The 126,328-nt window shown below is 41.6% G+C and overlaps 3 protein-coding genes across 6 annotated transcripts; all 3 read left to right on the top strand.

Moving 5' to 3' along the window:
• Positions 1–10,924: 10,924 nt before the first annotated feature.
• On the top strand, positions 10,925–33,250 carry cct4 (chaperonin containing TCP1, subunit 4 (delta)). Its single transcript, XM_048536025.2, has 14 exons — positions 10,925–11,154; positions 11,588–11,640; positions 17,781–17,870; positions 18,170–18,278; positions 22,545–22,687; positions 24,401–24,522; positions 28,256–28,388; positions 29,684–29,823; positions 30,496–30,592; positions 30,715–30,825; positions 30,946–31,076; positions 32,321–32,555; positions 32,658–32,771; positions 33,064–33,250. The coding sequence occupies exons 1-14, from the start codon at positions 11,046–11,048 to the stop codon at positions 33,076–33,078; spliced, it is 1,602 nt and encodes a 533-aa protein (XP_048391982.1). The 5' UTR covers positions 10,925–11,045; the 3' UTR covers positions 33,079–33,250.
• A 4,320-nt stretch (positions 33,251–37,570) lies between these two features.
• On the top strand, positions 37,571–71,315 carry abcb10 (ATP-binding cassette, sub-family B (MDR/TAP), member 10). Of its 3 annotated transcripts, none has more exons than XM_048536288.2 (13): positions 37,573–38,004; positions 38,586–38,789; positions 42,124–42,326; positions 43,602–43,739; positions 52,823–52,969; positions 57,033–57,168; positions 61,848–61,943; positions 63,505–63,714; positions 63,909–63,988; positions 64,124–64,304; positions 64,401–64,444; positions 65,010–65,044; positions 70,403–71,315. In XM_048536288.2, exons 1-13 carry the CDS (start codon positions 37,716–37,718, stop codon positions 70,656–70,658), a joined length of 2,019 nt encoding a protein of 672 aa, XP_048392245.1. In that variant the 5' UTR covers positions 37,573–37,715; the 3' UTR covers positions 70,659–71,315. The 3 variants fall into 3 exon arrangements, with proteins under 3 accessions (XP_059504273.1, XP_048392245.1, XP_048392246.1); XM_048536289.2 differs by having other exon boundaries at positions 37,574–38,004; positions 43,605–43,739; XM_059648290.1 differs by lacking the exon at positions 61,848–61,943 and having other exon boundaries at positions 37,571–38,004.
• A 2,995-nt stretch (positions 71,316–74,310) lies between these two features.
• On the top strand, positions 74,311–125,177 carry nup133 (nucleoporin 133). Of its 2 annotated transcripts, none has more exons than XM_048536187.1 (26): positions 74,311–74,528; positions 78,658–78,776; positions 81,639–81,739; positions 83,658–83,756; positions 89,435–89,563; positions 89,738–89,908; positions 90,134–90,289; positions 93,037–93,107; positions 95,966–96,116; positions 97,474–97,621; positions 99,525–99,670; positions 101,436–101,527; positions 102,279–102,442; positions 104,057–104,151; positions 104,934–105,158; positions 106,740–106,862; positions 108,308–108,407; positions 111,260–111,511; positions 112,894–113,027; positions 113,344–113,502; positions 116,368–116,503; positions 118,203–118,321; positions 121,994–122,074; positions 123,860–123,936; positions 124,382–124,467; positions 124,860–125,177. In XM_048536187.1, the coding sequence occupies exons 1-26, from the start codon at positions 74,368–74,370 to the stop codon at positions 124,994–124,996; spliced, it is 3,432 nt and encodes a 1,143-aa protein (XP_048392144.1). In that variant the 5' UTR covers positions 74,311–74,367; the 3' UTR covers positions 124,997–125,177. The 2 variants fall into 2 exon arrangements, with proteins under 2 accessions (XP_048392144.1, XP_048392143.1); XM_048536186.1 differs by having other exon boundaries at positions 81,636–81,739.
• The last annotated feature ends 1,151 nt before the right edge of the window (positions 125,178–126,328 follow it).

The following is a 126,328-nucleotide window of genomic DNA, read 5'->3' as shown; positions in this document are numbered from 1 at the left end:
CAAGAAGGGGAAATTGTGCTGAACAAATTTCTTTCAGTTCTTTGGGGACCTAATGTAGGGTAGATAAAGGGAACCAGTAGATGTAACATATTTGGATTTCCAAAAGGCATTTGAAATGGTATCACACTTAAGGCTATAAAATAAAATAAGACTAGGTAGTGCTGGGTGTACTGCATTAGCATGGATAGAGGATTGGCTAATGAATAGAAGACAAAGTTTAGATAAAGGGTGTACTTTCGAAATGTGAACCTGTAACTAGTGGAGTGCTAGAGGGATCAGTCTGCGACACAACTATTTACAATATATATATTGACTCTGATGAAGAAAGAAAATACAATATACAAGCTTGTGCTTGACACAATGATAAGTGAGAAAGCAAGTGATGAGGAGTCAACAGAGGGATATAGACAGATTAAGTGATTGGATAAATCTTGGCAGATGAAATAGAATGTGGGATTATAGAATAGAATAGATAAACATTTACTGTCACTCGTACTCAAATACGGAAGCACAGTGAAAAGTTTACTATGTCACCCTACATGATGCCATCTTACATACAAAGTACCGAGGTATAAATTTTAGGTACAAAATAGAGAAATAAAGGAGAAGAAGGAAAAAAAAACCTTACATTACCTAACAGTTAATTCTCACATAAATTAGAAAAATAAGAAATAAAGTTAAAAAGATAAGTACTATAATCTTTTGATAGAGACCCCAATGGTGGATCAGCACCGGGGGCTTCCACACGTGGACTGATCAGGCTTACAAGTTGCTGACCACCCACACCGGTCCCCAGTCCAACAACCATCCCAGCTTTGCTTGAGCCTCCAGCCTGCTTGCCTTATCTATTCCGCTGTGAGATTTTAGTAGGAATAAGATGTGAATATGATTTCAATGGTGAAAGACTGCAAAAAAGTGCAGGTCCGAGGGATTTGGAAGTTCATGCATGAATCACAAAAAGCTAGAATTTAAGCTCAGTGGGTAATGGAGTTGGCAAATTGAAAGTTCGCCATTACTTCAAAGGGAATGCCATATAAAAATAGGGTGGTCTTGTTAAGTGACCTGTAAGCTACAAGTGGTCTTGCAAGACACTATAGAGCATATAGCAAGACACATACCTAGAACACTGGAATACAAAGGAATGAGATACTGGCATTGGAGGCAATCAAAAGAAGGTTCACTAGATTGATCCAGGTATGAAGTGATCAGCTTTCAAAGAATTCTGATTTATTAGTGTCACATGTACCAAGATGAAGTGAGAAGTATTGTTTGGCATGCTAACTAATGAAATCAATCCATACGTCAGTACATCAGTGTAATAAAACAGATTGCAGAATATAGTGTCACAAAGGAAAACGGAAATTGCTGGAAAAGCTCAGCAGGTCTGGCAGCGTCTGTCAAGAGAAATCAGTTAACATTTTGAACATTGAGGAAGGATCACCAGACACAAAACATTAACTCTGATTTCGCTTCACAGAGAGCTGAGCTTTTCCAGCAATTTCTGTCTTTGTTTCTGATTTACAGCATCCACAGTTTTTTTCTGGTTTTTATGCAGAATTTCGTGTTCCTGATATTGGGAAGGTGCAGGGAAAGATCAACTGTAATGCATTGGTGGTCCATTTGTAAGTCTGGTAACAGCAGAAAAGAAGCTGTTCTTAAATCTGTCGGTACATGCTTTCAAACTTTTGTATCTTCTGTTGGGTGGAAGAGAGTATAACCAGGGTGGAAGGGGTCTTTGATTATGTTTGCTGCTTTCCTGAGGCAACAGGAAGTATAGATGGAGTTAATGGAAGGACGGTGTTAGGTTCGTTTTCGGAGACCCTTATGGACTTGATGCAATGACAAGACACTGACCTGTCTAGAAAAACACAAATCCTCTATTACAAGTGATAATGGGAACTGCAGATGCTGGAGAATCCAAGATATTAAAATGTGGGGCTGGATGAACACAGCAGGCCAAGCAGTATCTCAGGAGCACAAAAGCTGATTATTTTATTATCTTGAGCTTTTGTGCTCCTGAGATGCTGCTGGGCCTGCTGTGTTCATCCAGCCTCACATTTTATTATCCTCTATTACAATGCAAGTACAAGCTGCAGAGGATCACTGTACTCAACCCGTCACAGAGTGCAGAGTCTCGTGAGTGATTCATCCTGAGCAGCGGACAGTCCCTGCTTTTTATACCTTATCGAGTGCATAATACATAAAGCAATTTTACATCTCACAATGGCATGTTACAGAAAACAGTCACTACATCGCACAATGACATGATACAAAAACAATTACTACATCAAAAACATAAAGAGAGCGGGATACAGTATTGATCATTCATGAAGTGGATGCTTACGACAGGAGGAGATTTCAAGTTGCCGAAGTGACAGAATGTAATTTCAAGCTGCTGAAGTGTCTGGTTTGAACAAAAGTCAGTGCCCTGGCCCCTTTAGCAGAAACAGAAGTTACATACTTTACAGGATTTCAGAAGTCTCACACCTTTGCAAATGCTGCCCACCTAATCTTATTTGAGACAGTTTCCACGTACCCCCATGCAGGAAGATAAAGACTTACAAAGTTTACACCTAATTCTAATCAGGCAGGAAGTTTTAAGGCAGTGTCCGCATACCTCTGTGTAAGCAGATAAAGAGCATTAATTTATAGAGAATATAGAAATCGATGGGATGTTATCCCAATAACATCTCAGAAAGCTGTTTTCATGATGGCCTGGGCTGCTCACAACTCTATGTAATTTCTTGCGGTCTTGGGCAAAGCAGCTGCCAACCCAAGCTGTGATACATCCGGATAGGATGCTCTCTACTGTGCATCTATGAAAATTGGTTAGAGTCATTGTGGACATGCCAAATATCCTCAGTCTTCTGATGAAGTAGAGGTCTTGATGTGCTTTCTTGACTATAGCGTGGACCAGGATAGATTGTTGGAGATATTTACTCCTAGGAACCTGAAGCTCTTGATCACCTCCACTTCAACACCATTGATACAGACAGAGGCGTAAGCTGTCCATCTCTGTCCTGTATTCTATCTCGTAGTCATTTGAGATCATATCCAGTATCGATATGTCATCAACAAACTTGTAAATGGAATTACAGCTGAATTTGGCTACATAGATATGAGTTTGTAAGGAGTATAGTAAAGGACTGAGTACATAGTCTTGCAGGGCACCAGCGTTGGGGGTTATTGTTGAGGAAATGTTGTCACTTATCCTTGCTGATTGTGGTCTGCAGGTCAGGAAGTAAAGGATCCTGTTGCAGAGGCAGGGAGCACAGCCCTAGGTCTCGGAGTTTGGAGGTGACTTTGATTGGCGTTGTGGTGTTGAAGACAGAGGTAAAGTCAATAATAGGTGTCTGACATAGATGTCCTTGTTATCCAGATGTTCCAGGGATGAGAGTAGGGCTAGGGAAATGGCACTTGCCGTGGACCTATTGTAACAATAGATGAATTGTTGTGGATAATGGCAATCTGGGAGACTGGAGTTTATGTGTGCCAATACTAACCTCTCAAAGCACTTCATTACAACAGATGTCAAAGCCAGCGGGCAACAGCCATTAAAGCACATTACACAATTTTGCTTTGGCATTAGAACGATCATGATCTTTTTTCAAGCAGGAGAGTAAATGTAGGGTATGCAGGGTAGATTGCCTTTAGTAGGATAATAGGTCAGCACAGCATTATGGACCAAAGGACCTGAACTGTGCTATACTGTTCTATGTTCCAATGTTTTATTTTCACATTGTTGTAAGAAGAGTTAAAGATGTCAGCAAATACTCTCGCCACCTAACCTGCACAGGATCTGATTACATGGCTGGGGACTGCATCCTGGCCTTTGCTTTCCATGGGTTCATTCTCAAGAAGGCCAATCTGATGCCGGTGGCAGTGAATGTGGGTACAGGTGCACCTGAGGTTGTCAGGGTAGGTCATAAGAGTCATGCAGCATCGAAACAGACCCTTTGGTTTGTTATGAAGTTGTGTACAGTGTGCGGTTCCTTTACAAGATAAATTGCTTTTCTAAGCTTAGAGATTCATACAGAAAGAAAAGTGTCTGCATGTAGCTGAAGATGTACAGCGAGTTCTAAAATTGAAACATACATCAATTGGCTGTGTGATTGGAAACCTCGGGCTTGTTTTAATGTTTTGGCAACTACCTGGAATCAGCCAATTAATTTAACTCAAGCACTCGGCAATTGAATTTTATATTGATGGTTTTGACAACTCAGACCAATGCTATTGTAAGAAAATTGATATGTTATCCAAGGTATAGAAGGAGGGGGTTTTTGAAAATCAACGAGAGTAAACTGCCGTCTGAGAAATAAGCACCAGCTCTCACAAGAAATCATTAAGCGCTCAAGGAAAGAAGCATCTTGTCCATAAAAGGTACCACAGCACTTCTAACTAAGAGTCTTATAAGAGAAAACATCACTGACAGCAGGATCGGTGGAAGAAAGGTGGTTTATGACTTGAGAATAGCAAAAGGCAGGCGTTTATGACTGGAGAGGCAGTAGAGAAGGCAGACCATTCTGGAAGACACATTCTGTGTGGACTTTGAGAGACTAAGTTTTAATTTATTTTTTCTCTTACTACTTGGGTTACATATGGACAGGTGTTTATTGGAATAGCATACCAGTAGAATTTTTACACAGATAGTAGGAACTGCCGATGCTGGAGAATCTGAGGTAACACAGTGTGAAGCTGGATGAACACAGCAGGCCAAGCAGCATCAGAGGAGCAGAAAAGCTTGACGTTTCAGATTGGGACCCTTCTTCAGAAATATCCAGCTTCACCCCATGTTATCCCAGTTGAATTTAGGGAATAGGTAGGAATAGATAGGGAATAGTTAGGATTTGGGGGGAATTGTTTGGTTTGTTGGTAGTTCTGTTAATTTGTTCGCAGTTAGGATTAAATAAATATCTATTTATATGTAACTTATAAAGTGAATATCAGGGATTTTCTTTCATTTAATCTCCCCTTCTCTGTAACAGTCTGGGGGCAGAAGTCTGGGATCTAGCCAGTTCGTGTATGGGATCTAAACGGATTTGAACAGATTTGAACAGATTTGGGGATTAGTGTCCTAGATCTTTAATTAAAATGTAGGTGACAGAAATCTGTTTAATTTTGTTTACTTATGATTGGTTAAATTGAAAGTGGAGGAATTGTCTTTTAACATTACTGCAGAGGTTCTGGGGTTTGAAGATGCTTCCTATATTTTCCAAGATTTAGAGAAACAGAGGAAGGACATACTTTTAGTCTTAGCAAAAAGACTAGAATTGGGTTTAACTAGGGATAAGAGGAAAACTGAAATTGTATTGGAATTGGTCAAGCATTTAGGTATATCAGAGAAACAGGCATGTGCAGTGGAGTTAGGATAACTTAAATTGAAAATTAGACAACTGTAATTAGAAGACAGGAAAAAGGAAAGAAGAGTCGGGGCAGAAGAGGAAGAAAGGGAACTGAAATGGTTTGAATTACAGTTAAAAGCAGAGGAAAAGGAAAAGGAAAGATTTGATTGAGCTGAACAAAAAGGAAGAGAGAAGAAATGGAAAAAGAGAGAGAAGAGAGGCAGAAAGAGAGGGAGTTTGAACATCAAAAGTTGCAAATTAAACTGGAGAGCCGACGTAAAAAGATGGAAATGAAGGTGGAAGATAGGTTTAGTGAGGTGGAGAGTGTTGTTGAGTAGACCACTCGTAGCCAAAGACCTAATAGGGATATGTACAAATATGTCAAAACATTACCAAAACTCAATGAAAAAGACCTAGAAGCCTTTTCCAATTCCTTCAAGAAACTGGCTCCGTAGATTAATTGGCCAGAGAATGTGTGGATAATGATAATTCATATCAAATTGGTAGGCAGGGCTAGTGAGGGGTTTGCAGCGCTGTCAGATGAGGTGTCAAGAAACGATGAAGATATTAAACAGACTATGTTGAATGCCTATGAATTGGTACCAGAAGCAGACAGACAACTGTTCAGAAATATAAGGAAGCAACCAGGTCAGACTTAGGTTGTTGAGTTCGAAAGAATTAAACATAGCAACTTCTATAGATGGATCACAGCATTAAAGATAGAAAAGATTATTCTGCTGGAGGAGTTTAAAATTTCATTTCCAGAAATGATAAGAACTCACGTTGAGGAACAGGAAGTTCAAATAGCGAGAAGCGCTGTAGAGATAGCGGATGACTACGCATTAGTGCATAAATTGAAGTTTAGCTTCCAACAGCAATTTTGCTCTGTGAGGGATTGAAATTGAGAAAAAGGGAGATCCTTCAATGAAAAACAAAAAGTAGCTCACACTGGGAACAGTTTACCACAGGTGAAAAAAGAAAGCCAAGAGGGTAGAAAAGGAGGTGAAAGGCCTCAGGTGATTTCACTGTGATGGAGTGAGACACATAAAGTCACAGTGCTGGTGGTTTAAGAAAGGTACTGGGAAAAAGGATGTGATAGAAGAAGCTAAACCAGTGGGATTGGTTGAGGTAGTGAAGGAAATCCCGAAAGAAGTTGACGAGCTGCAGAGAGTGCACAGATCTCTACAAAGACCTCACCTCTGGGTATCGTTTACTCAGGAAGAACAGGGTGAGAAAGTAAATAAGTTGAAATATCGAGAGATACCGGAGCTGAGTAGTGTCTGTTAGTCAGGGATGTATGTATTTGCACTCCTTTTGATATGTTACCTGACAGCATGGTAATCTATGGAATAAATGGAGAGAGATTTAATGGAGAGAGTGTAAGATAAGATTGGAAAGTACAATCAAGCCTGGGGAAGTGACAGTGGGAGTGATTGAAAGAGTGTCTGTTCCAGGAATACAGTTTGTTTTTGGAAATGACCAAACAGAATCAAAGGTGGGAGTGACACCCCTTGTAGTGGAGAAGCCGAAGGAAAACCAGGGAACTGAGGAGTTAAAAGAAAAATACTCTGGAATTTTTCCAGATTATGTGGTAACAAGATCCCACAGTCATAAGTTACAGCAAGGAAGAAACACCAAAGAGAGAGACAAAGGAGTTGAAGTCTACCTGAACAGGCAGAGGATCAGGCAGAGGTCAGAGATGATGGGAACTGCAGATGCTGGAGAATCCAAGATAATAAAATGTGGAGCTGGATGAACACAGCAGGCTAAGCAGCATCTCAGCAGCACAAAAGCTGACATTTCGGGCCAAGACCCTTCATCAGATGTAGGATCTGGCAGAGGTGTTTAGTTCTGAAAGATTAATGGAGTTACAACAAAAGGATGAGACAATAAATGTTTATATTATAAAGCCTACTCTGAAAAGGAATCAGAACGTATTCCCAAATTTTATTATCTTAAGAATAGAATTTTAAGGCAAAAATGGAGACCATGGCAGGTTAGTGCAGAGGAGAAATGGATGGAAGTGCACTGGATTGTTTTGCCAGTCGTATAGAAACAGGAAGTATTGTTGGTAGCATGTGAGTTACCTGTAGGAAATTATCTAGGAGTGAGGAAGACTCAGACTAAGATATAAAAGCATTTCTATTGGCCTGGATTACATAAGAATGTGGTTGAATTTGCCGAACCTGTCATGTGTCAATTGGTGGGAAAGCCACAGTCAGTAATAAAACCAGTGCCTTTGATGTCAATTCCCACATTTGAAGAACCTTTCCTACAGGTTATAATTGATTGTGTAGGTCCCCTCCCTGAAACCAAAAGTGGAAATCAGTATTTGCTAATGATACTAGGTGTGTCTACCAGATTTCCAGAGGCAATTCCATTTCAGAAAGTTAACACAGAAAAGCTCGTGGAGATTTGCTTGCTTTCTTTTCCCACTATGGATTACCCAGGGAGATTCAGTCAGACCAAGGGTCTAATTTTACTGCCAAACTATTTAAGAATGTCATGGATAGTTTAGGCATCCAACACTTTAAATCAAGTGTGTACCATCCTGAATCCAGGGACCATTGCAAAGGTGACATCAGACCCTAAAGACCACGCTGAAGGATTATTGCCAAGATTACCCAAATGATTGGGATATGATATCCTAATTATAGTGCTTGCCATTAGAGATGCCCCAGATGAGTAGACACAGTTTATACAATTTGAATTGATATTCGGACACGAACTAAGACTGTCTTTAAAATTAATTAAAAGAAAGTTAATAGGTCTGAAGTCAGAGATCTTACAGTTGGATTATGTCTCTGAGGTGAGAGAAAGAGTAAACAGAGTAGGTAAATCAGCTGTACAACATCTGAAGGTGATACAGCATCTAATGAAGCAAGAAGTAGATAAGAAATCTAAAATTTTTACATTTGTCTTGGGGATAAAGATCACATAGTACATTTGGCAGAAAAACTATGGCATGCAAAACTGGTTATAAATTTAGCAAAAGCTGAATTTGTGAAGGCAGAAGACATTCTTGGGACGCAACATCGGACATGGGAAGATAACCCTGAGGAATGTGAAGATGAAGGCTATCAAGAAATTTTCAAGACCATCCTGGAATAAAGAGGTGCTTCAATTTCTGGGACTGAGTAGATGCTATTGGAGGTTTGTATCAAACTTCAGTAGCGTAGAGGTACTGCTGGCAGATTTGCCAAAGAAGAACATGAAATTTTGTTGGATAAAACAATGCCAGGAGGCATTTAAGAATTTAAAACCCGTGTTAACCATTGCATCAGTTTTACACACACCAAATTTCTTGAAACCCTTTGAAGTTGCGATGTAGGGGTTGGAACTGTGTTAATGCAAGAGCAGGATGGCAGAAATGAAAGGCCAACTGTTATTTTTTAAAGAAACTCAACATCCACCAGACAAAACTCTCCATCATTGAAAGAGAGATACTGAGTTTGGTGCTGGCCTTAGAGCATTTTAATGTTTATGTACAAAAAATGTTTCAGAGATGGCTGTGTAGGACATCAATACGAAACTATTTCATTGGTGTCTTATGTTACAGGCTTTTAATTTACAGATTATACATTACACATGGTAAAAATGTTATTGCAGATGTGTTATCACGTGATTAAAACAAAGTGTGTAGAAAAGATAAAAACCAGTATTGTCCAATGTTAAATGTGTATGTAGAATTAGTATGAAGGGTGTAACTTTAGATTATTGACCTATGTATCTTGTGATAATGGTGTTAAAGTTTAAAAGGAAATGGGCCACCTCTTCATAATTTTTTTTCCCAAAGTGGGGAGGTATTATGAAGTTGTGCAGAGATGATGTTTAAGAGATAAAGTGCTCTTCTAAGCTTAGAGATGTATACAGGAAAATAATGATCTGTGTGTAGCTGATAATATACAGAGAGTTCTAAAATTGTAACATACATCAATTGGCTGTGTGACTGGAAACCTTGGGCTTGGTTTGATGTTTTGGCAACAAGCTGGAATCAGCCAATTCATTTAAACCCAGTACTTAGAGATTGAAAATTGAATTTAAATCTGACAGCTTTGGCAACCTCAGACCAATGCTATTGTAAGAAAATTAATATGTCATCCAAGGTATATAAGGAGCGAGTTTTTGAAAATTGGGTGAGAACAAACCACCGTCTGAGGGCTAAGCATCTAGCACTCACAGAAATCGTTAAGCTCTCTGAGAAAGCACTACCCATCCATAAAGGGTACCATGGCACTTCTAGCTGAAAGTCTTCACAGAAAAACACACAGAGAAAACATCTCTGTCAGAAGGATCAGCAGAAGAAAGGCTTTAATGACTTAAGACCAGCAGAAGAAAGGCAATTATGATTGGACAGGCAGTGGAGAAGGCAGAGCATTTCAAAGTCTACATTCTGTTTAGACTTTGAGAGACTAAGTTTTAATTTGTATTTTTCTCTTACTGCTTGGGTCATATACATGGGACTTGTGTTTCTTGGAATAGTATACTAGGAGAATTGTGCTCAGTTTGAGAATAGTTAGGTGTTAGACTTGAATTGTTTGGTTTGTTCGTAGTTCTGATAATTTGTTCACTGTTATGGTTAAATAAATAAATAGTTACTCGTGACTTATAAAATGAATATCAGGGATTTTCTTTCATTTAATCTCCCCTTCTCTGTAGCAAGTTCATCTCATCCATGCTGACCAGACATCCCAAACTGACCTTGTCCCATTTGCCAGCATTTGGTTCATTTCCCTCTTCATATTCATATACCAACCTGATACCTTTTCAATGTTGTGATTGTACCTGCCTCCCCAACTTCCTGACAACTTGTCCACACAAGCACCACACTCTACGTGAAAAAGTTAGCCGTCAGGCCAACTCTGACATTTAGTTTGTACTCATTGGAGAATGGAAGAGAAGACATTATTGCTATATGTAAGGTTCTTAGGTGATTGACAGGAAAGATGCAGTGTTACTTCCAGTTGTGGGAGCATACTCTCAGAATAAGGAATTCACCAGTTAAGAAGAGATGAGGAGTAATTTCTTTAATGATGGATCATGATTTACTAAGTGGTCTTCATAGGGTTATGCTTTTTGAAGCAGGATTTACTGTAATTTCTCTCCACAGATGTTGCCACACCTATAGAACTGTAGAACTCCTACAGTGGGGAAACAGGCCATTCGGCCCAACAGGTGCACACTGACCAAGCCTCCAAAGAGCATCCCACCCATCCCCAGTCCTCCACCACATCCCTGTAACCTTGCATTTCCCATGGCTAACACACCTCGCTTGCACATCCCTAACTGGACTCTGATTGTTTTTCTTCACATATACTGCCATTCCTGCTGAGGTTTTCCGGTAACTTCAGTTTTTGTTGGAATGAACCAAATTGCTGTGATTCTGGAATCAGATATTGGCCCTTCTTCCAGAACATTACTGAGGTAGATCCATGTGGCGGCTCGAACCCAGATCGTGATTTCCCCTTATGTTTATTTTTAACCTTTTCACTGAATATCCCAGATTTTATTCTTGAGACGAAGCTCCTCAGGAATTCCCGCCCGGCTTATGCACGGACAGCCGCTTATGTCAGTGGGGCGGGGTTTGGGTCCTCTCCGTTTCTGGAACTTTCTCCGCCTTGGAGAACGCCGGTTTGCCTCGCTGCAATCCGTTGCCATCCGGCCCCATTGAGCCGCCGTCTGGTCCCATCCCCGCTCTAAGCGATGCCCGAGAAAAGCGGTAGTAAAGGCCCGAACGGCGCGGCCAGGGGAGTTTATCAGGACCGTGAGAAACCGGCTCAGATCCGCTTCAGCAATATCTCCGCCGCCAAAGGTGGGGCCGAGTGGGGATATGAGCCAGCGGCGGAAAAACAGCAGGGGAATATCGGAGAAACCCGGGGATGGATGAAGGGGAGCGGGGGGGGGGGGGGGGGGTGGACGGTGGGGGGGGGGGGGGGGGTGGACCTACTGGGGTCTGCCGAGCCACCGAGACAAAGTTTGTTTGTCGGGCTGGGGTTGGGGAAATGGGCCGCGTAACCGGGGTGCGGGGAACATGTTCAGGATCTGGAGGAATATGTACAGACCGTTTAGTGTAAAAGTGATGGCTGGCTATCCCAACATCGACGATTCACCCACCCCCAGGGTAAATTTAATGTATGCCCCACAGATACAGATACAGATACCCTCCGCTCAGCAGATTTTCATCCATGTGAATTTTAAAAAACTCAAATCAATACTTTTTTTTAAAAAAAATGTTTATCTTTCAGCTGTTGCAGATGCCATACGGACAAGTCTTGGCCCAAAAGGCATGGATAAGATGGTACATGTTTTGTGCTCTTGTTTGTTTCTCTTTCACATATCGAATCTGTTTTGGCTTTTTTCAAGCAGCATTTAGGTTAATGCTTAGTACTTGGCATAATAAAATTTCCATAAGTAATCAATCTAACGTTTGCTTTCATAAATTATTGCATATCTGCAGTTTACCCAGGCTTTTACTTACTTTTTGCCTCATAATTAAGGCATAACACCATGTGGAGCTGGAGGAACACAGCAGACCAGGCAGCATCAGACGAGCAGAAACGTCAGCTTTCCTGGTCCCATGATGCTGCCTGGCCTGCTGTGTTCCTCCACCTCCACACTGTTATCTCTGACTTCAGCAGTTCTTACTGTCTCTGTCATTTAATTAAGATTGATTTCAAAAGTAGACATAAGACAGCAAAATGTGAACATTGCTGTAAAAAGATTTTGAAGTTTTTGTCTTGTGCTCATCAGGACAACTTGCAAGAATACTAACATAAGGGGGGAAAAGAACACTTTACTGTACGAGAGGAGAGTGCTGATTATAGTCCACAGATATGTCTTTGTGAAGAATACACCAGTTCCCATGACTGATAATTGTCTTGCTTTTAAACCAGACAGAGTCGTAGTCCTAGAGATATACAGCATGGGAAACAAACCTTCAGTCCAACATGTCCATGCCGACCAGATATTCGAAAGTTGTGTTATCCACTTAACTTTCCAGACTCCTCCCTCCAAAGAACTAACATTTACTTAAACAAACCTTTGCCTTTTCTTCATATCTTGAAGCTTTTGCTATTTGTTTTTGTATTTTACTGTGGTTTTCCTTTGTAGCTTATTGTTATGACATTTTAGTAACCCTTTTGATCTTTAAACATTTCCCAGCCTTTTAGCCTACCACTGGCCTTTACAGTATAATATGCTGCTGTTTTTAATCTTAGTGTTATCTTCACTTTCCTTGCTTAGCCATGGATGTTTTTTCCTTCTCGTGCAATCCTTGTTCTTTTGGACCATAAGAAATAGGAGTGGGAGTAGATTGTTTGCTTCTTTGAGCTTGTTCAGTTATTCAGCAGAATCATGGTTGATCTAACAATCCTCAAGTACATATCTTCAACTCCAAGGGGAAAAATATCTCCTCACTTCAGTTTTAAATTTGTATCCTTAACATTTAATCTGTCAAGTCCCTTAAGAATCCTATGTGTTCAAATGAGATCATGAACTCCAGTACGTTCCAAACATTTTAACCGCTGCTCATGAGACAGTCCCTCCATAGTGGTGGTCATCTTGGTGAGTCTTTCTCTGAACTGACTCCAATGAAATAATAGCTTTTTTAAGGGGATCCAAACTGCTCGCAATACTCTAGATGTGGTCTCACCAGCACCTTGTACATTTGCAGTAAAATTTCTTTACTCTTCTACTCTGACTGCCTTGAAATAAGGGCCAGCATTCCATTAGCCTTCCTAATCGCCTGCATCTGTGCTAGCTTTTTGCTTCATGCCCAAGTACCCCACGTCACTTTATGTTGCAGATTTTTGCAGCTCTTCTCCATATAATTAATACTCTTCTTTAGCTTCCCCTCTAAAATGAGCTTCATGTTTTCCCAAATTATACTCTTGCCAACATTTTGCCTACATACTTAACCTGTAAATATCTGTCAACTGCTCGTATCCCTCTCACTGCCTGTGTCTCCACCTATTTTTATCTTCAAATTTGGCTGCAGGTACATTTGCATTCTTCCTCTTAAGTCACCAATATATATCATAAACAGTTTCAGTCCCAATAATGATCTCTGTAGAATCCCATTGGTCATGGGTCCCCAACCTGAAAAAGCACCCATATCTCCGCTGTCACTTTCTTGCCCCTAAGCCAATTTTCCTGTCCATGCCAACATACTCTCGAACATGGGCTGTTACAGTTTAACCTTTGTGAAATCCCTTGTCAAGCACCTTGTGGAAATCCAAATACATCACGTTTACCGATCCTGTGTATTCACTCTGGTTCAGACTTCCTCTAAAAACTTAAAATTAATCTGACAGGATATCCTTTTCATGAAGCCATGCTAATATTGCTTGATTAAATTGATTTTCCAAATGTTCTGCTCTAACTTCCTTAATTGATTAAAATACTCTTCCAATGATAAGTGGAAAATATTTTATTTGGAAGGAATTGTGTGCCTCCTTAAACATCTGCCAATGCTTATCAACTGTCCTACTTCTTTGTCTTTCCACCAGTCCACTCAAACCAGATTTGTCTTCGTGCCTACGTAATTACTTTTATTCAATTCCAGAATGCTAGTGTGGGATTCCTCAGTTTCTCATCCCCCAACCAGATTTGAAATTCTAGAACATAGTAAAGATTCCTCCTGGGAAGAATGATTACAATGTTCCCACTTCATTGCAAAATACCTAATCCATAATTGCCTGCTCTCTTTCTTAGAGCAACATGTTGGGAATCAGTTTCCACATTTAATGAATTTCCCCTTGAGGCTGCCGTTGCTAATTTGATTAATGCATTTGATGTGCATATTAAAATCATTCATGCTGTACCTTTCTTTTAGAAAAAAGAACAAGCCCCATTATTTCCTAGTTTACGCTGCCCCCACTATGGCACTACTGTTTAGAGAATGTTTAGATTACTACCTCCAGGGACTTTCCTTTAACTGTTTCTTGTTTCCACCCAGACTAATTTGATGTCTTGATCTTCAGTGCTGATAATTTTTCTCTGCATCACTGACCTAGCCCTTTACTGACAAATATACGCAACTTAAGGGGGATTGATGGCCTCGTGGTATTTTTTTTAAAAAATCACTAATTGGGAGTCTAATGATGACCATGAATCAAAACACAGTCTGGTTCACTAATGTCCTTTCGAGAAGGAAACTACAATCTTTACCTGATCTGGCCTACAGGTGACCACACCCACGACAATGTGGTTGACTCTTAGATAATTAGGGATGGGCAATAAATACTGCCTAACCAGTGACTCCCTTATCCCGTAAACTAATAAAAAGAAAACTTTTATTCTACCCTTCCAAAAGAGTACCCCGAGATATTTAATTCCCACACCACGTCTCCCTGCAACCACATCTCAGTAATGGCTGCCAAATTATGTCCATTTGTCTTTATTGAAGTCCAAACCTGAGGTGTACACCCCAGCAAGGGTCTTAAAAACGAGCCCTGCAGAAATCCACTCAAAGCAGGCTTCTGACACGTGAATATCCTTTTACCTTCACTTTTTGTTTCCTAACTCTTGGCCAATTTTGGTTTCAACGTGCCTGCTTGCTTTGGATCTCATGAGCCTTTACTTTCTTTACCAGTGTACTGTGATGCACGTAATCAAAAGTCTTGCAAAAATCAATCTTGTAGACCATATCAAATGCATTATCCTCAACAACAGCCCTGGTTACCACCTCAAATAATACAATCAAATTTTTATCAAATAAAACCTTCCATCAACAAAGCTCTGACTAGCACTGATCAGGCAATGGCTTTCCAAGTGCAGATATGATCTCTCCCTTGGAATTCTTACTGATAACTTGCCCATCACTGAGGTTAGACTGACTGGCCTGTAATTTCCTGGTTCTGTCCCTTTGCTACCATTGTTCCAATATTAAGTCTTCCGTACCTTTCCTGTGGCCAGTCAAATGTGAACATTTACTGCTAAGATCCTTTATCTCCTCCCTTGCCCACCTCGACAACCTGGGATACATCTTATTTGGGACTGTGGATTTGTCCACTTTAAAGGCTGAGAAACTCTCTAGTACCTCCTGTCTGTTAATTTCTCATAATACTTCAGCTCTCCATGTTGATCTGTACATCTGCGTTGTATTTATTCATTGTCAAGACTGCCGCAAAGGTATTAATTTGGGGGTCCATGTACAGATTACTTCAGTGGCCCAAAATGGGTTCTGCGCTTTCCGGCTTGCTTAGTCTTTTTGCTCTTTATACATGTTTTAAAACCACTTCAGGTTTTCTGCCAGTGCTTTCTTGTACACTTTTAGCTTTCCCAATGTCCTTTTGAAGTCTCTGTGTTGAACCGTCTGTATCTGCCATAAATGTTTCTCTTACCTGATCCCATCCTTTTTGACCCTTGACGTCCAGGGTTCTCCAGTCTTATTCCCACCCTTTGTCTTTACAGGAAAGTAGTTACGTTGTATTCTTGCTATTTTCCGATTGAGTGCTTCCTCCTGTTCTGAGAGTATTATCTGCAAGAAGCTGCTCCGAGCCTATTTGGGCTAAATCAAGTCACTTTGTAAAATTAGTCCTTCCTGAGTTTAGAACTTTTATTCCTAGCCCACCCATATCCTTTTCCATTATAATCCTAAATCTAATCAAGTTACTGATACTGTTTCCAAAATGTTTCCCAACTGACATGCTTTCCACCTGCTCAGGCTTGTTTCTGAAAATTGGGTCCAGATCTAAACCCTTCCTTGTTGGATGTCTTTGTGTACTTGCCAATAATGTTCTCCTCGATGCAATTTTAAGAATTTTGCTCACTCCTTACCTTGAACATTAAAATGATTGCCCTGAGTCATGAACCACAGAACAGTTGCCACCAATTTTGTTGAGTTGAAACAGATCGTTGTCTGCAAAGGGCCTGATGTGTGAATGTAAGTAACTTCTTGTACTCGTGTGCCACACTGAATTATACTCAACAATCAATTTAAGCTCAGTGTTCCAAGTTGCAAAATGGAGAATTTTGCAAAAACAGATTTCTGGTTCTGGTTTTGAGAAGAACACAATGCTGCACTGAACAGGTTTTAAAGAAAATCCTGCAGTCCTCATCAAATTGAATGAACTGATAGGTTTTATCAAATATGGATAAAATATTGGGAGTAACCTTTTGGAGACATAGAAAAAATGTGTAGGGTAGGCCATTAAGCCCTTTGGGCCTGATGGACTATTCAATATGATCCTGGCTGATCATCCTGAATTCTCCCTATCTCCATGGATCCCTTTTGCCTTAAGAACTATGTTCTAACTCCTTGGAAAAACAAACAATGTTTGGTCTCAACCACTTCCTGTGGCAAAGAATTCCATGAGTTCACCTATCTCTGGGTGAAGAAATTTCTTCATCTGTCCAAAATAACACAACCCAAATCCTCAGTGTAACCCCTGGTTCTGGACTCCACGGTTATCAGAAAAACCCTTCTTGCATTTAGGGAGGTGATGGCCTAGTGGTATTATCACTGGACTGTTAATTAGAAACCTAGATAACGTTCTGGATACCTGAGTTTGAATCCCACCACGGCAGATGGTGGAATTTGAATTCAGTAAATATCTGGAATTAAGAGTCTGTTGACTGTGAATCCATTGTCGATTGTCAGAAAAATTCCATCTGGTTCACTGATGTCCTTTTAGAGAAGAAAACTGCCATCCTTACCTGGTCTGGCCTACACGTAACTAGACCCACAGCAATGTGGTTGACTCCTAACTGCCCTCTGGGTAATTAGGGTCACGCAATAAATGCTGCCCAGCCAGCGACGCCTTCAACTGTGTATACATTTTTTAAAAAAATTTGATGTTTTCTGTCTTTGTAGTCGTCATGCACTTGGGGTTGTGCACAGGCAACTATTTTCATAGTTAATTGTTACACAGACCAGTCCAGATTAAATTAAGCACATGCTTACTGTGTGAGATGACCTCCTATAATCCAGCAAAAGCTTCTGTTGTCTTGTGGTCTCAAGGCTGTCAGATTAAGGAGCTATAATTTGTATAGACAGGAGTTTTCTCATTGTTCAAAATTTGATTGACCACCACCTTGACTTAGTTTGAATAGCTTTCATGTGGTGGAGTGTTATACTGTAGGTCATTGAGCAAGTGTACTGAATACTAAAATACAAGTTTGAGATATGTATATTTGAGTTTAGAATTGTAGAAGTTAGTGAACTCTTCCTGAGCATTCCCCTTTCTGTAAGGACCAAGTTATAGTGTACTCACTGACTTCTGTGTTTGCCTGTATCTTAGTAACTAGGCTTTGGTGTTGAAGTGGTTGGGAAATATGCAAGTTCTTCCATTCCCCATCCTGTGCTACCCCCCCTCCCAACGGTGTCAAAGGTTGCTCAGATTACATACTAACTTCTACAAGAATATAAATGATCATCCATTATGTATTTTTTGCTTTGGATTTTGTGGAAGCTAACTTTAATTTTTTCTCCTGTAGATACAAGATGGAAAAGGAGATGTGACCATTACCAATGATGGTGCAACTATACTGAAGCAAATGCAAGTTTTGCACCCGGCGGCAAAAATGGTCAGTGTTGTCAATGTACTCTGTCATGGTTCTGCTAGAAACTCTTAAACGTTTCAATTGGCTTTGGCTTTGTGCAATAACTAATTAGAAATATTTTTGTGTCTAATGCAAGTTTAAGTGTCGTATCGTTTACTCAATGTTTTGATTAAACATGTCAATGGTAAAAGTTCTGTAAGTTGGCTGTATCATTTCTTTATTTCATTGTAAAAACTAATTTGTTTCACCTTTAATGAACACTTACCATTTAGAACTTGCAAAATTTCCAGTCTTTTAGTTTAATTTTTTTTCTTTGACTTAAGCTGGTAGAATTGTCAAAGGCTCAGGATGTGGAAGCTGGTGATGGAACCACCTCTGTTGTGGTAATCGCAGGAGCTTTGCTTGACTACTGTGCTAAACTGCTTCAAAAAGGTATGTATTACAAGAAATTTATTAGAACTGACTCACTACGTTATGTTGGTTTGAAGCAGTTTCATCAGATTTATGCATACGACAATAGCCCAAGAACGGCTTTTCAGCCCAACCAGTCAGTGCCAATGTTCCACTCCAACTTCCTGCCATCTTTGATCATCCTAATCGATCATCATGACCATTATATTCTCTTCTCTCATTTGATTAGCCAGTACTCCCTTAAATGAATTGATACTGTTCACTTGAATTGCCCAGTGTGGTAGCACGTTAGACATTGTCACCACTCTGAACGGAGAAGTATCTTCTGAATTTCCGATCAGATTTTGTTGTGACTATCTTAGATGGATGCTTTTCGGTTCTGCTCTTCCCCACAGAGGAATCGCTTTCTGTGTATTCATTTCCATAACTTTAAAGATCTCTTGGGTCAACCCTTAGCCATTTTTTTTCAAGAATTAGGAGATCTAGTGTATTATCTCTGTATGTCCATGCATTTCTCATGGCATCTTCCCTGTACCCTTTCTGGAATCTGTCATTTTATAATACGGTGACCAAAGCTGCATGTGGTACTGTATGTAAACTAACCAAAGTTTAATACAAGTTAAGCATAAATATATTGGCTTGTTTTAAATAAAAAAAAATTTGGATTTGAGACTTGATTTGTCTAAGCTAATTAATATTCTTTTTAATTTATGACCCTTTTGCAAAGACTGATTTGCTAGCTCTATCTTCTTTGCATTTGTTTCCACCTCAATGACACTGTTTCCACCTCAATGACACTCATCTTTAATATCCACTGCACTTCTCTTGCATGCTCACAAGCTCTTTCTCCAACAATCTTGGCTCAGTCTTAACCCTGGCTCTACATTTTTTTTCTTCTGACTTTTATTAACAAACTTCTAACATGGTCTAACCTGTTTCCCACTCTGCTCAGCCATGATCGGTTATCAGCAATCACCTTAATTTGGTTCCGACATTCCCAGCCCTAGCCAACTCTCTGTTCAAAACTTGACATGATAGTGAACCCTTGGTAGTGACAAGCCTTCCAACATGTAGAAGATATTCTGCTTGACTGAGGTCTGATGTCAGCTGTTGTTTTAATTCTTACACTTTCTGAACCCAATTCCTGATAAGCTGTGTGCCATCTGTCCTCCCAGGATAGTACCACTTAAGCATTGTTTCCACCATAACGCAGACTGTTTTGACCTTTTTTAAAAGAAAATCTTATACCCAGGTTTCCTTGTTATCTTGTTATTTGTGGGTATTTTTGCATGCTCAATCCTTTATATATAAGATTCTGTTAAGCATGTTGTGGGTAATCTGATCAGTTGTTTCTGTAATTGGAGTGTCTGTTTCACAAACTATCCCTTGTTTTCATTCATTATTGAATGAATTCCTGGGGTGGTGCAGTGATGGTTTCCGTACTCCTGGACCAGGAGGCTCGGATTCAGGCCCAGTCTGTTCCAGACGTTTGTAATAACATCTCTGAACAGGTTGATTAGGATAATGGGCTCAATAAATAGTTACCTGCCGTTTCTTTTTACTATTTTCACAGTTTATTTCCAACATTTTCTCTTTCTAAAGTTTTAGCAAAGTTTGTAGTTTGGGTTGTGCGTGAGATTGTTGACTCGTTGACACCCTCTCCCACACTTCGAGCTACAAATCTTTGCCAAAACTTTAAACACCTACGGTGCAACATGCTAAAAATTGCCCAACAACAGGAAAAGTTTGCTAACTGACGGAGCTCTACCCATGAACAACTTCACTTCCTCCAAGAATACCTCAGGAACCAGATACTGCCCTGAAGCATAACGTACAAACTTCCACTCAACAACCCACAGGTGCACAAAATAGCTGAACAGAACGGTGGCAGAATGCTATGGGTAATGATTAATGATGCCCATAACCAACTCCATAGGTACGAATGGGAAATTTTGCCCCCAAAATCAAATACCTAAACGCTAAAGACCAGCAGTGGATTACAACTCCAGAACAGGCCATTATGATCTATCAGCACAAGACCAAAACTAGGAAGAGACAGAAACTTGCCAAACTGATTCACCACAAAGACCAGGACAACAACAAACCACACATGAGTAAGAAGCCTATCCAGCAGATGACTCTTAGAAACTGTGAAAGCTGTCCTAATAACACATGCTGAACTATGACCACAAAGATGTGAACAGAACAGACTTCATGGCTACCCTGAAAACTGCATTAAAAGACAACAGACTCATGGATGAAACACAACAAACCATCAGACAAACCATAATCCCCATATTATCCCAAAGGAACAAATGGGACACCCTGAAGATATGAGCGGGAAAAGCACTAGATAAATTCAAGAAAGACAAGAGCATTATAATACTACTAGCAGACAAAAGGTGCTTGACCGTTATTATGAACAAAGCACAGGCATTGCTTGCAGATACAAACACTTCCCAAAGGATAGATCCACCATTGCAGCTAAGTAATAGGATCACCCAGACACACTGAAGAGACTAAATAACACAGGACAGATAACCAAGACAGGCTCCATGAGAATGAAACCAGAAGGGACAAACACCCTCTGCTTGTATAGACTTGCTAAAGTACACAGTAGACATTCCCCCTGGACCCATTGTTTCCCTACTGAGCACACCTTCACACAAGCTGGCCAAGGACCCACAACAGAGACTGAAACACCTTGTCAATGGATCACCCCATTCCATCCACTCAACCCAAGAATTCCTGAATACCCTTAAGAACATAAAAACTCGGCAACGAGATTATGGTATCCCTTGACATCACAGCTTTATTCTTGTCAGTCAACATCCCACTAGCCAAAGAAATAGGACAAGTTACCAGATGAAGCAGGAACGCAGACCAGCAACTCCATCAGCAATGACAACCGACTCAAACCATGAGACCTATGCTTCACCACACACTTTGCCTTTAATGGTCAAGTATATAAACATAACAATGGCACACCCATGGGGTCAACCATCTCAGGATTCATCAGAGGTAGTCATGCAAAGACTGGAACATACCACCTTCCCCCGCATTCAAACTGAACTGTGGATCTGGGGCGTAGACGATGCATTTGTCATTATTAAACGCAACAAACTAGAAGAGACCCACCACCTCATCACCCACATATTCGTAGGGATTAAATTCACGGGAGAAGAAGAAAACAAAAATCAGCTTCCATTTCTGGATGTTGAAAGTTGAACTTATGAGCAACCGGGAGTTCCAAATCTCACTATAGAGGAAAGCAACCCACATGGACCCAATCCTCAACCTCCACAGCAACCACCTGGACGTCTGCAAACAAAGCTGTGTTAGGACACTATTTAAATGTGCCACCACTCAGTGCAACACTCCAGAACTATGCAGGAAAGAGGAACAGCACCTATACAACATATTCGCTGTGAACAGACATCCCCGCAACTTCATCCGTAGGTGCCTACGAAATAGACAACAACAAGAGGACACAGTATGCCCCAAAACACTGGCCTTTCAGCCCTATGTCAGAACATATCAGAACTAACAACGAGACTTCTAAGACCACCAGGTATCATGGTAGCACATAAACCCACAGCCACTCTACAACAAACAAACCTCAAGGATTAAAGATATCATTCCCACAACATGCGGAACCAATGTAGTTTACAAAATACCATGCAACAACTGCTACAAATATTACATTGGACAGACAGGAAGGAAACTAGCCATCAGAATACATTGAACATCAACTAGCACCAAAATGACAAGATGAATTTTCCTTAGTACCAGTACACCCGGACAATAAAGGCCATCAGTTTGACTTGGACAATGTAACTATTGTAGCCCGAGCCAAACATAGACATGCATGGAAATTCCTAGAGGATGGTTCACTGCACTGCAGTAAGAAGCCTATCCAGCAACCCTTCACTGCAATTAGCCAACATAAAGAATTGGACCCTATGCACAAATCTATACAGAACAAAACCAGAAATGACACTACTCATCATAACGGATAAATTCCAAGCGGAGTAACAGAGTGCCACTTTATCAGAAGCCTCACTGATGATGTTACCTAGTATGATGACAGAATGTCTCAACAAAAACAAACCAGCTTGGCGAGCAAGTCAGTAGCATCGTTTTCTCTCTCCTCTGGTTTTGTTTTCCTTAACTTGCTTAAAACTCCTATCTGAAATTTGGAGATGTGCCAATCACAGTCTTAAATGTTTACAAGGATTGTTAACTTAATCAACTTTTTTTTTGCAAAACTGATCAATTTTGTTATAGGGATCCATCCTACAATCATATCGGAGTCCTTCCAAAAGGCCCTGGAAAAGGGAGTGGAGGTTTTGAATGGTATTGCCCAACCTGTGGACCTAAGTGACCGAGAATCTCTCTTGAACAGTGCTACCACAGCTCTCAGCTCCAAGGTAAGAACAATTGTGTGATTCATACTGATAACTTATGTTATTAACATAATTAACATATTGCAACATTAATATTTAGACAGTGAAAAATACTGTATATCTCAGGTCATCTCAATTTCAGTAGTCTACTGTGCACTTAATGTTTTATATTGAAAGCATTAATTTATTAAATATATTGCCAATTTACAACTTTTTTAAGCCATTTGAATATCATGCATGTTGCACTTCAGGAAATTTGCTGTTGACTCATTGAATAAAGTGCAGATTTATTCATGTTCATTCATTCAATTAGGAATGCTGTTTGGAAAACCTTAAATCAAATCATTAAACAAAGAAATCTTGGATTCATAGCCTTTGCTATGTCCGATGTACTCATTACTTTATAATGTCTTGTGTGAAATGAACTGAATTCACTTCTTTGGGGACTTAAAGGGAGAGGAGAGTTGTTCACTTTTGACTGAAGTTGCTTCCAACGACTTTGACCTGTCTCTTGCACTTAAGTACTGGATTTTTACTGTGGCTGAAGATGAAGATTCCCTTGTTAGTTGCCTGTTTGTTTGTTTCTTACCAGCCTTGATTGTAGGGCCAGCTAACCACCTTCTGATTTGTTCATTCTGCCTTCAGTTTTTAGAGTATTTTTCAGGCATCAACAGATTACACTTCGTTGAGTTGTCAGGTGCTGTTCAGTCCTAGGAGTGATGAAGTGTGAGCTTGCCAGTTTAAATGGCATTGCCCACCCTGTGGAGCTAAGTGAATATTCTGTAGTTAATATAAGATATGTGTACATGTCCACTGTTCAGTTGCGGTTCTACCATCATGTAATTGTACTTCCGCCTGTAATGTCACATGGTGAAGGATTTCCTCATTTGAGGGACAGTACTATTGCCAGATATATCTTATGAAGGTTGGGTGAAGCTTCCTTGTGTTCCCTCGTTTCCAGGCACAGGCCAAGTGGCAGTACTCGTAGGCTTGAGGCACGTGAAATCCTCCATCTTGAGTATAGCATTTTGTATGCCTTTGCTGGCATGCTCATTGGGTAGAGGCAGAGGTGTGCTGGGTGGTAATCAGCAGGAGGATTCCCTGGGATTGTTTACTGAGATAGTACAAGGCTTGATTTGCAGTTCCTGTTGCATACTTTTAGAGTAGTTCCTACTTGATTACATAATAATGTGCCCATTTCTGGACATGTTCTGTGGCTGGAATGAAGCTTGAGAGGTTGGTGGTGAGAATGTTTGCAACGTGAATAGCTGTGCTGAAGAATTTAATATGTTAAGCTGTTGTTTGAACAGTCTGAAGGATAGTCTTAAAAACTCTGATGTTAACATCTAAATGAAAGAAGTTTTTATTGGACTGAGTGTCTAAGTCTTGCTATGTTATGATGCTTTGTTCCTGAGAAATGTGTCCAAATTTTAAGATTTTTTTCAATCTGATAGTCAGGGGTTCAGGTATATGGTGGAGGAGAGACTGACAAGAGGACCAGATAATATTTGAGAGGAAGGTAGAAATGACTAAATTTCAAAAGGAAATCAATGATTTAAAATTTTTGGCTTATTTCCCAGACGGTGGATTAAAAAGTTAAGATTCCCAGATGTGTGAAAGTACTGTGGTGATATACTGTTAATAAAATGCTCATGCCAGCTGCCAGTAATTAGTATTTCCTCAAGGTGAGCAGTTATGATAATCAGCTGAAATTAAACAGAAGTTTCTGTTGTGTAGGTTGTTTCGCAGTATGCCAGTCTTCTTGCTCCAATGAGTGTTGATGCAGTAATGAATGTAATTGATCCTGCAACTGCCAGTAGTGTGGATCTTCGAGATATCAAAATTGTCAGGAAACTAGGGTAAGAACAAGAATTTTGTCTATTTGAGTTTGCTGCAGTTGCATGTCAGTTGCCCATTTGTCTAATTACAGAAATTTGGGGCTGAAAATTAATCTCATTGTCCTTTTTAATGATATTTCTTTTCTTGTAACACAACACAACCATAACATCAAACCACGTAATCTCATTCCTACTGGTTGTAAATTGAGAGAGTGCTTTTTAAAAAGATGACAAAATTTCTATCATTCTTTCGATCCCTTTTAGTTTCTTAATTTGTTTGCAACTAATTTGACTTCATCTGTGTCCATTGTTTGTTTGTTTCTTCCTGAATTCTTCAATCCCACTTTGTGAAATCAGCAATGACAAAACCGTCACCTATGATACCACTTACCATTTGCCCTTGCTCACTTTCAAAACTGATAAATGCAGCACTAATGGTAATCAACTAAGTATTGCTGAGATATTCCCGCTTCACCAAAATTTGAGCTGTTTACTTGATTTCAGGTGAATAAGGTAGCTATGATATCAAATTATGAGGAACCTTTGCATGAATTTCTTTTCAAGTTCACATAATTATTTTTGAATTTTCGAAGTAGGTATTCTGCCCTAGAATGTGTGATGGGAGCCAGCTTTATGTAATTTTCATTTAAGTGCCATTTGTGATTTTTGAATTAAGTTCCATCAACTTTGTGAGTAGATATTTGCAGTACTGGATCAGCTACAATGTAGTTTCAAAAAATATTTTGAAAAGCATGGTGGCCAAGATGCACGAACTGATCCCAGAATGGATCCCTCAGCCTGCTGACTCAGTTGATCATTTTATGTAAATATTTTTTTAAAAAAGTTAACCCTGATCCTTGCAGCATACCACTGGTCTCAGGCCTCCAGTGTGAAAAATAACTCCACCATTTACCTCTGTCTCCTACCTTTGAGCCAATTTTGTATCCAGTTGGCTAGCTCCTCCTGGATTCCATGAGATCTAACCTTGCTAACTAGTCTACTGTGTGGAACGTTGTCAAACACTTTCCTGAAGTCCATCTCGACAATGTCTACCACTCTGCCTTCATCAATCTTTTTTGTCATCTCTTTACTGAGACACAATTTCCCATGCCACAAAGCATGTTAACCATTCCTAACAAATGTAAATCCTGTCCCTCTGAATCCCCTCCAACAACCTACCCATCACTGATGTTAGGCTCATTGGGCTATATTTTTGTGGCTTTTCCATGTCACCTTTCTTAAAAGAAAAAGCACCACTTGAGCCACCCTCCAGTCTTCCAGCACCTCACCTGTGGCTGTCAGTGTTACAAATACCTCAGCAAGAGACCTAGCAACCTCTTTCCTCGGTTTCTGCAAAGTTCTAGATTCAGCTGAGCAGGACTGGTGGATTTATCCATATTATAAGATGTCCAGTGCCACCTCTAATATGGACACTTTTCAAGACATCATTATTTATTTTCCCAAGTTCATTAGCTTCCATTTCCTTCTTCACAGACAATACTGATGTGAAATACTTGTTTATTGTCTCACCAGTTTCCTATGGTTCCATGCACAGATGGCCATGTTGATCTTTAAGGGGTCCTAATCTGTCCCTAGTTAGTCTTGTGTTCTTAATCTATTGTAGAACCTCTTTGGATTCTCCTTAACCCAATTTTCCAAAGCTATCTTGTGCCCTTTTTGCCCTCCTGATTTCCCTTTTGAGTGTACTCCTTGCCCTTGCACTTCATCCCAGCTGTCTATTTTGCCACGTGCTGCCTCCTCTTGACCACAGCCTCAATTTCTTGAGTCACCCAGGATTCTTCATGCCTCCCAGCCTAACAGGATCAGACTGTCTCTGAACTCTTGTTATTTCAATTTTTAAGGCCTCCTACTTTCCATCTGTCCCTTTTATCTGTGAATAGCCACTCTCTATCAACTTTTGAAAGTTCTTGCATAAGGCTGCCAAAATAGGCCTTTCTCCAGTTTAGAACTTAACTTTTAGATCTGGTCTATACTTTTCCATAACAGTTTAAAACTAATAGAATATGATTGCTGGCCCCAAAGTGCACTGTCACTGACACCTCAGTCACGTGCCCTGCCTTATTTCCTAAGAAGGTCAAGTTTAGCTCCCTCTCTAGTAGATACATCCATATAAGATTTAAGAAAATTTTCTTGTACACATTTTACAAATTCCTCATTATCCAAGCTCTTAACATTATGGCAGTCCCAATCCGTTTGGAACGTTAAAATCCCCTACCATTACGACCCTCTTATTCTTATAGATACCCGACATTTCCTTACATATTTGCTTCTCAACATCCTGCGGACTACTAGGGGGCCTATTGTACAATCCCAATATGGTGATCATTCTTTCCTATTTCTCATTTCCACCTGTATAACTTCTCATGATGTACTCGCAGAAGTATTCTTCCTTCATACATCCATAATGTTATCCTTGATCAAAAACACTGGGCAGTTGCCATGTAAAAGTTACTTGGTACATATCAACCCAGGACTGAGTATTATCCAGGTCTTGCTGTGTGCAGGCACAGCCATACTTCAGTAATTGAGGAATTGAAAATAGTACTCGCCACTATGCAATCATCAGTGCTTTTGCTAATGCCGCGGGGGAGGGTTTAAACTAATGTGGTAGGGGGATGGGAACCAAATATTGGACGGAAAAGAGATAGCAACAAAAGCCTGTGGGGAACTAGATAGTGGAGTCAGTGTGACTAAAGGGAATAGTAGTCGGGGAGCAGTTGAGGAACACAAAGGGACAGGTGGTCTGAGGTGCATTTGTTTTAATGCGAGAAGTAATAATAGTATAATAGTGTAGGTTAGATGGGCTTGAGATCGGTATGACAGGTCGGCACAACATCGAGGGCCGAAGAGCCTGTACTCTGCTGGAATGTTCTATGTTCTAAAAACGCCACTCCCCCTCTTGTCTTGCACCTGTTTCTATCTTTCCTGTTGCATCTATACCTTGTAACATTAAGTTGCTAGTCCTGCCCTTCCCTGAGCCACTTTCTGTAATAACTACGATATCATGGTCCCATGTTCCCAACCATGCCCTGAGTTGATCTACCATTGCTGTCGGGCCTCTTGCATTGAAATAATGCAAATTAATTTATCGGTCTGCCCTGCTGTTGCCTGCGTTGACTGCTTAACTTGCTCCTGTTGTCTACTGTGCCAGCCTCAGGCTTCTGACTTTTGGCTTGTATCCTCTCCTCCTTCTCCTCCTCCTCCAACATCTCAAAGATTCACTGCAACAACACATATGTGACCTCTGCAGCTGTAAGTTCCCCTCCAAGCCACAGACCATCCTAATTAGGAAATATATTGGTGTTGCCTCATGTCACTGGATCAAAATCCTAATCTTCTCTTAAAGCTGTCTGGATATTCCTACATTCCAAGATCTGCAGTGGCTTAAGACGGCAGCATGCCGCCTTTTTTCAGGTCAGTTCGGGATGGCCAATAAGTAGTGTAGTCTAGTAAGTTGCACCCATATCCCGTGAATGATTTTTATTTTAAAGAAGTTGCTTTAATGTTTTGGGTTATTAACTGTCACGTATGAATCACTTTGATGATAAAAGCAGTCTCCTTCCCTCGAGTTACAATCAGGCAGTAGTACATTACACCTCTGAGTGTGGATTTGAGCTCTCACTCAGCAAACAGCAGTTTGAAGCAAGTTAGTCTTCACGTGGTACTATTTATTTTTAAATCATGCCTTTTTTTATTATAAAATCAGTCTTAATAATCAAAACTTGCTTTGCAGTGGAACTATTGATGACTGTGAATTGGTTAATGGACTAGTTCTGACTCAGAAAGTAGTTAATGCAGGTGTCACTCGAGTGGAAAAGGCCAAGATAGGGCTCATCCAGTTCTGTTTATCTGCTCCAAAGACTGATGTAAGTATATTTCTGTATAATTTAGCTGAAACAATAAATCACACTATTATTCCTAAGTATGAAACACAGAATGCAGTTGTGAAAGTGTTATCTTCTATGAACTGTCATTTTGAACAGACATATGAAAATAGCAACCTTGGTACAGGTGAGATGTGAAAAGAACAATTAGTGTATTTAAGTCAGTTGCCATATTTGGCCTAACCCAAACAATTCCTGTGAGAAATAAAAGTGCACTCATAATGTCTGCTTCTCCATTGTTCTCAATGCCAGTAACCATCATGAACATCTACCAGTCTTGTTTGGCTATTGCTATCCAATACATTTGATAGTTAGCAAGTGCACTTTAAAGAAGGCAGGTACCCAACATTTTAGATTAAAGCAGCAGGTCCCCTGTTTGTGTGCATGTTAAAGTGCCCAATACATACGTCAAATCTTAACTGGAAATTTTCACTTAGAATGACTTCAGATTTAATTTTTCCCTTTTAAATATATTGATAGCTTTTATTTAAACTATTTCTTAATTAAGATGAATATTAAAGCGAGAATTCCATGTGGTATGTTCTGGTCCTGATGCAAAACTGTGAATGTTATTTTTGACATTTTAAATACTGACCATTGCTTGCACCGTTAACTGTTTATTCAGGACTCCCTTGCCAGCTTCTTACGTTAGCTTTTGGAAGACATTCATTTTATTCTTGATTCCCTTTTGTTAAGTCCTTACTGACCTACAATTTATAGAGTCCTTAACATCGTAAACTATCCAAAGTTGCTCTAAGGGAGCCATCTGCAAGAAAATTTCACACTGAGCCATGTGAAATAAAATGCTATATAAGTGCATATTCCTGGTTAATCTTCAAAATATGTAGTTCTAGTAATAGGCTTACATCCTTTAGTTTATCAGTTCTGTCACAATGAGGCAGAAGTAGTATGTCTCATGGCGTGAATTTGGGATCAGATACCTGGCAGTTGCATGCCTCGATCTTCCCCCATTCGATCTTTAATCAGATCAACAATTTATGCAACGTCTTTTTTTTAACAATATAAATTTTTCTTGCAACGCATCCAGTGGCCGCTGGCATAATTGTACTCGTTAAAGCTTTGGACAGAATAATTGTTGGTTTTCTCAATTTGAGATTTTGTCTAGTCACTAACTTTCTTAACTGTAGGTTTGATATGTGTGTTATAGATGTCATAAACCATTTCCAATCTTGTGCACTGGAGTGTCAGCCAAGTTGTTATGCTCAGGATTTTGCGGTGTGGCTAGAAAGCTTTGTAAAGTTTACTTTCTTCTGTAGATGGAAAGTCAGGTTGTAGTTTCTGACTACGCCCAGATGGACCGTGTGTTGCGTGAAGAGAGAGCCTACATTTTGAACTTGGTGAAACAGATCAAAAAAGCTGGTTGCAATGTTCTGCTTATTCAGAAATCAATTCTGAGGTAATTTTTTTGAGTTAGACATGCATCTGTATCATATCTACTTGGGTTACATTTTGGAAATGGGGCATTTGTGATGTTGTATATTTGTTCAACTAGTCTTTCTCACTCATTAACATACGATATTCTGATCATGTCATTTATGGGGTACTTGGAAGCAAATAGACTGAAATACAATTTGACATTTGAACACTGGCATGTTGAATTTAAGACTGGGCATAAATTAGTGTCTGTCTGCAGTTAATTAGCAAAATTACTTCAGAAATATATTCAGTTGATCAGTTTGGAAAGTCCATTTCTAAATGTCACAAGTTTCAGTTTCAACCTAGCTCCCAGTTGATGCTAGTCCAAAGTACAAACCATTCATTGAGTATAACATAAAGACCAGGAGTATTGTGGATGTCAAAATGTATGTTGGGCAGTGTTTCAGTTTACACTTGAGTCATAATGTGATACTGGGTGCTATAAGCATCTATGTTGTATTCTTCAGCAGTGGCCTCTTTCAAGGTATTTTGCAGAAATGATTTACTTAAATGCTGTATGACTTTTTTAGCATTATTTCTGTTACTCTGGCCATGTTTCCTATTCCTTTAGCTATGCAATTTTGAAATGGTTTGTTACTTCAGTTTTGGTCATGCAAGTCTACATTAATACTATTAATTTTTTTAAAAACAGGGATGCACTTAGCGATCTGGCCTTGCACTTTCTTAATAAGATGAAAATTATGGTCATCAAAGATATCGAGAGAGAAGATATTGAGTTTATCTGTAAGGTACAACAGATTTGTGCAACAGTTGTGACAATGTAATCTTTTTTAAAACAGAAGCTGTCAGTTTTTTTTATTCTTTATTTGATCATTACTTAAAAAACAATAAATATTCTTTCTTTTTGTAGACTCTTGGCATAAAACCAGTTGCTCATGTTGACCAGTTCATGCCAGATATGTTGGGCACAGCAGAGTTGGCAGAAGAGATCCGTTTGAATGGTTCTGGCAAACTGATTAAGGTAATAACGGGCAATCCCTATGGAAGTAAGCAATGATTTCAGTTGAGGCTGCATTGAAACTTCAGTACTGGAAATAATTGTAGTTTCCTAGTTATGCGAATGATTGATTTCTTGTTATAGATTACTGGCTGTGCAAATCCCGGAAAGACGGTATCCATTGTCGTCCGAGGGTCCAATAAATTGGTAATGGAAGAAGCTGAGCGTTCCATTCATGATGCTCTTTGTGTCATCCGCTGCTTGGTAAAGAAAAGGTAATTTTTCCACACCTCTTTTTCAAATATTTTGGCAGTTTTTAACTTTTCTAATTTTTAGTTGAATATTTCCAGTCTCTACGCAAGTGGTAGAGCAGATGTTTGACTTTAAATCTGAGGCTGGAGTTTTAAATGCCTTTAAAGAGAGAAGGTAATAGCGAGTTTTGAGAAGATTTGTAGCTCAGGTTGAGGTTCTGGATGTGAGTTTGCTCGCTGAGCTGGAAGGTTAGTTTTCAGATGTTTCGTCACCATTCTAGGTAACATCGTCAGTGAGCCTCCAGTGAAGCGCTGTTGTTATGTCCCACTTTCTATTTATCTGTTTAGGTTTCCTTGGCTCGGTGATGTCATTTCCTGTTCTTTTCTCCGAGGATGATAGATTGATTTGGAGCCTGTGTTTTTGTTGATGGAGTTCCGGTTGGAATGCCATACTTCTCGGAGGGCATTCCAACCAGAATTCCATCAAACACACAGGCTCCAAATCAATCTACCATCCTCTGAGGGGGGGGGACAGGAAATGACATCACTGACACAGGAAATGACATCACTGACACAGGAAATGACATCACCGAGCCAAGAAAACCTAAACAGATAAATAGAAAGCGGGACATAACACTAGCGCTTCATCGGAGGCTCACTGATGATGTTACCGAGAATGGTGACGAAACGTCTGAAAAACTAACCTTCCAGTTCAGCGAGCAAACTCTCATCCAGAGAAGGTAGTAATTTGACCATTAATGGGAATTATTTGGCTTTTTTGTTTATATTTTCTGTTGTCTTCTATTTTTAATTCCTTAATCACATCTGGACTTCATGGTTTGGAGTAAAATTTAAAAGCATCTTTGTATTTCAGAAGTTTGTGTCTTCTCGTACTGTTGATTCTAAGTTGGCTATTTCGTTCCTTTTGTAATTGTAATACCCCTCAACATGAGCCTGATGGTTGATTTGTTTAGAATATATTCATTTTGATTTTTCTGTTTTGTATCTGATAAAAGTTTACATCATTAAATTGTGAGAAATCTGAATTGATTTAAAAGCAGTATGAATTGAGAAAAGCGCTGTCCAGTTGAAACTAAACAGTTCAGGAATTTGTGTAAAGATTTACACAACTAATTTTGCCCATCATAAGTAAAGAACAGTAATGTTTTTGACACTATGTAGAATAAATCTTGTTGATCCTATCATTGTGTCACACCATTTTATTGAAACAAATTGCATAATCCACTGAATTCATATCTTTTTAATAGGGCTTTGATTGCCGGAGGTGGCGCTCCTGAGATTGAGTTGGCAGTCCGTTTAACTGAGTACTCCCGTACTCTTAGTGGCATGGAGGCATACTGTGTACGTGCATATGCTGATGCGCTCGAGGTTATCCCATCTACTTTGGCTGAAAATGCAGGTCTTAATCCAATTTCTACTGTCACTGATTTGAGAAATAGACATGCACAAGGAGAAAAGACTGCAGGAATTAATGTCAGAAAGGTGAGACCTGCATTCCTAATACTTCTGTTTGTACTTTTTGCCAGGACATAATGAAGAAAAATATAAGCAAACACCTGCATTTGTTTTTTGTTTTATTTTCAGGGTGGTATTTCTAATATTCTGGAGGAGCTGGTTGTGCAACCTTTGCTTGTCTCCCTCAGTGCTCTGACACTTGCTACAGAAACAGTTCGTAGTATCCTGAAGATTGATGATGTGGTAATTGTTTCTTTACAGTATGGTTGGGGCAGGGGTAAAAATGAAACTTGGCTCATTGTTTCAGTGCTCCAAAAGCAATTACTTGGAAGAAAAATGAGCAGAAATTTGGTCTGATCTATGGAGTAAAAGAATTGTTTTTACCATTCAAATTGGGCTTCATGCTGTATGCTTTCGTCATTAATGCTGCTTACCTACCGTTTGATGTCAGTTATCAGACTAGAATATTTTTCATGTAAATTTATTTCTGGCTTGTCAAAGTATATTTAATAATTTAGGTTACTTTTCTCCCCAGGTTAATGCACGATAGATTCAACAGAAGTGACTGAGATGTCTTGAATATCCATGGTCGTCTGCTGTGCCAACTTGTGATTGAGCACAAGTTTCTGATATTCCATAGTAACAATGCAGAGTTGCCACATGTTTGTTTACTAACTGTAGTAATGCTTTAATTTAATAAAATATTCAAAATTTGAAATTCACCTTGCTTTTGTCCACAATTTTCTTTTCAGCTTTAGTGTTCTTGTATGGTGGTCATTTTTATTATGACTATTAACCATAGAATATGCAGTGCAGGTCAGCCAATCCGTGCCAGAATTTCTCCTTCACCCAAGTCTCTTTTTTCCTCCGCTAAATTGAACTATTTCAGCCATCTGTTCTTTTTTCCTCAGTTGTTTTTCATCCTTTAATGGGATGTCAGCTTTGACCAAAATTACCTTTTGTTGCCGATCCCTGATTGCTTTTTAACCAGGTGGCCATTTCAGAGGGCTGTTAAGAGTCAAACATTTCTGTAGATCTGGAATCACATGTAGACCAGGCTTTTAACTTCAAAATCTATTAGTTGAATTCACATTTCATCTCCCTTGGTGGGATTTTAACTCACCACCCAGAATTTAACCTTGGTCTCTGAATTAGTGGTGCATTTGCTTGTTTTGGCCACTCCTAGTGGATAGTGAAGTCAATATTCTGACTTCACGAGACATTTTCTCTGAATTTACTATTGCAATTCTTGGTGATTGTGTCATGTTGATAGCTCTATGTAATGGTCCCCCTATTGAGAGAAAACGTTCTTTTGAAGATTTTTGTTTGACCACCACTTAGTGGGTTTTTTCTTACGGACGCTGTCAGTCCATTCCCGAGAAATATCTACCCATGTATTTCTGGTATCATCCTAAATCTTCTGTACACACTTTTCATTGTGTCTACTGTATATTATTTTTATCTAATATGATGGCCAGAGCTGCTTTTTCAATGAAAGTGCAGTACAGGTTTAGAGTAAGTTATTCAAGCCTCTCTGTAGAAATAAAGCCTGCTGCTCAGTTTGGGTTTTTGTAGCCCTGTGAACCCATGATGCAATTTTGAGTGATTTGGTATATCTGTACTCATGATATCCCGTAGTTTCTCTATCCATGCATCTTTTAAGTTCTAAGCTGTTTCCTTATTCCAACCAAAGTATACCACCACGCAACTACTGATTGCAGAATCCCTGCGGAGTTGGAAAGAGGCCATTGAGTCTGCACTGACCCTCTGAAGAGCATACTACCCAGTCCCTGTAACCTGCATTTACCACGGCTAATCCTAGCCAGCGCGTCTTTGCAACTGTGGGAGCAAACAGGAGAACCTGGTGGAAACCCATGCTATACCAGGAACATATACAAACTCCACACATAGTCATCAAAGGCTGGAATTGAACTTGGGTCCCTGGCACTGAGACAGCAGTGCTAACCAGAGAGCCACTATGCTGCTCTTTTATGTTGAGCCTCATTTGCTAATTAAAAAGCTGTTGGAAAATCTCAGCAGGTCTGGCAGCATCTGTGAAGGAAAAACCATTAATGTTTCCGGTCTGGTGACTCATCTTCCGTTCTGAAGATGGGTCACTGGACTGGAAATGTTAACTCTGTTTTTCCCTTCACAGATGCTGCCAGACCTGCTGAGATTTTCCAGCAGCTTTGTTTTTTGTTCATTTGCTAATTATTTGCCTCGCTGTACATTGTGTTTAAGTGGCGATTGGAAAGACATTTTAACTCATTTGTAGCAATGTTTTTGTTGCTTAATATTGAAGTGTGACAACACAGGTTTCCAGAGTTCCAATAATTCATAAGTTGTGTAAATGATACACATTAGCTTGTTAGGATGGGCACGAAAACTAAGGAAGACTTGCTATGAAATATTTGTGCAGAATAAAACAGTTGTGTTGCCTGTATATCAAACCTCATTCAGTTAGCTCCTACATAATATGGTTTCATAGTTTATTATAGCTTTGTGTTTTGATCTGCTTTGTCATCTTGCTGATGTTTTTTAAAAAAAAACTATCAAAATGGGGAGGTGTCTGGCCATGCTAAATTGCCCATAGTGTCCAGCGATGTGTAGATGTGTAATCATGGATATTGCAGGGTTATGGTGATAGGGTAGGGAATGGGTCTAGGTGAGATGCTCCTTGGAGGGTAGGTATGGACATGGGCCAAATGGCCTGCTTCCACAATGTCAGAATTCTATAATTCTAAAAATATACCTTCAGTGAATCATGCCCATTAACGAGGATAGATCTAAATTACATGAAAATAAAATTCTAATGTCAATAAACAATTTAATCTGTAGCATTGATATGCAGAATAAATAGCTTTTGCTGAAAATACTTAGCTTAATACATGTAATACAGAATTGGATTCTGGCCTTTTGGCCAGGGTGACTGAAGACAAATCAAGTGAGATGCAGGAAGGGAGAATACTCGAGCTGAAGAGGACCTAAAAAAGTTTTGTATGAGATGTTGAGGCAAAGCCAGTAGTAATTGGCCACACAGTTTGCTCAATAAATTGTTTTTATTCAACGAACTGAGCCATGGACAAAATCAGCCTTTCGCAGAAATGAGGGTTTTCTGACAGTGGCCTGAGGTATTGAAAAGTTGCATGTTAGCAGTGCTGCTGCTACGAAATGGAATTCTCTTCGGTCATGCAAATGCAACTATAATGTTACTAGTCTGTACAAATGTCTTGGGAGGAAAATTGAGCCAGTGGCAAAGAAGTTGACGTTAAGGAAGCAAGTGAATATGTAAGTTGTAATGCAGCAAGGCAGTACAACAATACAGAAACAAAGTTGCTGGAAAAGCTCAGCAGGGCTGATAGCATCTATGAAGGAGAAAAGGAAAGCGTTCATGTTTATGGTCTGACTCAACGTTAACTTTTTTCCTTTGCAGATGCTGCCACATCCGCTGAGCTTTTCCAGCAACTTTGTTTTTGTTCCTGGTTTACATCTGCCACAGCTCTTTCAGGTTTTGTTTTGGTTCAACAATACAGACGGGTTGTGGATTTTGCTCACCACATGCGAGATTATACCATTGAAGGCTGGGCATATGTATAGTGGGGGAAAAGTTTCAAGGCTATTAGAAATACTTGAGTTGCAACTTGATAAAATGGTATTTAACGGCACAGGAAGAGGCCACTGTGCGTCGTATCTGCATCTGCTGTGTAACGAGCCATCCCATTTCGTCTACTTTCCAGCATTTTGTGCATAGCCTCCTGCAGGTTATGGTACTCATACAGTAACTACAGTGCGGAAGTAGGCCATTTAGCCCATTGAGTCGAGGAGATGTGAGATCATCCCATCCCTGTAACCGTGCATTTCCCAAGGTCAATCCACGTAATTTACACACCTTCGGACTGTGGGAGAAAAATGGAGCACGTGGAGGAAGCCCATGCAGCATTGGGGTTCCTGAGACTGAGGCAGCAGTGCTAACCACTGAGCCACTGTTTGTACCAGGGCGTGGAAGAACGTAGTTCCTTGCTCTTTGCTAAATCAGTTATTTCATTTCAGCAAAAAGCAGAAATTTTGGTATCATAACGCCCAGGGCCAATTATATTGGGCGGAGGTGTTAAAATCTGAGAACTGTGGAGTCGCAGAAATGGTGAGTACTAAAGTAAAAAGTTTATAATATTGTTCCTTCAAGCGGATTAAGCTTAAAATGAAAATGGCAAGACCGGGAATTAAAAATCCTCGTACTGAAGTATAGCTAGGAAATAATGCACAGGGCAGACACTGTCCAAACTTTTAGATTTTTGATTTCTTTATCCCTAATCATAACATGAGAACAGCTTATTCTCGGTGCTAAATAAAAACCAAAAGAACTGTGGATGCTGGAAATCTGAAAAATTACTGGAAAAGCTTAGAATTCCTGGGACCATCTGTGGAGAGAAAGCAAGAGTTAATGTTTCAGAGATGGTAGGAACTGCAGATGCCTAGGCCCTTCTTCAGAAATGAAAGTTTCTGAAATGCAAGTTAATGTTTCGGGTCGAGTGGCCCTACCTCAGTCGCCAACTCTGATTTCTCTATAGATGCTGCTCGACCTGCAGAACATTTCCAGCAATTTCTGCTTTCGCTCCTTGTTCACAACTCCATATTTATATAGCAGGCGAAATGCAAAAGGGCCAACATCAATTGGAAGACAAATGCAACAACTGTTGATATATATATATTATACATATGTATATATTTCAGCAGTTATATATATGTCAATACAGTTTAAGTGACGAATCATCAGTAAAATTACACCGTTTTAAAAGTTTCAAATGTTTATGTAATTTAGTAAAGTTGCAGGAGCAATGGCCAATGCGTGTAAAAATACTATTTATAAATAGCTAAGTAGGCAACGTTAATTAGAAAATAGGGAAATACCCGGAGTGTGGAGTAAGAGAGAGAATAAACAGTAGAGTACCGGAGAGAGCCAGATTGTGAGATTAAGTTTTTGGAGGGTGTCACTGCGCCGATGTGGGTGTGTTGGGAAATGTTTGAAACATTTCACTGGCGGCAGCTCGGGGGCGGTGCAAGCTCGGCGTCTGCAACAATAAATAGCAGCACCAGGAAACGCTCGGGACCTTTGGGATGGTCCGAGTGATGCCAGGGGTCAGGCCCTGACTCTCTTCCACTCTCCCTTCACTGTTTCGGCTGCACCGAATGGCCTCCCGGATTCTGTTACTTAGCCGGCGCGGCTTAACCCCACGCTGTCAGCAGGCAGCCGCCGAGAGTTTGCAGTGGAACCGGCTCCCGCGATATAGCTCGGGGCTCGCGGCCGGCGGGGGTTACCATGGTAACAGGGCCCCGGCCTCGGGCCTGCAGCCCCCAAAGCAGCGGCTTGACGCCGAGCGGGAGACGGAGCGGAGCCGGCTGCCCACCACCGGAGCGTCACTGGTGGATGCCAGGAGGCTGCTAACCCTGGCCTACCCGGAGCGGTGGCCGCTCTCAGGTAAGCGCTGCCATCCGGGAGAGGGTATGGAGCGGAACCGGGTCAGTGCTTCCCCTCTTTGGGGGTCGGAGGTGGTGACATCCGCGTCCAGAATATTCCTCAGATCAGCCGCTGAGCCTCGTCAGCACCATTTCCCAATTTATGTTTAGCTCACCTTCACTCTCTCTCTCTCTCTCTCTCACACACACACACACGCCCCGTCATCAGAAATCTCACTTGTCTGCTGAGCTGCATTAACCGATTGGGCAATACCATGAAATGATGCTAGAGAATTACATGCCCATCATGCTTTTTCGAAAAGAAATGCTCCCAAGAGAGGATGTCAATTTCCCGGGCAGCAATTTCTTGTGTCCTCAATATTATTGTCAGTTTCTAAAGCTGCAGGCGGAAACTCGATTGTAAAAGGGCATGTGTTTTCACGGTTGTGGTATTCAATCAAGGGAGTTGGCTGTATTTGTGCATCAGCAGCCAGTTCTGTGTAATAAATTGCCCATTAATCGACCCCCTTATCTTTGCAGTACAGTCAGCCTGCCCTTGAGTTGCTCTGATATCTACAAGTTTGTATTGTTTTCTCTCCCTAGCTGCTGTGGGCTTCTTGGGTGTGTCCAGCCTGGTGACCATGTCTGCTCCCTTCTTTTTGGGAAAAGTTATTGATACCATTTATATGAATCCTGTTGGAGAGAATGTAACTGGGAGCCTGACCTCACTGTGTGCTATATTGAGTGGTGTCTTCATTTGTGGAGCTGCTGCCAATGCTGTCCGTGTCTACCTCATGCAGATTTCAGGTAAGAAAATGTCTGTGCAACAATTTGACTGCAAGGGACTTCTGGTGTTTGCATGCTTGTGGAGGAAAATACAGTGCATGTATCGTAAGGTTCCACAAAAATAGAACTGAATTTTAGAATAGCGATATAAGACACTGAGGCCATCGGGCCAAATTGATGGTCAGAACCAACTCCATCTCACCTCTGAGATAACAAGGTGTAGAGCTGGATGAACACAGCATGCCAAGTGGCATCAGAATGGGATAACATCCCAAGAGAAGGGTCTTGGCCCGAAACGTCAGCCTTCATGCTCATCTGATGCTGCTTGGGCTGCTGTGTTCATCCAGCTCTAAACCTTGTTATCTTTCATGCTTTTATGTTTTTTTTATTCAAAGGTATTCATGTAATTCATCTAACTACTCTTGGAAAACATGCAATTGTTATCAATCTCTTGGTAAAGTTTCTTAAATTCCCTGTTGGCCTTGTGACTATGTATAACCCATTTCAATGTTAAACTACCTATTCCAAATTTAACTCTGACAAGCCTTTCAGAGTTTAAGATCGCAACAAAACCACACTTTTCCAGACACCAGAGCCCTAGCCGTTCTTGATAGTTGAAACCCACCTGTCAAGTTTCCTTGTAAATCTGTTCTACACTTTCTCCCATGCTTCGCTGTCCCTTTTGTAATCTGGAGATCAAAACCGTACACCGTATCCCCCAAGTTCGGTTTAACTGACTCAATGTAAGTTTTAACAAACCTCTCTGGTTTTGAATTCTATTCCTTAGAGCTTTGTTAATGCACACTTCTATTATTAATAAAACCAAAAAAAAATGGAGGCTGGAAATATGAAAATAAAATAAATTGCTGGAGAAACTCAGCTGGTCTGGCAGCACCTGTGGAGAAGAGGCAGAGTACATGTTTCAGGACCTTTCTTCAGAACGTCAGAATTTTCCCATATTATGGTCTGCGTTGTCTTTCTCTTTGACTTAGCAATATCCATCCTTTTGTCTGCTGCCTGCTCCTCCTTCACTTGTCACTTACTCTCCCCCCCCCAGCAAATTCACCACATTTTTAAAACTACTATGGTCTGAAGGATTTGTGAATGTGTACCCATGTCCTGATCTCTCTGCTCACTTTTTAGCATGCTTATTATTCCACCATAGTACAGCACTCCCTTTTTGCAGTGAAAAATTGTTTCCCATTTACACAGCCGTTCTGAATTATTAAACTTGTCTTTATTACTCAGTGCTCCGTTATATTAACTCTGCCCTGCAACATGGTGTCATCTGCAAATTTTGGTATTCTGCTTCTGACTCCAGAGTGTTTTCATTTGCCCACTGGATGTGGGTATTGCTGGCTAGACCAACATGTATTGTTCAGAGAGAAGTGTTGAGCTGCTTTCTTGAACGACTGCAATCTGTACAGTGTGCATTTATCCTCAGCGCTACGAGGATAGCGGTTCCAGGATTTTGGTAACATAGTTTTGGTGTGCAGTTTGGAGAGAAAGTTGAAGGTATTAATATTTCATTTGTGTATTGCTATTGACCCTCTTAAGTGGTAGAGGTCATGGTTTTGGAAGGTGTGTCAAAAGAGCCTGGGTGAGTTACTGCATCTTGTTGATAAGATGCACACTACTGCAACTGTACTTCAATGGGGAAGGCAGTGGATAGGGTATAGTCAAGCAGGCTGCTTTGTCCTAGATAGAGTTGTGTTGTTGAGCTGCATTCATCCTGGCATGTGCAGAGTATTCATTTACACTCCTGACTTATTCTTTTTGCTGGTATTGTACATTGGGAGTGTCTCCCTGTTCTTCAGATAGTACATGGGATTGTTTATACCTCACTGAAGAGGGTGAAGTGAACCTTGGAGAGGAAATGGCCTAATAGTATAATGACTAGATTATTAAACTGGAGATCTGGTGATGTTCTGGGGACCCAGGTTCGATTCCTGCTATGGCAGATGGAAGAACTTGAATTCAATAAAAATATGGAATTAAGAGTCTAACAATGACGATGAAACCATTGCTGAATTGTCAGGAAAAACCCATCTGGTTCACTAGTGTCCCTTTAGGGAAGGAAACCGCCATCCTTACCTGGTCAGGCCTACATTGACTCTAGACCCACAGCAACTGCTGTCTGGGTATTTAGGAATGAGCAATAAATGCTGGCGTAGCCAGTGATGCCCACATCTTGTGAATGAATAAATAAAATAAAATAAAACTTGATTTATCATCAGAGATAGTAGGAGCTGCAGATGCTGGAGAATCTGAGATAACGAGGTATAGAGCTGGATGAACACAGCAGGCCAAGCAACATCAGAGGAGCAGGAAGCTGACGTTTCGCGCCTAGACCCATCTGAAGAAGGGTCTAGGCCTGAAAAGTCAGCTTTCCTGCTCCTTTGATGCTGCTTGGCCTGCTGTGTTCATCCAGCTCTATACCTTGTTATCTCTTGATTTATCGTCAAACTGTCAAGATAGCACTTCTCACTACATCACACAGCCATGATGGTACTGAGTTGTCCCTGGGGTCAGGCTTGAACCAGTGACTGTTTTAATGGGCTTTGGCAATTCTCAGCCACACGAAAGGTTCACTATAAATGCCTGCTTTTTTAGAGGCAATTCATTGATCAGTGAAACCAACAGATGCAACTGAAGAACTTGCTTAAACTACACTTACTTCATGCAAAAAAATTCTTTCCTTGCTGATTAACTCACAATAATTTCAATGCAAAGTACTGATTAGAAGGGTGCATTTGAAGAGAAGTGTCTAAACAACAGAAAGAAGAGAAAATTATGCAACAGATGAACAAGTCAGAAACTGAATAAGACACGATTTTATTAAAGAATAGGAGGCTTATCTACACTGTCTAATGCACATTTATTTTTGGGATTTTAGTGGAATACATCTTCATTTATAGAACTCAGTGGATGCAAGGAAAGGAAAGCGTTTGCAATAAAGCCCATTTAGAGCTTGAGTGTAATAAAAATAGAATACTGGATAAATTCAGCAGGTCGAGCAAAATCTGTGGAGAGAGAGAAAAAGTTCCTAGTTTAAGCCTGTTAAGACTACTTCAAGAATGGTTCTGAAGCAGAGTCACATTGAACTCAACATTAACTCTGTTTATCTCTCCACAAATGGTGCCAGATCTGCTGAATTTCTCTAGCGTTCTCTTTTTAATATCTGATTTCCAGCATTAGCTTACTGTTATTTGGGAACTGCGTTGTGTTAAATTGACTGAGGGTTAACCAGTGGGTGATGGAAATCTCGCACTTTTGTTAATAATGTGTGACATTAACTGTGATGGTGCCTGTACTGTCAGTCTAATGCCCTTTTGTTTTTTTTTGCCTCTCACAGGACAGCAGATTGTCAAACGTTTGAGGACAAGATTATTTTCTTCAATTCTATGCCAGGAGATTGGGTTTTTTGATAAAACCAGCACAGGAGAGCTGATAAACCGACTTTCGTCCGATGCTGACCTGCTTGGACGCTCAGTAACTGAGAACCTATCTGATGGCCTAAGAGCTGTTGGTCAAGCAGCAGCTGGTGTTGGCATGATGGTTTGTGAAGGCTGGGAAAGGGCTGACGAGCGAACATTAATCTATTTCTGTATTGGTTAACTCTGCCATTACCTTTGTTCCTTTCTTTTACGCACATTCTTTGTGTTTTATTTCCAAGAAGTTTTACAGACCCTGAGAACTGTTGACATTTCAACTTTGCATTAATTCCATTCTCAAACTGTGCACTCAGTTTGTGTGCAGTTAGATGAATGTGGAGTTGATAAATTTATAGTATTTGATTGAAAGGTGCGGTCTATGTGTCTGTTTGTGTGACATTTGAGTATCCGACAGATGTATGTGGCAGCATGCCACAGGGGCATGTTGTGAACATTTCTCTGCAATGGCAGTGACCATGTTTTGGTCAATTTAAATGCCTTGCCTGTGTCCATTCCCACCTCCCCTGCCCTGCCTAGCCCATCTCCTCTGAAGATGTGGAAACCTGCTGACTGCCATATCCTAGACTGTGTATCACCAATTCTCTTTCATATGGCGTCACAGCCAGTCTTCATTCTCTTTTCATCATATATTCACAATTTATGTTTTATGACAGAAATCACTGAATGGTAATTGAGGATAGAAGAATTTGCTATCATCTGTCCCCTTAACTTGGACGTTGGAGCAGATGTTGCAGAACCTCCACACTGTAGGGACCCTGTTTTTAAAAAGAAAACCCCAACTGTCAACCTTGCTGAAAGCAGCTAACTAAACAAAGTTCAGTACTAAAACTTTGGGTACTTCCCATAGGTACCTATGGATTGAGTTGTAACACTAGGCAGAATTCATACTTGTTTGATTCTGCAACTTGTTGAACAGGAGGGTCGAAGTGAATATCATGTACTTTTGTGAATACAGTCTTAAAAAAGTAATCTTGAGTAAAGTCTGTCCGTATTTTCTGGCTGAGTTCAGAGAAGGCAGTATCTAAATGCTCTTATTTAATGTTACAAGATCAGTCTTCAATTTTGATCTTTGCTTATAAATAATTTTCAAAATATGTTGTCAGTTATCAAATGATAACCAGTATTTCGCAGAACTAGTAAGATCAAGTTAAATGCCTGTTTGGGGAATTGAGTGGAAATGAGTTGAATGTAAATAAATGATTGTTGTCTGTGTTCATTGTAACCGGCTTTCTCTCATGCTGTAGTTCTTGACAATATTTAATATTTTGCAGAACGCGGTTTGTGATAAACTGGTGTAACTTTACAATTTCTAACATTTTGGAATGTCGGCTGACCGTAGTGGATGTTGCTGACTTAATTTTCCTTTTTTTTTTTGGAGCAGTTCTACGTGTCGCCTCAGCTGGCTATGTTTGTCCTGGGCATTGTTCCTCCAGTTGGTGTTCTTGCAGTGTTTTATGGTAGATACATGCGCAAGCTTGCTGGAATTACCCAAGATTCGCTAGCTGATGCAACACAGGTAATCCTTTTATCTATTCTAACAAAAGATGTGGCGTCACCTGGCCAGACTAGTATTTTTATTTCGAAGATGAGGGAGGCGTTATGATTCTCGGACAGTCACAGAAGTGGCCCTTTCAGTCCTTTAGTTCACTCGCAGAAGAATTCTATAATTCCTTCATCACAGCAGCTAATAGGTCACTAGCAAGTCATTTTGCATTGGTTAGGCTGTGTTTTAGAATATTATGTACAACTCTGACTGCCACACTGCAAGAAGGATGAGGAGGCTTTGGAGAGGGTACATGGTTTACCAGGATGTTGCTGGTTTGAGGGCATTAGCTATGAGGAGAGATTGGATAAAGTTCATTTGTTTTCACTCTAATGTCAAACGATGCGTGGGGGTGTGGGGAGTGGAAGGGGGAGTGGTGATGTGATCGAAGCTCAAAATTATGAGAGGCTTGGATAGACTAGCTGGTCAATCTTTTTCCCAGTTTAGAAATGTCAGTTAGAAGGGGCATAAGTTTAAGGTAAAAGGGGGTAACATTTAAAGGAGATGTGAGAGGCAGGTTTATTACACAGTGGTGGTAAGTGCCTGGAGTGTGCTGCCAAAGGAGGTGATAGAGATGAGTACAATAGCAATGTTTATGTGACATCTCGACAAATGTCTGAATAGGCAGGGAATAATGGATACAAACTCCATAGAGGTAAAGGTTTTTCATTCAGGAAGGTATCATGTGTTAACCTAGTCCTGTTGGGCTGCAGGGCCTGTTCCTGTGGTGTGCTGTAAATATTGCCAGATTGTCAAAGCTGAATAACAAAGTGTAGAGCTGGATGAACACAGCAGGTCAAGCAGCACCTCAGGAGGACAAAAGCTGATGTTTTGGGCCTTGGGTCTAGGCCCGAAACATCAGCTTTTGTGCTCCTAAGTTGCTGCTTGGCCTGCTGTGTTCATCCAGCTCTACACTTTGCGGATGCTGGAGAATCCGAGATGACAGTTCCCATTATCTCTGTCAAAGCTGAATAGTTTCTCTAGAGCAAAAAGGTGAAGAGAGATTTAATTTTCAAAATTGAGGAAGCTTGAATTGAATCTGTAAAGAGAAACTGTTTACACTGGAAGGATCAATAATTGCAGGATACAGATTTCGCAAAATTATCAAAGGAACCAAGTGGTGCTGAGGATATCTTCATGCGTTACAGTGATCTGGTTGCATGAAGTGAAGGCATGACGGAAGCAGCTTTACTAGTTCGTTTTAAAAAAACAATTAGATAAATGTTTGAAATGAGAAGAAAAATGTAAGTTTATAGAGAAATGCAGTGGAGTTGTATTAATTGGATTGCTCTTTGAAAGATTTAGCCTAGGCATAATGGACTAAATGGTTACCTCCTGTTGAAGAAAATCTGTGATTTATTCTTTCTGGATATCATGCTTTTTGGTGATCAAAATTTGCTTGAAGAATAACTCATGGCCTACACAAACCTCCATTGCAGCTCACTGGATTTTGATACCAAACTGGGGGTGGTAGGATGAAATGCAAATCCAGCCTTGCCTGTTTTGGCCATATCTCCAGAGCAAACAGTCAAAAGGATAGACTCCAGTTCCTCGATAGACCCTCGTTCTCAGATACCACCTCACCAACCTCTGGATACAACGCATCATCCTCCAACATTTCCGCCATCTACAATCTGACCCCACTAGCCAAACCATTTTTCCATCCCGACCCTTGTCTGCCTTCCGGAGATACCATTCTCTCCGTCACTCCCTTGTCCGCTCCACACTCCCCTCCAACCCCACCACACCTGGCACCTTCCCCTGCAACCGCAGGAAGTGCTACACTTGCCCCCACACCTCCTCCCTCCAGCCCCATCCCAGGCCCCAAGATGACGTTCCATATTAAGTAGATGTTCACCTGGACATCTGCCAATGTGGTATACTGTATCCATTGTACCCAGTGTGGCGTCCTCTACATTGGGGAAACCAAACGGAGGCTTGGGGACTGCTTTGTAGAACACCTCGGCTCGGTTCGCAATAAACAACTGCACCTCCCAGTCGTGAACCATTTCCACTCCCCCCTCCCATTCTTTAGATGACATGTCCATCATGGGCCTCCTGCAGTGCCACAATGATGCCACCCGAAGGTTGCAGCAACAGCAACTCATATTCCGCTTGGGAACCCTGCAGCCCAATTGTATCAATGTGGACTTCACCAGCTTCAAAATCTCCCCTTCCCCCACTGCATCCCAAAATCAGCCCAGTTCGTCCCCTCCCCCCACTGCATCACAAAACCAGCCCAGCCTGTCTCCGTTTCCCTAACCTGTTCTTCCTCTCACCCATCCCTTCCTCCCACCTCAAGCTGCACCTCCATTTCCTACCTACTACCTCATCCCACCTCCTTGACCTCTCCGTCTTCCCTGGACTGACCTATCCCCTCCCTACCTCCCCACCTATACTCTCCTCTCCACCTATCTTGTTTTCTCTCCATCTTCGGTCTGCCTCCCCCTCTCTCCCTATTTATTTCAGAACCCTCTCCCCATCCTCCTCTCTGATGAAGCGTCAAGGCCCGAAACGTCAGCTTTTGTGCTCCTGAGATGCTGCTTGGCCTGCTGTGTTCATCCAGCTTCACACTTTGTTATCTTAGACTCCAGTTCTACTGATGCAGTAAATCCAACCCTGTGTGTGCTGCTTGCTGCTGGGTGACCAAAGATGTTCACTGCTGTGTCTTCTCTTGGGCTCTCTTTGTCACCCTTCACTGCTTCACATTGTTCACAGTTTTGAAGTTCACCATGTAGATTATTACTAGTTAAGACAGGACTGATCAGCTGGAGTGTCATTTTCTGAATTTTTCTTTTTTTTTCAAACTCTTGCATTCCTTTGGATTAAGCAACAAATGTGAAGCAAGCAGGTTGAGAGACAATATAGTTGTTGTATTTAGGATTATAAGTAGACTTGATAATAAAACCATGACAAGCTGTAGAACCAGAATACCTGGTCTCTGCTTGTGAAGTGGATTAATTCAAAAACATCTGAAAGAAACAATATTTCAGTGACCATGAGATTAATTTATGGAACAGGCTCCCTCAGCATATTTTTAACAATACATTTATTTGGCACCAGACATTTTAAAGCAGGGCACTGCTCCCAATGCCAATAAGGTGGCACTAATAAAATCTCACACGTCACCTAATAAAAACTTTGAATAGTTAATGAAATTGCAATATGTAATTTAGATCTCGTGGTTTCCATCAGTGATGATCGAACAAGTTTTGCCATAAACATTCACAATTCCTTTTGTGAAGCAAGTCAATATCTTGCTTCTTGCAGTGTTCATTTATGCAAGATAGTCACTGTGACAACGTAATTTTTTTTCCCTCTGAGGAAAAGAAATTTACTTTTTCAAATGAATACACAATAATACGAGCTCTCACGAGCTCTGAAAATCATACAGCACTCTTCTGCCAATTAAGTGTATATTATAAAGCCTTGTCACTGCTTCTCAGGCTCCGACCTATTGACTACAGCTCCACTTTCCACACTGTAATTCCAAACAAACTCAGAGCTGGGTCTTGGCTTTCCCCTCTGTAACTGAAACCTTGACCTCTTGACGCATAGACCACACTCAGTAAGAATATGCAACAACAATACCATTATCCTGGAAAGCTGCATCCTTAGCTACCTGCTGTATTCCTGATACATTCCTGACTGTGTGGCCACATTCCACCCCAACTCTATTTACAAGTTTACTAATGAAACCACCATTGTAGGTTGGATCTCAAACAACGACGAGACACACTCCAGGAAAAGAGATCGAGAGCTTAACAGCGTGGTGTAAATACAATGCGTTCTCGCTCATTGTTGGTAAAAGGCAGCAGCTGGTCATTGACTTCAGGTAGTGGAGTGGAGGGCATACCTCTGTATCTGCATGAATGGTGCTGAGGTGGAGATGGTCAAGAACATCAAGTTCCTGGGAGTGATGATCGCCAACAGTCTGTCCTGGTCGATCTACAGGAAAGTGACTGTCAAGAAAACACAACAATGTCTCTACTTCCTTCGGCATGTCCACAAAGACTCTTACCAATTTTAATAGGTGCACCATAGAAAGCATCCTGTCTGGATACATCAAAGCATGGTATGGCAACTGCTCTTCCCAAGACCACAAGGAACTACAGAGAGTTGTGAACACATCATGCAAAACCAGCCTTCCGTCATACTTTCTGCTGTCTTGGGGAAAGCAACAACATAATCAAAGACCCTTCCCACTGTGGTTGTACTCTCTTCCACCCTCTTTAATGAGGCAGAAGATATAAAAGTTAGATAACACCGTACAAACAAATTCAAAAACTGCTTCTTCCCAGCTGTTATCAGACTTTTTACTGAACCTCTCATGCTAATGTTGATCTGTCTTTGCACCTTAACTGCAGCTGTAACACTGTGTATTGATCTGTCTTTGCACCTTAACTGCAGCTGTAACACTGTATTCTGCCCTCTGTTCTGCTACCCTGATGCAGTTTGTGTAGTATAATATGCACGTGTTGCACACAAAACAACACTTCACTATCTCAGTACATGTGACAATAATAAAATCAAACTCAAACTCAACACTCTGATTTAGGAAACACGGCAGCCAATTACTGTTCAGCAAGATCTTATAAACAATAACATGATAATGATAAGATATTCTGTTTTTGTTTCTGCTGGTTGTGAGATAAATGTTGACCAGGATATGAGAAAGATGTCTCGCTCTTGTTTGCAATAGTCTCACGGGTTTTTTATACCCTCCGGAGGAGACGTGGCCTTGGTTCAATGCCTCATTGGAAAGCCTGTAACCCACAGTACTTCCCTTAACGCAGCAATGGGAATATTTTACATTATTTCTTGCCTGGGTCTCAAAGTCCACAACATGAGCTATAAAGTGCCCATTGCATATCTGTGCTCTCCTGGTTAAAAGAGAACCTGGGGTTCTGTGGCAATCAAGGAAGAGCAACTGGAAATTGTGCCCCAAGAAGCGTAGGTTAGAATAAATCACAGTTGGACTGTAGGATATCTGAGCAGAATCAGGCCAAATGGCCTACTGAGACAGTCATGGCTGATGTGTTTCTTGCTTTCTTCCCATCACCCTTGATTGTGTTGCTCATTAAGAACCTGTCTGTCTCCGTTTTAAATACACTCAAAGACTTGGCCTCCACTATCATTGGCAATGCGTTCCACAGATTCGCTACCCCCTGGCTGAAGGAATTGGATTTTACTTGATTTATTGTCATCTGTGTTTTGTTATAAAATAGAGTGAGAAGTGTTATATAGTGTTGTCACTCTCCAGTGCCCTCTTAAAACACAAAAATAAACCACAGCATTGAATATAACAGCAGAACATAAAGAAATAGAGAAAAAGTGTTCAGCTTTACAGTGCATCTTGTTAGGTTCTCCTGGTGGCCAGGCACAAGTCCCCTTTGCGTGTAGCTGCTCGAATGAAAGCCATTACTTTTCTGTGCCATCTTGCCTCTGCCAAAGTCCACACTACTTTGAGTCTTCGCTTGACCATGCAAATGCAGGTGCCACTGAGTACCACACCAGCCCAAACTTACCTTCACTGCCATGAATCTGCTTTGGGCCCACTTTGCCAATGTCACCTCTGCCAAATCTGGGTCTTGTACTAAGACCAAACTCGCCTCCGCCACTGCCTAGTCTCTCTGACTTGTAGAAACATCTTCCCCACATCCACGCTATCCAGGTGTCTCAGTATTCCAAGTTTCAATGTCATCCATCTTTAGTCTTTTAAACTCCATTGATTACAAATATAAGCGTCCCCAGCTGTTCCTCACATGTCTAGCCTTTCATCCCAGACATCATTTTTTGTAAACCTTCTCTGGAACCCCTCTGTGCCAGCACATCCTTGCTCAGATACAGGCCCCAAAACTTCTAGCCCTCTTGAAATGAATGCTAGTATTGCATTTGTCTTATTAAATGCCAACTGAACCTGCATCTTAGCCTTAAGAGAATCCTGAACTAGGACTTTAAATCCGTTTGTGCTTTTGATTTCCAAAGCCTTTCCCAGTTCAGAATACAGCCTACACCTCCGTTCTTCCTACCAAAATGCAAAAGCTCACACTTTCCCAAATGGTCTTCTCTCTGCCACTTCTTTCTGTCTACTCCCCTAGCCTCTTCAAGTCCTTCTGTAGTCTTTCCATGACTTCAACGCTATCTGTACCTCCACATATTTCCATGTCACCTGTAAACTTAGCAGCAATGCCTTCAGTCTCTTTGCCCAGATTGTTAATGTATAATGAGAATAGTTGCAGTCCCAAAACTGACTCCTGTGGAACTCCATTAGATACTCACTGTCATCCTGAAAAAGATCCTTTTAGTCCTACTCTTTGCTTGTCTTGTTAGCCAGTTCTTTGTTCTGGGATCTCTGCTGCAGTTGTCTCTCTTTCAGATCACAGCAATAGGCTTTTTGCATTTTTGAATAAACTGTAACAGACTGCTGAACACATGCAAATAATATCTGCTTTGGAACGTTGAAATACCACCCTTTATTAAGCTCAGTTAAATTAACAAAATGTTGTTCTTGCAAATATCAGCAACTGTAAACATAACTCGAAGTACAAATATGTAAAGTTTGAGACTGGGAGCTCCAGCTCTGGGATTGATAGTTGATGCAGGACTGCCAGGTTCGAGATAACTGTCTTGGTTACTTAACTGCAAAACCGCCTAGACCAATCTTTGATTGCCTCAACTAGTGGTCTTTTATCAGTTCACTAAAGAGCTTTTGCAAGAACGTCATCTGGACCTACAAGATAAGCTTCTCCACTGATCTCTGTAGGGTTTGTATTTCTGCAGTCTGACTTCAGAACTGGATTCTGAAAGCTAGCTTTGGAGTATGACAGCAGTTAATACTATCTCCCAACCAGTCAATAGCAAGGCAGATTTCATACTCTTCAGATTTAAGAGTGATTGGAAGAGCATGAAGTCACATAACCCAATGTGCCTGAAAACAGGAAGTGGCATCACTGGAGATTGAAAGAAGACCATGATCAATCTAGTCCTTTGTTCTACCATTTGAAACTCAAATGCTGTAACCAGAACTTATATGTCGACTAATCATAAGCAATCAATCTCTGATCAATTAGTTCAAACAGTCTCACACAAGAAAAGATAAATCCTAAAAAGAGGGCTTTGTGAATTATAAGTCCAAGATCACCTCGTTCTTCAAGTCTGCTACCTCACCAGACGTCATGTTGCAAATTTAAAAATGCAATATCCAACATTTCAGTGTCAAATCTAATCCCATTGAACATCTTCCCTTCAGAAAGGCAATAGGAAATGTACAGCAAGGAATCCCAGGAGACAATTTAACAATTATGTAATGTGATATGAAATATTACATTGAGATTCTTCAGGATGTATTAATCCAAAAATGTTTTAGGATCAGCTAAGAGGAGCAATGTATCCTTTTTCTTGCAATACCATTGTCAGAAACCTTGTGTCCAAACTGCTTTATTTCAGTCTAACAGCAGAACAAAACTGCTTTATGTTTGAGTCCTTCATTGCCCATCTCCTTTCAACATAGAAAACAGGAGCAGAGTAAGCCATTTGGCCCTTTGAACCAGCTTTGCCATTCGATCATCAGTACTCCATTAACTTGTTTCTGCTCTTCTTTCATATCCTTTGATCTTTCTTGAAATCATGCAATGTTTTGGCCTCAACTGCTTTCTGTAGTTGTGAAGTCCACAGGCTCACCACTGTCTCTGCGTGAAGAAATTTCTCCTCTCAGTCATTGGGAACATCCTTTCTGCATCCGCTGTGTTTCGTCCAATTAGAATTTTGTAAGATTCCTTGAGGACACCCCCCCATTTGTTCTGAACTCCAGTGAAACTCATGAGAAAATATGTATAGTTATTGTGGATTTGTATCACCTGCGTGGCTGATGAATGACCTATGAGCTCTCCTGATTCAACTCCAGTAGATTGTTGGATGGATTTGGACACCAGACTCTAATCTTTGCCTCTACCTTATTGGGACTGGCAGTCTCTGGCTGGCTGAGAAATTCTACCGTATTGTCTAGAGTGTAGTTGGTTAATGCTGTTGGGATTAAATCTGAGACTATATGGGGTAATGAATGGAGCCTGATAGAAGCTGGCTAACTTCTGGCTGTACGTGTGTAGTGTTATGACTTTTATGGAAAAAACACACGAGTAATCAAGCCCCACTACTTTGTGAGCTCTCTCAAATGTATAAATGACCAATTGAGCTATTAAAATTTGCCTGAGTTTGACTACTGTCTAAGATAAATGAAACTCTCAACAGGTTTATCAGGAAACAAGAAAACAAATACAGCTCTCCACCTGGTTATCTCAGAATTTCCAGCATCTGCAGTTCCTACTATCTCTGAAAACCTATTTATCTTTTCACAAGTGACAAATTATTTACTACTATGCAAATTTAAACAATATCCCCTTAAAACCCAAACACACACACTCAAACAGGATAGACAAAACAATTCTGCAGACCTCTTATGAGTAGCAGCATAGGCAAAAAGGAACAAATTTTGTGGATAGCAAGTCCAAACCATATGATGACTTTGTCAGAGTTCTTTCAGTTTTTGGCAATGAAATTACATTGATGACAGGAAATTCTCAATTCAATAGCCAATCAGTTGAAACTAGATCTTTGCTTGAGTCAGAAGCTTTACTCTTTGAAATTTTTGAGTGCTGGTTTCCTTTCACCATTTCAGAGAGTGAGGAAGAGGGGTGTGTTTTGGTTTGCAGACTTTCCACATGTCCGCATGCATCTGGTCAATCTCAGCTCTGTGATGAACTGCAACTTAATGATTCGAAAGCTGTAACTGGGCAGTTTTTCAACCTAAAGGCACCTTGTGTCTGATCATCTGTATCAAAAAAAATTAAATCCAACTTCTCTCTAAAACTTTCATGGCCTTGTGTAATCAATAACTGAACCACATATAGTTCCACTTTGCTTCTTCAATTTGATATTAAAAAAACTGGTATCTTTCCTGCGACACATTTGTGTCCAAACTTCAATTTTCCCAGGTGGAATTCCAAATAAAATATGTAAATTCTATGTGAGCTTGACTTTCTCTTACCCACTCACAGCTTGCTGAAGAGCGCATTGGGAACATCAGGACAGTTCGTGCTTTTGCCAAGGAAGAGTCTGAACTGCAGACATATACTGAGAAGATCAGCCAAGTGTTGCAGCTGGCCAGGAAAGAAGCAGTGGCCCGCGCAGGGTTTTATGGTGCAGTAAGTACAGTGTTGTTAGAATTTTGAGCACTCTCCTTTAGCCTTTCTGACTCCGTTTCTCTCAAGTGATGTATTCCAGCTCCTGAGATTTAGTTCATCTGTTACAAGGTTCATTTTCAGAACACTGTACAGCTGAGTGACAAAATAACATTACTTTAAACTTGATGTCAGGCACAAAGTAAAAAAATAAATAAGTCATGTAGATGCAGTGTGGTTGAACTTAACCGGTTGTATATATAATAGAGTAGTGTATAACTACAGTGCTGGATTATAATGTTACTACCCGGAAGGTAGTTACCACCAGATATTCTTATCAATAAAAAGTTAAAGCTTTGGGCAGGAAATGTACCTCACTGAATTCTTCAGCTCTGAGTAAATCAAACTGATTGATCTATGAGATCACTCTTGTATAGGGCTGCTGGAGAACAGGCCAATCAGAAAAGATGCTGGAAAGTAATTTTACACACAAGTAGTAGTGGAGGATTGGAACACTCTTCGTCAAATGGTGATTGAGGCTAATTCAGTTGTTAATTTAAATTTGAGATAGGTTTTTTTTAATTAAACAAGCATATTAAGGATATGGGCCCAAAGCGGGTACATGCAGTTAGGCCCAGATCAGCCATGATCTGATTGACTGAGGAGCAGAATAGCCTACTCCTGTTCCTGTATTCCTATTTTAACAAAGTATGGAGTAGGGAATGACAAAGCTACGTAGACCGATTCATTGATTTGGCAAAACTGTAAGAGCAGCAGATGGAATACAATGTTGCATTTTTGAACACAGCAAGAGATCACTGGGTTCGAAGTAGTAAGGGGTAGGATAAGCTATTTAAGACTCATGGCGATGAAGTTTTGGAGTCAGCTACACCAGACGGACATCACATTTCCAGTGAGCATTTGATCAGATATTGCACGTTAGGCTACTTGGTAAGGTAGGGGCTCAGGGTGTTGGGGATAGTGTATTAGCATGGATAGAAAATCATATAACCAATAGAAAACAGTTGGGATAACAAGATCATTGTCAGGATGGCAAACTGTAACTAGTGCAATACCAGAGTGATCAGTGCTGGGGCCACAAACATTAATAATTAAATGAATGAGTCTGATAAGGAAGGTGAATGTATATAGCCAGGTTTTCAGATGACACAAATAAGTTGAATACAAATGATGAGGATGATACAAAGTTTTCAGAGGGGATACAGACAGGTTAGGTAAATGGGCAAAGTCTTAACAAATAGAATATACTGTGGGAAATTATGAGGTTTTCTACTTTGGCAGAAAGAGTAGAAGAGACCATAAGACATAAGAGCAGATGGCCCACCAAATCTGCTCTGCCATTCAATCATGGCTGATAAGTCCCTCAACCCCATTTTCCTGCTTTCTCCCCATAACCCTTGATCCCCTTGATAATCAAGAACCTATCTATCTCAGTCTTAACTGGACTCAATGACCTGGCCTCCACAGCTTTCTGTTGCAGTGAATTCCATAGATTCACGACTTGTTGGCTGAAGAGGTTTCTCCTTATCTCCGTTCTAAAAGATGCTCCCTTTACTCTAAGGCTGTGCCCTCGGGCCCTGGAGTCTCCTACCAATGGAAGCCCCTTCCCAACGTCTCCTTTGTCCAGGCCATTCAGTATTCTGTAAGTTTCAATTAGATTCCCCCCTCATCCATCTAAACTCCAATGAGTACAGACCCAGAATCCTCAAATGTTCCTCATATGTTAAGCTTTCCACTCCTGGGACCATTCTCATGAACCTCCTCTGAACCCACTCCAGGGTCAGTACATCCTTCCTGAGATATAGGGCGCAAAACTGCACAATGCTCCAAATGTGGCCTGACCAGAGCCTTTTAAAGCCTCAGTAGTACATCTCAGCTTTTGTATTCAAGTCCTTTCAAAATAATGCCAGCATTGCTTTTGCCGTCCTGGCTACTGACTCGACGTGCAAGTTTACCTTGAGAGAATCCTGGACTAGAACTCCAAAGTTTCCTTGCACTTCAGATTTCTGAATTTTCTCCCCATTTAGAAAATAGTCTATGCTTTTAGTCGTCTTACCAAAGTGCATGACCTCACACTTTCCCACGTTGTATTCCATCTGCCACTTCTTTGCCCATTCTCCTAACCTGTCCAAATCCTTCTGCAGCCTCCCCACCACCTCCAATACTACCTGTCCCTCTACCTATCTTTGTATCGTATGCAAACTTAGCCAGAATGCCCACAGTTCCTTCATCTAGATCATTCATGTACAAAGTGAAAAGTTGTGGTCCCAGTATTGACCCTTGTGGAACACCACATGTCACTGGCTGCCATCCTGAGAAAGACCCCTTTATCCCCACTCTCTGCTTTCTGTCAGACTGCCAATCTTCTGTCCATGCCTAGCACCTTGCCTCTAACACCATGGGCCCGTATCTTACTCAGCAGCCTCCTGTGTGGCACCTTTATCAAAGGCCTTCTTGAAGTAGAGGTAGATAACATCCATTGGCTCTCCTTGGTCTACCCTGCTCGTTACTTCCTCAAAGAATTCTAGCAGATTTGTCAGGCATGACCTCCCCTTGATGAAACCATGCTGACTTTGCCCTATTTTTACTATACACTTCCAAATATTCAGTAAGCTCATCCTTTACAATGGACTGAAATCTTACCCATGACCGAGGTTAGGCTAATCGGCCTGCAATTTTACGTCTTTTGCCTTACTCCCTTTTTAAACGGGTGTCACATTAGCCATTTTCCAGTCCTCTGGGGCCCTCCCTGACTTTAGTGATTCCGAAAGATCACCACTAACACTTCCACTTCTGGTCCACTTTCTGATGGTCTCTGTGATTGAGCATGTTCAAGATAGAAATTGATCGGCTTCTGGTTGCCACTATCATAAAGCAGATGGAGATTGTGGGGAAAGATTGCAGAGTGCTGGAAGATCAGCTATGATCTGTTTGGACAATGGAACAACTTTGTCTTTTTATTTCTGCTCTCTCTAATAAGAGACTTGAGTATCCAGGTAGAAGACAACAAAAGCTAGTGCACAGATGTAACTGCATCTCCTCTTGTCCCATTATCAACGGGTGCACGTTCTCTCTCATCTCCTTATGCTTGGTGTTCTTTCAAAGCACAGCACTTAACATTATTTATTCTGCGGTCTCATTGTTCCAGTTGATTCATCAATTCTTTATGTAGCCCATCCCCCACAACGCTCCTTTAATCAATCGATTGATCGGAGTTCAGTGTTTGTGCTGAGCTCTCTAGTTGCTACACGTCAGCTGATGTACAGCGCACTATAAGATGTTTCTATGAACTTACTTTCCATGATTGTTTCTGTCCTGTCACTACCATAGTAATCTAGCAGTTTTTCTGGACTCCTAATGCAAAGGTTTCAGCTGGGATGTGAGGACAGTCTTGGAGTTGCTTGAAGGTGTCCAAGTAAGCCACCTTCACCTCTTCCTAAAAACCAAAATAACTGCAGATGCTGCCAGTCAGAAAACAAAAACTGAAATGGCTGGAGAAACCCAGCAGGTCGAGCAGCATTTGTGCAGAGAAAGCAGAAGTAAAGTTTTGAGTCCAGTGGCCTTCCTTATAAACCAATTCTGAAGAAGGATTACTGGACCTGAAACATTAATTCTGCTTTCTTGCCATAGATGCTGCCAAGCTGTGTTTTTCATGCACTTTGTTTTTGTTTCCGATTCTTTTTGCTTGCCTTTAGTAATATTCTTGCAGTCATTTGATTGGTGTTCTTTACTATTTACTGAGCACTTGTGTTGCTGTCGAAACAGTCTTAAAGTTTTTCTGAGGTGATCCGCTTGTTAAAGTGAAAAATTGGTCACCGTAAGGTAGTTGGTAAAGTTCCTTTTCGCTTTAGGTCACTTTGGGGGCCCGGTGCATCTGTGGGTGGCCACTGAACAAGCCTTATAGTTGTACTCCCCATCCAATATATAAATTTAACCCTCGAAGAGTTGTATCACCTCATAGATTATTCAAGTTTTTATTTTATTTATACCTGCATCCTCAGTTTCGCATGGAATAACATGGAACTAAGTGGGGATGCTAATCTCGAGATTTATTTTTCTGTTTCAGACTGGTCTAACTGGAAACCTGATTGTTCTGTCTGTCCTGTACAAGGGAGGCCTGATGATGGGAGATGCCTACATGACAGTAGGAGAACTCACATCTTTTATGATGTATGCCTTCTGGGTGGGAATAAGTATTGGAGGTAAAGTTCCAGCTTTATGGATTGTGGATTTTGTGGAAATGTTAAGGAAGTTTCTCTTTAGTATAATTTGTTTTTCAGAAAGGGAGTTGTGCTGACGAGGCCAGCAATAATTGCCTGTGCCCAGTTGGCCTAGAGAAGGTGGTGCTGAGTGATTGCAATGAATTACTCAAACTTTTTTTAGTGTATGTACACTCACTGGTGCTGTCATGGAGGGAGTTCCAGGCTGATGGCATGTGACTTGGACAAGGTGACGATCCCATCTGTGGCTCTCATTCACCTCAGTCAGGGTTTTTTTTTGGTGGAGGGAAAAAGAAAACACTTGTTGAAGAAACAAACTTGAACAAATTGTCACTGTGTCTCTTTTTGGATAGATCATTGTCTTTGATAGTGAGTTTTGACCAGGGAAGGTAATTTGAAGGAGTAGTTATGAATAGGTTGAAGTTATAGATATACTTCTTGAAAGTGGCAAGATAGAGTCTTTGTCTCTGGGAGTGGGTGGAGATGGGAACTTCAGCTGGGGAAAAGTGGGGTTTCACCTTAGTGTGTAACTTCTTGGAATTGTGTTGCTACCATGTGAGTACTTTGTGCTATTTTAAAACAGATGACTTTTTAAGATTTACTGGCTGGATGGGATACAGATGATGCCAATGAAGCCAATTTGTCAATGTGTTTTTTTATACCTAAAACATTGATGTGAAGGGTTCAATTGGTGTTTCTCAGTTCACTTTGTAACAGCCAGAAGCAGAAGGCGAAAATCCTCTGGGTATAAATTGTATACAGACAATTTCTGGGTACAAGCAGTGATAATTGACTTTATTCCAATATTTAACTTGGACCACTATACCAGGGCCTGTGTGTCGATAGCTGCTGCATCTGCAGATGTAAAGTAATTTGTGGAAAACAGCAAAGTGATGCCAGGGAAACCTTTTTATGTAGCAGTGATTGGGAATGGAGTCTACTGCCTGAGTATCGTGGTGGAGGCAGATTCTAATGAGGCACGCTAAAGGAAATCAGATTGTATATAACAGTGTAATAAAATGTGAGGCTGGATGAACACAGCAGGCCAAGCAGCATCTCAGGAGCACAAAAGCTGACGTTTCGGGCCTAGACCCTTCATCAGAGAGCTCTCTGATGAAGGGTCTAGGCCCGAAACGTCAGCTTTTGTGCTCCTGAGATGCTGCTTGGCCTGCTGTGTTCATCCAGCCTCACATTTTATTATCTTGGAATCTCCAGCATCTGCAGTTCCCATTATCTCTGTATATAACAGTGCCTTGTTTCAGAGGGTCCACAAGGTTTGGTCGAGTAATACAAATGTCAGACAGATAACAACAGGAAATACCAGTCAGAAAAGAACATTAGTGATGCAGTTTGATGTTGTACAACAACTAAACAGCTTCATGCACTCTTTTACTAATACGGAGTTTATGTTACAAGATTGTTACATTGAACTCCATATTCTCAACCAGCAACATGCCACAATGATGCCACCCGAAGGTTGCAGGAACAGCAACTCATATTCCGCTTGGGAACCCTGCAGCCCAATGGTATCAATGTGGACTTCACCAGCTTCAAAATCTTCCCTTCCCCCACCGCATCCCAAAACCAGCCCAGTTCGTCCCCTCCCCCCACTGCACCACACAACCAGCCCAGCTCTTCCCCTCCACCCACTGCATCCCAAAACCAGTCCAACCTGTCTCTGCCTCCCTAACCTGTTCTTCCTCTCACCCATCCCTTCCTCCCACCCCAAGCCGCACCTCCATCTCCTACCTACTAACCTCATCCCACCTCCTTGACCTGTCCGTCTTCCCTGGACTGACCTATCCCCTCCCTACCTCCCCACCTATACTCTCCTCTCCACCTATCTTCTTTTCTCTCCATCTTCGGTCCGCCTCCCCCTCTCTCCCTATTTATTCCAGAACCCTCACCCCATCTCCCTCTCTGATGAAGGGTCTAGGCCCGAAACGTGAGCTTTTGTGCTCCTGAGATGCTGCTGGGCCTGCTGTGTTCATCCAGCCTCACATTTTATTATCTTGGATTCTCCAGCATCTGCAGTTCCCATTATCACCTACACTATTCCATGTACGTCCATATGCTTATCCAATGACGACTTAAATGTACCTAAAGTTGGCGAATCTACTACCGTTGCAGGCAAAGCGTTCCATTCCCTTACTACTGTCTGAGTAAAGAAACCACGTCTGACATCTGTCCTATATCTTTCACCCCTCAATTTAAAGCTATGCCCCCTCGTGCTCGCTGTCACCATCCTAGGAAAAAGGCTCTCCCTAACCACCCTATCTAACCCTCTGATTATTTTATATGTTTCAATTAAGTCACCTCTCAACCTTCTTCTCTCTAATGAAAACAGCCTCAAGTCTCTCAGCCTTTCCTCGTAAGACCTTCCCTCCATACCTGGCAACATCCTAGTAAATCTCCTCTGCACCCTTTCCAAAGCTTCCACATCCTTCTTATAATGCGGTGACCAGAACTGTACGCAATACTCCAAGTGCGGCTGCACCAGAGTTTTGTACAGCTGCAGCAACTCTTGGTTCCGGAACTCAATCCCTCTATTAATAAAAGCTAAAACACTGTATGCCTTCTTAACTGCCCTGTCAACCTGGGTGGCAACTTTCAAGGATCTGTGTACATGGACACCGAGATCTCTCTGCTCATCTACACTACCAAGAAGCTTACCATTAGCCCAGTACTTTGCATTCCGGTTACTCCTACCCAAGTGCATCACCTCACACTTGTCTGCATTAAACTTCATTTGCCACCTCACAGCCCAGCTCTGCAGCTTATCTATGTCTCTCTGCAACCTACAGCATCCTTCGTCACTATCCACAACTCCACCGACCTTAGTGTCGTCTGCAAATTTACTAACCCCTCCTTCTACGCCCTCATCCAGGTCATTTATAAAAATGACAAACAGCAGTGGACCCAACACCGACCCTTGCGGTACACCACTAGTAACTGGTCTCCAGGATGAACATTTCCCATGAACTACCGCCCTCTGTCTTCTTTCAGCAAGCCAATTTCCAATCCAAACTGCTATATCTCCCACAATCCCATTCCTCCGCATTTTGTACAATAGCCTACTGTGGGGAACCTTATCGAACGCCTTGCTGAAATCCATAAACACCACATCAATCGGTTTACTCTCATCTAGCTGTTTGGTCACCTTCTCAAAGAACACAATAAGGTTTGTGAGACACGACCTTCCCTTCACAAAACAGTGCTGACTATCCCTAATCAATTTATTTTTTTCTAGATGATTATAAATCCTATCCCTTATAGCCTTTTCCAACACTTTACCAACAACTGAGGTAAGGCTCACTGGTCTATAATTACCAGGGTTGTCTCTACTCCCCTTCTTAACAGGGGAACCACATTTGCTATCCTCCAGTCGTCTCGCACTATTCCTGTAGACAATGACGAGTTAAAGATCAATGCCAAAGGTTCGGCAATCTCCTCCCTGGCTTCCCAGAGGATCCTAGGATAAATCCCATCCGGCCCAGGGACTTATCTATGTTCACCCTCTGTAGGATTTCTAATACCTCTTCCTTGTGAACCTCAATCCCACCTAGTTTATTAGCCCGTATCTCAGTATTCTCCTCGACAACATTGTCGTTTTCTAGAGTGAATGCTGTTGGAATATTTATTTAGTGCTTCCCCTATCTCCTCTGAATCCACACACAACTTACCACTACTATCCTTGATTGGCCCTAATCTTACTTTCGTTATTCTTTTATTCCTTAAATACTTATAGAAAGCCTTAGGGTTTACCCTGATGGTATCCCGTCAACAAGTTCTCATGTCTCCTTTTGAGCTCTCTCTTTAGGTCTTTCCTGGCTACCTCGTAGCTCTCAAGCGCCCTAACTGAGCCTTCACATCTCATCCTAACATAAGCCTTCTTCTTCCTCTTGACCAGAGATTCCACCTCCTTCGTAAACCACGGCTCCCGCGCTGTACAGCTTCCTCCCTGCCTGACAGGTACATACTTATCTAGGACACACAGGTGTTTTTCCTTGAATAAGCTCCACATTTCTAATGTGCTCATCCCCTGCAGTTTCCTTCCCCATCCTATGCTCCCTAAATCTTGCCTAATCTCATCGTAATTGCCTTTCCCCCAGCTATAACTCTTGCCCAGTGGTATACACCTATCCCTTTCCATCACTAAAGTAAACATAACAGAATTGCGCTCGCTATCACCAAAGTGCTCACCTACTTCCAAATCTAACACCTGGCCGGGCTCATTACCCAGTACCAAATCTAATGTGGCTTCGCCCCTTGTTGGCCTATCTACATACTGTGTCAGGAAGCCCTCCTGCACACACTGGACAAAAACTGACCCATCTATAGTACTCGAACTATAGTGTTCCCAGTCAATATTTGGAAATATTGGAAACATAGTGGCACATTCCCATTGAATGCCATGCTTGGTTTTAAGTGGGTAATAAGTTTGTTTTAGATTTCCAATGCAATTCAGAAATTTTTAAATGATCAGAAGTAGGTTGTATTGGCAAACTTGCTTCGGTGGGCAGATTATTACTGAGCTTCTCACTTACTGAGGCCTATCCTGAGGTCAGGGCAATCAGTGAGCATTTGTTGTTTAAGAGCAGTCTCTGAAGGTAGAATTGTATTGAGTCACGTTCAGTTCTATATTGTTGTGTTCTTTTCAGGCCTCAGCTCTTTCTATTCTGCATTAATGAAGGGTCTTGGAGCAGGAGGGCGATTATGGGAACTTTATGAGAGAAGACCAGAGATGGCGCTGAACGGTCAGTAGCTCTGTCCATTTGAAGGGTTCATCCAAAGCATCTTTGTGAAGCCTTGTGCTGACATGCTACTTGTGGGCATAGTCCCTGGCATGTGCACATACACACATGCACACACAGAGTTCAGGATGATCAGTGCCAGTACAACAGAGAACTTAGAACAGGTGTCCTGATCAGGGTCAGTGAGCACCATTCTGACAACAGGTGTCGGCTTTCAGATGACCTTTTCCATTGTTGTTCAAATTCTGCTAACAGTGCAGCCATGAACTCAGTTATGCAGATGAGCAGTCATGTAGCAGCTGAAGTCTGATCGTCTAGCATTGAAACAGTATATCACAAAGGCAACGTTGGGAGAGAACAGAACTAGTAGGAGCCTCTGATTTTAAAACAGATTCCATTCTGTCAGCACCCACTCATTGAGGCCATTTAGAAAAATAACCAGTGGATGTTGGCTCTTGTAACCTGCTACAGTGAATGTGTGTCTGCTGAGGTCATTGTCTGTGATTGGCAATTGAAGGTCAACATGCAACAGGCCCAAAAGACAAATTGTGAAGTCCTTCTCAATGCTGCATTGATTTTAAAACCAACTGTATCAACACATTTCGAAAGTACCTTGCAGCTGGCAAGTGAGTAGGAAGTGAGGGCTTCCAAAGAAATGTGTCTGTCTGCAAGACACCCTGCCAAGTGCATCCTTCCCAGCCTGATTTTGACTGTGTGTTGCTAAGAGAAGCAAAAACAGAAAGGCAGACTGTTACCTGAATGGCAGTAGATTGGGAAAGTGGAAGTGCAATGAGTCCTAAATGTTCTTGTATATCAGAACCTGAGAGCAGCAGGCAGTGAAGAAATTGGTAAATGATGTGTAGGCCTTGACAGCCAGGAGATTTGAGCGAAGGAGCAGCGATGTCTTGCTGAAATTGAACAGGGTCTTGTTAAGACCACACCTGGTGTATTATGTGCAGTTTTTAATCTCCTTATCTGAGGAAGTAAGCTCTTCCTACAGAGGGATTGCAGCAAAGGTTTTATCACACTTATTCATGGGATGGCAGGACTGATGTATGAAGAGAGGCTGGATTGTTCAGACCATATTCACTGAAGTTCAGGAGATCCCTCAGAAACCTGTAAAATTCTAGCAGGACTATAAAATTCAAACAGGGTAAATGCAGAAAACATGTCCCCAGTGACAAGAGTCCAGAACCAGGGATCACAGTCTAACAATACAGGGGAGGCCATTCAAAGCTGAGATGACAAGAACTCTCTTCTCACAGAGTGGTGAGCCTGTGGAATTCACTGCCACAGAATGTGGTTGAGGTCAACACATCAAATGTTTTCAAGAAGTTGTATATAGTTCTTAGGGCTAAAGAGACCAAGGCAGGAACTGGGTAGTTAGTTGGATAATTAGTCAGCTGTGAAGCAAGTTCAAAACACCCAACAGCTATTTTCTATGTTTTCTATGTTTTTATGAATGTCAGTCAGCCAAAGTACAATGTCAAATTTCAGGTTTTATAAAATCTGTGAAATTGGTTGCCTTTTTTTTAAAGGTGTCTATTTCTGTGTTTTCTTTTAGTGGGTATGATTTTGGAGCCTGATCAGTTTAAGGGTGCTATTGAATTTCGCAGAGTCACTTTTGCCTACCCAACCCGACCAGAGACTCAAGTGTTCAGTGAGCTTGACTTGTCTATCCCAGCAGGCTCCGTGATGGCTGTAGTCGGACCCAGCGGCTCAGGAAAATCGACACTAATGTCATTGTTACTCAGACTATATGACCCTGTTTCAGGTAATATTGGATACAATGCAGGATTTCACATGGCTAATGATTCTGAAATGTTTCCTGGAGAGATCCTGATGGACATTTTGAGCAGGATTGCTTTGCTTTCTGTCCCTGCAATAATCTAAGAGTAATACAACAGTGAATGGGAATCCATCACACAAAGCAATAAGGATTTATTGAGCCCTATATTTCTGTTTCAGGCACTGTTGTTGTTGACGGGCATGATGTTCGGAGTCTCAATCCATTCTGGTTGCGGAAGAATATGGGTGCGGTGAATCAGGTAAAATGGGTAGAAGGATTTGGTATAAATCTGGGTCCAGGCAGAGGGGGAAAAGATGTAGTAGAAGAATCTGATAGAACTCAATTGTGTGTGAAGCCATTGGGCTTTAATGTTATGGTTATTTTTGGTACTCAGGAACCAGTTCTATTCTCCTGCTCAATTGCAGAGAATATTGCATATGGGGCAGCCCCACCCTTTGAACTGACGATGGAAGACATAGAAAAGGCTGCCAAGATTGCCAACGCCTATGAATTTATCCGCAGCTTCCCTAAGGGCTTCCAAACAATGGTTGGTGAGAAAGGTATCTTACTCTCAGGTGAGTTAATTAGGTTTGGGGTATCTCATCTGCTGTTCGCTGAGACTGCAATGGAATGATACTCCTCTAATTCTCATTGTCCTATCTCTTTGTTAGGTGGTCAGAAACAGAGGGTTGCAATTGCTCGAGCTCTGCTCAAGGTGAGGCTCCTGTGCTCCATTTTGACTCTTATTTTTCAAATAGCACCTGTAGGCCATGCAGAAGGCCTTAATAACCTGCTCCCACTCTTCTATAGCCCCAATCTCTGTAGATCAGCTGAAGGTATTGAAAAATAATATTTCAGTAAACACTGTATAAAATTGAGAAATTCTGAGAGGTGAAGTTTGCAGTTCAGGCATTTTTACAATCTGTTGAACTTTGGTCATTTACCCAACATTACCTCTATCAGTGATTAACTTTGTGACTTCTGTTTATTCCTAATTGCCAGCTTTACCTGTGAGAAATTTAAATCTCTTTGCTGTTCATAAGCTTTCGTCCTGGCAATAGACATGTCTAATTATTTTGTAGAGTATCAAGAGGGTTAACTGATAAGTTATAATTCTGAGTTTTGAGGAAGGGTCACTTGATTCGAAACGTTAACTCTGATTTCTCTCCACAGACGCTGCGAGACCAGCTGAGCTTTACCTCCAATTTCTGTTTTTGTTTCTGATTTACAGCATTTGCAGTTTTTTTTGATTTTTAAGGTCTAATTCTTTCTGCTTTCAGAATCCCAAAATTCTGCTGTTAGATGAAGCCACCAGGTGAGAGATTTTAAGACTTGATGTTGAAAGGACTTCTCAATTTGCAAATCCTGCCAAAAAATGATGTTGCTTTAGAAAGGGAGTTAATTGAAACAGCACTTCTGAATTGCATGTTTAGGGTTCTAAAGCCTCTGGTTAGTGATCAATTCTAAGTTTGAAGAAACTGTAATAGCTTGTGGCTGAAGGGGATGATTGGGAGGTTTGATTTAATATATACTTTATAAGGTTGGAAGAGGTGTATGAGGAGCAGATGTTTCAATTAGAATATCAGTACGCTGTTACATGGTTTGGGTTCTGCCAGGGCAAGTTGTCTCCTAACTCCATTACTATGTTGGTCCAAACAAGAGCTGACTGGAGGCAAAAGTGACTGCCCTTGGCATCATTTGACTGAATGTGGTATCAGAATCCTAGTAAAACTGGAATTAATGGAAAATAAGGGAATGATACTCCGCTGGTTTGAGTCATACCTGGCACAAAGGAAGATGGTTGTGGAGGTTGGAAGTCAGGCTCTCAGCTGCAGGACATCCCTGTGGTTGTTTTTCAGGCTAGTGTCTGAAGCTGAACCGTCTTTAGCTGTTTCAGCAATAATCTTCTGCTAATGAATGAGACATATATTTATGAGCCGAGCGGGTCAGAGTCTAGGATTGTACAAGCCACAAATGAAGAATGAGAGAGAATATTCTGCACATACCTGGATGAGAGCAGCTTGATTGACACATCTTCCATGATTTAATTTTTAAGAAATCTTGAAGGATCTTCTCCATTAATAGCCTCATGGCAAATTAATGGTGTGATTTGTTTTCAGTACTTTGGACTGAATTAATGAATATGAATCTCCCGTAGTGAATGTCTTTCTTTTACAAACCAATGATGTGTCAGATCCACAGCAACATGACTCTTAGCTGTCCTTTGCGAAATTGCAGACGGGCAAAAACTAGCGAGTGATGTCTGCATCCCATGAACAATTAAAAATAAAAAGATGCACTGTGGTCTGTTGGATACTGTAATCAGTCTGACTTGTTTAGAATTTGAGTAATTTAAAGCTATAGTCATACAGCATGGAAACAGGCCTTTTGGTTGGTATAGACATGGTGTGATAATGAATCCAAAGTCCACAATTCTGTTTATCTGCGCTTGGTCTGTAAGATAGTGTGCCCTGTGTTTTAAGTGCTTATCCAGATGCTTCTTAAATGTTATGATGTGGAGGTGCTCGTGTTACACTGGGAGGTGGACAAAGTCGGAAGTCATGCGACACCATTTCCAACAGGTTTATTGGAAAACAAAGCTTTCAGAGCATAGCCCCTTTGTCAGGTGAAGGAATGCACTGAAAGCCTGTGATTTCAAATAAACCTGTTGGACTATAACGCGGTGATGAGTAATTTCTGACTTTTTAAATCTTGCGGGAGTACCTTCCTCCACCACCACCCTTTCGGGTAACATGTATTATTCTGTCACACTCTGGGAGAAAAAAAAATTCCTCCAATCTCCTGTAAGCCACTTACTCTTCACCATAAAATCATGCCCTTTGGTCTTAGACACATTTGCCATGGGGAAATGATTCGCACAATCCACCCTGTACCTTTGAGAATTTTGTATACTGCTCCAAGGAAAACAAAACCAGCCATCTCCTCATAACAGACTGTCCATCCCAGCCAGCTTCCTGGTGAATCTCCTCTCCACCCTCATCACTACAGTCACATCTTTGCAATAGTGTGACGATTAGAACTGCACAGTGTTCCATCTGTGCCCGTAACCAACGTTTCATAAAGACTTCCTTGCTCTTACATTCTAGTCCCTGGCTAATGAAGGCAAGCATTCTGTATGCCTTCTTCACCACCTGTCTACTGTGCTGACGCCTTCCAGGATCTGTGGACTTGAATATCAAGATACCTTTGTTCCTCAGTACTTCCCGGGGACCGACTCTTTGTTGTGTATATCCTTCCCTTATTAAACTTCCCAAAATGCATCACCTCACCTTTATCAGGATTAAATTCCATTTGCCATTGCGCTGCCCAATTTACCAACTGATCAACATCATGCCTGAGACCATCCTCCTCCATATCTATAGCATCAATTTTCTGCACACTTACTAATTATTACCTTGTATGTTTATGTCCAACTCATTAATGTAGATAACAAACAGTAAGGGTCCCAGTACAGATCCCTGTTGTACACTGCTGCTCAAAGGCTTCCAGTCACAAAAAATGCCTCCTATTTACAAGCCAATTTGGGATCTAGTTTAACAACTTGCCTTAGATCCCATGGGCTCTTACCTTTGGGACCAGCCTTCCATGTGAGACCTTGTCAAAGGCTCGCTGAACTCCACATAAATCACATCAACTACATTACCCACATCAACTTATTTAGTCACCTTTTCAAAAGAAAACTCATTATTCAGACAGGATCCCCCTCCAAATCCATGTTGATTATCCTGACCAGTCCCTGCCTTTCCAAGTGTTGATTAATCCTGCTCCTCAGACTTTTTTCCAGTCATTTCCCTAGCATGATATCTTACCACCTGGTAATTAGTTGGCTTATCCTTGCTGCCCTTCTCGAACAAAGGAACTAATTTAGGTATCCTTCAGTCATCTGGTACTTCACTGGAAGCCAGCAAAGTATTAAATATCTCAACGAGGTCCCCAGTAATCCCCTCCCTTGCTTCCTAAGCAGCTTGGGATACATCTCATCAGGCCTGGGGATTTTTACACCTTTATGTCCCCTAAAATATCAAATACCTATGCCCAATCTAATGCCTACTTGTTAATCTTAACTGTAGAACTTCACCATTCCTAGCTGAAATCTCCAGTTAGAATGTGTTTTTCCTTTGTGAATACTACTGATAGGTATTCATACAAGACCTCACTAATAGTCTCTGTCTCCATTGCATAGAATGCCCCATTGGTCTCGAATCGGCCCCACTCTTGCCCTGATAATCCTCTTGCTGCGAATATACTTACAAAGTGCCTTTCTCATGGCCCACTTTTGTCTTCCTAATTTTTTAAAGCACCCTGTTTCCTCCTTCAGCCCCCTTCACTCTATACTCTTGAAGAGCCTTGCTTGTTTCCACTGCTCTGTACTTAGTACATGCTTCCTCCTTTTCCTCTCCAAGCTCTCTATCCCTTGATGTCTAGGGTTTCCTGGAGTTGATGATCTTACCCTCCATTCTTAGAGGAATACATTGGCCCTGTGCACTTGTAAAAGACTCCCGCTTTCCAAATGAAGACTCACCTGCAAGTAGCTGCTCACCATCTATATTTGCCTGATCCTTTCTAATGGTATTGAAATTAGCTCTTCCCCAATTTATACACTTAATTTATGCACTATCCTCACCCCTTTCATAATGTCTGTGAAACTTAAGAGTTATGGTCACTCTCCCCAAATGTTTGCCCATGACACTTCAATCACTTTACCAGCTTTGTTCCCTAAGATTAGGCCTAGCGTTGTCCTATCTCTATTGATGTACTGGCACCAATGTTCTCCTGGGTACACTTTCAAAAATCCACCCTGTCTAACTGTGAGTGCCTTATTGTGAAAAGATTAATGTTGAGTAAAGAGGCTCCACCTCTGGAGCTGCTGGAATCTCTGGCAGTACCAGACCTGGGTAATGGGCACTACTGGAACTGGAATTGAGTCCCAAGAAGAAGGCTGAATGGAATCCTGGACCCAGGCTAGTAGGGGGCTGTGGGTTAAGAGGGATTGTCCCCCTTTTTGTAGTGTGTGCTGGGGGATGAGGGGCAAGTATTAAAGTATGTGTGGGCAGGACAGAAGGTAGATGGGTACTGTCTCTGGGCCACTGCCGCCAACACACGTCGAAATCCCTTATTACTGTAACCCTATTCCTGTCACACCTGTCATTTCTCTCTCCCTCTGATTGTTGGGAGGCCTGTAATACAATCCCAGCAAAATGATCGTCTGTATTGGTTTCTAAACTCTGCCCAGATGGCCTCATCAGCGTCTCTAATTTCCCACATATTGTAGGAGGAGCACTGCACAAAGCCAAGGTCTCTTGCCATTGTGAACCTTACCAGCAACAAACAATAAACTAGGAACAAAGTAATCAACCGTATCCACTACGCTGAAAATCTGATTTCTCTTTATCTGTCTTGCTCTATTCCGAACAAACTGCAGACCACAAAAATAAGGACTCCTAACACGCGGTCTCACTCTCTGTACTATCTACTCAGTCCCTGCAGCTGGTCCCCAAGCAGCCAGGGTTTTCACCCTGTATCACCTCAGCAGCTCTGCCCCTGGATTCTGTGTAGGTTCATTCCATTCCTGAGCTGCTGCTGCTCTGATTGAGTTTGATCTGTGCCCTGCCCTTCAAGCTTTTATCAGGAAACTCCACTGCCACCGTCCTACCCCCAGGTTCACTCTGGTTCAACTAATTATTTAAATAAATGTGTGGCTTATTAAAATGGGCCTAAATTTCAGGATTTGGGGAATGAAGTAAGCAGTTAAATCAGTGTTAATATATCCTATGCACCCTATCAGAAAGAATATATTTTTGGAAACTGTATGGTTTCAGTAACTTGACAGCAGTTTATTCGAAGTTAAATTTACTTTGATCTTGATCTCGAGTGAATTTAAATTTCATTTGGACCATAACAGTCAGATGATTCTGTGTAAAAGTATAATGTTCGTAGTCTGCAGGAGCTCCTCCACCCTCATTAATCATCACTGTTCCCATCGTGGAAGGTGTAACTCTTGTCCTCTCATTACCTGTCTCCTCACTTTCCACAGCTCCAAACACACCCTCCGGATGAAGCAACATTATACTACTTTCAATCTAGTCCACTGCATTCATTGCTCACAATGCGATGGTCTTTATATTGGCGTGTTCCCTTTTCTGTCCTGGTCCTTCTACCATGTTTTAACAAAGCTCCATGCAAACTGGAGGGACAACACCTCATTTTCTGCTTAGCACCTAACAACCTTTAAAACTCAACATTGTGTTTAAGAACATCAGAGGATGGCTTCTGTTATTTTTTGACTGTGACTGTGCCCTATTTGTGGCTAATTTGCTTCACTCTCAACAGTGTGGACCCATGTTCTCCTTACTGCATCTGTCATTTCCAGCTGTTCTAAAGCTTGCTACTTTACCACCTAATTTCTGTCTATTGGTCTAGGCACCATCATCATCTGTTCCATTCACACTATTACCCCCTCTGTCAGATGCATTTAAAAAAAAAACAAAATTTTCCACTCCTCTCAATTCAGAAGTTATGCAATTTCAGCTCTGTTAATTTGTCCATAGATGCTGCAGACCCGTATTTTTCCAGCATTTTCTGATTTTATTTTGATTAATTTGATTTTTGTTTTGTCTTATTCATTTTGCTGTTACATTTCTTCTCTCTAAAGTGCACTGGATTCGGAGAATGAGTATTTGGTGCAGGAAGCTTTGGACCGATTGATGGTAGGAAGGACTGTGCTGATCATTGCCCATCGTCTATCAACCATCCAGAATGCTGATGCTGTTGCAGTCCTTGACCAGGGCAGGATAGTTGAGTGTGGTACCCACCAGCAACTCCTCTCAAATTCAGATGGATTATTTCGCAAGCTTGTGGAGAAACAAACTATTTCACAAAACCACCAAAAACTTGTGTTGAAAGTATAATGCTCCCAAATGTTACTCCTCTTAGGAAAAAAAATACCTCCAGGTCAAAACAGCCGAGAAATGCCTTGGATTCTGACTAATCGCAGCACTGATTATTAAATAGGTTATGAAACTTGTAATTCTGAACAGTGTTCAGGATCTCAGCTGTAGCAATGAAGTAAATGGTGAAAGATATCAAATGTGAGCCACAGAATGAGGAAGCCTGCGTCACAATCTATACAGTTTCTCCATGGCCTTGTTGGACAAGTCTTCAGCGTGAGGTCTCATACAAGGAAAGGTTGACAGTGACTCTGGGAAAGATAAAAGCAGATTTTTAAATTGCCAAAGCTTCTCTTTGCCACAGTTTTAAAAACATTTTTAATCTATTTTGGGAACCATCTTTTAAGGACGGAGTAGTCTCACATTTGTTCTGTAACTTTCTGCAGATGGTACAAGGGATACTAAATTCCTTTGCGATAATGAAGTAAAACACTTGAAATAGTTGGTGAAACTCACCATTGTACAGACTGTATTTTGTGAAATGTTTGATTAATAGATGAAGTGTGATTGAACAATCAATCCTGAGTGGTTATAAATATGAATTTAATTGCTTCACAAAAGTTTGACCCTTGAGAATCTGTAGTATCAATTTTACAGTAAAATTAAAACAATCAATTTCTGACCTATTTTAAATTGAGTCTTTGTTTACTTCTCATAACAAAAGAAATTTGCTGGAAAACTTAGATGTGGCACCAGCTGTGGTGAGAGAGCATAGTGAACATTTCAGGTCCAGTGAAACTTCAGAAGTATAGTTTCCCATGCTGAAGACAACAGGGATGCAGCTTCTGAAACATGGCTCTGGTGAATGAGAATGGGAATCAGGTCGACTGAGCAAAGGACCAAAGAATTTACAGAAAAATTGGAGCCCAGCATCTTGAGAGCTTTCAGCTGAAATGAAGAAGTGAAATTAGGAAAAGCAGCATGACGATGTATTGTTAGCGACAGAAGATGAAAAAGCAGGAAAGAATCAGGTTGGAGAAGTACTAGACAGATTAACAACATCAGAAATTGAAAGGAGGGAGAAATAACAGTGTCATATGCAATGCTGCAAACATGTGGAAACTTACCTACTTGTGTCCTGTACCCACAAAGCAAGACAAATCCAACTTATTCGTCTACTTGCATCAGTGAAATGATCAAAGGTGTCATCAATTGTGCTTTCAAGCAGCATCTGTTGAGGACCACTTAGTTGAGTTCTGCCAGAGCCATTCTGCTCGTAACCTCATTTGGCCATATTTGAATCAAAGGCTATAAAGAGCTGAATTCCAGAGGAGTGATAAGAGTGACAGCCCTTGATATCAAGGCCACATTCAACCAAGTGTGGCATCAATTAAATTGAATAGAATTAAATTAGCCTTGTTGTCATATGTACTTAAAATGAACAGTAAAAAGTTTATAAATCACTACTTACAGCACCACCTTTAGATACAATCCTTAGTTATAGAGTAGAAAAAGAAAGAAAAAATGTTACATTACAGCTATACATAGTACGACCATGGTCAGAAAAATAAGAAACACCGTTAAAAAGACAAACATCACAGTCTCTCCACAGCATTCCAGTGCAGGGGGCTTCCACACTCCACACTGGGCCACTGGTCCCTGCTGTAGCCACTAGGAGCCCCAGGCAAACTGGAATCAATGCATGTTGGGGCCAAACTTTCCACTGACTGGAGTCATACTGGGCATGTAGAAAGGTGGTTGTGGTTGTTGAAGTTAAGTCATCTCAGCTTGAGGGTCCTCAGGGTAGTGTACTATATCCACCCATCTTCAGCTGGTTCAATAATCTTCTCCATCATAATGTCAGAAGTGGGGATGTTTGTTAATGTTTGTAGTATTAAGATACTGAAGCAGTCCATGTTCAAACACATCAAGAGCTGGCAAGTAACCTTTGTGCCAGGCAATAACCATCACCAGTAAGAGACAATCTAACCATCGTCACTTGACATTCCAACAGTATTACAATCACTAAATCTCTCACTATCAACATCCTGGGGGTCATTGATCAGAACCTCAACTGGACAAGCCACATAAACCCTGACTTGAAAGCCGGTCACAGGTAAAGAAAACAAAACCTGGAACTTAAAAACCTACTGATCGACATGAAATCATTGTCGAATGTTGGGGAAAAACCTGTCTGGTTTACTTATGTCCATTAGCAAAGAAAATCTGCCACCTCCTGATCTGGCCTACAGCAATGTGGTTGACTCTCAGTTGCCCTCTGAAATGGCTTACCAAGCCATTCTGTTGCACCATTCACTACAAAGTCTCAAAGAAACAAAACCAGACAGATCACCTAGCATCAATCTAGGCATCGGAAAAGACAACACCAGAGACAGCCCTGTTGACCCTGTAAAGTCCTCCTCACTAACATCTGGGGGTTAGTGCCAAAATTGGGAAAGCTGTCTCACAAACTAGTCAAGCAACAGCTTGACATTGTCTGTAAGATATGATTCTGTGAGTATGACTACATCCCGGATACCACCATCACCATCCCTGTATATGTCCTGTCTCATTGGCAGGGTAGACCCAGCAGAGGTGGGGGGCACAGTGGTATACAGGTGGGAGGGAGTAGCCCTGGGAGTCCTCAACCAGAGACACAGTTTAAAAATAAGAGGTAGGCCATTTAGAACAGAGTTGAGGAAAAACTTCACCCAGAGAGTGGTGGATATATGGAATGCTCTGCCGCAGAAGGCAGTGGAGGCCAAGTCTCTGGATACTTTCAAGAAAGAGATAGATAGAGCTCTTAAAGATAGTGGAATCAAGGGTTGTGGGGATAAGGCAGGAACAGGATACTGATTGTGGATGATCAGCAATGATCGTAATGAATGGTCTACTCCTGCACCTATTGTCTATAACAGTGACTGGTCCCCAAGAGGTGTCCTGGCTTTAGGTCAAACATGGGCAAGGAAACCTCCAGCTGATTACTCAGTAAGTCCATTAATATCTTCTCCAAGAGCTTACCTACCACTTACATCAGGCTCAGGGGCCTAATAATTCCTGGATTATCCCTGCTTCCTTTCTTAAACAAGGAGACAACATTGGCCAATGTCCGGTTTTCTCGCCATGGATGCTGTCTGACCCACTGTGATCTCCAGCATTTGTTGTTTACAGTTCAAGTGCCAGGATCTGCAGTAATTTGGTCCTATTTGTTATGCCATGGTCTGCTATTACACACTAGCCATTGATGGCAGTCAACAGAGCTATATATTCCCCTAGGCTGACTGTCTTCACCTTGGTCCGACCGCTCTCTCTCTCTCTCTCTCTGGGATAACAAGGGGCACAGCAGGTCAAACAGCATCACCGGCAGCTGTTGACCAATGGGAGCTTCCGTTACAACGGGTGTAAAGTTAGCACCAAGATAATAAAATGTGAGGCTGGATGAACTCTCTGATGAAGGGTCTAGGCCCGAAATGTCAGCTTTTGTGCTCCTGAGATGCTGCTTGGCCTGCTGTGTTCATCCAGCTTCACATTTTATTATCTTGGATTCTCCAGCATCTGCAGTTCCCATTATCTCTAAAGTTAGCACCAATCAGGAATGTGTTTATATCGTCCATGCCCCAATGTGACCAATCAGACTCTGCAGTGCCTGGCGGGTCACGCAGGCGCAGTGGTTTGGCGGCGAGTGCGGGAGGCCTGAGGCCTAAACGGCGGGGCCCGCGCTGTCTGCAGCATGTTTTCCCCGCGGGCTCCTGGTGGTGCCAAGCGGCCCCCCTCAAGTTGCTTTGGGTCGCCGCTGACCCGGAGCGGCGGCGGCTTTCCCGTGCAGGGCCGGCGCAGTGTGTCGGCCAGCGGCGTTTTCTCTCCGTCCTGGCGCTCCAGCCTGTGCGGCCGGTGAGTGTTGTCAGGGCTGCATTTGCCTGGCGCCTGTCACGTCCCTGGCACGGCAGGATCCCACAAAACACTGTGCGACACTAACCACCTTAATCAGGGGAGCGCGGTGCTGAAATGTTGTACAGGCTGAGTTATGGGGAAGTCTCTCGATGCTCCTGATGAGCACAGGTCTCACCAGCTTTGACTATCACCTGGTCACATCTGGACATGTTTTTAAATTCACCTCCTACCATAAAGTGAAGTGCAGTCAGGGGATGGGCGAAGGGGAGTCGCGGGGGCAGGCCTGTAATGAGGAAACCCCCAGGGCGTATCTCACACGCCAGCAGATTTTGTGCTAGAAAAGCATCAAAGTGATGCTACCCCTGCACAAGATAATAAAATGTGAGGCTGGATGAACACAGCAGGCCAAGCAGCATCTCAGGAGCACTGAGATGCTGCTTGGCCTGCTGTGTTCATCCAGCCTCACGTTTTATTATCTTGGAATCTCCAGCATCTGCAGTTCCCATTATCTCTACCCCTGCACAAGTCCAGGGCTGGGAGAACAGAAGGAAATGGGGCGGCACGGTGGCTCAGTGGTTAGCACTGCTGTATCACAGTGCCAGGGACCTGGGTTTGATTCCACCTTCGGGCAGCTGTCAGTGTGGAGTTTGCACGTTCTCTCCGTGTCTGCACCTCCGGGTGCTCCGGTTTCCTCCCACAATCCAAAGATGTGCAGGCTAGTTGGATTGGCCATGCTATATTGCCCATAGTGTTCAGGGATGTGGAGATTAGGGGGGTGGGTCAGTATGGACTTGTTGGGCCAAAAGGCCAGTTTTCACGCTAGGGATACTATGAAAGCAAGGGCAGTAGTGTTGAAGACTTAATAGAGAGCAATTTCTGTGGTTGTGACACTAGGATAGTGTGTCAGCTTCTTGAGGACAGGGTCAAGGATGTCACTGAACAGCTTCAGGGCCTTTAGGGGTGTACAATAAGGTTATGGTTCATAGATAACACTAATGCTGAGCTGCAGGAACACAGGAAGTCAGGCAGCATCAGAGGAGCAGGCCTTCTCTATCTCCACAGTGTGTTATCTCTGACTCCAGCATCGGCAGCTCTTTCTACTTCTGAGGTTGTGGTTCATATTGATGCCAGGGACATGGGTAGGAAGAAGGATGCAATCTTGCAACAATATTTTCAGGTAAAAGATGAGTGGGTAGAAGCAAGGTGGTAATGTTGCAGTATTGATCAAGGAGTCACTTTTTGAGGTTTTTTGTTCTTTTACAGAAGGATGATTTCTTAGTTCTTTAATTGAGGCCTTATGGGTAGAATTAAAAAACAGCAGCAATCATAAGAACTAGGAGCAGGAGTGGGCCATCTGGCCCCTCGAGCCTGCCCTGCCATTTAATAAGATCATGGCTGATCTTTTTGAGACTCAGCTCCACTTACCTGCCCACTCACCATAACCCTTAATTCCTTTACTGTCCAAAAATTTAGCTAGCCTTGCCTTAAAAACATTCAGCAAGGTAGCTTCAATCACCTGATGGAAGTGTACGAGAGGACCCTTTAATAATTAGGCAAAGGTAGAAGTAATTTCAGAGATGTGCAGAAATAATAGAGGTGATGATCATTGGGATTTCAACTTTTCCAATATTAAATATTTGAGTACAAGAGTCGGCAGGTCATGTTGCAGTTGTATAGGACTTTGGTTCGGCCACATTTGGAATACTGCGTACAGTTCTGGTTGCCACGTTACCAAAAGGATGTGGATGCTTTGGAGAGGTTCCAGAGGAGGTTCACCAGGATGTTGCCTCGTATGGAGGGTGCTAGCTATGAAGAGAGGTTGAGTAGATTAGGATTATTTTCATGAGAAAGACAGAGATTGAGGGGGGACCTGATTGAGGTCTACAAAATTATGAGAGGTATAGACAGGGTGGGTAGCAAGAAGCTTCCTCTCCCCCCCCCCCCCCCCCCCCCCCCAGAGTGGGGGACTCAATTACTAGGGGTCATGAGTTCAAAGTGAGAGGAGGAAAGTTTAAGGGCGAAAAGCGTGGAAAGCTCTTTACACAGAGGGCGGTGGGAGCCTGGAACGTGTTGCCAGCGGAGGTGGTAGACGCAGACACGTTAGCGTCTTTTAAGATATACTTGGACAGGTACATGGATGGGCAGGGAGCAAATGGACACAGACCGTTAGAAAATAGATGACGGGTTAGACAGAGGATCTTGATCGGCGCAGGTTTGGAGGGCCGAAGGGCCTGTTCCTGTGTTGTAATTTTCTTTGTTCTTTGTTCTAAATGGTGTAGACAGAGTAAGAAAGATTTAGACAGGGCAGACCCACGTGAGATGTATCCTGGGCTGCTGTGGGAGGCAAAGGGGAAATTGCTGAAGTCCTGACTTTAATTTTCAGTCCTGTCTGGCCACGGGAATGGTGCTAGAGGACTGGAGTACAGCTAATGTGGTACAGTGGAGTGGTAGGGATAAACCAGGGAACTGTAGGTCAGTGAGCCTAACATCAGTGGTGGGACAGAGTTAATCTTCATTTGGAGAAGCAAGGAGTAATCAAGGAAAGCCAGCATCGTTTTGTCAGGTTGTGCTGTAGGAGTTTTTGAAAGTATGGTGAATGGAACTCAGTATTGGAAAGTGTAACACAGACAGGTAATCCTGGCTTTAATAAATTGGTATGATCCACATTTAGGATAATGCAACTATTCAAAGGAGCATTTGGAACTGTTGAGAAAATAGAGATTACACAGTGTGAAGCTGAACGAGCACAGCAAGCCAGAAATGTCAGCTTTCCTGCTCCTCTGATGTTGCCTGGCCTGCTGCATTCCTCTTGCTCCACGCTGTGTTATCTCAGACTCCAGCATTGGCAGTTCTTACTATCTCTGAGAAAATAGAGCGTTTGGATAATGTGCAACATTTATTTAAATCATGCATATTCTTTGGAAGATGTGAAATGAGAGGTGATTCACTTACTTAATCTAGTTGTAAATGGACTAGGTAATGTTTGTGCTAGTGGCTAAATTCAAAGCTAACCTCTTTACCTTCAAAGAGTAAGTGATCAGTTTATTGTGATGAGGGTTTATGCTAGATCAATTTTTGGAAACTTGGGTTCTGAAGTGAACAGATCCAAATGTAGCTTTAAGTTTGACTTGTACTTTCAGGAACGGAGAAAACATGGTTTTAGTTACAGTTTAGATTTTGAGTTCTGAGAGAGGTGCTGGGTTATTGATTATTTGTTTACAAGTGTTTATTTTAGGCTGTTTAAATATCCCTTGTAGTGAATAGTCCGTTAGAACACAAAGGGAGAAGAAACTACTCTTGCATAGTGACAGGAGTTTGGTACCGCAGAAAGATGTTGACCTAGGCACCAGAAACAGCAATGGCAAACACAACCCTTTTGATCCATAAATTCTTCCTTACCACCATCAGGAGAGATGTATCAAAATTTGGAAAGTTGTTCTGTAGATTAAATAAGCAACAATCTGACATAGTTGTACTGATGGAATCATACCTTTCAGATACCACTACCACCAGGAGAGGGATTCAGTTTTCCTCCTCAGCATATGTTAGCCACAGAGTTATGATGTAAAGTGACTGGTTTATTCAAAAAAATGTTCAGGTGTCATGCAGATTAACAGCTTCAAGCACAGAATGTGGACTTTTGTTGACTTCATACATTTTCAAATACTTTGTATTGTTCACATGACAATTTGTTTCAATGTACTGGCAAAGTTGAATTCTATCATTCTGGCACCAGTATTGCAAACTTGGTTTTTCTTTAGAATTTGAATAACGTTATCTTAGTTTCGCAAATGAAATTTAGTTTCCTTTCTCACTCAATAGTTTGATATCTCTGTGTTTGACCTCTCTGGTATTCCCTAATCTCTGTTTATATTACAGTGAGATTACACAGATGCTGTTTACTATTGGACTCATCTGAAGTTTACTAGAAAAAAAAGTTAGCCGTTCTGAGCTCTGTGTTCCTTTGGCCCTGTGAAATTAGTATTTTTTTCTTGTAGAACATTTGCTATTGTTTCTGACTGATTTGCTAAATTTGAACGGTAAGAATATACTTAGGCCAAGTATGACTGCATTTGTTTCAAGTATAGTAATGGAGAACTTTGACTGGAATTATTTTTTCTTCCTCAAGTCCAACTCCAACCAGAGGAGCACAGTATCAAACAGTTGGCGAGACGCTCAACTATGAAATCAGGAGTTTTGGATCTTCTCTTCCTGTTAAGGTTATGGAGGCCATAACCCTAGCTGAAGGTAACTTTGTTTTATTATGGTGTATAAATAATTGATTTTGGAGCTTTTGAATCACTAAGTGTAATGTTTCCTGTACTCACTGAGGCAGTAAAGTTTGCTTTTCACCTTAAGTGTAAAAAGTTTAAATTTTGTTTTATTACTTTTGAAGTGTTTACAGGAATACTGGACTATCCACTGAACTCCTGCAAAGTTTCACAGGCAAAATAACATCTGCAGTATTTCTGCCTTTAGAATTGTTTGTCAGGGACAGGCTAGGTACAGAAACAATGTCATCCTTTTAGTGACATGTAAGCATCAATCGTCATCCCAAGTAATGAGGTGGAACACAGCAGGGACTCTAGGCAGAACACTGTAGTGAATAGTAATTGTGAAGCAGTGGTCATGGTAAGTGCACTCATTAACCCGACAACTTGCGAGGTGTCATGGCGATGGAACTGATCTGTTATTCCAGTGGAATCCACTGGCTGAGCGCAGCAACAGTGACAGTAGTTTAGCCCTTTGCACTGATTTAATAGAAGGTTTGGTCCATACACTGCAAGTATTTGTGCTTCATAAATGGATATTTACTGAGAAGGGGGTCAGTTAGTTCACTTGGCTGTTTGGCTGATCTGTGAAATGGAATGATGCTAACAGTTTGAGTTCCATTCCCACATCGGCTGAGATTACTATGAAGGATTTTGGCCCTGAGGTTGAACCACTATCAGACATCTCTGTGTAACAAGAGAGCAGCCCTATCTTCTGACTGACTGTGATGACCTTTATCCCTTTATTTACCAAGGCTGAAGGAGGCTCTAGGCATAATTATGATGTGACAGGAGCACCAGAGCCAGTCCTTAAGATGCTGCTGCTGGATATTTCAAGTAGAAGTCATCAAGGACTTGGAGACTAGGCTGATGACAGGAGCTTCCCGAAAAGGATGTGCAGGTTAAAAGGGTCAGATTTAAATTGCAATGTGGTGACAGCACAGTGGATTATGTTATTGAACTCCAATCGTTAGCTTTCAAGAATCCAGAACAGGTGAGCTGACCGGTGCCTGTTGACCCATATCCCAACAAATGGCCATCTGTCCCTCTCCAGCTGTTGCAGTTGACCTTGGAGTGCATTGGAGCCAGTCCAGAGAAGGTTTACCAGGTTGACCCCTGCATGGAAGGGCAGCCTTATGAGGAGACGTCACATGTGTTAGGCCTTTACTCAGTTTAAAGGAATGAGCGGCAACCTCATTGACAAGTACCCTTAGTATCTTGTTTCAGTGAGGTTGCCGCACATTCTTCTAAACTGAGTAAAGGCCTAACACGTGACGTCTCCTCATAAGGCTGCCCTTCCATACAGGGGTCAACCTGGTAAACCTCCTCTGGGCTGGCTCCAATGCCAGCGCTCCAAGTACAACTTTCCTTGGGTGTTGGAGTGCCTTGTACAGTTTTAGCAAGTCATCCCGATTTTCATACTGCATTCCAGTTTAAATGTTTAAAACTCTTTTTGAAACCATTATAAGTTTGTTGTTTCATTTATTCATTTTATTTTCACTTCTTTTGTTAATATTCTGTTTTATTGTTTGTGAAACCTGCCACATTGTGTATTAATGTTTCAGTGAGAGACCACTTTATAAAATTAAAGCTTAAAATATGATCCATCAAGCCAGGCTTCAGTGTGAGATCTGATTTTTTTGCCAGGAACAACATCACTGGGATTGTAACGCTTTCCTTGTCTTCCTTGGTTAGCCATGTTTGGATTATCCCCTTCCTAGAATCCTCCTTTCTTACTCGGATTTATCTTTGTTCTGAACCTTGAACTATTTTCTTTAATGTCGGTCACTGTTCATCAACCTTCTTTTCTTCCATATTCCCTTTGCAGTCTGCTCCAGCTAACCTGGCCCTCATTGCGTTGTGATTATCTATATTTAAGTACAGCAACTTTGTTTTGATTTATTACTGTCACATGTACTGAGAAACAGTGAAAAGTATTGTTTTGCATGCTATCCAGAGAAATCATACCTTACGTAAGTACGTTGGGGTAATAGAACAGAATGTAGAATATAATGTTACAGCTACAGAGAAGGTGTCCAGAAAAATCAACGTTAATATGAGAGGCCCGTTCATAAGTCTAGTAACAGCAGGAAAGAAGCTGTTCTCGAATCTGTAGGTGGTTTCCAACCTGAGTTTCTCACCCCCAGGCTGACTGCTTAATTCTGCCATGTTACAGTCACTGTTTCCTCGGAAATCTTTTATTCTGATATCAGTTACTAATTTTCCTCCTGGCTACACATCACCAGATCAAAAATAGCCAGATCCTTGGTTGGATCCTTAACATGTTATTCTAGCAAACTGTCTGAAACATAGAACATAGAACAATACAGCGCAGAACAGGCCCTTCGGCCTCCATGTTGTGCTGACCTGTGAACTAATCTAAGCCCCTCCTCTACACTATCCCATCATTATCCATATGCTTATCCAAGGACTGTTTAAATGCCCCTAATGTGGCTGAGTTAACTACATTGGCAGGCAGGGCGCTCCACACCCTTACCACTCTGAGTAAAGAACCTGCCTCTGACATCTGTCTTAAATCTATCACCCCTCAATTTGTAGCTATGCCCCCTTATTCAAGCTGAAGTCCTCATCATCGTAAAAAGACCCTCACTGTCCACCCTATCTAATCCTGTGATCATCTTGTATGTCTCTAACATCTGCGAGGATGCCTCTGCTAAATTGATTTTCTCAATGTAGCTGAAAAAAAATCATCAATTTTGGTGATTGAGAGGCTTTGGGAGCAAGATATTGCTCTATTATTGTAATATACATGTATTACAATATGTGTGAGACTGTTCTAAATGATATTCTTATTTCCTCCACCTTTTTATTTTAGCAGATGAACCTTTAAGTGTTAAAATAAGTGAAAATGGTTGGGCCTGGCTGGTTTGTGGTGAAAAACTGATTGTCTGGAAGATTGGCCAGATGCCCATTTCAAAGGTAATAAGCACTCATTCCATGTTTCAACATGTTGCTGACCGTTGAATCTCCAGTTGTTAAAAGATTACCCATTCACGTGCTTGTCCAGGTTGTGAGCACAAGGTCAACTTGACCCATCAGTGCAGCACTGATAGAGGTGCTCTCTTTTAGATGAAACATTAAACCTTATCTCGGTCTGCTTGCTCAAGTGAACATAAATGATCTCATTGCAATGCCTGGAAAATTATTCCTGGTGCTCTTACCAGAGTAAATCATCTGATATTTTCATGATGTTGTTTGTGGGATGTTTCTGCACAGTCTGGCCACCATGTTTCCTTCCTTAAAACAGTGACTGCACTTCATATTTATTTCATTGTTTGTAAATGTTTTGAGGCTATCCTGAAGATGTACACTTAGAAATTTCTTAGAATCATCAAGAGTTTATGACACAGAAGATGACCCTTATGTCTGTATTGGCTGAAAATTGAGCCCCACAGCCAAATACCAATTTCTTGCATATAGTTCATAGCCTGTAAGTTACAAGACTTCAGGTGCATATTTACTCACCGTTTTCACAAGATTCAGCTACCTCTGCTACCCTATCAGGCAGTGATTTCTAGATCCCTGCAACATTCTGAATGAAAACATTTTTCCTTACGTAATCCTACCACCAGTCTCTTTAAATCAATACATCTTAGCCCCGACCTTTCCGCTAGACAACTAGCCACTTCCACCGTATCCACCCCTGCCACAATTTTGGGCATCTCGATCAAATCTCCTGTCAGCCTCCTTGTTCCATGGAGAACAATCCCAGTCAACCCAATCTTGTCTCATAACAGTATTATTCCAGTTCTGACAATATCCTTATGAGCCTCCACTATGCTCCATGCAGTGCGTTTACATCCTTTTTCTTGTGGACCCTGTTTTGTAATAGACTTAAACTTTTTATTTGTCTTTCATATATACCCCAGAGGTGCATTTTGAAATGGCTGTTGGGAACCGCAGACCCAGCCATCATGTTCTATCTGTTCTCTCTGTAGCCATGAATCTTCATAAGTTTGTTGGTCATCTTGAACTTTCTCACGAATATCAAACTGTCCTATGCTGAACAGTTGGCTCGATGGTGAAGGAATAATGTACTATAACCCAGGGGAAAAACACCCAACATGTATAGGTATAACTGCTGCCATCTTTCAATCCGGATGCTGGCATCCATTCATAACGAGATTGTCAGTCTAGTGTCTGATGCTGAATTCAGGTTTGAAGTGTTGATTGGCCTGTTCATGTTCTTGTGATCCTTTGTTCACTCGTAGGGGGAAGATTCATGCTGAGCTGAAGCAGTTCATGTCAGCTGGCAGAGCAGTGACAGCAGTTTGATCAGTGGGGATTACATTAAGCTTGTAAACCCAAAATAAAAGTTGTCCCCGACCCAATATGCTACTCTTGTCTTAAAACAATCTGTTTAGTAAAATGTTAATGCGTAGTAAACATGGACCTATTCAGTTAAGTGAAATGAAAAGTGCCGGGAAGCAACATCCATTTCAATGTTGCATTAGGAGAAAAGACAGGATGCGGCAAATGTTTTCTCGTGGACAGACATTCCAACGAGAAACTATCACTGCGCAACCCACACACCTGTGTGGATGTACCCACACATACAGACACCCACTCGCTGATGTGGATTATCAGCTGCCCCTATTTATTTCAGTTAAGATGTTATAGAAAACCAGGAAGGAATCGTGGTGTTATGAGTTGGAGAACTTGGGATAAAGAGTTATGAATTTAAATTGTGATTAAAATTCTTCATATTTGGAATTGAATCTCATGCTTTTCAGCTTTAGAAATATTTAATAGAAAAATAAATTGTACAGATTTCACTCAGCATGTTTCTGGAGATTTTATAAAACTTTGTCTTTTGTTTTTCCCCTTCTCTCCCTAGTTTTCTGTGTGTAAAGAATTCCAGTTGCCACCTTGTGATCTCCCGTATGTTGCAGACCTTGTCGCTTTATCTCATCCGGATGAGTATAGTTCCTTGCAGGTGAGGACCTCAGTGCTGAGAGTGACTGTTGTGGATGAACATCACAAAGGCCAGTAAGTCCTTGGACATGCTGGAATGCATCATAACATTCTAAAGGAAGTGGTCATAGTGTGAGGGTTGCACTGGCAGTAATCTTCCAAGAATCCTTTCATTCAGGAAGCGTCCCAGAGGATTGGCAAACTGCCAATTTCCAAAAGTTGTTCGCTAAGATCCTGCCCAGAAAGGTGACTTAAGGAGTAAGTGGGATGGCATGTTAACGCACGTAGAGGATTGGCTAACTAGAAGACAGATTTTGGATGAAACAGGCACTTTCAAGATGGCAACCTGTAACTGGTGCAGTGTCCCCAGTGATCTGTGCCAGGACCACAATTATTTACGATACATGTTAATGACTTGGAAGTGAATATACTATAACTGGGTTGGCAGATGAAACTCAAATAGATGGGAAGTAACGAGGATAGCCACAAAGAGTCCCCACAGGGATATAGACAGGTTAAGTGAGTGAGCCCAAATTTGGCCGATGGAGTTTAATGTGGGGACAAATGTGAGGTTTGGCACTGGTAGAACGAATGGAGGAGCTGAATATTATTTAAATGGAGACAAACTGCAGAAAGCTAGAGCGTAGGAGGGACTTAGGTGTTCCGGTGCATGAATTACAAAAGTTACTGTCCAGATTCGTAATGTAACAGGGACGTAAAGCGGGGGGATTGACCTTTCATTCGAAGGGAATGAAACATAAAAATAAGCAAGTCTTATTCAAGGCACTAGTCAGACCATAGCTGGAATGCTGTGAACAGTTTTGGATCCCTTATCTACTGGAAGACATACTGGAATTGAAGGCAGTCCAGAGAAGAGTTTGATCTTGGGTATGAAGGGATTTTATTTGAGGAGAAGTTGAGTACTTTGGGCTAGTATTTGTTAGCATTTAGAGGTAAAGAGATTTTGCTGGAATGTATAATTTTTGAGTACCTTGACAGGGTAGTTGTTGCCAGGTTGTGCTCCCTTGTGGGAAAGTGCAGGATTGAAGGACTTAACCTGAGTAATGGGGTTGCCCACTTAAGGCTATGGTGAAGAGTCATTTCTTTGAGGGTTGTGAATCTGTGGAATCGTTAACGTACAAACATAAAAGATAGGAACAGGGAGGTCATTCAGCCCTTCGAGCATGCTCTGCCATTCATCACGATCATAGCTGATCATCCAACTCGATAGCCTAATCCTGCTTTCTCCCCATAACATTTGATCTCATTCACCCCAAGTGCCAGATCTAGTTGCCTGTTGAATACATTCACTGTTATTTCCTGTGATTATGAATTCCACAGACTCACCGCTCTTTGGGCAAAGAAACGTCTCCTCATCTCTGTCCTAATTGGTGTACCCCAAATCCTCATACTGTAAGTGCTGGTTCTGGACACACCCACCATCAGGAACATTCTCCCTGCATCTACTCTGTCCAGTCCTGTTAGAATATTAAGTCTGTATGAGATTCTCCCTCATTTGTCTGAACACCAGTGAAAACAATCCCAACCTAGTCAATGTCACCTCTAATGTCAGACCTGCAATCCCCGGAAACAACCTGGTAAGCCTTCACTGCACTCCCTTGAGAACAAGAGCATTCTTCCTCAGAAAAGGAGACTGTTCTGTGCTGTACTGTTCTATGTTCTATGTTCTAAAAGGAGACAAAAAATACACGCAATATTCCAGGTGTAGTCTCACCAAGGCCCTGTATAACTGCAACAACACATCCCTGCTCCTGTACTCAAAACCTCTTGCAATGAAGGCCAACGTACCATCTGCCTGCTGCACCTGCATGCTTACCTTCAGTGACTGGTGTGCAAGGACACCCAGGTCCCACTGCACACTCCCCTTCCCCAATATACAGCCATTCAGGTAGTAACCTGCCTCCTGTTTTTGCTTCCAAAGTGATTAACCACATTTATTCAAATGATGCAGCATCTGCCATTGATTTGCCTGCTCACCCAACCTGTTCAGATTCCTCTGAAGGATCTCTGCTTCCTCGTCACAGTTCACCCTCCCACCCAACTTGCTATCATCTGCAAACTTTTGAGATGATACACTTTGTTCCCTCATCCAAATTATTAATATGTATTGTGAATAGTTGGGGTCCCAGCACCGGTACCTGTGGCACCCGACTAGTTGCTGCCTGCCAATTTGTAAAGGACCCATTAGTTCCTACTCTTTTGTTTCCTCTCTGCTAACCTGTTTCCAATCCATCTTAGTACACTTTCCCCAATCCCATGTGCTTTAATCTTGCACATTAATCACTTACTGCAGAGGGCTGTAGAGGTTGAATGGTTAAGTGTGATCAAGGCTGAGATGGGCATATTTTATCAGTAGGAGAATCAAGAGTTATAGGAAGAAGGCAAGAAAGCAGAATTCAGGATTGTCAGATCAGCCATGGTCTCATTGAAGGTGGAGCAGACTCAGTGAGGCTTATGACTTACTTCTCCTTCTCCATCTCAAGGTCTGCTGCTCTTATTATCTAGGATTTGTGCACACAATCCATATTGATGTTTATAGTGCAATCCTGATGGAGTTTTCACAAAATGTACACCAAAACCAATAAATACCTGGAATTAGGCTTCAATCAACAGGTAACTGCATGTCCTCCGCAGTAACAGTCAACACTGGCATCCCCTCCAAGGATGTGTCCTCTGCCCCCAACTGCACTGTCTGTGTACCCATGATTCTGTTACCAAATACTGAACGAACGCCAGCTGCAAGTTTGCTGACAACACCACTGCAGGGGGACCGATATCTCGCGATGATGATTCAAAATACAGAAGGGAGCTAGTGGGCTTGGTGATGTGATGCAGTGAAAACAATCTCTCTCAAGGTCGGCAAAACTAAAGAACTGATCACTGACTTTAGAACGAAAGAGGAGAATACGCCCCCATCTACATTAACTGAACTGTGGTTGAGAGAGTGAAGAGCATTATGTTCTATGGAGTGATGACGGCCAGCAATCTATCCTGGACGTCCCTCATAGATGCGACAGTCGAGAACGAACAATGATGTCTTTTTTTCCCCTGAGGCAGCTCAGGAAATTTGGCTGGTCCACAAGAGCCCTCACAACTTCTACAGATGCACCGTTGAAAGCGTACTGTGCAGGTGCGTAACAGCCTAGTATGGCAACTGCTCTGCCAGGGACTGTGAGAAACGACAGAAGCGGATGTGCACAGCCCAGACCATCATGCTAGCCAGCCTTCCATTCATGGACTCCATTTACATGGCTCACTGCCACACAGAGGCTGCCAACATCATCAAAGACCCATCACGCCCTGATAATGATCTCCTACATCCTCCTCCATCAGGCAGAAGATACAGAAACCTGAACACACACCAACAGGTTCAGGAACAGCTTCCCGGCTGTTATCAGACTGACGAATGGATGCTGTCGCCTTCAATAACACTGATTTTGCTAACATTGATCTCACCGAGTGCGTGCCCCGTAAATGTAACCTGGACACTTCTGTCTAAGTCATTTTGATATGATACAACCTTTGTTTACTATGATCTGCTGGTACAGCTTGTCAACAAGGCTTTTCATTGTACTTTGGTACGCGTGACGATAAATCAGTCAGTCAATCAATAGGAGTCTAATGATGACTGTGAATCCATTGTTGATTCAGAAAAGGCCCATCTGGTTCACTAATATCTATGAGGAAAAGAAACTGTCATTCTTTACTTGGTCTGGCCTATATGTGACTCCAGACCCATAGCAATGTGATTAACACCTGACTGCCCTCTGGGCATTTAGGAATGGCCTAGGCAGTGATATCCACATTCTGTGAATGAGTTTTAAAAAATCCTATTAAAATATTCAACTACCTCATTCTGCCTTATGACTTTATCCAGCTTTCCCTTTTAAGACATCTTTACTATTTTGCCTTCAACAGCCCTGTAAAAGCAGCTTTCATGTTCTCTTAGGGACTGGTATTGATTGAACAGCTGGCAGACATTGTGTTCAATCTGTGGATAAATATCAGGCCGGCATGACTTATTTTAAAGAAATCTACATTTGACCAATGTTTTTGAAAAGAAATTACGGAAGAAAATCTCAAAGATTGAAAACAAACTGAATTGAGTTAAAATTAGGGACCAGCAGTGAGTTTACTTGGAATTATTTTTAGTTATTGCTTTAAAAGCAGATGCATGCGTAACATATACTTTAAGCCCCCAAATAAAATGGTGCTTGTGTTCCTGAAAAACAGCTTTAAGTGAAGCATTAATCTTTTATTCATTCACAGGTAGGGGCATTGCTGGCAGTGCCCAGAGGCACAGACATTTATTGCCCAATCCCTGTTGCCCTAAAGAATGCGGAGGTGAGCTGCCACCTCAAATTGCTGCAGTCCTTGGGGTGCAGAGACACCCAAGGTGCTCTTAGGAAGGGAACTGCAGGATTTTGACCCAGTTACGATGAAGGATGACATGAGACATGGAGGGGAACTTGCACCTGTTCTCAAGTACCTGCTGCCCTGGGAGCCTTAGAGTTGTAATGCATCTTTTAGCTGGTATGCAGTACAGACTGTCTGTGCCTGTGGTGGAGTTAGTGAATGTTGAACGTGTTGGATGTGCTACCAGTCTAATTGGCTGCATTGTACTCGGGAGGATCAAGCTTCTTGATTGTTGTTGAAGCTGCATTCATCCACACGTACAGCAAGTATTCCATCACTTTCCTCTTGATACATCTTATAAACGGACAGGCTTTCAGGATGCATGGTTACTTGGATAGAAACAGTTTGGAAGGGTATGAGGGACAAAACCAGGAGATTGGCACTAGGTAATGCTTGTTTGAAGAGCTGATGCAGGTATATTGGGCTGAATGGCCTCCTCGTACAAGCTAATAATCCTGTGTGTGTGAAGAATACATGCCACTTGTCAGCCCAAGCCTGGGTATTGTCCAGAATTCACTCCATGTGGATGTGGACGTGGACGCCTCTGGTATCTGAGGAATCATAAATGGTGTTGAACATTGTACAGTCACCAGCAGGTAGCCCCATGTCTGACCTTGTGATGGTGGGAAGGTCATTGATGAAGCAGCTGAGGATGGGCCGAGGACACTACCTAGAGGAACTCCTCCAGAGATGTCCTTAGGCTGAGATAAAAGATCTCCAACCACAACTGTGATAATGGGAACTGCAGATGCTGGAGAATCCAAGATAATAAAATGTGAGGCTGGATGAACACAGCAGGCCAAGCAGCATCTCAGGAGCACAAAAGCTGACGCTTCGGGCCTAGACCCTTCATCAGAGAGCTCAGAGATTTTTGTGAACAAGTGTTGCTTTTCCACACCCTCAAGCACATCTTCCATTAATTACTTGTAAATTGAGAGTAGAATGATGGGTCAGTGTGAACTTGTTCACCTTGGCAGTAAGCAAAACAAAGCAGTAGGTTGTTTAAATGGGGTGAGATTGCAGAACTGGAGCTACAGCAGGATCAGGACGTGTTGGTACATGATTACCAAGTTTGGCTACAGCAAACGGGAAAGCCTATGGCATGATATTTTATTACAGTTGTACAAGGCATTGAAAAGATCCCATGTGGAGGGACTGTGTACAGATTTGGTCTCCTCTTAGAGAGTACATAGCGTCAGAGGCAGTTCAGAGAAAGTTCGCTCAACTGATCTCCGTTTAAAATGTTATCACTTTCTTTTCTAGTCTGTGTCAGTGATGGCAGCTTCCAGACAAGGGGTGATATGTTACTGGCCGAGTATGATCCATGAGGAGTCCTGCACAGAGATCACTGTGGACCTTGGCAATGACTGGAAATGTCTGACTGCTGTATTGGTGAGTCGTATGCCGGACACTGTATGGAATAATGGAGTGAACTGTAAGCGTTTGTAACCTATAGCCATGTGTCCTTACATTGGGGCACACAGCATTTCAACAGGCAGTCAAATTCTGACTCATATGGCCTTGCACTAAATCTGTTAAATGGACCTTTTATATCTTTCTTTTTAGGGTGGTGGATTTATTCTCGCTTCTCAGAAGAACCAGTTGCTACGAATAACACCAGATGGTTCAGGCAAAGTGAGCTTCCGCCCTGTGCAGCAGGGACAGGGAATGCTATCAGGCCTTGGGCGCAGAGTCTCATCACTGTTTGGCATTTTGACACCAACTGCTGATGTTGTGGTAAGTCTTGAAGTTAGTTTGGTTCTCTGTGCAACTGCCTAATCTGTTTTTACCCTTTAAATATTGAATATATGAATATTTAAATTGCTAACTAAGACATATTATCTAGGTAGAAACTTAGTCCTTTGTCATTACAGTTTATAATACAACAAATGTAATTGTTGCTGTTGGCTTTGGTTAGAATTGTCGATCAAGTTTATTGATTAATTTTCTTTTCTGTGACAGCTGAGTTCTGTATTGTGGGATGCGGAAAATGAGTGCTTCTACACACTGACTAATTCGAGTCTGAATAAATGGGAAGTGGATGAGACGTCTGAACGCCACATTTTCAGCTGGGACTTGAATAGATCAATGAAACATGACCTGGGAGATTCTATCTGGGTAAGATATGTTAGGCAAATTTGGCTGTTTCCATTTACTTTGTAAAGTGTTTGAGAGATATGCCTGTAAAGAAGAACATATATTAATGAGATGCAGTTTTTAAAAATGAGTTGATATAAATTTTGCCCCAGTGTCTGACCTATCAGTTTTCTTGTGATCTCTCTGGTAATTCTGTGCAGTTGTACTGTCTAATTTCCAGTCTGCAGTTTGGAATTTAATCCAAGTTCAGTGGTTTTTTGAAAGGTAGAACTGAGTACAAGTACGATTTGGGGCAGGGGGTTATGGATTTTATTTGGAGGAAAAGGCAACTGCAGTTTGAAAGAGAGAAGGCAAAATCGGATGTAATGGTGTTACAGTTAAATAAAGGTAATTACAGGTGCATGAGACAGGAATTGACGAAAATCAACTGGAAACAGAGCCTAGTGGCGACGACAGTAGACCAACAATGGCAGGAGTTTCTGGGTGTAATTGAGGACACAGGACAGAGGTTCATCCCAAAGAAAAGAAAGATTATCCGGGGTGGGAATAGACAGCCATGACTGACAAAGGAAGTCAGGAAATATATCAAAGAAAAAGAGACAGCCTATAAAGTGGCCAAGAGCACTGGGAAATCAGAAGATTGGGAAGGCTACAAAAACAAACAGAGGATAACAGAGAGAGCAGTAAGGAAGGAGAGGATCAAATATGAAGGTAGGCTAGCTAGTCATATTAGAAATGATAGTAAAAGCTTCTTCCAATACATAAGAAACCAACGAGAGGCAAAAGTAGATATTGGGCTGCTCCAAATTGATGCTGGAAGGCTAGTGATGGGAGATAAGGAAAAAGCTGAAGAACTTAATAAGTACTTTGCGTCAGTCTTCACAGTGGAAGACATGAGTAGTATGCCAACAATTAGGGAGAGCCAGGGGGCAGAGTGGAGTACGGTAGGCATTACAAAAGAGAAAGTGCTAGAAAAGCTAAAGGGTCTAAAAATTGATAAATCTCCTGGTCCCGATGGGCTACATCCTAGAGTTCTGAGGGAGGTGGCTGAAGAAATAGTGGAGGTTTCGGTTGTGATCTTTCAAAAGTCACTGGAGTCAGGGAAAGTCCCAGATGATTGGAAAATTGCTGTTGTAACTCCCTTGTTTAAAAAAGGATCAAAAGATGGAAAATTATAGGCCGATTAGCCTAACCTCAGTAGTTGGTAAAATTCTAGAATCCATTGTCAAGGATGAGATTTCTAAATTCCTGGAAGTGCAGGGTCCGATTAGAACAAGTAAGCATGGTTTTAATAAGGGGAGATCGTGCCTGACAAACCTGTTAGAATTCTTTGAAGAGGTAACAAGTATGTTAGACCAGGGAAACCCAGTAGATGTTGTCTATCCAGACTTCCAAAAGGCCTTTGATACAGTGCCTCACGGGAGGCTGCTGAGCAAGGTGAGGGTCCATAGTGTTCGAGGTGAGCTACTGGCTTGGATTGAGGATTGGCTGTCTGACAGAAGGCAGAGAGTTGGGATAAAAGACTCTTTCTCGGACTGGCAACTGGTGACAAGTGGTGTCCCACAGGGTTCAGTGTTGGGGCCACAGCTGTTCACCTTGTATATTAATGATCTGGATGAAGGGACTGGGGGCATTCGGGTGAAGTTTGATGATATGAAGATAGGTGGACAGGCAGGTAGTACTGAGGAGGTGGGGAAGCTGCAGAAAGATTTAGACAGTTTAGGAGAGTGGTCCAGGCAATGGCTGATGAAATTCAATGTGAGTAAATGTGAGGTTTTGCACTTTGGTAAAAAGAATACAGGCATGGACTATTTTCTAAACGGTGAGAAAATTCGCAAATCAGAAGTGCAAAGGGATCTGGGAGTGTTGGTCCATGATTCTGTAAAGGTTAACTTGCAGGTAGAGTCCGTAAGTAAGAAAGCGAATGTAATGTTGTTGTTTATCTCAAGAGGGTTGGAATATAAAAGCAGCGATGTGCTTCTGAGTCTTTATAAGGCTCTAGTTAGGCCTCATTTAGAATGCTGTGTCCAATTTTGGGCCCCACACCTCAGGAAGGACATACTGGCCCTGGAACGTGTCCAGCGGGGATTCACACGGATGATCCCTGGAATGGTAGGTTTAGCGTATGATGAACGGCCAAGGATCCTGGGATTGTACTCATTAGAGTTTAGAAGGTTGAGGGGAGATCTAATAGAAACTTACAAGATAATGTATGGTTTAGAATGGGTGGACGCTGGGAAGTTGTTTCCGTTAGGCGGGGAGACTAGGACTCGTGGGCACAGCCTTAAAATTAGAGGGGGTAAATTTAAAACTGAAATGAGACGACCTTTCTTCAGCTAGAGAGTGATGGGCTTGTGGAATTCATTGCTGCAGAGTGCTGTGGAGGCCGGAACATTGGATGCCTTCAAGGCAGAGATTGACAAATTCTTGATGTCAGAAGGAATCAAGGGCTACGGGGAGAGTGCAGGGAAGTGCTGTTGAAATGCCCATCAGCCATGATTTAAATGGCGGAGTGGACTTGATGGGCCAAGTGGTCTTACTTCCACTCCTATGCCTTATGGTCTAACTGCTCCCCTGGGCTGTTTGCATATCTTGTTGATGGGTCCCTAGCAGTTAGCTGCTGACTCAACACTTCAACTGTAGATAGTTACAGGAGAACAGAAAGGAGAAATATAACTGAAAATAGAAAGAAATTTTCACACTCTGACCCTTGTCCTCAGAAGAAGTAAGGTTTTAAATTTTATGCTTTATTCTTCTGCTACACCTAGGGAGATGATGAAAATTATGAAGCCACTAAGTCTGCTATCAGTATGAGATATCTGGACTTGCAGCTGAGCAAGTAAGTAGAATTTATCTTCTTATTGATACATTTACCGGGAACATTTCTGGTAAAACTAATTTCAATCCTTTACTTGTCCCACCTCTCCATCCCTACAGTGTAGCTAGTATGTAGAAAAATAACAGCGAGGTAGGTCTCATTAATAGCTTTGCTTGAGAAGTGGCTAATCAATTCATTAAACCCTTGCCTTTGCAGACCTGGTGCAAGGTGCAAAATTGTCAACTTGACCAGTTGCATCCCCTCTGGGAGACAGACCCAAACCTGCAACTTGCAACAGAATGGAATTTATCCCGACTAGTTCTGATGATCAAGTTGAGAATTCTGTTTCTATGAGCGTTACAAATTTATACACTTGTATATGAGTCATCCCTGCCTAGTTGTCTGTGTCGATGGAGTCTAAACCAGTTGGAGAGATTGAAATTAAGGTGGACATTTCTTGTGGAGAGAAGTTGTTGACTCTCAGTCTTGCCCCTCTCATCGCACATCCAGTGTGACAGGTGCTCCCACAATGTATTTAGACAATGAATAACCACTACCCATTTCTTTAACAAATTTAACAATTTATGTGATTAATCAGGCATTTAACAGATTCTCGTCTTTTCTCTATGTTAAAATTTTTGATAACGGCTTATCCAAAAATAATCAAAGAAAATAACCTGCATTTCAGTTCTGTGTTGCATGTTACAGTACAAACAGCTATTAGCAGGTGCCATATTCCCTGTCCTTTAAAGAATAAAATCATTTTTTTCACATGTAGAAATAATTATAGAGCAGTCAAAGAAAAGAAGTTCCATATTCTTATAACATACTTCTCCATGGGTCGTATCATCATATTCCATATTCTCAACGTGACACAACACGAGATGTCTCTCTCAGACGTTTAACATCCAGGGCAATTGTTGCTCTCTGTAAAACAGTTTGACAAATTCATAAATTCTTCAACTCATTCTGTTTTAGAAATCTTTTCTTCCCAATATTTCCTTTATACTAGCAAAAGTTACTTTCCAACCATTTCTCTGCTTCAGGAGATTTGTCCACAGTGTTCAACAGAATTTTATTTTCTCAGATTGCCCTGTGCCCTTCCTTCAGAAGGTTAGACAAATACACCTCTACCTATTGCTTCCACTAGTGCCAGTACTTTATTATTTTTTTTCTTTTATTGGCATCCCAGTCCAATGAACAATATTTTGTTTATACTTTTTTTGATGAACCCTGCCATAGTGAAATATTCATCTGAAAAATTGGCATGTGGATCATCTGTAACAAATGACTAATTTCAGTCTCCCAGGCCTGGAAAATTGAGAGCACATTTCTTTGAATTTAATTTTTTTGATGTTCACATCCTCCCAGCACCACTTCAACTACAGCATGTTTTAGCATGGTACTCTGTTCCAATAGGTTGTTACTGATATTGGGTCTAGCTGCACAACCAGTTCAACCAGCCAATGAAATTATGTCACTGTTCTGCTTGTAGTTTGGATACTTGTTTAGAAGGTTTCCAAACAGGAGTGAAAGATTAGATGAGTGTCAGGGAAGGTTAGTGATAGGATGGTGGCTTTAAAAGACTGGGGACCAAAGCTTAGGAGAAGCTCGGGGTGTAGTCACTACTAGAGCACAGCAGAAATAGAAGTTGGTTGAGAAAGAGTTTTCCGGTTGAGGAAGGAGGGGCTTAGTGGAAGTGATTAATGATTTGAGGGAGAGTTGGGATGTTTTGCCAAGGCAGCAACACCCAACAAATTCCCTTTCATATTTGTTCCAAAACACCACCCTTTCTGTGAACTTTATGCATGGGTTGAGAGTTGCATATGGCAAAATGGTTGGAGAAGAAGGTTGTATTTACATGAATGATGGAGTCGAAGACTTGGATTTAGGGAAGGAATTATGATAAGTGTTAACTGCGTGGAATCAACAAAGTAGGAATGCAACATGACCCATCTGTTGAAAATGGCGCCAATTCCAGTTAGCTGATTGAGGCTTGGTGGAGTTCTTACCTTACAGCATCCTAACTGATATCCTCTAATACCATAATTTAGCTCACATCTTTGTTAGGCAGTCCCTGGGAATCTTGTTTCCACTGTAGTGAGATGCATTCTGAAATGCTGGTAAGTCCAATGATCAATCTGCCAACTCTGACACATGGGGCTGGTGATTCTTCAAGCGTTAGGCAGATGCATGGTTTAGAGGATTGTACGCTTTTCTCTGACGCTGCAGCTTCGCTTCTCTGTCCTCCCAATGACATGTCTTATAATAGTAAGTGTCTTTCTGAGCACACCATCTCCAGTTTGGTCAGTCACAAGTCATGGGCTCCCGTAAAGTCAGCAAGAAATGAGTAACTTCTTCACAAATGCTTTGAAGATGTCGTGAAAGTGTTTTTGCTGTTCTCCTGGGAATCTCCTGCCTTAACTGAATTCCTAAATCAGCGCCATAAGTTCATCTCTTCCTATTTTGGAGGGTGGACATTTCTCCCACTTGTTCTCTGTCTGTCTCATGTATTGTGTGTGCTGGGAAATACATGAACTCACGCTTCTGGGTTGCACTGTCATGTAGCTGCCCTTCAGGGGATGATGAAAATGTTTTATAACCAAAGCCTTGACTTTAGTTGGAGTACTTTTGAAGATCAAGTACTGTTGTTTTATGCCACTCTTTTGACAGAGTATTGTTTTAAATTTTAAATTCTACTGTAAGATGCAGAAGCAGAGTTAGGCCATTCAGCCCATTGAGATTTCTCTGCCACTCACTGAGATTCTGGCTGATCTGATTCCTCAATTCCACTATGTTGCCTTTCCTCTGTACCCCTTGAGTCTCTTATTGAATAAAAATGTGTCTCTCACAGCCATGTTGCCCCTTTTGTTTTTCAGAGAGGGTCTGGTGATTTTGACAGCAGCCTGGAGCCATACAGATTCTCCCTGCCTAATCTACTATATTTTAACCACCTTGCAAGATCAAGGCTGTCACATATCTGATGAAATAAGAGTGGAGGTCACTGAGTATTGTCCACCATATCATCAGGTAAAACTTGGATGGGGTATCTGCTTTTTGTGGAACTTGTATCATGGAATGTAACTGAGGAGATTTGAATAAATGCATTTAAGATGAAGCTAGATAAGTGCAGGACAGGGAAAAGAATTGAATGTACAATTAGGTCAAGTACAATAAAGTAAGAAAAATTGTGTGGAGAATAAATACCTAAACGGATCAGTGGAATGAAAGACTTGTTTGGACAGCAACAGTTGCTCTGAAGAGAGAATTTCTTCATTAAAAGTGTTACAAATGCATGCTATAATGTTGATGGTGCATTTTTTTTAAACTTCATGCTTCAATTCATAGTTTAATTTGGCATGTTTCTTCGTGACTTAGTTTATATGGCATGGAAATATTAAACAATTTCTGTTTTCTATAACCTAACAAAGTGGACTATTTCAATTATTCAACCTTAAAATCTGTAGCATCTGCAACATGGGTTTCCAAATAATGACTGGTGTTGCAGTGTGTAGCAGTGATGAACTGGGAGCACTGTTTGGTACCAATATAAACAGTTGTAATTGAGGGATTGGGAGTGGAGAGGTACAGGCTAGGTGCAGAAGTATTTGGATTGGTGGCCTAGAGTCATGGGGAGATTGGAGATGTGCCCTGACTGAACATGCAGCCACTGAGGTGGGCTGTGGGGAGAGGCTGAATAAGCCGTGGTTGTTTGAAGCAGAGAAGGCTGAGAGGGGACTTGACTGAGGTGTATAAGACTGAGGTGCATGGAGAAAGTGGAATTAAAGCAACAGTTCCCCTTCGTTGAAGGTTCCAGTGTCAAAAGGGCATAAGTTTAAAGTGAGAGGCAGGAGGTTTAGAGGGGATTTGAGGAAGATGTTGTTAACCAACAGGATGGTGAGAATCTGGAATGCTCTACCTGCGAGGGTAGTTGAGGCAGGAACCATTTACAAAGTATTTGGATGAGCACTTGAAGTCTTATAACGTTAAGGCTACAGGCCACGTACTGGAAATGGGACTTGTATAGATTTAGATTAGTTCCGTTTGTGTGCGGACTCAATGTATGATTTTATGAAATTGGGCTGCATATGAATGTGTATTTGTTAGAATAGTGCTGCTCATGTCTTACCCCACATTATCTAACACGAGTTTCAAACAGGTCATGCTGATTCTAACAATGGGAGGGTTTAAAGTTTTAAGGTATTTCAGTAACTTTAGTGTGTCTTTTTGTTGAACTGACTCTGCTGATGGGAACAATTATGAAGAAGAGTCATATTGGACTCGACATTAATTATGTTTTTCTCTTTGCACAGAAGCTAACGGACATGGTGAATTTCTGCAGCATTCTGTTTGTTTCTGTCATTTAACTTTAACAACTCCATTTCAGACGGATGAGCTACCATGTCAGCGATTCTTGATTCCAGATTTTGCAAGCCCAGCTGCTTATCTCTATACGTACGATTTGGTATTTGCATGCTGCACAGGTACAGCAAGAGCCCGTTTGCCCCAGGAGAAACTTATCCTAAATATGCCAGGTACGCAGTCACCAAAACTTTACTCACCAGCTGGTTGTAAAATATTTTCAGGCACACTGGTTCTAAATTGACGAGTTGCTTGGAAGTATCATGGATGTAGGATGCCAAATTCACCAAGGGCACTGTTATGCATGAGGAGTTTTATTCACCGGTTGCAGCATACTCTGTTTCATGTTTTTTTTTAGGTAGGTCACTGCTATTGTAAACTGCTGTTGACGCACAGTCTGTCCCTAAGAGTACAGATCAGATTTGGGCAGTGCAAGATGTTAAGACCAGAAATTGGGGGGAAGGCAGTGGCTGAGTGACATTATCGCTGGACTGTTAATCCAGACAGTGGACCTAGGTTTAAATGCTGGAATTTGAATTGAACATTTTTATTAAAAAACTGTGGAATTAAGAATCTAATGATAGCCATGAATCTGTTGCTGATTGAACCAGATGAGTTTTCCCCAACACTCGTCCTTTAGGGAGAGAAACTGCCATCCTTATGCTGGGCTTATATGTGAGTCCAGACCCACAGCATTGTGGTTGATTCTTAACTGCCCTCTGGGCAATTAGGGATGGGCAATGAATGCTGCCTGACCAGCGATACCCTCGTCAAGTGAATGATTTTTATTTTAAATCCAGTGTCCAGCACAAAAACTGAATAAGATAACCCCACTCCCAATAAGAGATTAATTTAAATTGATTTCAGAAACACTACTGTTTATCAAAATGTTAAACATGAGGGAGGTAAAAGTGACTTCCTTTGATGTCAAGACCACGTTTGACTGAGTGTGGCACAAAGGGGCCTGAGCAAAACTAACATCAATGCAAGTCGAGGAAAACTGTCCACCGATTGAGTCATACCTGGCAAAAAAAATGGTTCTGTTGAAGGTCAGTCACCTCAAATCCAGGACATCACTGCAGGAGTTCTTCAGGGCGTGTCCAAGGCCCAACAATCTTCAGCTGCTTCATCAATAACCTTCCCTCCATCGTAAGGTCACATGGGGGTGTTTGCTGATGATTGCATAATGTTTAGAACCATTCATAACAACTCTGATTCTGAAGTAGCCCATACTCAAATGCAGCAACATTTTGGCATTATCCATGTTTGCACTGAAATGGCAAGATACTTCTGTGTCACAGAAATATCAGCCCATGACCATTGAGAATCTAACCATTGTCCCTTGCCATTGAATAGTGTTACCCAGTGTCAATATTCTGAGGATTACCATTGAACAGAAACTGAACTGGACTAACCATATAACAAAGGTGGCTACAAGATCAGATCAAAGGCTAGCAATCCTGTAGCAAGTGACTCATCTCCTGACTTTCCAAAGTCTGCCTACATTACAGCTACAAATCGGGTGTGTGATGGAACAATCTCCTCTTCCTTGTATTAGTGCAGCTCCAACAACATTTGAAGCTTGATAACCATCCAAGACAAAGTAACCCGCTTGATTGGCATCACCGCTGCAAACATTCTCTCTCCACCATTGTCGCGCAGCAGCTGTGTAACATCTACAAGATGCACTGCAGAATCTCACGGTGATCTCTCTACTTACTAGAAGGGCAAGACGGTTGAGACATGAGACTGTCTGTGTCTGGAAATTCCTGTTCAAGGCACTCACTATTTGACCTGGAACCATTCCATTGTTCTTCACTGCAGTTGGAAGTACCATTTGCGGTGCCTTCCCTCGTTTCTTTGGAATTCCTTCCTGAACCCCTGTATCTCACTTGGTCTTTTAAAGCTTATTTCTTGGATCGAGGGTTTGATTACCTGCTTCAATACCTGCTCGAATGGCTTGATGTAAAATCTTGCACAGCAGCAAGTGACTTATGTTAATGATGCCATATAAATAATTGCTGATAACCCATCAGTTTCTGCATTAGTTGTTGAATGTTCTTACTAATTTTGCAGGTGATGGTATCCTGGGAGCTGGAAGTTTTACTGGATTGCCTGTCCTCTTCTGCAGGAACAGTGGTTTGGTTGTTGCTCGCCCCAAGGAAAGTGTGTCAATGTTACCTGAAAATATTGAAGATTCTCTGGCCTTAGCAGCATCTGAGGTAATGGTGCAGACTTCTGTAGTATATGACCTATGATGGAATATCTAAAATGAAAATGGAGAGTGCTGGATATACTTAGATCAAGTAGCATCTTCAGAGAGAAACAGAAGTAAAGTTTCATATCAGTGAACTTCTGTCAGAAACGACTGACTTGAATTGGAATATCACAGGTTTGGCAATTCCTTCAGTTGCCTTTTTGGAGGTGGAGTGAGGAAATGAAGTGCCTCCTGCACTAGATCTTGTTGACAGTGTTGATCTGATGTCCATACTGAGGGACTTCATTCCTAATCTGATCTCAACTGGTCCATTAGATTCTGCTGAATTTGAAAAAGGCTGGAGCCACTATCCTCTGTTATGTTAGTGATGAGTTGAGAGTATTTTAGGCAATGTGTGGCCCATGTTTCTGTAGTTTTTTTTTGTTATTTTTATAATCAACCTGTTCCGAGATGTTATCACCCACCTCTGGAAAAGGTGGGACTTGACACTGCCACTGAGCCTCAAGGGACCAACCCCATAATTTTACACACCTTCAGTGTGGATTGGTACCAGGTGCCTGACTATTAACTGCTTGCCCAAAATGACTAACTTAACTTGAAATGATTTCTCAGTAGATTTTCAAGACTTTGAATTGGAAAGTTGGTGTTGCTCACAAATTCGTCACAAAACGAAAGTGGACAGCACCAAGAGCCATTCTTTTAGTGGGTTTGAGCTTCCCTTACACTGACCTCGTGGTGGTGTTTGGCTACAGGATCATGAGGCATTCCCCATGGCATTTTGGAGCCTTTTGGACCAGCTTCACTCTGTTGTATTGTATAACAGAGCACACTGCACCGCTACTATTTGAGCCAATTTTGTGTCTGATTTGTGGTATGCCCAACAAGGAATGTCATGTGTGGTCATCAATCTCACAGACTTCCAGCACAAAAGGAAGCCGTTTGGCCCATTGCATCTGCAGTAATCAACAAAAATTTGTCTATATTAATTTTGCAACTCTTGCCCATAGTCTTGGAGGATATGGCAGTGTAAGTGAATATCTAAGTACTGCTAAAATGTTTCAAGTATCTCTGACTTTACCACGTTTACAGGCAGCAAAAGTTCCATCCTATTTGTTAAAAAGGCTCTCCTCACACTTTCCCTTAACCTTTTACTTGTTATTGACCCCATTACTATTGGAAAAAAATGCCTTCCTATCTGCTCTACTTCTACCCCTCACCATCTTATACTCCTCTGTTAGGTTGCCTTTAATTGCTCCAAGGAAAACCACTCCACCTTATTCAATCTTTCACGTAACTCCGACTCTTCAGCCCAGTCAGCATCTCGGTTAATGTCCTCTGCACGTTCTCGTACAGTTACATCCTTCCTGTAATGAATGACATGCCCCAAATTGCAAGAATAACTTTTTAAAAACTTGAAGTGATGTCACCTGGTATCAACGTAGAAAATTTGACAATGGATAAAATTAGGACATAGAACATTACAGCACAGTACAGGCCCATCGGCCCTCGATGTTGTGCTGACCTGTCATACCGATCTCAAGCCCATCTAACCTACACTATTCCATGTACGTCCATACGCTTATCCACCTAAGTTAAAACGCAGAAAACAAAAATTCTGGAATGGCTTTTTTTTTAAACCGTTATACTTTGTGGTGCACAGGACACATTCCAGGCACCTGATCTTCAGGTGCTAATGCTTGTTTGCATTTGTTGTGGATAATTACTGAGGCTTCATGGGTGATTCGGTTAAAGCTGGGTCTCTTTCTCAGAGTGATGCCAGGCAACCATTTGAAAGAGCAGAGATGGAGGCGCAGGAGGATAAAACAAAGATGTTGAAGACTGCCTTTGTGATGTATTGCAGGTATGACCAGGTGCTTAATGAGGTTGGTTTCTTATTGACTGTAGAATGCACGGAGCGGATTCACCAGAACGCTCCCCCTGACATGAAGAACATCAAATTACAAGCACGCATTACAAAAACATTGTCCTGTTTTCCTTATAGTTCAGAAGGTTGGGAGTCTAACGTGTTTACGGGATTTAGTGGATGGATTCAGAGTAACTGTTTGCTCAGATTCAGAAATCTGGAGGATGGAGGTAAATCTTCACAGTGAAACAAAGTACTGCAGATGCCAGAAATCAAAGCTGTAGAGTAGACTCAACATTACCTCGGCTTTCTCTCCACAGATGCTGCCACACCTGCAATTTCTGTTTCTGTAAATTACAGTTAGGCCGTTGAGGAAGTGTTTTTTCATGCAAAAGGTGGGGTTAAACATTCCATAATCACCAGACAGGCTGTGGACATGAGAGATCAATTGGAATTTATCGAAATTTAAATCAATGGATTTTCTTTAAGTTAGCAAGTCTAGGAGTATGGGGTCGTGGGATGGGTCAGTTATGTTTTAACTACACATTACAACAGCCTTGATAGGCTGTTCTCGACTCTAATATTTTTACAATGTTAGTTTGGTTTTTGGTTTTTGGTTTTGGTCTGCAGCACATCACCTGTGACCTACAGAGTTGGCTCTTAAAAATAAAAGGAATCAAATCTGTGTAATCATTGTTCGTCCACTTTGGTGTGAATTTTGAGTTAGTCTGATTGTTTTAACTTGCAGAAAGGATATCCTTGGTGCTCAGAACGTGTTGGAGGAAATCTTCCCCGACAGCATTGACACAGGACCAGACTCTGACCTGGACATGTCTGTGGCACAGATCAGTCTCGATCTAATTAATGACTATCCTGCTTGTGACCCACGCTGGGCTGAATCTGTACCAAGTGGTAAGACTTTTTATTGGAAACCTGCGCCATCAAGTGCTTTGGAGTGGTTTGTTCATTGGATAAATAGCAAAAGCTACTTTCTAGCCTATGCTTCATTTTCCCTGCTCTCACAGCAGCATTCCTCTCTCTTTCCTCTCTTTCCCCCCACCCCCCAGTGCTTGTTCACACTTCATAAACTGCTCATTGTTGCTTTGCTATTATTTGCTAACTATTAGTTGGTTACTGACCCCATGTGAACTTCTCAGATTATTGTCATTGTGATCCGTATAATGCAGCTTCTGATAGGTTGTTGCAGCCTCCAGTATTTCTGCATCAGTGTAGAACCCCTGGTACCTGAAGCTGGAAGAGAAGCTTTGTCAGCACAGTACCAAGATGTTGGATAAACTTCCAAATGGGTATGAATATGTTCATCATTAACCTCTACACCAGCACCCCCTGAAAAAAATAAACAGCTCAAGCCAAAGTACCAGTATGTGTACAATTATATCTCTTTTTAAAGTAGATACTGTTTCCATTTTTGTTGTAAATGATTCCAATTCCTTTGTGAAACACGTGTTTATGGGTTTGAATTGGTAAACATATCCTTCTGATTTAGCAACAGAACCTCCAGCCCATATATATTCTCTGTTCCGCTGCCCTCAGGAAAGAATGGCTACCATAAAGGGGAAAAGCAAATTTTCCCACTGTTATAACTATCTTCTGCAAATTAAAGATATTGTACATTGATAAGGCAGCTCATCCTTACCTTGCCAAAGAAGTTCTATTTGACTCATTGACTCTGTTTCTTTTTCCGTAGATACTGCCAGACATATTGAGTTTCTCCAGAAACTTGTTTTTATTTCAGCTCTCTTTTAGCTTTTTTTCCCTGAGTGTTGACGTATCAGCTTCCACATAAACAGTCGATGCTTCATGACTGATGTGTGGAATTGATAGTTTCAGTCAATGGAAACAAGTGTGATCAATTCCAATCATCAAACTTGGCATTTTCTGAAGAAGGTCTGGACCCGAAGCAGCAGGAAAGCTGACATTCTGATGCTGCCTGACTTACCGTGTTCCTCCATCACTACACTGTGTTATGTCTGACTCCAGCATTGGCAGTTTATAGAATTTATAGAATCCCTACAGCATGGAAACAGTCCCTTCTGCCCAACAAGTCTACATCGACCACAGAGCATCCCACCCAGATCCACTCCCCTATAAACCCAGATAATCTACAAATCCCTAGACACCATGGGCAACTTAGCATGGCCAATCCACATAACCTGCACATGTTTGGACTTTGGGAGGAAACCGGGACACGGGGAGAATGTGCAAACTCCACACAGACAGTCCCCCGAGGGTGTAATCGAACCTGGGTCCCTGGCGCTGTGCGACAGCAGTGGTAATCACTGAGCCACCGTGCCTCCTCAGTTCTTACTATCTCTGACTGAACTTGGCAAACTTTTATTATCTTGAATATTTTGGGGGAGTGTTGTGTACTGCTATGTAGAAGATTTCTTTTAAAACCATGGCTGTAATGTAATTGGTTGTGGGCAGTGGTTAACTTTGAGATTGTTGCCGTGTATTGGAGAAATATAATTGAAGAGCTATATGAATGTTGTGTTCTCTTCACAGATGTTAGTAGGTTTAGCAATACCTCCCTGTTGTTGCTTCACCAGCTGGAAGATAAGATGAAAGCCCATTACTGTCTGATGGAGTTCCTTCAGGATGTAAGTTTTAATTAAAACGAAGAAGAGCTTGCTCTTATAGAGTGTCCAGATGCTCCACAACCTTTCACGGTTATTAAGTACTTTGAGGTCCAGCCACTGTTAAATGAACAAGTACAAAACCGATGTCTGCACAGCAGAATCCCACAAATGTAAAGCAGGGCTAATGACCCAATCTATTGGTGGTCATGGGAGGATGTAGGTCAGGAATCTTGCATCCCTTCTCTTTAATATGATGCCTTTAAAGTCTTTGCTTGGGTATGTTCTTATTCAATAAGTTTCAGCAGGAAACCACCTGAATTCAAGTCCCAGGTTTGAAACTTGTTTCTGTAAAACATCAGAGACAAATTCCTACCAGACCTTTGGCCGTATGTTGTGCAAGTGTGAAGTTGAAAAGAAAACAAATTTCTACTGGTCGTGTCTAAACCACATCTGACTTCTCCCCCGGCAATATCCACTACCATCCCCCAGTGAAAAGAAGAGAAATAAGAAAAGCATGTTTCCGTGGGCCTAATAGAACATGGAATAATTTGCTGCAAGAGGCTATTGTGATAGAGACTGATGCATCATTTAATCAGGAATTGGACAACGTAAAGACAAAGCATATAAAATTATATGAGGACTAGGATGTGTGATTAATTAGAGTCAGTTGAAAAACTGGTATTAGCAGAGATATGATGGGCTGAATTATTTTTACTGTGATACTTTGTTAAAGAATGACTGGACCTCAAAGTTTATTTAGCATCAAATATGTTAAATTGCTGTGGATTTTTTTTAAAATGTAGGTGGAGCTACTAAGTCGCCTTGAGACTGTTCTGGTGCATGGGATCCCTCTGGCTACCCGTCTCTTGCTGTGTGAACATGCTGAGAAACTCTCTGCTGCCATTGTTCTGAAGAATCACCACACCAAGCTTCCTGAAGTTGTAAATGCTGCCATTAACTGTGCTTTGAATAAAAGGAATGAGAGCATTCCTCCGAATCTGACCCCAGCTGACATTTTCTTCCGGGAGGTATGAGTTTCACTTTAACTTGCGGTGTTTAGAGGATGTGAAATATTTCACTGGGACGATTAATACCATTGAGGAAAACAATGCATTGACTTTTTCAAGGCAAAATTTGTATATTTCTTTTCAAATTTGTACTAAAAGTTTGGGAAGCTAAATCTCTTTTACATTATACACATTTGGGTATAGCTGAGAATAGCGACATACGGTCACAGCTTTTCATCTTGCTGTCGTCAGGCTAGATACAAGAAAACCATCTTTCAAAAGGAACAACAATTTTTAGTACACCAAGTTGTTTTAACTGGCACCTTATGAACTTGATAAACCAAAAAAACTATCTCCCTCAAATACCATGAAGTATACTGCATTATTCTGTCCAATTATTAGTTTTTTAAACATACTTATTATTCAATCAAATGGCCGCACTAAATATCAACAGTTGATTCAATTTCAAGTAAATTTCTCCTCAAATACTGTGATCTACAGTGATGTCCAAGTAGTCAGTTGAGGGTGCAAGTGAGAAGGCGCTCTGCTGGTAAGTTTCATTTAAGGCAAAGTTGCATCATTATTTAAACTATTTATGTTGCTGGATCATAACAGTGATGTGTATATTCCCTGCATTACGTCTCTATTTCTTAATGTGTGTGGACCTCTTGATTGTATACGAACAGCACACTCCTAGTCCCTGCTAATAGTGCCAGTTAATAAACAGTTTGCTGTATGTGAGGAAAGGACAATGATTGGTTGGTAAGTCATCCCTGGCTGAGATTTTGCCATAAAGAAAGCACCGTGGTACCAGTTCAGCACCTTTTATCTGATGCAGTGCAAATTATTGCTCCTTTTGAAACTTAGCATTCTCGGATTTGTCCTGATGAGTACAAGTTGATACTCCTGTGCCACCAATTGTCTATTTATTACAGACACTAAACTGAAGCATGACTTGTCTTACTGTCAGTTATTTGAGATTTCAGGGAATTTGTTAATTTTCTGGACCATTTCTGAATCTTGAAGCTTACACGTGTTTACTTTTAATTTTAAATGACTACCTAATTGACAGAAAACCCCATTAATAGATGTAAATCCTAAATCTGTCAACCATGCCATGCCCTTTATTAACCAAAGAAGTCATGTTTATTATTGCTATTTGTATGTATTCTTTCTAAAAAACTTATTGTTCTATTGCGTTTGTTTTGAACTTAAACCTGTAGGAATACAGATGGGAAATGCTGCCCTAGGACCCAGAAGACTCCCTTGGGATGCCTTGCATGTATTTTTCAGTTGTAGAGAAAGAGGGAATGTGTCTTTTGATTTTATTGTTGGTCAGATATTCTTCTTTATGTTTCTTCTTCTCTCTCTCACAGCTTGTTGTAAATTGTTGCTTTATTTTCCCAGCCTGTGAAATGTGCTGAGGCTGCAAGAGGCCAGTGAATATAAGTTCCATTTGCTTTTCTTTACCCATTCTTGATTTAAATGGTAACAATAGTTTATTAGTAGGATTGGGGTGTGAACTGTTGACAGGTGATGAATTGCCTATCTCAACCATGCTTACCCATAATGGAGCCACGTTTACACCCTTTCTCTGTACAGGTCTCCCAGATTGATACTGCATTTGAATGTTTGCTAGAAGAAGAAGAACAATTTTTGGAGGACAACCACCCTCTGTCTCTGGAATGGGCACAGATGGTTATTCATGTTAACAACATCTTGAAGGTAAAGTGTCCTGAGAATGTTTGTTTGTATTTAGATCACTAAGTTGGTGTAACCAGTTCAAACCGTGAGAAAATATTTTGTCTGATTTCCTTTTGAAACAAAGCTAAGGAGGGACCAATTGAAGAAAAGAGAGTTGCCCTGAACTTGAGGTAAGGCTGAAATTACATTGACATTGAGGTCCTCATGGATCACCTAATATATTTGTGGCAATACAACCACAGAAAACAGGCCATTTGGCCCAACTCGTCCGTGCCAACCAGGTTTCCCAAACTAAACTAGTCCCATTTGCCTGCTTTTGGCCCATATCCCTGTGAACCTTTACTATACCGAAATGTCATACTGTTCGTCTCTACCTTCCTTAATGTAGCCAGTTATTTCTCAGCTGTTGGTATTCTATTCCTGTGTTACCCACTTGGAAACTGGATCAGGTTGGTCTCTGACCCTGTGTACGTAGTACAAGCCGTCAGCTGGCTGGGGAAGGTAGAAAACCAATTTGGTTTTGGCTTCTCCTATTGCTCTTCCCCACTTCCTAAACAAAATATTCTATTTTCAATGTGTAACCTGCATCATAACCTGATAAGTGAAAATTCATTTCACTGATTAGGACCCCACTTCTATAACTTGCATACATTGCTGTCCCAGCACTGTAACCATCAATGGGTCTACTGTTAGAACAGTCGCAGTGGTGTGGCAAAAGTACCTCTCTCGAGTGCAGACCTGTTGGTGTCCTTGGACTCTTAACCCAGGAGCACATTCATAGAGGCAGCATTGGGCAGGTTGTGTTGACCTGTTTGAGTTGGAATTCTTTCACGATTGCATTCTTTTCAAAAACGTCCACCAGTCTAAATCCGGTTGGCATCTTGCGTTCCTGTTCTACAATGCTTTGCTCGTAATTGATCCATCAGCTACCAGAAGCGTTAACAGAAACAGCTGTTTGAGAAACTAAGGTGCAGAGCTGGATGAACACAGTAGGCCAGGCAGCATCAGAGGAGGAGGAAGGCTGATGTTTCGGGCCTAGACCCTTCTTCAGAAAATTGAGAAAATGGTTTTGCCACTTCTTTGTCCGAAATGGACAATAGCCTAATTGTGGACTGTATGTAAGAGTTAAATCAGTGAACTACAAGTCCAGACTCCTCATGATTTTCAACACCTAAATCAAATCTCTCTGCCTTCTAAGGAGAGTAGCTACAGTTTCTCTAATTTATTGATGTAACTGAGTCACTTATCTCTTGTACCATTTTTGTAAATATTTTCTGGACACTTTAATAATGTCTTTGCATTGTTCCTAAAATGTGGTGCCCAGAATGAGATGCCGTTCTCCAGTTGAGAACTAACCAGCGTCTTTGAAGGTTAACCCTGACTTCCTTGCTTTCGTACTTTGCTTATTTATAAAGCCTGAGATTCCATATCTTCACAAACTGTGTCTCTCTCTCATTGATGTGCAGGATATGTTGCATGCAGCTGTCCACCATCGACACAACAAGAGCTCACTTTATAAGTCACAAGAAGGGACTGAGCATGAACCAGAATACATTCCCTGGACAGGTGAGGGAGGGCTGTGTTGCTGATGAGAGAGTTTCAGTGGATGTTTCCAAGGATGCAGTAGGTTTCAGAAGGGCACCAGTGGTGCAGAGATAAGCTCCCTGCCTCTGGTTTGGTTTCCTACTCCAGATCTGTGCCATAACACGCCTGAACAAGTTAATTTAAAATATCTACAATGGATTTCAGTGGTTCAGCCTGAAATGACTGTCCTGCTTTCTAAACTAGAACTGATTTTTAGATGGCTGCAGCGGTGGATAGCTATCCATAGTAATAGTGTTGTCACACCAAGTCTACACACATCACACGAGGGGTGGTTTGTGTGGGTTTTGCAGATGTCCTGAGGAATTTCCTCACTAGCTACCTTGAATTGTCACTTAACCAGTAACTAATGGGTATCTCTCCAAGCCAGACACCATCCTGACTTGGCACTAGATTGCCATTCTTCCACTGTTGCTGGGTCAAAATCCTTAAACACTCTCCCTAACAGCATTATCGATTTTTTTTTTTTTTTTTTTTTTTTTTTGTTTTTTTAAAAATACATCATTGGTAAGGCCATTATTGGAGTACTGTGTTCAGTTCTGGTCTCCCTGCTATAGTAAGGATGTTGTAATGTTTGAAAAGGTTCAGAAACGATTTACAAGGATGTTACCAGGGTTGGAGGGTTTGAGCTATAGGGGAGGCAGAATAGGCTGGGGCAATTTTCGCTGGAGTGTCGGAGGATGAGGTGTGACCTTAGAGGTTTATAAAATCATGAAGGGCATGGATCGGTTGAATAGACAAGGTCATTTCCCCAGGGGTGGAGAAGTCCAGACCTAGAGGGCATAGGTTTCAGGTGAAAGGGGAAAGACATGAAAGGGAGCTATGGGATAACTTTTTCACAGAGGGTGGTGCATGTATAAAATGAGCTGCCAGAGAAAATGGTGGAGGGTGGTACAATTACAGCATATACCCATCCAAATGCCTTTTCAATGAATAGGAGGGATTTAGAGGGATATGGGCCAAATGCAGGCAAATGGGACTAGATTTATTTAGGATATCTGGTCAGCATGGATGAGTTGGACTGAAGGGTCTGTTTCTGTGCTGTATGATCCGATGGGACTGCAGTGGTTTGAGAAGGCAGCTCACACCAATTTGTTGCTCCAACCAGTGATACCCTCTTCTCAGGGTTTGAGTTATAAAAATAGGATGGAAAGGCTGGGACATTTCTTTCCCCACTGGAGTATCAGAGCTTGAGCTGTGACCTTTTTGAAGGTTTATGAAGTCATGTGTGGAATAAATAAGATGAATAGCAAGTTCTTTTTCCTAGGGTGGGGGAGTTCAGAATTAGGGGATATACCTTTTAAGGTGAGAGGAGAAAGTTTTCCAAAGGACATGGGGGCAACTTTTTTACATAGAAAGTGGTTCATGTGTAGAATGATCTGCTAGAGGAAGTGATGGATGCAGGTACAGTTAAAACATTTAAAAGACAAAGAAAGCATGCTGGCCTTCATAAAAAGAGGAATTGAGTATAGGAGCAAAGAGGTCCTTCTGCAGCTGTACAGGGCCCTGGTGAGACCGCACCTGGAGTATTGTGTGCAGTTTTGGTCTCCATATTTGAGGAAGGACATTCTGGCTATTGAGGGAGTGCAGCGTAGGTTCACGAGATCAGTTCCCGGAATGGCGGGACTATCATATGTTGAAAGATTGGAGCGACTGGGCTTGTATACACCTGAGTTTAGAAGGATGTGAGGGGATCTGATTGAGACGTATAAGATTATTAAGGGATTGGACACTCTGGAGGCTGGAGGCAGGAAGCATGTTTCCATTGATGGGTGAGTCCAGAACCAGAGGACACAGGTTAAAAATAAGGAGTAGGTCATTTAGAACAGAGTTGAGGAGAAACTTCTTCACCCAGAGAGTGGTGGATATATGGAATGCTGTGCCCCAGAAGGCAGTGGAGGCCAAGTCTCTGGATACTTGCAAGAAAGAGATGGATAGAGCTCCGAAAGATAGTTGAATCAGGGGTTATTAGGATAAGGCAGGAACAGGATACTGATTGTGGATGATCAGCCATGATCATAATGAATGGTGGTGCTGGCTCGAAGGGCCGAATGGCTGCCTCCTGTACCTATTGTCTATTGATAAATACATGAATAGGCAAAGTTTGGAGGGACGTGGGCCAAACACCAGCAAGTGGGACTAGTTTAATTTGGGAACACGGTCAGCATGGACTAGTTGGACCAAAGGGTCTCTTTCCAAGCTGTATGACTCAACTTTGACATTTTTAAAAAAATAATGATCTGGATCATGTGCCCTGCAAGCTGTGGAAGCAGGTTAAACAAAAGCTTTTAGAAAAAAATAGCGTAGGTACTTGAGGATAAAAATTGCAGGCCTGGGTCAAAAGCTCAGGGGTTGGGGACTAATTGGAGAACTCTTACAAAGGGCTAGTATGGAACCAATGGATGGAATGGCTGCATAATTCTGTGATTATATGAACATTAATTCTGCTTGGAGCAGGTAGTATTGGCACTGGATGTGAGTTTGCTCGCTGAGCTGGAAGGTTAGTTTTCAGACGTTTCGTCACCATTCTAGGTAACATCGTCAGTGAGCCTCCAATGAAGCTTCGTCGGAGGCTCACTGATGATGTTACCTAGAATGCTGACGAAACATCTGAAAACTAACCTTCCAGCTCAGCGAGCAAACTCACATCGAGAACCTCAACCTGAGCTACAAATCTTCTCAAAACTTGCTAGTATTGGCACTGCTGTTAACAATTCAGCTATAACTTGTAATCCAGCGTACAAATGATTTGTCACGTGATTTAAGATTTTAGCATTTTCGTCTCAATAACTTTGTTCATTCTTAACTCTTTGAAGCATCCAGTGGGCCATCAGGCATGAGGTGTGTGATTTTACGGCAAACTGATGTTGTTTTGACCAAGGTGTACCCACAAGTCGACACTACTTTACGCAATGCTCTTCTCGAACAACTGGTGGTGCTGATTGATTTCTATCTGGATGGATACGTTTGTCAACTCAAGTCAGTGGACAGGCCCAATCAACAGGAAAGATACAATAAACTAGATTTGGAATACACCCAGAAACGCTCACATCTTCTGACACAACTACGTAAGTGTAACAGTCCATTTTTCCCAAGTTTTTGAAGCTTGGAGAAGCTGAGGAATTTTTTCTTGGAGAAAACAAAGTTGAGAGGAGATTTGATGACATTGCATGCAAAACCATGATGGTGGTGCAAGACGGGGATGTTGATTTAAAGCGAATGGCAATAGAAGCGGCAACGATGTGAAGAAGGTCTTCATCACGCAATGTGTTTAGGATTTGGAATATGTGACCTGAGGGCATGGTGGAGGCAAATCCAACCATGTCTTTTGAAAGGGCGTTTGATTGTCTGGAGGAGGAACAGTTTTCAGGGTTACTGGGAAAAGGGAAGGGAGTGGGCCAGTCTGAGGCTTTCTTGCAGAAAGCTGACGTGGATGTGATTACGCAATTGACCCATTCCTTACACCTGGTATTATATAATGAGAAGGGCTTTAAGGATTAATATTTGTATTGAGAGCTGTTGAGGATGTTACTAGCAGAGTAGCTAATTGGGAGGGTATGAAGGTGTTTCGTTTGGAATTTTAGAAGCTTTCGATCAGATGATGCACAGGAGATTAGTGAGGGTAATGTCCTAAACACAGACTGGGATTGCTGAAAGCACAGAGAAAGAATAAATGTATCATTCTCACAGTTGGCAGGCTGTGACCAGAGGAGGACTGCAAGGATCAGTGTTTTGGGCCCAGCTGTTCCAATCTGTATCAGTGATTTGGGTTCAGGGATGAAATATAGTATTTCCAAGTTTGTGGATGACAGAAAACCGAGTGAGTTGTGAGGGAGATGCAAAGAGGATTCAAGGGGATAAAGACAAACTGAGTGAGTTGGCAAGAGCGTGGCAGGTAGAATATAATGTGGATAAGTGTGAGGTTATCCACTTTGGGAAGGTGATCAAAGGTGCAGAGTATTCCTTCATGGTGAAAGATTGTAAAGTATTGATGTTCAAATGCAAGTCAATGTCCTGGTTCATAAGTCATTGAAAACTAATTTGCAGGTGCAGCAAGGAATTCGGAAGGCAAACAATATTTTAAGTTTATTACAAGAGGATTTGAGTACAGGGGCAAAAAAAGTCCTGTTTCCATCATACAGAACATTGGTGAGACCACACCTGAGTAGTGAGAGTAGTTCTGGTCCCCTTCTCCAAGGACAGAAATACTTGACATAGAGGAAGTGCAGTGGAAGTTTGCCAGAGTTTGTCTCCGTCTTCACTGCGTTACTTGTACCCAGTCATGGAGAGGTCTGTGACATCATTGCACAGTTACTCCTGGTTCCCGTTGTCCTTGCATGACAATAATGTGGGGAAAGTGTGATTTGTTCAAGAACTTTGAAGTAATCTGATCTGTGAGCCAAAGGTATTGTTTGACAAATTTGACCTTTTTTAATGTTTATTCTTTTAGTTTCTCTTGGGCAGTACCAGTTGACTGCTTCACTGGCAGAAAAATATTGTGACTTCGACATCCTGATCCAACTGTGTGAACAGACTGACAACCAGACCAGACTGCAGCGGTACCTGAACCAGTTTGCAGATCAGGTGCAGCCTTTCTACCCATATTGCTGTTCATTTTCCTTTTGAGTTGCGGAATTTAAAATCAAAACTAATAATAATTAAACCAACTTTCATTTAACTGTGTGAACATCAACATAGACTTTACATTCAATACAATACTTTTGAATTAGTTGTTGATGTAAGATGGGCAGCTATTTATGCACTGCGAGCTCTCTGATATAAATGGAATACATCGGCAGCTGTGTTTGATGTGAGCCAGTTTCAGGCTTCTGCCAACAACGGGAAAGAGATCAGTTACACAAAGGGGAAGACTGATGCAAATCTTTGTTTCACTAAACAGAACTTTTCTGACTTCCTATTTCGCTGGTATATGGAAAAGGGCAAAAGAGGGAAGCTGTTGTCACCACCGGTCTCCCAACATGCAAACCTGGCCAGCTTCCTGCAGTCCCATGAACATCTCAGCTGGCTGCATGAGATTAATGTCCAGAATTTTGAAAAGGTATTGGATTAGATATTTGAAACTTAAGCTGCTTCAGCGTGAAATCTTGGGAAAAAAAATAACATTTTGTAAAAGCTGAGAATATGGACCTGAACAGGGAAACTCTACGTCCAAGGTCCAGGTGTTTTCTCTTAGGGGTTTGAGTGTAGTTGGCAAGGTCAGCATTAATTGGCTGCCCCTAATTAACCAGAGCCAATGCTGCTGGCTGAAGGGAGTTCCAGAATATTGACCAATGGCCTTTCAGGTAGTGTTCTTCTCTCTGGTCAAGGTTTCGATGCAGAAGCTGCTGCCAATGTAACGGAGCATAAACCAGATTTGCCGTTTCCAGGTGTTGATGAAGCAGCTGTTTCTTGTGGCCAAGCCCTGGATTTGTTTGCCCTCTTGGCTGCTGCATGGCTTTAGGGAAACTGAGGAGGAATTGGGCAGGGAACAAAATAGGAGACACAAGTCGTCTACTGGTATTATTGCTAGACTATTAATCCAGGGACCCAGGCCATGTTCTAGGGACCTAAGTTCAAATCATTGCCATGGTGGATTTTGAATTTAATAAAAATCTGTAATTAAGAGTCTAATGATGATCGTGAAACCATTTTCATAGAACATAGAACAGTACAGCACAGAACAGGCCCTTCAGCCCACAATGTTGTGCCGACCATTGATCCTCATGTATGCACCCTCAAATTTCTGTGACCATATGCATGTCCAGCAGTCTCTTAAATGACCCCAATGACCTTGCTTCCACAACTGCTGCTGGCAACGCATTCCATGCTCTCACAACTCTCTGCGTAAAGAACCTGCCTCTGACATCCCCTCTATACTTTCCACCAACCAGCTTAAAACTATGACCCCTCGTGCTAGCCATTTCTGCCCTGGGAAATAGTCTCTGGCTATCAACTCTATCTATGCCTCTCATTATCTTGTATACCTCAATTAGGTCCCCTCTCCTCCTCCTTTTCTCCAATGAAAAGAGACCGAGCTCAGTCAACCTCTCTTCATAAGATAAGCCCTCCAGTCCAGGCAGCATCCTGGTAAACCTCCTCTGAACCCTCTCCAAAGCATCCACATCTTTCCTATAATAGGGCGCCCAGAACTGGACGCAGTATTCCAAGTGCGGTCTAACCAAAGTTTTATAGAGCTGCAACAAGATCTCACGACTCTTAAACTCAATCCCCCTGTTAACGAAAGCCAAAACACCATATGCTTTCTTAACAACCCTGTCCACTTGGGTGGCCATTTTAAGGGATCTATGTATCTGCACACCAAGATCCCTCTGTTCCTCCACGCTGCCAAGAATCCTATCCTTAATCCTGTACTCAGCTTTCAAATTCAACCTTCCAAAATGCATCACCTCGCATTTATCCAGGTTGAACTCCATCTGCCACCTCTCAGCCCATCTCTGCATCCTGTCAATGTCCCGCTGCAGCCTACAACAGCCCTCTACACTGTCAACGACACCTCCGACCTTTGTGTCGTCTGCAAACTTGCTGACCCATCCTTCAATTCCCTCGTCCAAGTCATTAATAAAAATTACAAACAGTAGAGGCCCAAGGACAGAGCCCTGTGGAACCCCACTCACCACTGACTTCCAGGCAGAATATTTTCCTTCTACTACCACTCGCTGTCTTCTGTTGGCCAGCCAATTCTGTATCCAAGCAGCTAAGTTCCCCTGTATCCCATTCCTCCTGACCTTCTGAATGAGCCTTCCATGGGGAACCTTATCAAATGCCTTACTGAAGTCCATATACACCACATCCACAGCTCGACCCTCATCAACCTTTCTAGTCACATCCTCAAAAAACTCGATAAGGTTTGTAAGGCATGACCTACCCCTCACAAAGCCGTGTTGACTGTATTTGATCAAGCCATGCTCTTCCAGATGGTCATAAATCTTATCCCTCAGAATCCTTTCTAACACCTTGCAGACGACAGACGTGAGACTTACCGGTCTATAATTGCCGGGGATTTCCCTATTTCCTTTCTTGAAGAGAGGAATTACATTTGCCTCTCTCCAGTCCTCAGGTACAACTCCAGTGGAGAGCGAGGATGCAAAGATCTTCGCAAGTGGCGAAGCAATTGCATTTCTCGCTTCCCAAAGCAGCCGAGGACAAATCTGATCCGGGCCTGGCGACTTGTCAATCTTAATGTTTGACAAAATTTTCAGTACATCAGCTTCCTCTATCTCTATCCATTCCAGCATGCACACCTGCTCTTCAAAGGTTTCATTCACTACAAAGTTCGTTTCTTTCGTAAAGACAGAAGCAAAAAACTCATTTAGGGCTTCCCCTACCTCCTCAGGCTCCACACACAAGTTCCCTATGCTATCCCTGATCGGCCCTACTCTTTCTTTGACCATTCTCTTATTCCTCACATAAGTGTAAAATGCCTTTGTGTTTTCCCGGATTCCTTCTGCCAAGCCTTTCTCGTGCCCCCTCCTGGCTCTCCTCAGACCATTTTTGAGCTCCTTCCTTGCCTGCATGTAATCCTCTCTAGCTGAACTTGACCCTAGCTTCCTCCACCTTATGTAAGCTACCTTCTTCCTTTTCACTAGAAGCTTCAGTTCGGGAAAAACCCATCTGGCGCACTGACAGCTTTTAGGGCTGGAAATTATGGACCTTAGCTGGCTGACATGTGACTCCAGACCCACAGCAATGTGGTTGACTCTTAACTGCCCTCTGGGCAATTGCCTTATGGGTAAATAAATGCTGCCTAGCCAGCAATGCCCACATCCCTGGAATGAATTTTTAAATAAAACTTAAAAACATACTAATTACAATTTTGCTTCAGAAGTTGCTTGTGACCTGTTATCCAGTCTGTGATGAGGACACACGTTTTTGTTTGAGTCCAGTTAATTTTCCCTTGTTGCAGGCGTACAGAACATTACTCAATCTTGCCAACATGGAGACACGATACTTTACCAAGAAGAAAACTCTCCTGAGTCTCAGTAAACTGTCTGCGTTTGCTTCTGATCTCCCCGATGACCATCTGCAAGAAACAATGGAGGGTAAAGTCATGCAGCCTTTACATATTGTTACTTTTTTCTCGAGCTGATTTGTGGTGACTGCTCAATCGTAGATACCAGTGTTCTTCACTTTCATGTGTCAAACCCTTTGATACCTTTGCCTTCTCAGTACAGCTTCAGGTCTTCAGTGTAGTGTGCCAATGGTAGTCCCATGCTGTTCATGCCTGAATATGCAGGGAGCAGGAGTAGGCCATTCAGCCCCTCGAGTCAACATTCAGTGAAATCCTGGCTGATCTGACAGGAACTTTTAAATCTGCATTCCTGACCACCCCTGATAATCTTTCACCCTTTTTGTTTTACAGGAATCAGTCCACCTCTGCCTTTTAAAAATATTTATGGACCACTGCCTTTTTCAGCAAGAGAGTTCCAGAGACCAATGATCCTGTCAAGGAAAAAATGTTTCTTTATCTCTGTCTTAAATGGGTTACCCTGATTTTTAAATTGTGACCACTAATTCTCAATTCTCCCAGAAGCAGAATATCCTCCCCGCAATCATCCTGCTGATACCCCTTGGGATTTTATATATTTCAGTCGTAACCTCGTACTCCTCTAATCTCCAGTGATACAATCCCAGCCTGTCCAATCTTACCTTCATTAGACAACCTGACCATTTCAGTCGTTAGTCTGGTAAACATTCTCCAGACAATTTCCAACATATTTACATCTTCGCTTAAATGGGGCCCAGCATTGTACATGGTATTCAAAAGGAATCTAAAATAGCATTTTGTAGTGAGTCTGAGCCAACTGTCTCACCAGGGTGTATGACTTGCCCCTGGCTGTGCAGGGGCTCAGTACAGGGCCAATTCCACCACCAGCACCCTCCCTTGGGGTGATTGGCTCAGTATCCCTCATGTTCTCGTAAGAATCCATCCCCTCTGTCTTTAAAATATTCCGTGACCCCCACCTCTGCCATCTTCTAAGGTAGAAAATTGCCAATTGTCTGAAGTGGGGGAAGGAAATCATTCCTGTGCTGAAGGGGTGACCCCCTATTTCTGGAATCATTCATTAGAGGAAACATCCTTTCCGCATCCACCTTGTTGGCACCATCCAGGACCTTATTCGGTTCAACCAAGTCACCCCTCTTTCTTCTAAACTCAAGTGGAAACCAACCCAGCCTGTGTAACGTTTCCTCATCAGGACAAGCCACTCATTCCAGTTTTCAATCAAATAAACCTCCTGTGAACTGTCTCTAATGTGTTTTATGCCCTCCTTTTTAAATAAGAAAATCCAAAACAGCATTCACATCGCAAGATGTGGTCTCACCCTTGCCCAGTATAACTGAAGTATAATATTTTTGCTTTTATTTGAATTCCTTTCATAATAAATGATAGCAGTCTATTGGCTGCCTTAATCACTTGCTGTACCTACATACATTGGAACAGCTACGGTTTTAGTTTCCTGACCCGAATCCTCTGAAGGAAGGAGCGTGCCAAGAACTGAAGCCAACTTAATTCTGAATTAGAAATAATGGTGTCAATGTTTATTGTGCAGTGCTTGATTTGGAAATGTTTTTCATTTGAATCTGAGTGGTCACCATTTAATTTCCTAAGTATTTACCTCCAAAGTTGCATGACTGCGTCACAGGAGTGAAACTGGTTAGTGATGTTTGGCTAACAATGTTTTTCATTGTTTGATTGATCTTTCTATGGTAGTACCTTCATTGTACTTTATTTTCTTATAGAATTGACTGCGCAGGAGCGGTATTTGCTTCACCAGGAGACCTTGCCAATGGAACTGATAACTAAGAAACAATTCGACGTAGACACCATGCCTGTATTAAATGCTTTACAGCTGATCCATGTAAGTGCAGTGGGCACCTTAGACATAAGCCTCTTCATAATTTATTCAAGTGTCCAAAATTAACAGTAGCATCAGGAGGAATTACAGAAAAGACACTGAAATCATAAAGAATATACAGTCTAGGTTTACTAGGCTAGCAATTAGTTATGAGGAGCTATATACTTCATGGGATTGTTTCCACTGGAGCAGAGAAACACAAGAAATTTCATAAATATTTTAACTGTTATTCAGACACTGGGTGATTGATTGGTGATAAAAGACTAAATGTGTAATGCACAGGTAATTTAATTTGGGTGACATTGGATTATGCTGTTCATTCAGAAAAGAGTGATAACTTATTTAAAATTTCCCAAGGCTCCTTACAGCCAATTAAGTACCTGTAAGGTACCTAATGAACTTACTTAATTAGGACACAGCCAGACCCCTCAGAGTAGCTAAGCTAACTGACCAGAAGAATTGGTTTTACATGTTGTTGGTTATGGGCACAGTTGCCAGGCATCCAGAAATCCGTGCTAAGAAAATTATTTTTGTACGGCCTGAGCAGAGTTTAGTGTTTATAACCAGTGTTCCTGCACACCATCTGCTTGCATTGTTGAATGGGGATTGTTGCTGATTTGACTGCAAATAAGGCAATTTTGACTGCCCTAACATTAAGCAGCATTGGACCAAGTGCGGCATCAAGGAGCCCATGGAGTCAACAGGAATGAAGTGGGGGAGAAAATGTTCTGCTGGTGACTGATGGAGTCATCAAGATCTGCAGCTCAGAGAAGGGCCTGTTGGCCCATCGAGTCTGTGCTGGACAGAAACAACCGCTGACTATCCCAGAGATAATGGGAACTGCAGATACTGGAGAAATCCGGGATAAAATAAAATGTGGGGCTGGATGAGCACAGCAGGCCCAGCAGCGTCTCAGGAGCACAAAAGCTCACTCCTGAAGCTGAGCTACAGCAGGGAAAACGGGAAACTCGAAGCATAGATAACAAAGTGTGAGGCTGGATGAACACAGCAGGCCAAGGAGCATCTCAGGAGCACAAAAGCTGACGTGTCGGGCCTAGACCCTTCATCAGAGAATCCCACTTTTCTGCACTGCCCACAGCCTTGTATGCCTTGGCATTGCAAGTGCCTGTCTAAATGCTCCTTAAACATTGTAAGGGTTTCTGCCTCTGCCATTCTGAAAGGTAGTGAGTTTCAGATTCTTGTCAATTCATGGGTGAAAATATTTTTCCTCACATTCCCCGCTAAACCTCCTGCCCTTTAGCTTAAATTTATGACCCTGGTTATTGATCCTTCCATCAAGGGGATAAATAGATACAGGAAAGACAGCTGTGGTTGTTAGAGGTCAGTTATCTCATCTCCAGCTCATGTCTGCGGGAGTTTCTCAGAGTGATGTCCATGACCCAACCATCTTCACTTGCTTCATTAGTGACCTTTCCCTCTAACATAAGATCAGAAGTGACTCCTTAGACTTTGAAGCAGCCTGTCTTTGTGCAGCAGGATATGAGCAACATTTGGGCTTAGACTGATAAGTAACAGGTACTATTCGTATCACCTGAGGGTCAGGCACTGAACAGCTCCAAGAGAGAATTGAACCATTGTCCCTTGACTTTCAATGGCAGTGCTGTTGCTGAATTCCCCCACTATCGACATCCTGGGATTGCCATTGATCAGAAATTCAACTGAATTAGTCATATAAATATAGTGATTACAAGAGCAAGTAAGAGGCAAGGAATCCTGCTGTGAGTAACTTGCCCTGACTCCCCAAACCCTATCCACCATCTCCAAGGCACAAGTCAGGAGTGTGATGGAATACTCCCTGCTTGTCTGGATGAGTGCAGCCCCAACAACAGCTTGACGCATCCAGGACAAGACAGCCTGCTTGATTAGCATTACACCCACAAGCATCCATTCTCTCCACACACTCACTCAGTAGCAGCAACGTGTACTTATCTGCAAGGTGCACTGCAGAAATTCATCAAAGATCCTTACGCTGCACCTTCCAAACCCATAACCACTTCTATCTAAAAGGACAAGGGCAGCAGATACATTAAAATACCATCTACAATCTACCTTCCAAGTCACTCACCATTCTGACTTGGGAGTACAGTACCGTTCGTTCAGTGTACATAGAACATAGAACATAGAACAGTACAGCACAGAACAGGCCCTTCAGCCCACAATGTTGTGCCGACCATTGATCCTCATGTATGCACCCTCAAATTTCTGTGACCATATACATGTCCAGCAGTCTCTTAAATGACCCCAATGACCTTGCTTCCACAACTGCTGCTGGCAACGCATTCCATGCTCTCACAACTCTCTGCGTAAAGAACCTGCCTCTGACATCCCCTCTATACTTTCCACCAACCAGCTTAAAACTATGACCCCTCGTGCTAGCCATTTCTGCCCTGGGAAATAGTCTCTGGCTATCAACTCTATCTATGCCTCTCATTATCTTGTATACCTCAATTAGGTCCCCTCTCCTCCTCCTTTTCTCCAATGAAAAGAGACCGAGCTCAGTCAACCTCTCTTCATAAGATAAGCCCTCCAGTCCAGGCAGCATTCTGGTAAACCTCCTCTGAACCCTCTCCAAAGCATCCACATCTTTCCTATAATAGGGCGCCCAGAACTGGACGCAGTATTCCAAGTGCGGTCTAACCAAAGTTTTATAGAGCTGCAACAAGATCTCACGACTCTTAAACTCAATCCCCCTGTTAACGAAAGCCAAAACACCATATGCTTTCTTAACAACCCTGTCCACTTGGGTGGCCATTTTAAGGGATCTATGTATCTGCACACCAAGATCCCTCTGTTCCTCCACGCTGCCAAGAATCCTATCCTTAATCCTGTACTCAGCTTTCAAATTCGACCTTCCAAAATGCATCACCTCGCATTTATCCAGGTTGAACTCCATCTGCCACCTCTCAGCCCATCTCTGCATCCTGTCAATGTCCCGCTGCAGCCTACAACAGCCCTCTACACTGTCAACGACACCTCCGACCTTTGTGTCGTCTGCAAACTTGCTGACCCATCCTTCAATTCCCTCGTCCAAGTCATTAATAAAAATTACAAACAGTAGAGGCCCAAGGACAGAGCCCTGTGGAACTCCACTCACCACTGACTTCCAGGCAGAATATTTTCCTTCTACTACCACTCGCTGTCTTCTGTTGGCCAGCCAATTCTGTATCCAAGCAGCCAAGTTCCCCTGTATCCCATTCCTCCTGACCTTCTGAATGAGCCTACCATGGGGAATCTTATCAAATGCCTTACTGAAGTCCATATACACCACATCCACAGCTCGACCCTCATCAACTTTTCTAGTCACATCCTCAAAAAACTCGATAAGGTTTGTAAGGCATGACCTACCCCTCACAAAGCCGTGTTGACTGTATTTGATCAAGCCATGCTCTTCCAGATGGTCATAAATCTTATCCCTCAGAATCCTTTCTAACACCTTGCAGATGACAGAATTCCCTCCCTGACAGAACTGGGTACCCTAACACCAGATGGACTGCAGCAAATGAAGAAGGTTCTGCTCACCACTGTCTTCTCAAAGGCAGTTTGGGATGAGCTGTAAACTGTTGACCAAGCCAATGATTCCTACGGCATATGATTGTACATATTCTTAAATTCTGATCAATCATCGGTAATAAAATTAATATCCATTTTCTGCAGCTTTACATCAGTGATGACAACATAAAAGCAAATGAATATGATTTCAAGAAGGCGCTTGATCTCCTGGAATTTGTTGAAAAGGTACTGGTGTCAGCTCATGGAGCGAACAGTAACATGACAAATGATGTAACTTGAGTTGGTCTTTGTTTTGTTGTTGTTATGTCTGCTCTATGTCGTAGGATGTGACCTGATCATTGCCCTTCCCAAAATGATTCATTTTATAATGTTAGTTATAAGCGTGTTTTTTTTTCCTTTCCTGAAATGCCCAACTGATTTTCAACCTGAAATATTCTAGCTGTAAAATTTCTGCCATTCTGTATTAATACATAGGGTCCTGTTCATCACTGCAGAGAGGCCATAAACACAGTGCCCCGCTCCAACTGAACAAAATAGCTGACAGCCGTTCACTGCTTTATTTGCCAGGGCAATGCCCTGGCAAGCGTACTCAAACTGTCTGGTTTAACATTTAAACTAAGCGTAGCAACTGTTAATCAGCATGACCCGGTGTATTAGCCACGGAAACAGCCCTGTCAATCAAACTGCACTTGCCCTCTTGGTATAAATGTTGATTTTTTTTTTTTTCTCCTTTCCCTTTGAATTGATAATCTAGGGAATTGTCCTGAGGAGTGTAAGACACTGTTTTGACAAGATGTTTTTGTTTATTTTTGCAATATTCGAATTCTGTAAAACCAAGCGACTATTTTGTTGTTGCTAATAGCTGATTTTTTTATCTTTGCTATGACACATCAAATGTTTTGCTACCCAGGTTAAAGAAAGACATCAGAACCATTTATTTACTGGAATACTGTCTCTGCCCTCACTTCCTCTCTGTCCCAAACAAAACAAACTACAGAAAGGTGAGCAACAGGAAATCTTGCAGCCAGTTGACCAAACCTCCACTAAAATCTGAGTGCAGTTTAGTTTATAGAAACACTTACAATTTAATTGTAACAAAACAAAAATTCTCATTCAAATTAGTTTGCCCATGTTGTTGGCAATTACAGTATTTGGATCAGGCAAGACCTGTGTCCCTCTGTTGTGAAGGTGATCACTAGCTGGACCTCTGTGTAGAATTCCTCAGCCTCTGTCTCCCAGAGACTGCAATACTTGGGGAAATGTAACATTCCGTCTATTTTGGGAGAAGTTTATTTGGGATTTTTTGAAGTATTGCTTAAGGAACTAAGATATCCTGTATTGATGGACGCAAGCAGCTGTTTATCTTGTCCTGTAAGCCATCTCATTGTAGAGCATTGTGTTGAAGACTTTCCTCACAGCTCATAAACAGCCGTAATGTTTCATAGCCAACCTTTCTTCCTATTTCCCCCCTCTGTCTGTCTTTTCCTGTTGAGTCAGTTATGTTTAATGTTTGTGTGAAGCAGTCAGTCCTGAGCCAAGTCCTGGTAACGTCTATGAAATTGTCCTGACTGACCAGTTCTTACATTGAACTTTCTCTGAATTTGCTCAGTCAGCTCCAGGTTACCTGTCTTTTGACTTTTTAATCTCAAGGATCATTTTATGTGAATATTTAAAATTGACTCATCTTGATAGAAAGAGACCGATTGATAGTAAATCACAGCATTAGAATAAGGGACAACAATATAACCCTTAAATGTGAAAAACCTGAGAAACTGAGCAGGAGAGTTTTATTTGCATGGAGGTTGAGAGGCAATGAGGTACAGGAATATTTTGTGGTTGAGACAGAAACAAAAGGTGTGGGAACGAGACAGGCATGTGGGGTAAGAATACTCTGTGTTGTGGAGCACATCCTGCTGAGGCTTTCTCTTGGTACATTCTGGGACAAGGCTACATCAGCTCTTGTTGAATTATTTTTGAAGTTGAGTTTTCTGTCTATTTTGCTTTCTGAAGGAGGAGGGACTTGATGCTAATATCAACATTGAGTCATTGAAACTGGAAATCTTCTGCCGAGCTATTCAGAGAAACGAGTAAGTACAGTTTGGCTTCTCTATCCTCACCACAATGTATGCATTAAAAGGAGCAGTTATCTATTCACAAAGATAGTAATGTTGTCTGTATTGCATTCTAAAGCTATTTGGCCACTTCCCTCCCCTCACCAAATCCTTGTTTTCTCCTCCTGTTCTATGGTGAAACGCATTAAAAATATAGCCCACAATGTTCTTAGCCCTGGTGATGAGTTGCAAGCTGTAAGTGTAATTTTTTAAATATTTATTTGTAAATTTATTTTCATGAACAAATCTTTGGTTGCAATCTTCCTATATGACGATGAAATGGCTAATAATTCCCGTGCAGGCGGCTGTTCTGGGTTAGCTATCCCTTTTCCCCAGTCAGTGCCAACTCTAGGTAATTCTTCAAATCCTAATTGACAAAGACTCACCAGAGAATGATTTGCTTGTCTATTCTGTTCCTCAGTTGGTCTTTTGATGCAAAGGATGATCCCATTGAAGCTGCAAAGGAAACTGTACTGATAAAGGTCATAAAAAAGTTGATGGATGAAGGTAAGTGTTGCATTCAACTGCTTCTTGAAACAGCTTGATATTAAATACTGAATCAAAACATTAATTGTGCCAACTTCCTCTGTTTTGTCTGTGTTCTTTACCTGAATAAGGTGTTTTATTGTGATATCAGTACATGGATACATACCCACATTTTGAATTCACCTATACTGTGTGAGATGTTTTTGTTTAGTGATAGGGCTGTGCCAGCTGGATTGTGTGCTCTAGTGTCTGTAAACGGATTCATGTTGCAGCCTTTGAGTATTGTAACACTCCCTGAAATAGCCAGGTCCTGAATGGCTGTATCATCCTTCCCCCAACCCAATAACTACACTTGCTGATCTTGGTAATCAAGTGTGTATTGATTACTGTTTTCAAAAACCTTTCATTTTTAGGAGTTCAGCTGAAATATTATTTGCCAGAAGTGAAGGACTTGCTGAAATCAGATTATCTGGTAACCCTGAGATCCAATTCCTACTTCGAATTCCTTTTACAAGCAATCTATGAACATTATTTAAAACTACAGTCCTGATTGCCTTGATGTGTCATCTCCATATTCTGCTGTATTTTTAACATGCTTCACTCCATTCAAGAACTGCAGATAAGCAACCTGCAATGTTTAAACTTTTGTATAAAATAAATGAATTAATTTGTGCTTCTAATAGAAGTCCTTTGTAAAATTAAAGGTCACAAACTTGCTGTTTCAATCTGAATGGTGGTTTGTTTGATAGAGGATTAGATGAGAGCTCCTTGGTCTGACAAGGGCAAAGTATTTAGTGCCCAAGTCTCTGTGACCAAAAAGAAACTGGTTCTTTCTCCTCATAATGCTCCCCTCAAATGGGGATATTTTAAAAGGAAGCCCGTGCTAAATAATGTTACTATTGGTAATAAAGAACTCTAAAATCTGAAGGCATTTTGAAAATATATTACACGCAATAACCAAGGAGAGAATAAGGCCCTTGAGAGGTTAAAGTGGCAAAGTGTGTGGAGCCAGAAGATATGGATGAGCCTTTAAACAAAGCGATTTGTGTGTGTGTGTCTCTCTCTCTACAGTGAATACAGGTGCAGAGTAGGCACAGAAATCTGGGAAGGGGTCTGTTAGATACAGAACAAATTGCAATTGAGGGAACAGATATTAGCCATTTCATCAGGCTCAAGATTTAATGAAACCCAGGCTCAGACGAGATGTATGCTCTGAGAGGTAGTTGCAACGGCTCTGACTTTAATCATGAAATCCTCTCTTGACAAGAGAGACACCAGAGAGGACTGGGGCACAGATGATGTATCACTATTACACATGAATATTAGGGATATTATGGTATATTAGGGATATTGGTATACCATGCTGGAAATTGAGCCTCACTATTCCCAGAAAATTTAAAATGTCATCCAAGTATGTAAAGTCCCCAATTTACAGGCCCAGATTAACTGAAAACACAGATCAGGTTTCTGTGAACAGTTATTATTTATTACTAATAAATAGTTTTTGACTATGGTTAAAATCTTAACTGTACCTCTGATTTAGCTTTTAAAATCCCCTGCACATGGACAGACCAAAAAAAAATGGTGTTATGGGTGGAAGGAAATTGGGAAAGCAATTTGAGGCCCCAGTCCACAGGGTTAGCAGAAATGACCCTTTATCTTGCCAGGATTTTCTGTTCTTCAGCCTCTCTTCTCCAGGTTCTTGTCACTTTACAGGAGGCACAGGCAGTTAGTGCATTAACTGCTAGGTCTCTTAATTACCACAGTTTTGAGCAACTGAGGGAAGAAACAGGCTTTCTTTAGGCATTTTACTGGAGAGAAAGACATACCTTCTGCCAGTATTGTTCACACTCACAAGTGATGGTGGGTGTGCCCATAACCA

Source organism: Stegostoma tigrinum, chromosome 9 (genome assembly GCF_030684315.1).
Source record: "Stegostoma tigrinum isolate sSteTig4 chromosome 9, sSteTig4.hap1, whole genome shotgun sequence".
Lineage (NCBI taxonomy): Eukaryota > Metazoa > Chordata > Chondrichthyes > Orectolobiformes > Stegostomatidae > Stegostoma > Stegostoma tigrinum.
Note: the sequence above shows the minus strand (reverse complement) of the source record. Positions and strands in the feature narration are given on the sequence as shown.

Coding starts and splice junctions, on each gene's coding strand:
- nup133 (XM_048536186.1), top strand. CDS start 74,368: ATGTTTTCCCCGCGGGCTCCTGGTGGTGCCAAGCGGCCCCCCTCAAGT. Junction 93,108..95,965: donor CTGGACTTGCAGCTGAGCAA/GTAAGTAGAATT, acceptor TTTGTTTTTCAG/AGAGGGTCTGGTGATTTTGA. Junction 105,159..106,739: donor CTGACATTTTCTTCCGGGAG/GTATGAGTTTCA, acceptor TTCTCTGTACAG/GTCTCCCAGATTGATACTGC.
- abcb10 (XM_048536288.2), top strand. CDS start 37,716: ATGGCCTCCCGGATTCTGTTACTTAGCCGGCGCGGCTTAACCCCACGC. Junction 61,944..63,504: donor ACCAGAGATGGCGCTGAACG/GTCAGTAGCTCT, acceptor GTTTTCTTTTAG/TGGGTATGATTTTGGAGCCT. Junction 64,445..65,009: donor TTGCTCGAGCTCTGCTCAAG/GTGAGGCTCCTG, acceptor TTCTGCTTTCAG/AATCCCAAAATTCTGCTGTT.
- cct4 (XM_048536025.2), top strand. CDS start 11,046: ATGCCCGAGAAAAGCGGTAGTAAAGGCCCGAACGGCGCGGCCAGGGGA. Junction 22,688..24,400: donor CCACAGCTCTCAGCTCCAAG/GTAAGAACAATT, acceptor TCTGTTGTGTAG/GTTGTTTCGCAGTATGCCAG. Junction 24,523..28,255: donor AAAATTGTCAGGAAACTAGG/GTAAGAACAAGA, acceptor CTTGCTTTGCAG/TGGAACTATTGATGACTGTG.